Source organism: Urocampus carinirostris, chromosome 18, assembly GCF_059441175.1.
Source record: "Urocampus carinirostris isolate Australia breed hairy pipefish chromosome 18, RoL_Ucar_1.0, whole genome shotgun sequence".
In the NCBI taxonomy this organism is placed as follows: domain Eukaryota; kingdom Metazoa; phylum Chordata; class Actinopteri; order Syngnathiformes; family Syngnathidae; genus Urocampus; species Urocampus carinirostris.
The window spans coordinates 16,558,818-16,702,996 of NC_142366.1; the positions used below are offsets into that span (position 1 = coordinate 16,558,818).

The window sequence follows — 144,179 nt, forward strand, 5'->3', positions numbered from 1 at the left end:
TGCATGTTCTCCCTATGCTTGTGTGGGTTTCCTCCGGGCACTCCGGTTTCCTCCCACATTCAATGCGGGTCAGTTTAATTGTGAATGAACGAGTGAGTTGTCTGTGTTTGTGTCCCCTGCCCACTGCCTGAAGACGGCTGGGATGGGCTCCAGCACCCCCGCGACCCTACTGAGGATAAGCGGTGTAGATAATAGATGGATGGCTGTTAAGTTTACAGTTTAGTAGACACTCAAACAAGGAGAGAAGATGTCAATGGATGGATGGATGTTTTTAATTGTGTATTTTTGTGTGTGTCTGTCTGTCATGGCAGGACAGAGCTTAGTGAGGCTCTTTGACTCTCACAGTTAAAAATTTCGGCTCTCTGTGTCAAACTTGTTCGCCACCCCTGGTGTAGACTAAAGACAGGCAGACTGGACGATTTGTTTAGATGTGTGAATATGTCAGGAGGAAGACCGTATAGCCCCAATAGCTAGGATTGCTAATGCTATCCTCTCTAAATAGCACACTTTGACCTTTCCGACAAGGTGAGCCACCTCTTCGGACAGCTGCACAATATTTGTTTGCCTAGTCTTTGCTATTACTGTTGATTACTGTAGCTGTTTTTGTTGTTGTTGTCTACTGTTTTACTGGCCTTGTCCACTGTTTACTTCGGGTTACTACCGTCCGTCATGGTGTCATCACGTGTGTGCAAAAGGTCCATATTCATGCAGTGATGGGGAAAATTATGCAAATTATGTGAGTGGGAGTGTCTTCTTTCTTACAAGGATAAAACTGGACAATTTCTTGCTTCATCGAAGACAATGTTTCAAGGGACACTAGTATGCCCCCGGCACACAGGTTAAAAAACACTGCCTTAACACACTCTTAATATTTTCTCATAAAGCAGCTTGAACTCACTTCTCAACGTGTCAACATCCCGCAGAGTCTAAATTCTTCAACAAGGATCTGAATGGTATACCTTCTCACGTCAAGCCCAGCCCCGTCTCCGACTGTTATACCTGACCTTTCACGGGTTCTGTTTTTCTTTCTTTCCATCCAACCAAACCCCAAAAAATAAACAAGGCCAGATGAAAAGTCGACTCGCTGGCAGCCGCTGACTACGTTTCCGTCTTGTCACTCCTTATTAGCCAATGATGAGCAGTCTCCATGTTGGACAGGCGTGCCGTGTCGCTCACTCAAAAAGGCACGCACGCTAGTTAAACAGAAACATTGAATCAATGGGGGAAGCATGAGCGCAAATTTTACTATGTTTGCAATACACCATGCCTCAAGAAAAGAGAAAATATCATGGCAAGTACCCAGAAATGGAGAAGGAAATCGAGTGGTTTGAAGCGAAAAGACAAAATATCTCCCGTTTATTTTATATGTGGCTATTCTAAAGCAGTCTTCAGGGATCAGCTTCTAGACTATACTGTAGTATGTAACCAGCTAGTTACTTTTGGAGTAACGTGCTACTTTTTGGTATCAGTAATCTGGGGGTAACTAAATTACTTTTTAAATTAAGTAATCAGTAACTGTAACTAATAACCGTTTTTCAGTCACACGCCCTTGCTAACGTGCGGACCACCGGGCTTCTAACTTGGCACCGGCCATCACCACTCTTACTTTCGTCAACACATTCACCCGTGCGCATGCACAAGCGGCGGAAACCATGTGTGGCCTTGCGTGAGAATGTAAAGGGATGCCGTGGCTTGGAGCCAAATGGGGAAAAAAAGGGTCTGAGTTCTTGGAATCTTTATACTTCAGTGATAAAAAAATAAATAAAAACACATTTTGTCTTGTGTGCTGCAAAAACTTGCCTGACCGTATACAGACGCTCCCCTACTTACGACCATTTAACTTACGAAAATCGGTAGATACAAAGATTTTTTTCAGGATATGAAAAAATATCCGGACATTGCTGTAAGTAAGATTTCGTATTGTGTACACTTTTTTCCCGCTGCTACCAGCGTGTGGCGCTGTGAGAGGTCACCCAGCATCCACTCCGAAGAAGAAATCCGGCTTCCACTTCCTAGTTTGTTAGTAAACATTCTATACTGTATCTCCAGCGCGTAAGAACGTTGACATTTTTATTGTTTGTTATCTGGTGCATCCATTCAAGATGGTTGGTGTAAAGTGTAAAGAAGAGGCGAGCCATTTCTTTTGAAATGAAAGTGGAATAAGAAAGCTTGATGCGGTTGAGAAAATGGTTGGATCGCTTTTTTTCGGCCACTTTCTACCATAGAGGAGGAATTTGCCCAACTCTTGAGGCGCATCTTCCAAAAGTAAGTTAAACTCAACTTTATTTATCTTTATAGAGCATATTACATTTTTATGTTTTTTTAGTACAAAACAATACAGGTTACTTATACAAGCCTTAAACATACCTGTATAAACCTTAAACACACAAAATATTTCTTCCTCATGCCATGAGGCTCTTTAACTCCACCTTTATATTGTGTAAATTATAACCTTATCTTCTTTTTTCCTTTATCTTGTTTTCTTTTATCCTCACTGTTAAATGTGATACTGGAGTGCCACGCCCAATTTCGTTGTCACAATATGTTCAACTCATTTTGTAACAATGACAATAAAGGTATACTGTATTCTATTCTATTCTATTCTAAAAGCCCACATTAAATAGCGAGCCTTAGATTCAAAAAGGGGGCAGCACGGCAGGGCAATGGTTAGCGCATGTGAGGCACAGTTCATGTCTTGGGAACCTCCTGCGTGCGTTCAAATCCAGCTCCAGACTTCCTGTGCGGAGTTTGTATGTTCTCCCCGTGCTTGAGTGGGTTTCCTCCAGGCACTCCGGTTTCCTCCCACATTCCAAAAACATGCATTTCAAGTGAATTGGCCGGTCCAAATTGTCCCTAGGTGTGAATGAGCGAGTGAGTTGTCTGTCCCCGTGTGCCCTGCGATTGGCTGGCAACCAGTTCAGGGTGTCCCCTGCCCGATGATTACTGGGATGGGCTCCAGCACCCCCGCGACCCTACTGAGGATAAGCGGTGTAGCTAATGAGATGAGATTCAAAAAGGTTAGGAAACACTGTACCGCACTTGTGTACCAGGTTGTAAAAAAACACTTTGTCTTAGAATTTTTGTACTAAGTTTCGAACCCGATACCACACCACCGGGTGCATGATTGGCACCAAAAACACAGCACAACATTTTATTAGTAGTACTTTATTACATAACAGGAGGCTGACCCAAAGGGAGCTGACATGGTTGTCAGCCATCTTGCTGCTACGGATAAACCCCCAAAACCCTTGTGGAAGACTGGACCCAAAAAAAAAGGAGAAAAATGGTGCTGTTTGATCACTTTGACTCTGTCGTTTGTATTCTTCAATGTGCTTTGTAGCACTCGTTTGTGTTTGCACTACAAAATACGACATTAAGAGTTCGAAAAATACACTGTGTCTCTTTAAAGGGAGGTCCACCACACACCTATCAAAAATGTAAGGGTCTTTAATTTTCTACTAGTGTTTTCCTGTCATTTTTGTAGTAACACCCTGGAGAGTGAGTCAGGGTCTGCACGGAGATCCCAGAGTACTAGTTGAACAGTTTTGTTTGTTTTTTTACGGATAACAACATGATTGTTTATAGATCCAAAACATGAACTACAAACCATGCTTACAAAATATTTTTTACTAGATTCCGTTAATTAATTGAATTCATTAACAGACGGAAACACGTTTAATATTTTCTATGCACTAATCAGAAGACATTGGATTATCATTCCATTTGTGGAGTGTGAATCACGCTGCTAAATACAACCCGTTTTAATTTCAGGGAGGAAATATTTTATGGATTTGCTTTCGGGAATAAATCAGGTGAGCTGAGGCAACTGCTACCTTACTTTTCATGTTCTGAATTTGCTCCTTTAAAAGGGCTGTTCTGCCCCCTAACGGCAAGATAGGGGTATTACATAAACATCAAACAACATGGGCGATTCTTGTGTATTTTGTTGTATTGTATTTCGTTTTTTTTATTTCAATCATGTTGTGACAAACATCACAAAATAAACTATTCACCTGAAAGGAAAAAAAAGGATGACAAGCCAATGTTTTATGAGAGACCCGTTGAAAACTTCTTCTATCAATCATATAAACAAATTATCATATTTCATACAGTCACGGGTTAATTCAATGTGGCATTTTCTCATGATTTTTAAAATAAGATTGGATGTTCGCTTAAAATGTGATTTTAAGGTATCATACAAAATCATGCATGAACTTGCTCCCTCATATCTTTCAGATTTAATTTCCCCCTATGTTCCTGCTTGGAGCTTTTGCTCTGAAAATGCTGGCCTACTAGTGATCCCAAGAGCCAAGAAGAAATCCGCAGGTTTAAAAGCTTTCTCCATTCGGGCCCCGGTGCTGTGAAATGTTCTTCCTCCTGAGATTCGATCTGCAACCTCAGTGGAAATGTTTAAATCTAGGCTTAAAACACACTTATATTCTATAGCTTGTGAATGACCTATATTTCATTTTGACAATATCTGTCAATTGTTTGTTATCCATTGCAGCCTGGTCATCCTGGAAGGGGGATTACCACCTTATGTGCTGTCTCTTCAAGGTTTCGTCATTTTCTTCATGTTGAGGCTTTTGAGTTTTTCCTTGCCCTCATGTAGGTTATAGATCAGGGTAATGGTGTCATAATACTCTGTAGTTTGCAATAGTATGCGGTCTGTGCAGCCCTTAAAGACTCCTTGTGATTCAGGCCTATACAATTAAAGATTACTTGACATGGTTACTATCTAATTTCAACACAAAAACTGAAATAATTGGTTAAAATAAATAATACAAAAGCTCAGATGTCTGATAGAGTATAAGGCTTTTCAGTTCAATAAACGTTGATTAATTTAGCTCAGAAGCATCGCCAACTGACATTGATATTCCTGTTCCGGTTCAAGTGGCAACGAGGAAATCACAACCAGAATAAGGAGACTTGTCGCATCATGGTGTTATTAAAATAAATGAAGAAACAGTACAAACAGTACATTTCCGGCATTGGATTTGATGTGGTCCAAACAAACAAGAAGGCTGTTCCTTATTATTCAAGCGGTGCTCATCACGAGAGTTACTCTGCAGACAGTCGGTTTACTCCAAGACATCATGGGTCAAATGTTCCAAACACCAGCGAGCTGGTGATTAATTGTGGGAACAAAAGTTCTGTTTGTGTTCAACTCCATAACAGTGTGCTCTCAACACACCTGCTACACTTGCAGTTTAGTGAATTCAAATTTGAATTTCTTTTATGAGAGTACCGTATTTTCCGGACTATGAGGTGTACTTAAAAACCCCAGATTGGCCAGAAATTTGATCGTGCGCCTTGCAATCCGGTGCGTTACCGTATCTGTGCATGATTAATCAGTTGATAACTGACCACATTTGCATAACCATGGTGGCAACAGGGGAATCGAACCGAGCACCTAATCCTAACCACCAGAGACGTGGATTTTTGTTCACAATTGCGTACTGTCGGATGCAACAGAACCTGAACCGAATCTTCATGGGGAGAGCACTGGATCCTATCCACCAGGGATACAGATGACGCATAAAAAACCATTAGGTCTGATCTCATTATCACAATGTTTTTTAGTCACGGTACCAAATACGATAGAGAAATGAGAAAAAGAAACTAAGCATTGAAAACAAAATTTGAATACTTGCAGCCAAGTGTTTATATACTGTATATCGTTCAGATTGACCGTATTACTTCCCACAATGCCCTTCTCTTTACTCAGTTCAGAATTTTGTGCGCTTCGTACAATACTGTATTTCAGGGATCCCCAACTACGGATCGGTTTAATATTGACTATATTCTCAGGGCCAGGCCCAATGATAACGTCAACAATTTAGTACTGTGGCTAAAAAAATGTGTGATGATGAGATAAAATCTAGCACCTTTTCATGTGTTGGCCATTTCCCAAGTGGGCTAGTGGATAGGATGAGGCATGCTGTGATTCCCGTTGCATCCAATGTTATGTTTATGCAATTGTGATCAGTGAGCAGTCAATGCACAAACGCAATACTTTGTTTTTTGTACAACCCTAGTTTTAATTGCATGCGCCTTATAGTGTGGTGCGCCTTAAATATGGAGGAAAAAAAAAAACATTAAAAAAAAAAAGTATATGAGGGGTTCGCCTTATAGTGTAGAAAATACGGTAAACAATTCCCTGCCCTCCAGGCTTGCAATGAATAGAAACCGGAATTGTTAAAAATCTATTTTCAGAGTTAAAAGTGACAGTTTTCCTTGTGCTTTCTTTGCCCGCTACTAAAATATTTTGCACGGATTTGGAGAAGTCTTTTGCGCAACATGAGCTCTCTTCTCACGCTTTTTCCCAACTATACATTTGTACATGAGCACAGGGAAATGACTAAACCTCGGACAACAACTTATCCAGGTCCTTCTTCTTCTCACTGTACCGAGTGCTGACCTGTCCGACAGCTTTGGCGTGCTCTTCGCCCACCTCTTCCTTCCGTCGCTGCTGCTCTTTCAGAAAATCTGCCCACTCGTCTTTCAGACGCTCCATGTTTCCCTGCAGCTGGCCACTCTGGATGTAGGATTAAAAATGCTTGAAACTCATCAAAATGAACGACTAAAGTAGAGCAGGGGCGGGTCATGTACCTGCTGTGTTTCTAGCTCCCTCTGCTGGATTCTTTCTGCCATGTGATTTGCAGCTTTCACTGTCACAGATCAAGGCATATTTTGGGATTTGTACACCTCTTTCATGGCCAAATTAAAGCATTTTTAAGGACATTCAAAGCCAATTTTCCAATTCCTCCAGTACTGTTAAAATAGAAAGTCCTCTGTGAATTGTGGATTTTGCAGAGCAGAGCCACAAATTTACAGTATCTGCGATTTACAGATGTGATTTTTCATTTTGTGTCTGCATTTATCAAGACCTATGATTTTAAGATCTTGAGTAAATCGTGAATATTTATTTTTGAGACAAATCTTTCCCATAAAGGTGTTGAGTAAATGACAGTAATAAGTAGCTTACGTTTACAGTTGTAGGAAGTTCTTCCCATTACAGTTTACCACTGGGAAACCATACCCTATTTCTTTTGCATGGCCCATGAAAAAAGTCCATAATTGATACGTAATCCTTGCACTAATAAACATTTTATAGTGCTCTGTCCAGGTGTCCTCTTGAGCGCGACCCGTAGGGGGCGATGACGCTTTATAGGACAGTGCGGTACAAATTAATGCCAGCTTCAGTGAACACAGGGGAAGAAAAACAAGCAATGGCAAAGCAAGGCATTTTCTGCACACTTGTTAAGAAATATGGCAACTATTTTAAGCATTTACAGGCACTTCACCTAAAATTCAAAATTTTTCAATCACTGAAAACAAAACAGGAAATATCAAGTATTTTTAGAGTTTCAAGCGTCTGACTGTAAGAAAATGATGGTCTAAATGTCCCTTTTATACTATATACTATACTCTTATACCCATTATATACCTTTATACTCTTAGATCTTTATACGTTTATATTTCTATAGTGCGCATTAAGTGTGTGGTTTTACAATTTCACAAACACCTTCAAGGTCAGGAGAATAAGCCAAGGGACCACCAAGGGATGTGCCTCTTATTAAAAAGCTACAACTTGAGGGCCACTATGAGGCCTGCTAGCTGGTTAATCAAGATGGCCTTGCCTCCCACATTCGAAGCCGCTCAAAAGCGTGCTTATCTTCTCACGGAGACGCTTTGTGTTTATAAAGTTTCTCTATCCTTATTATTCATTTATTATACTTGCACGCCATCTAGCGACCAACATTATACACTGTATTTGAATATGTGATTCCTGTCAGATTCATTTCCTGTGTTCATATAAACCAATCAGATGTGTAGTTTCCTTCTCGTGTTTCCCAATAAATGAGCCTCCTGAAAAAGGAGGAGGGTGATTTCTCCCTGATCCAATCCTGGAAACACGCACCTCCGACGGAAGGGGTCATCAAAAACCTAAATCTCCGACTCAGTGTGTTCTTTTCTTCTTTCTACTACAATCGCAAGTTTTAACCTTGACACAGACATTTTTTGCAATTCCCATTGGATTTCTAAATTGAAGGACTTTCCAGATATTGTTTTCTTCTTCCATGAGTTACTGGATTTACGGGACCAAATACTTACATCGAGCGATGGCGTTGGAGAGCTGCTCCTTGACGCCCTCCAAATCTGACGGGAGCACTTCCTCATTTGCTTCTTGTACTACTTTACTCAAGCTCTCCAGTAATCGGCTTTCCCTGTGAGCCCTTTTCTCCTAGGAGAGAGATACGTTTTGAAAAATATTACCAAGGACGACAATTAGTGTGTTTTTTTAAAGATTAACACGCCCACATAACACTAAATAAGTGGTTCTAAGATGAGGGTGTATTCAAAGAGGGCACTTGATGGGGTACGTGTTATTTTAACTGTTTAAAAAGCTTTTATATAAAATCAAATCTTGTCATGATTTTAGCAAAGTGTAAGTAACATAGTGTTTTCATTTAGAAAACTATTCATTTTAAAATGTATATTTCAAGCAAATATTAAGCATGATCCCTAAAGAGGAGTTGGGATATGATTTGTATGTGCACACTGCAAAGCGATTTGATAAGTTCACAGTTAAGTCAAATCAAGTCATGCCCTTAATCTCAAGGAGTCTCAAAGGGCTGCACAGACCACAGGTTATTGCAAAGTACAGACTTTTATTACACCATCCCCTGATCTAAAACCTACATGAGGGCAAGGAAAAAAATCAAAACCTCACTATAAAGAAAATGAAGAAACTTTGAGAAGGGACTGCACTAAGGAGGCATTCAAAATAAAGAAAGAAGGCATAAATTGATTTTAACCTTGCAAAAATGGGCGAGAGCCCAAACATCCGATAAGAAATTCCAACCCTGTTTTATAAGCCCTCCCATGAGCCCTTTCTTCTTGTTAAATCATGGTTCCTACAGCTTAAGGCAGGTTCAATTCAAGACTTTTTAAGACTTTTTTAATGCCTTTTAAAATCAAATTTAAAACCAAACCAACCAAAAAAACACACACAATTTAAACAAACAGGACAAAAACAATTAACATTATGTATAAAGTACTTCATGGATCCTCAGTCAAAACTGGCAGATGTCTACTAATTGTAAAGAACTCTTCTGTTACATTCAATTCGCTTTTTTATCATGAAAAATGAAATATGACGTCTTAGTCCTGTGTAACTTTTTTGAAAAACAACACTCCTATATTCATGACAGATTTCAATTCCCCCCTCTACGGCTTACCTCAAAATTCCCTCCATAAATCACCCCTGTCCTTCAGCAACTCCACTGGCTCCCAATCTACCATAGTTTCAACTACAAAATCCTGCTTTACACCTACATGGCCATCCATACCCTGCCCCTCCCTACCTCTCTGACCTCCTTCATACTGCCACGCCATCCCCCTCCCTCAGATCAACTTCCTCCCTCCATCTCACTATACCCCCTGCCCGCCTCAGCTCCATGCGAGCAGAGCTTTCAGCCGCTCTGCCCCCATCTCTGGAACTCATTGCCGCCTGACCTCCTCCCTGTCCACCTTCAAATCCGGACTCAAAACTCACCTCTTCAGACTTGCCTTTTCTTGACCATCCGCCTCACATACTGCCCCTTTAAACTCTGATGTGTTTTATTGGCTATTTATTACTTGCTTGCTTTACTCTTGTTTTACTCTTTGTTTATTGTTGTGTCCTACTTATATGTACAGCGACCTTCGGTGTCCTGAAAGGGGCTTCGAAATACTATGTATTATTATTATTATTTTTATTTTTGACTGTAGCATTATAAAAACACATGCTTGGGAAAAACATATTTTGTACTCCCTGGATAAGGACAATTGACAAATATAACTCAATCCCCGAGTTCACATTTTTAAGACTTTTCGCAAATTAGATTTTAAGTAATTTTAATACAAATTAAGGCCTTATTTTTAGAATAATGAATTAAATGCCATTTAAGACTTTTCAAGGATCCTTGGGAGCCCTGTAAATCTTAATTACAAAATAAAATAAAAAAAAATTAACTAAAACAGACTAAAAGAAAAACGAAGACAAAAACAGATTTAAGGTTTAATAAATCGGAATAAATTTAATCATTTTTTATCAGTAAACCCATACATATGTAATTTGTGCTGTTTAAAAAAAAATAGAGAAATAATTCCAAAGGAGTTCTCAGTTTAAAAAATACGGGTTGAGAGTTAAGCTTTAGATGAATGCTTTACTTATTGGACTCAAGTTTATCGCCGCTTACCTCAAATTCTCTCACAAAGTAACGGATCTCTGCATTGATAACAGGCCTGTGGTCCAGCAGCCGGGACTGAATATCGCCAACATCTGTAATAGTAAGCACAAATTGAATAACTACACCGATAGATGTGTTAACATACTATACTGTATCTCCAGCGCGTTAAGAAGATTGACATTTGTATTGTTTGATATCTGGTGCATCCATTCAATATGGTTGGTGTAAAGTGTAAAGAAGAGGCGAGACGTTTCTTTTGAAATGAAAGTGGAATAAGAAAGATTGATGCGGTTGAGAAAATGGTTGGATCGCTTTTTTTTGTCCACTCTCTACCACAAAGGAGGACCTCCTGAAGCCCATCTTCCAAAAGTAAGTTGTTGCCAAGGCTTATCTGAGCAAGATGTCGGAAAATGATGTTATGTCTATGAGTAAGTCAACAGCCTAAGCCCAATTTATCAAGATAATAGACTGGCATCATATGCAAGCTCCTTTGAAAGTGTCCAATATTATATGCAGAATAAATTTATCACATAGACATTAGTATTTGTACATTATTGTCAATATTGGCCAATTATGTTGCTGTCCTTTGATGTACACCCTTTTGGGTAGATTTGCTTTCATAAACTAGGAGATTCAATCAAAATAAAGGGCACAGGGGAGGGCATATAGGACGGATTAGAATTTCTTGTCTCATGGTGTGGTCCTCTTGTGATCTCATTGCATGTTCAAAATCCATTGATGTCTTCTCTCCTTATTTTGTGTGTCTACTAATCGATACACTTCTTACTAGGCATTGATGCCTAGAGTCAAATCATCCAATTCGTATTACATTTTGCACAATTTAATTTCAACCCTGCCCATAAACTAAATACAAGTACATTTCCTAAAATATTAGATTTAACTTTTTGTAAAAGATGGTAGGGAAATGGGCAGAAACAGGCTCAAGTATTTGTTCAACAAAGTACTGTACTGCTATCAGCGTTTTTTTAATTTACAACTATTTTCTGTACCGTCAAATTCTAATTTTAAGTATGATCTTGCCCTGCGATTGGCTGGCAACAAGTTCAGGGTGTCCCCTGCCCACTGCCTGATGATTGCTGAGATGGGCTCCAGCACCCCCGCGACCCTACTGAGGTTAAGCAGTGCAGCTAATGAGATGAGATGATCTTGCCGTTTTATTGCACAACTGTACGGATTAAAGACACGATCCACTTGCATGACACTTTGCCGCCATCATATAGAAGTTATGAAAATCTACATTTACCCTACAGAAACCATTTATTTTTCCATTATCGAATATTTTTGAAAAAGTGCCAGGAACCTACTAAGTAGCACATAAGACATGAATGTGCATACTCCAGAGCAAGTTTAGCAGGGAGAGAAGTTCACATTTGTTGGCGATAGAAAGCATCTTCCTCTGTATGGCCAATCAGAATGGAGAACACAATGCACACTGCCAATCCGTGAAAGGAAACCGCGATACAGAAAGGGTTTCCTGTTTCGTTTTTTTAATCAATTACGTTTTGGTTTTTTACCGCTGGGAGGCGCTAAAAACACACATGTCCCTTAAAGTAATGGAGCACTTGTTTAATGGTTAGATGTGACGTATTTTCACATAATCAACGCACCCAGAAACCTATACACCTTCTGCAAAATTTTAATGTCAAACTTATAATACCCATAACTATCTCTTACCTTTGATAATTTTATCCATTTTCACTGTCGAATTAAGTTTCTTCCGTAGTCAAGTCTCATTTTAGTTCTTGTTGAAGGCGGTGAGTTCGGCTTGCTAGCTTCTATTTCAGACACGAGTAAAAATTGAATTAATGTTTAGCAACTAGCTAAGAGCAAACTGGTTAGTTGCAACATAAATATAAATTAATGTTTTCAACTTGATGTGTAATATAAAATAACGCATTCACTGTATCGAATAGCCTTGCCAGATAACATCGGTATGAATAGAGTCAGCTGACATCAATAACACTGAACTCCCACTTCCGGGGTAATAGCGTGGCTTAAACCAAGTTGTTAAAATAGGGGTGTCCTTTTAGAGACCTTTATATTGTTGTGTTCAAAAGTCATTTAAAAAAGTTTTAATGGTCATTATTGTGAGTCCAAAATAAAGAGAAACAATACAGTTACATTTCATACAATGACACTTTTATTTCTTTTACAAACGTTTCAGCGAGAGGAGCTTCCTGTTCCCCAGCAGATGTCAGTCTTGCTTCGTGAAGAAAGTTCTTCTATCGTGAAACATAAAAGCCAGTGGTAGGAAACGTTTGTTCAGAAATAAAACATAATAATATAATAGGTCCTGTTTTAAGCTCTTATTTTGAAATTTAGGTTTGTAGTATTTTGTAGCATTTTTTGAGTATTTTAGTAGGGTTTATTACTGTACTTGTATTTTTGTTATATTTATGTAGGAGAGAGAGAGAGAGAGGGAGAGAGAGAGAGAGAGCGGGGGAGAGAGAGAGAGAGAGAGAGAGAGAGAACCTGAAAAAGACAGAAGCAGAAGGAAACTGAAAAAGACCGAAAGAGAAAAAGAAGAGCTATAAAGTGGGAGAAAGAGAGGGAGAGAGAGGAAGTGTGGAAGAAAGATATACACAAAAAGAGATACAGAAAGATAAACTGACGGAAATAGGAAAATAGAGAGAAAGAGAAATAGAGAAAGAGAAAGAAAGGAAAAGTGATAGAGAGTAAGGAGAAAGAAAGAGAAAGTGATATAAAGAGGAAGCGAGAAAGAGTGAGAGAGGGACAAAAAGAGAGAATTCGAGAGAGAGTGACAGAAAGAGAGAGCAAGAGAGAGATATTAGTTGAAAGAGAGAGAGGGGAGAAAGAAATGAGGTGAAAGAGAGGTAAAGAGAGAATCTGAGATTGAGAGAGAAACTGATCGAAATTTAAAAAAGAGATAACAAAAGAAAGAAACAAAGAGAAAGAATGTGAGAAAGGGAGGGAGAGAAAGAAAGAGAAAGAGTGAGAGAGATACAAAGTGAGAGATAAAGGGTATAGAGGGGGAGAAGAAAAATACAGAAAGTGAGAGAGAGAGAGAGAAAGAGAGAGAAAGAGGGGTAGAACGGAGAAAGAGAGTGAGAGAGTGGAAAGAGAGTGGGAAAGGGAGTGTAGGGCTAAAACAAGAAAAAGGGAGAATGGAAAGACAATGTGAGAATCAGAGAGAAAGTGAGAGAGAGGGGGAAACAAAGAGAAAGAGAAAATAAAAAGCGAAACAGGTAGAAAATAGAGAAGGAGATAGCATGAGAGAGGATAAGAGAGGTAAAGTTAATAGAGAGGGAGGAGAAAAAAGATAAAGAGACAGAAAGTGAGAAATAGAGAGAAAGAGAGAAATTGTGAGAAAAGAGAGAGGGGAGAAATGAGAAACAGAGAAGAGAGGGGGAGAGTAGGGGTTGAAATGAGAAAGAGAGAAAGTGACAGAGAGGCAGAAAGAAAGAGAAAGAGAGCAGCAGAAAAAAGAGGGGGAGAAAGTCAAAAAGCAACAGTGGGAGAAAATAGAGAAAGAGAGCATGAAAGAGGAGTAGAGAGGTAAAGTTAGTAGAGGGGGAGGAAAAAAAGATAAAGAGACAAAAAGTGAGAAAGAGAGAGAAAGAGAAAGTGTGAGAAAAGAGAGAGGGGGAGAAAAGAGAAGGAGAAAGAGAGAGAGAAAAGAGAGTGGGAGAGGCAGAGTAGGGGGTAAACCGAGAAAGAGAGAGAGTGGAAAGACAGAGAGTTAGAGAGAAAGAGAGAAAGTGAGAGAGAGGCAAAAAGAGCGAGAAAGAGAGAAGCAGAAAAAGAGAAAGTCAAAAAGCAAAAGAGGGAAAAAATAGAGAGAGAGAGAATAAGAGACAAGAAGATATGTAAAGGAAATAGAGGAGGAGAAGAAAAAGATAAAGAGAGTCAGAAAGCGACAAAGAGAGATAAAGAGAGAAAGTGTGAGAAAAGAGAAAGAGAAAAGGGAGATAGAAAAAGAGAGAGAAAGAAAGAAAACTTGAAAAAGAACGACAGAGAGAGAGAGAGAGAGAGAGAGAGAGAGAGAGAGAGAGAGAGAGAGAGAGAGAGAGAGAGAGAGAGAGAGAGAGAGAGAGAGAGCGGGAGAGACTGAGGAGAGCCATTCCCTCATAGGTGGGGAACCGACTCTTGTCGTTCGCTCACTTCCAAGCGCCGGCTCGTAGATCCATTTCGTTCGCAAACACCACATCACTCCCCACAGTCAAGCCAGCGACAGCAAGACGAGAGCCGAGAAAACGCAGCAACGATGGAATAACACCTTTCCGACTATTTCTTGACTTGTTTTCGACCTCATTTCGCCTTTCAAAGAAACTCGGGAACTTTTGCTACCCCTGGCTTGGAGGCTGATGCTGGCTGACATGCGCTCAAAGTGACTGACAGACAGCAACACAGCGCGATGAAAGGTAATATTTGGATCGTCGTCGGGTAAAACAATGGACCCGTTACTTATGATTTCACATTTTGAAATAAACTCTCATTTATTTGAAAAAGTGTAAGAGAACTATGATGACTTTTTCTTCGGTCAAATTATAAAACTGTCTCATTCTCGGCGTGAAGCCCTTTTGATTTCTCGTTTGATTCTAAGAGTCCGTTTAACTCTCACATATAACATCATACTCTCACACATGCACAACTATACTTTCACACAGACACAGTCATACCCACAAACAAACTCTATATACTCTCTTTTCTATACTACTATACTCTCACATACACTATTATAAACTCTTACATATATTACTATACTTTCCTACTCACATTACTATACTCTCATACAGACACTACTAAACTTACTCACACGTATTACTACACATCATACTCTCACACATGCAAAACTATACTCTCATGTAGTCACCAACTTTACCTACAATACCCCCGCATTTATAATAATATCCTTTCATTTACACTACTATACTCTCTCACACAAACTAAGATACTCTCAAACAGACACTACTAAAGTCACTCACACATATTACTACACAGCATACTCTCACACATGCACAACTACACTCTCGTTGAGACACTATCTGTACCTACTATACTCTCACATTTGTAAGACTATCCTCTCATTTACACTAATACTCTATTTCACACATAGCACTATACTCGAATATACACACGACTATACTCTCTCATGCAAACTAAGGTACTCTCATACAGACACTACTAAACTCGCTCACACATATTACTGCAAATAATACTCTTACACATGCACTGTCAGTACCTACCATACTCTCTTATGTATAATACTATCCTCTTATTTACACTACTATACTATCTCACACATACTACTATATTCTCATATAGACACTAATACATTCTCTACCACACACTACAATACTCTTATACAGACACTACAAAACTCCCTCACACATATTACTAATCATACTCTCACACATGCACCGTCAGTACCTACTATGCTCTCTCATAAATAATACTATACTCACATTTACACAACTATACTATCTCACAAAAACTATTTTCTCATATGCACTCTACTCTCTCACACATATTGCTATACAGTACTATCATACACACACTATTATACTCCCTCACACATACTAATTTCCTGAGAGAAACTCCAGTTTGACCTCTGTGCAAGATCAGAGTGCATTGCCATGGTTACCAAAAGTACCCAAAGTAAAACAACACTGAAACTTGAGGTGATCATTACACTAGGCGCGAGAAAACCTATAGTATTGGCAATTTTATTGGTATGTGAGAAAAACCACTATAGACTCTCACACACATTATTCTACTCTCTCATCCCCACTACTATACTCCCACACATTCACGACAACAGACTCACACACACTTCTGTTTGAGCAGGGATATAGCATAGTAGTGTGTGGGCTACAGTGTAGTACTATGTGTGAGAGAGCATAGCAGTGTGTTTGAATGTATAAAAGTATGTGTGAGATATTATAGCAGGGTGCATGTGAGAGTATAGTAGTGTGTTTGAGGGAGTATAGTAGCATTTGTGTATGGGTATGACTGTCTATGAGAGTATATTTGTGCATGTGTGAGACTAGGATGTCATATGTGAGAGTAAGTATGATTTACTTCTCATATAATTTATCCATCCCGCCAAACAAAAATGCTCAACATATAGTGACAATATAAATATTAGAGTAAATAAAGTACTACTAATAAAAAAATTCAATTTTTCCCTTCTGTCTTTACAACAAAAATACTACTTCAGAAACACTACCAAAAAAACACTAAAAAAACTAAGTATCAAATTTAGTGCTTGAAAACGGGGATCTAATATATTTTTCCTTCTATTTTAAAAAATAAAAAAATAAAAAAATACTGTACTATACTGTTTTTTTGTTCATGATAAATGCAAAGGGCTACCAGTTTGATAAGGATTCCTAAAATAACATGTTATTTATTACTCTGTTGCTATTATATTATTACAATGTTATTACCAGGTTGTACTTATTGGAATCTAATTTTTTTAGAAAATCACAATGATTTCAGAACTACCGTAAATTCCGGACTATAGAGCGCACCTGATTATAAGCCGCACCCACCACATTTTAGGAAAACCGATTTTGTACTTACACTTACACAAGCCGCACCTGTATATAAGCCGCATGCGCCCACATTAATAATATGCAACACAAACACAAAATAAACCCAGACCCGAATTTAAGGCCCCTGATTGTAACAGAATATTTTTTTGGTTTGAACAATTTTATTGACACTTTTAACAGCAATTAAACACATTCACAATTCATTGAAGTCCACAGTCCAAAAATCACAGCCGGCAAAATGAACGGAAAATGATACCTGTACTTAATGTTTGACACAGACATGCAGAGTCCGGGTCCCGTTAAAAGTAATCCAAGGAAAAAAGTGTATATTTCCAAACGTAAGAATATATATCCACTATTGTCCGCCGTGTCCACAAACACTCACCTTTGCTGGTCCCCACTCCCCGTCAACCCGTGTTTGTTACGCCCCTTCTTCTTAATTCGCCCGTCCAAAACATATCAGAATAAGTGTCCAAAATAAATACAAATAAATACATTACAAAAATATACAGTTGCAAATACATATTATACATGGTTACACATATTTACAAAGAAAGACGGTACACCGAGAGAGTTTTCAAAGCTTTAATAATTAGATTAGTTATTCTATATAACACGCTACAGTGGGCATTTGCACGTCACACTGGGTATTTGTATATTGTATTATTTTTGCTTTATTATTGTATTGTTCTCAGCGAAGGGATGCTGCTGGAAATGTGAATTCCCCAAAGGGGATGAATAAAGTATCTATCTATCTATCTATCTATCTATCTATCTATCTATCTATCTATCTATCTATCTATCTATCTATCTATCTATCTATCTATCTATCTATCTATCTATCTATCTATCTATCTATCTATCTATCTATCTATCTATCTATCTATCTATCTATCTATCTATCTATCCATCCATCCATCCATCCATCCATCCATCCATCCATCCATCCATCCATCCATCCATCCATCCATCCATCCATCTATCTATCTATCTATCTATCTATCTATCTATCTATCTATCTATCTATCTATCTATCTATCTATCTATCTATCTATCTATCTATCTATCTATCTATCTATCTATCTATCTATCTATCTATCTATCTATCTATCTATCTATCTATCTATCTATCTATCTATCTATCTATCTATCTATCTATCTATCTAATGATATTATAACTTTAATTCGGGCAGTTAATGGTAGCAACACGCTAGCAACACAGTAAACGGGTCTGTTTAAAAAACATACCGTACTTGTAAAGATCACGGTAAACCGTCCTCATCTTCCTCCTTAGAACTGAAGACATCAAAGTCGTCTTACTCAGTGTCGGAAAAAAACTTTGTCATATAGACGTTGTCCCACGCTCCAATTCCTTCTGATTCTGTGCCCTCCTCTCCGTCACGGCTCTTCGGAACCCGTTGGTGATGGTGGATTTTTTGATGCTGCCCCACGCTGTCAGGATCCGCTGGCAGAAAAAGTTGCCTTTCGCATGCGCCCGGTTTTAGTGAAAGATTTCTCGCCGCTAGTCAAGCCAAGAAGTTGCAGTCTTCCTCGGCGCATATATTCCACCGGTCTAAATCTTCCCTTTTGAACTCGAGCGCCGCTGGCAGCCGTTGGAAAAATTCCATAAATTGGCCGAATCACTGAAAAAGCCGCAGGGTTGAAAGTTTGGGGAAAAAGTAGCGGCTTATAGTCCGGAATTTACGGTACTCTGTCACTACTATATTATAACAAGGTTATTACCAGGTTGTACTTATTGGAATCAAATTTCTTAGAAAATCACAATGATTTCAGGACTAGCCTGTCAGCTTTTCAGGCTGTGCTTTGTTTTTAGCTGAACTACACATACACATACAGTGATATCTAGCGGCCAAATATTACACAGAAATTCTAATAATATTAAACCAGTGGTTTTCAAACAGTGGGGCGGGGCCCCTGGTTAGCTTTGGCTTCAAGGTACACTAGGAAGCCATGCCTTTCTCATTGGCGAAGTATTTTGTTTACATTTAGCCTTCATGCAGTTCATATAGTGCAGAGTATAAGCTTTGAGTATAAAATGTGGACACAAAGTGTAGCAGAACCTCAAGAGAAAAAAATATTCAACACAAATGCGGAGACAGGCGAAGAGGACTAAAAGACAATCAAAAGTCTTCTTTCCAAAGCTAAGAAGAAGAATTTTGACAAAGTATACGTAGCACTTCACTGCGACCACGAAGTGAAACGATTGAAGGTGTGTTTGCTTATGTTAAAAATGTTGGCAGCAGACAGCATGAAGCCAAATAAATTAAGCTGTCACTTCAGGACATTACAACCCAATCACCCTGATTGGACCCTTGAGGTTTTTTTCAGTCAAATTGTGCCAAAAGTCGATGTGTTACCACCAATATTCAACCATTTTGTTGATACAGATGTTATGTCATCAATTAAAAGATAAAAAAGATAAATTTTGGTAGGGAGCGAGAGGATTTCTTCTTCCGAGGGGGCGCGTGACAGAATATATTTGAGAAGCACTGTTTTAAACAAATGCTTCAGCCTGTAAAAAGTGTTTGTAATTTTGTTCTCTGTAAAAGTCAAAAAGTGAATGGGGGAAAAGATAGAGAAATAGATAGAATGAGAAAGAAGAGAGGTAAAGGGAATAGAGGGGGAGAAGAAAAAAGATAAAGAGAGACAGAAAGTGAGAAAGAGAAAGAAAGTGTGAGAAAAGAGTGTCAGGGGACCGGACCGGAACAGAGGCATTAGGCAGGAAGGGAGAACTCATTTGCGTTAACGATTAGTACTTTTTTTTAGCAAAATAAAAGTCGTCTAACTCTCAGGGGACAAAACGAAACAAGGCTTACAGACAATCAGAAACTTAAGACTAGGAATTTTAACAAAATAGGCTTTTACTCAAAACGTGCAAACACAGGTTTTCTCTGACTCAAACAAAATAGGACAGAGCAAAACAGAACAGAAAATGCAATGAACCAGCACCCGCAATACCCACAACCCACCCTTAAGAAGCAAACGCGCAAATTAGGCGATCTGCTTCAGCTGGTGCCCAGGGGGCCGGGCCAGCCGGTCGCCACGGCGACCATGCTGGCCATGACAAAGAGAGAGGGGGAGAAAAGAGAAAGAGAGAGGGGGGAGTGAGAGAGGGAGAGTAGGGGGTAAAACGAGAAAGAAAGAGAGAGTGGAAAGACAGCGTGAGAGTCAGAGAAAAAGAGAGAAAGTGAGAGAGAGGCAGAAAAGGAGAGAAAGAGTGAACCAGAAAAAAGAGAGAGAGAGAACGTCAAAAAGCAAAAGAGGGAGAAAATAGAGATAGCATGAGAGAGGAGAAGAGAGGTAAAGTTAATAGAGGGAGAGAAGAAAAAAGATAGAGACAGAAAGTTAGAAAGAGAGATAAAGAGAGAAAGTGTGAGAGAGAGAAGAGAGGTAAAAGGAATAGAGGGGGAGATAAAGATAAAGAGAGACAAAAAGTGAGAAAGAGAGAGAAAGAGAGAGAAAGTGTGAGAAAAGAGAGAGGGGCAGAAAAGACTTATAACATTGGTAAAATGGCGGCGCCCTCTGTTGGCTGCGGCTGCATCGGCTCGCTACAACGGGTCAGGTGTATCGACATTTCGTTCTGTGTACATTGTTACACAGAATGACAATACAAAGGAAATTATTATTATTATTATTATAAAAGAGAAAGAGAGAGGGGGAGTGAGAGAGGGAGAGTAGGGGGTAAAACGAGAAAGAGAGAGAGTGGAAAGACAGCGTGGGAGTCAGAGAGAAAGTGAGAAAGTGAGAGAGAGGCAGAAAAGGAGAGGAAGAGTGAACCAGAAAAAAGAGAGAGAGAACGTCAAAAAGCAAAAGAGGGAGAAAATAGAGATAGAGATAGTATGAGAGAGGAGAAGAGAGGTAAAGTTAATAGAGGGGGAGAAGAAAAAAGATAGAGACAGAAAGTTAGAAAGAGAGATAAAGAGAGAAAGTGTGAGAAAAGATAAAGAGAGAGAGAAGAGAGGTAAAGGGAATAGAAGGGGAGATAAAGATAAAGAGAGACAAAAAGTGAGAAAGAGAGAGAAAGAGAGAGAAAGTGTGAGAAAAGAGAGAGGGGCAGAAAAGAGAAAGAGAGAGGGGGGGAGTGAGAGAGGGAGAGTAGGGGGTAAAATGAGAAAGAGAGAGAGACTGTAAAGACAGCGTGAGAGTCAGAGAGAAAGAGAGAAAGTGAGAGAGAGGCAGAAAATGAGAGGAAGAGTGAACTAGAAAAAAGAGAGAGAGAACGTCAAAAAGCAAAAGAGGGAGAAAATAGAGAAAGAGATAGCATGAGAGAGGAGAAGAGAGGTTAAGTTAATAGAGGGGGAGAAGAAAAAAGATAGAGACAGAAAGTTAGAAAGAGAGATAAAGAGAGAAAGTGTGAGAAAAGATAAAGAGAGAGAGAAGAGAGGTAAAGGGAATAGAAGGGGAGATAAAGATAAAGAGAGACAAAAAGTGAGAAAGAGAGAGAAAGAGAGAGAAAGTGTGAGAAAAGAGAGAGGGGCAGAAAAGAGAAAGAGAGAGGGGGGAGTGAGAGAGGGAGAGTAGGGGGTAAAACGAGAAAGAGAGAGAGTGGAAAGACAGCGTGAGAGTCAGAGAGAAAGAGAGAAAGTGAGAGAGAGGCAGAAAAGGAGAGGAAGAGTGAACTAGAAAAAAGAGAGAGAGAACGTCAAAAAGCAAAAGAGGGAGAAAATAGAGGAAGAGATAGCATGAGAGAGAAGAGAGGTAAAGTTGATAGAGGGAGAGAAGAAAAAAGATAGAGACAGAAAGTTAGAAAGAGAGATAAAAGGGAGATAGAGAAAGAGAGAGGAAGAAAGAAAACGTGAAAAAGAACAAGAGAGGGAGAGAAAGACAGAAAAAAAGAGAGAGCGAGAGAGAGAGAGACAGAGGAGAGCCCTTCCCTCTTGTCGTTCGCTCACTTCTTGCCTTTCAACTTTAAATAATTAAGGTTTCACTTTGCGGATTTTGCCTATTACACGTTTATTTTGGAAAGTGAATAATGAGGGATTACTGTACTTTTACATTTTATTTGTCATAAAGTTTCAATGGATCTTGATTGTTGTGTTTGTCATGATGTCACAGACGACTTTGCAGACGAGGAGGAAGTACAATCTTTTGGATACAAGCGCTTTGGTGAGTAATCTATCTCGCTTTTTGGTTCTTTTGCCCTGAGTAGAAACCAGAGTAAAAAGAGAACTGGTGTGCAGACCGATCCCAAAACAGATATTATCAATACTTAGCAAGTATCCAGATTGAATCGATACTATTATCCTAGGATCAATACTTCGCTCCTCCACCAATTTCCTCAAAGCACCGCTTCTTTATGTAGATAGCAGAGCCCTACCTTCTCTCACCCAGTGTCCCGAGTGTATAACCGACACGTACACTTTAAGCAACTCACCTTACCTGGCCAGCTGCTGCATCCTGCTTGCCAGGCAAAAAACGGGACCAATATTTGTGCCCTCCCCTACTAAAAGTTATAAAGGATAGAGGCAAACAGGAAGTGCAGCGCTGTGCGGACTACAGCCAGGCGTAATTTTTAATGGTGAAGTGGTCTGCCACTGCGGCAACACCACACATTTACATTAGTTCATGAAAAAAGTTCAACCTGCAGAGAACAATGAGCTGCAACCAAAGTGTAAACATGTTACTGTTCCTAAACAAAACCCTGTAAATCAATAGCAACATAGTGACAATGGAGCTATTGAGAGACACTTTATTCGCATTTCAAAATATTGTGCAATAGAAGGTTTTTAAGTTCTCTAGATGATATTGTTAGACAATATTTGTATTTTCCTTACTTTCCTGCTTTTTTTGGTTTGATTCTTTTGGCCTTTGATCGATACTGTCATGATTGCTGATTCAGGGCACATGTGACTGCCCAATTGGCGCCAACAGCCCTGAGAGCTGATTGGTTCAGAGACTCCTTTTAAACCCCCGGCCTTCAAGAGGAAGCCGTCAGACCGTTTGCGAACCTATGCTCCCAGCTAGTCAAGCTCATACCTTCCGACATTTTCCTGCCCTGTTTTTTCCTGCCCGATACCTGTTGCCGACCTGTTTCTGGACCCGTTTCTGCCCTGTTCTGCCACCTCGTGCATCGACCAGTTTTGCCCTGTTTCCTGCCTGATATCTGTTGCCGACCTTTTTTCTGGACTCGATACCGCCCTTGCTCTCCCGTCCCGGCTAGTGACTGGTATCCCTGCTGCCTTCAATTATCCTCGCTCGACACGGAAGTGCAACCTGCTACCCGCGTCCATCGATCATCGGATCGTGGAAGCAAGCACTGCTCTCTCTCTTTATCAATAAAACTGAGTGAACGAATGCTACTGGGTCCTGTCTCCGTTTCTGTCTTGTGACTGATACTATCATGTTATTACTTGGAAAGGATCGATACCAAAATTCCCAGTATCGCCCACCCCTACTGCACAACCAAGCAAGAAAACAAGTTCATTAGAGTCTTTCCTTAAGAGTCTGATCCTTAACTAACTGCTTTGTGAAATATACCCGGAAAACACTTATGTCAACATCTACAGTGAAGAGGTGACTCTAAAATGCTGACCTCCAAGACAGAGTGGCATAGAAAAAGCCATATCTAAGACCAGGGGTGTCAAACTTATTTGAACTCGGGGGCCACACGATAGAACAAACATTCTGTCGGGGGCCGGACTAGTAGATTAAAGAGAAAGAAAAAGAGATAAAGAAATAAAAGAAAGAGGGAGGGAAAAGGAGAGAGGACGGGACAAAGAAAGAAAAGGAGAGAGAGAGGAAGAGAGCATGAGAAACAAAAGACAAAAAGGCAAGAGAGAGGGGGAAAAGAAAGGGAGAGGAAGAAAGAAATCCAAAGAGAAATAGAAAGACAGAAGGAGAGAAAAGAGAAAAGAAAGCGCGAAGGGTATGAAGAGAGAAAGAGAAAAGAGAGAAAAGGAAAAAAGAAAGTTAGAGCAAAAGAGGTGAAAAGACACAGAGAGAGAAAGAGACAAAGAGCAACAAAGAAAGAGAAAAAGAGACACGGAGAGTGAAAGAGAGAGAGAGAGAGAGTGAAAGAGACAAAGAGCAACAAAGGTAGAGAAAAAGAGACACGGAGAGTGAAAGAGAGAGAGAGAGAGAGAGAGTGAAAGAGACAAAGAGCAACAAAGGAAGAGAAAAAGAGACACAGTGAGTGAAAGAGAGAGAGAGAGAGAGAGAGAGAGAGAGAGAGAGATAGAGTGAAAGAGACAAAGAGCAACAAAGGAAGACAAAAAGAGACACAGAGAGAAAGAGACAAAGAGCAACAAAGGAAGAGAAAAAGAGACAAAGAGAGTGACAGAGAGAGAGAGGGAGAGAGAGAGAGAGAGTGAAAGAGGGAAAGAGACAAAGAGCAACAAAAGAAGAGAAAAAGAGACACAGAGAGAAAGAGACAAAGAGCAACAAAGGAAGAGAAAAAGAGACACAGAGAGTGAAAGAGAGAGAGAGGGAGAGAGAGAGAGAGGGAGAAAGAGAAAGAGTAAAAGAGAGAGAGAGAGAGAGAAAGAGAGAGAGTTAGAGAGGGAAAGAGAGAGTGCAAGAGGGAAAGAGACAAAGAGCAACAAAGGAAGAGAAAAAGAGACACAGAGAGAAAGAGACAAAGAGCAACAAAGGAAGAGAAAAAGAGACAAAGAGAGTGACAGAAAGAGTGACAGAGAGAGAGAGAAAGAGAGAGAGAAATACAGTGTCTTCGTTCGAGGCACCTGGCTTTGGCAACATCATTTGACATATTTCCACCTGCAGCTTGTTTTTCTCTTGCGCTTCTCTGAGTGTTGTCTCGCGGGCCGGATTCAATCCCTTAGCGGGCCTGATCTGGCCCGCGGGCCGCCCGTTTGACACCTGTGTCTTAGACCGTCCGAGAAAAGAGAATAAATGGGCAAAAGAACACAGACATTGGACGACCCATTCTGTAAATAAACGTGTGACTTTTTCATGGAAAGGTAGTGTAACTTAGGTTGTGGGGGTTGGGGTCCCTGCCGCATGGGGGTAGACCTGGGGGGGCCCCCCCAAACTGTGTTCAAAGGCATTCCCCGTCATCCGAGTCCGCCGAGGAAGAGCATCCTGTTTGTTTTTTCCAACCGGGGTGAGACACTCGGCTCGAATACCCTCTTCCCCGGAGAACTTTGGACTTTAGTTTGAGTAGAAGAAAGCCATGAATCCTGGAATGTAGAACCTACCGTCACCTCCACCGAGCTCCGTGAGGTTAACGTGCCAAAGTGCGTACCAGTTGGCGTGAGTCCCGAGCAATGTTCCCTGTAATTTTCCTTACGGGTCTGAGCGTTCACACAAAGTCGGTGAGCAACGCTTGAAACAACAGTGAGCAACCATCATCCCAAGTGTGGCAAGATAATTCATGATCAAACATGTCCAAAACTTGACATCACGTTACATTTTGCTGAGTTTCCGGCAATGCAAAGTGATTTTTCTCTTTTGAATGAATTGACTCAGGTACTATTGCAAAGGTTGTACGGCCTACAAACCTCGTTTGTTCTTACAATTCTTTCACAAGATATCCATTTCTTTTTATTTCCTGATATATTTTGTCACATAATATTAACGTTTTTGGGGGCTTATTGAGTCGGTTGTCAGATAGAGAACTGTACTTAATCACATTTTTGAGTGGAAGTACAATGTTACCAACAAGATTCACTTGATATAATTGGAAATTATTTGAATGCAACACAAACTTTTTCTTCTTTTTTCCGTGTTTTTTTCTACTTTCTTTTTAAATTCCTTTAAAATAAATCTCATTGTGTTTATTTTTTCTGAGCTGTTACTTTTTTCTTTTTGTTCTCTGTTTACTTTTTTCCCTTTTTTTCTTTCTTTTCCTTTTCTGAATTTTTCCTTCTTTTTCTCTTCCTTTTGTTTCTTTTTTTTCTCAGCTTTTCACTACTTTTTCATTTTGGTATTTTTTTCTTTTTTGTTCTATTCCCCCCTTCTTTTAAGTCATTTTGTGTATAGTTTTACATAATATTTGGTCATGTTGGGATTAAAGAAGCAAAAATAACCCGAAGAACCATTTAGGACCCGAAAAAGCCGGTTCCTTTTAGTGAGCCGAGCCGAAGAAGCCGGTTCTCGACAAACTCTACAAACTTTACTCAACTTCGTTCTACTTCGACTCGACTTCCAAATACCGCATTTAGGACACAACGTCGGGGGAACCCGTGTATTTTTACCTTCATGCACTGTAACTTTGACTTAAGTCGCTTCTTAATAAGTAATTTTGAGCCCTCATTTTTGTGCGCCGGCTAGATTTTCTTGTGCGCTGAGAATGTGCGAGCAGTGCGCAATTGCGCACGCGCGCAGCTTAGAGGGAACACTGGTCCTAAATCGGATACCAAAGAACAGAGTTACGGGTCGGGGTTTCTGGAGTACACAAGCGATATAACATGAATTTCATCTTGAAGGCATCATATGATGACATTTGTACTGCATACCTGTCGCGCTCCAGGGCTCCATGCCCTTTCAAAATGTTGTATTTTCCCTTACAAAATACAAAATAATCTTACACCATATTTTTTTTCAAACGTGTTTATTAATGTAGTTTAACATGTTATATTTTACATGTGTTTCGTTATATCATATATATTGTTAATTAACATTTTGTTGTGAGATCCTGAGTTGCTCGACATGAATGAGGTTTATTATAAAAAAGGTTCAAAAATGAAGTCGCTTGGACGTTCACCGTAGAAGGAAAAAATACATGCAAATATAATTAAGTAGAATAATACATTTTCTTATTCAAATTTGTCACAGACCAGAAACGGACACAGGACCCAATAGCGCTCGTTTTCTCAGTTTTTATTGCTAAAGAGGGAGAGTAAGGCTTGCTTCCACGATCCGATGGCTGACGGACAAAAGGAGCGAGCGGTGCGGAAGTGGCACTTCTGTGTCTGCCGAGGAGGATCGGAGACAGGCGGGAATAGCAAGTCGAGTCGGTGTCGAGTTCATAAGCGAGGTCGTAGCAGGAGGCAGGCAGGTAACGGGGCAAAACAAGTCAGGTAACAGGCAGGCAGAACGGGGCGTAGAGTGGTCCGGAAACTGTTGGCAACAAAGATCAGGCAGAGAAAAGCAGGGCAGGAACGGAGTCGGACAAAAAGGCTTACTGAGCTGAAGGCAACAGTTCGCACAACGATCTGACGGCTTCCTCTTGGAAACTGGGGGTTTAAAAAGAGAGTGTCAGCCAATCAGCTGTCCGTGCTGTTGGCGCCAATTGAGCCGCCGCAGCTGCGCTCTATCGGCAATCATGACAAAATTATGAATTCATATTCTGCATTAAATTATTGTTGGTAATATACTGATTAAAGGGATAACCACAAACCTGTCTTTTTTTCATTTTATCATTTTATACTTCGTTTTTTTCTTAACTTATTTATACAAAATAATAATTCGTAATATAATGCATCAAAGCAAGTGAGCCGTATGAAAGCCGGCTCTTTTTAATGGGTTGAGCAGAAAAACCCGGTTCTCTAGAAAGAGACGGACTTCCTTTCCCGACATAATTACCACATGAAATCTGAGGCATGTGCACAGTAGCATCAAACTGCTCTTTTTATTTGCAACGGAAAAAAGCATACCGAGATAGAGGCTACCGCGGCGACCTGGTTTGACTTGATTGATTTGCCGTTTCGTGATAGTCGGTGTATATCGGATGGTACTCATCATTGACAAATTTGCGTTTTTCCGTACAGATTTCCTTGTACGTCGTACACGTCTTAAAATGCATAATAAACGTACTTTGTACGGCAAAAACGTACAGGTTGACAGGTACTGCATGTCTTGCACACCAGACATAAGACAGACATCTTGAGCGTGCAGCGACTGAATTTGTATAGAGTCAGAGGTCGGCCCCCACCATATGCTCGAAACACATTTGGTATTGTCTTTAGGGAGTCCCTGACAGAAAGAAAGCCTCCATTGGTAAAAACCAAACTATGGAGCCTCTTCTAGGAAGGTAATGGGAAATTCTGCCCTCGCTCGTCATTTTGAAACCGCAAATATTGAAACAATTAAACCAACTGCAGTAGAGGTTTGGATTTTCTTGCATTTCTTGCTGTAACTTTAACCCTAAGTAGGTCCTTGACGACTTATCTGAGTCCATGAAAGCTTGGATCTAGGTCCTTTGGGATAGGGTTAGGGCAGAGGTCCAGGGAACCTAAGGCTTGCCAGCCATATATGGTGATTTTCGTGAGAATGTATGGCTCGGAGTTAAAATAGGACTCAAACAATTGTGATTATACAACTTCATGTTTAGTTGGTTGTCATAAATGCAAATGGTTCACTCCAGTATATATAGGACACAGTTTTAACTACAGTTGAGTCACACCAGCAGACCCTGTTTTGGCTGTAAATCACAAAACTATCCTTTATATGGCAGCTCATTAAACAATTTAGGTTCACTGTTGGGACACTTTATGATGAAAACTCACAGAAAAAACTTTAACCCCAAACAAGCTCAGCCAAGCACCTTGAATTTGATTGAGTGAGCATTAGGAATGGGCGGAGCCATACGCAGGAAAGGTTGCACACACTCATCTTCCTTCGCCCAGGACCGTCAGCACTGAAGGGCACACAAAGATGCAAATGAATCAACGTAAATACCTTGGTATACTCATTTGCAGTATTTTGTGACATTTTTACATAAGAACTTTGCTTGCACCTTGTTTTGAAACCATTATTTAGGACAAACATGACATACAAAATGAGACTCAACTCTCTTAAGTAACTGCGGGAGGGAGTCGAATTGTATCTGGTATATTCATATTGATATTAGACACAGGCTCCGGCATTATTATCATTTCATAGATTTTATGAAACCATCAAACATCCCTCAGTGAGATAAAATGCACTGAAGAATTAGCTTTTGACTTTTGTCCCAGGTTAAAAGGTTAGGGTTAAGAAGTTAGGGTTGGTAGGTTATGGTTAGTGGGTTAAGAGGATAGGGTTAGAAGGCCAGGAGGTTAGAGTAAATGGTTTAGGCCCTAGGGTGTGGGTCGGCAACCAAAAATGTTGAAAGAGCCTTATTGTTCCAAAAAACAAATTTGAATAATTATACTCATGCAAGTCTCACCTACAGCGTTTCTATAATATGAATGGTTCGGTCTGGTAAATAAAAAACATAATTCCCACTAAAGTTTGCAGTCAAGATGTAACACCAACAGACTCTGTTTTGGCGGTACATGGCCAAAGAATCCATTGTATGAAGGAACATTAACCAAATAAGTTTCACTTTTGAGACACTTAAAGATGAAAACCCACAGAAAACCTGTAAACGACCAGCCTAGTATAGAGAGCAATTTGATTGGGTGGAAGCTATGCACACAGGGCACTTCTCTTTGCCTAGCGCCATCTGCACCGAAGGTAAATGTGTAATAATCCTCGTTTCAGTGTTTTGTGACATTTTAATAAAAAACTCTGCTTGCACCTTGTTTTAAAACCATTATTCAGGAAAAAAATGAAGGTCAAAATGAGGGTCAACGATTTTGTCACGAAACACTGCAACGAGGACAGTTACGCATTTACCTTTGGTGCAGATGGCGCTAGGCAAAGAGAAATGACACTCAATCAAATTGCTCTGTATACTTGGCTGGCTGTTTACAGGTTTTCTGTGGGTTTTTCTCTTTAAGTGTCTCAAAAGTGAAACTTATTTGGTTAATGAGCCTTCATACAAGTCGGGTGTGAAGTGTTAAATTTGTTTTGGGACACAGGGTCTGGCATTATTCTTATTTCATAGAATTGATCAAATCATCTTACATCACACTGTGAAATAAAATGCGCTTAAAAATTAGATCTTGTCTGGAGAGCGGGTTTGGTGGTTTTGCTGAAATATATCTTAAAATATATGGTATGGCTCTGCCAAGGAAACCCCAAAATATTTTGCTGTTATGGGTCTTTGGGCCAAAAAGGTTCCTTACCCCTGGCTTAGAGGGTTGGAGTTTGGGGGTTTAGGGGTAAGGGTAACCTAACCCTGGTGAGTTGAAGAAGTATTTTAGGTCGTTTACAGCCTGACAGAACTTCTCTTTAAAGGTTTCTGTTTCTCTCATGAAAACCTCGATTCGAGTAAGTATTTTTCAAGTCCATACATGAAAGAATTTGCTCCAGAAGTTTTAGGGGGGACCAGCCCCCCTCCTTCTACTCAAGCTTCTCCAAGGGCTTGCTTGGCCTGGAACCCTCTAAACCAGGAGTCCCCAAACTTTTTCCTGTGAGGGCCACATAACTTTTCCCTTCTCTGATGAGGGCTCGGGGTCAGTTTGTAACAGAAAAAGTGAGATGATTGCACGAGTGCCTAAATGTAAAAATGTATTGTACATCTCACCTGCAAAATAGATGATAAATGTCAGTCTCACACGACACCATTTACTTGTTGACATTAAGTGTGATTGATTGAACAAGTCTCATTAAATCACGTGAGGTCCCGTGAGACCTGCCCCAAACACCCTTCTCTGACCTGTGATACTATGTCATCTAGTGGTGATATACTGGTACTTCACTTTTTTCTGCTTTACAAAACAACACCAAAATATAACATTTTAAATAGTCAGCAACCCTTGTTGCGCCGTATAAAATTAATAATGAAAATAGTTCATAATTTAGGAACATTTTATTTTAGTCCAACTTTAGTATCAAATATAAATACACATATATGAAAAAAAAAATCAAAATGCTTTCTGGTATTGTTCAGGGGGCCGGACCAAATGTGGAGGCGGGTCGCATTCGGCCCGCGGGCCGTAGTTTGGGGACCACTGCTCTAAACCTTTGAGAGATTTCGGGTGCCCATCTTCTCTCTCTCTAAAGCCAAAATTGGGCGGGCATGTTCCCTGCTTGCGGCCGCTTTTGTAACAAACACCGCTTAGTTGTGGTTTTCTTTAGGTTTGCTTGCTGCCTGTTTCCACTTTCCAGAGTTTGATGTCGATATTCTCCCGCTGCGCTATTTGCTGTGTGGCATTCGAGGAATCGGTATGCTTTCTGCCAGTGAGTGTCTTGTATATAATATTTCAAACGAGATGTATTAACAAAAATGGAGATGATGTACTGCCAGGCAGTTGGGAGGCCCGCAAGGGAGTATTTATTCCTGGCAAGGGAGTGAAGAAGGTTGAAGAGACGCAGCCGGCTCTGCTGGGAAGAATAGGGAAAGGGTCCGGGGGCCGGACTGAGATAAGGAAGGTCAATGGGTGGATGTGGAGGGCAATCAGACATAAAAATCCAGATGGTGGGGGGCTATCCTTTTCAGTTAAGCCACACTGCATCCTGCACCCATTCTCAGACATACCTTAAGGCACCCAGGCTATTTTTTAGCATGTTGTGTCTGCTGACTCAGTTGGTTTTCCGGTGTTCATCCACTGTTAATTTTTGAGGTAGGACCTCATACCTGTCAACCTGTACGTTTTTGTCGTACAAAGTACGTTTATTATGCATTTTAAGACGTGTACGACGTACAAGAAAATCTGTACGGAAAAACGCAAATTTGTCAATGATGGGTACCATCCGATATACACGACTATGACGAAACGGCAAAACAATGAAGTCAAACGAGTTCGCCGCGGTAGCCTCTATCTCGGTATCGTTTTTTTTCCGTTGCAAACAAAGCGAGCGGTTCGATGCTACTGTGCGCATGCAACTGCCGCCTCGGATTTCATGTGGTAGTTATGTAGTGAAAAGAAGTCCGTCTCTTTTTAGAGAACCGTTTTTTTCCGGCTCATCTCATTAAAGAGAGCCGGCTCTCAAACGGCTCACTTGCTTTGATGCATTATATTACGAATCATTACTTTGTATAAATAAGTTAAAAAAAAACGAAGTATAAAATGATAAAATGAAAAAAATCCCTTTAATCAGTATATTACCAACAATAATTTAATGCAGAATATGAATTCATAATTTTGTCATGATTGCCGATAGAGCGCAGCTGCGGCGGCTCAATTGGCGCCAACAGCCCGGACAGCTGATTGGCTGACACTCTCTTTTTAAACCCCCAGTTTCCAAGAGGAAGCCGTCAGATCGTTGCTCACTGTTGTTTCAGTTAAGAAAAAAAAGAAAGTATAAAAGGAGAAAATGAAAAAAGACAGGTTTGTGGTTATCCCTTTAATCAGTTTATTACTAACAATAATTTAATGCAGAAAATGAATTAATAATTTGAATAAGAAAATTTTACTTAATGATATTTGCATGTATTTTTTCCTTCTACAGTGAACGTCCAAGCGACTTCATTTTTGAACTTTTTTTTAATAATGAACCTCAATCAAGTCAAGCAACTCAGTATCTCACAACAAAATGTTAATTAACAATATATATGATATAACAAAACACATGTACAATATAACATGTTAAACTACATAAATAAACACGTTTGAAAAAAATTATGGAGTAATATTATTTTGTGTTTTGTAAGGGAAAATACAACATTTTGTAAGGGCATGGAGCCTTGGAGGTTGACAGGTATGGGACCTATATGAAAGGAAGCAGAAACTGAGCCAGGGATGCTCTAAAAAGTGATGGCATCAAATGAGAAAATGAGGTACAAAGTGACAAACAAGGGTTCATAAAAGAACGAAACGTCCAAACAAACTAAAACAGAAACAAAGACCTAACATGTGGGTGCGAACAAGTGATAAAATGTCCAAACCAGAAACAGGAAACTATGTCTGGTGTAGCAATGACTGAAGAAATTAAAATGAAGCTTTCAGGCGAGGCCGAGGGGCTCTCACCTCGTCGCCGAGACAGAATTCAGGCGCGGCCGAGGGGCTTTCTCCTCGCCACCAAGACAGGATACCAAAAATCGCCGCCAGGCATTGCGTTGTTGTATTAACATTTGTTTCCTAAATATTAAAAAAATATTTAAAAAAATGTTTTTTTTAATCATATCTTCTTTATATATATCTTTAAGTATTTTGTTGTTTATTTTCGTAGATCTGTAAATATTTTAATCGATATTTCCGATGTTTTTTAGGGTTAGCGTGAGTCACGATTAGCTTTATTTTTAACGTAGCAAATTTAAAGTTTGTTCCAGGTATTTTGATGATAATTTTCATAATAGACATTTTGTTGTGTCGTGTGTTTTTCGGGGATTCTGTTTTGCTTGAATTTAAAGTTGTTTGAAAATATTTAAATGAGTTAAAAGTTCACTTTAGCAGTGTCTGAAATAACGTCCGCCCGGACGCTCGGGGCGTGCGTCTTTTACGTCGGGCGTACAACTTACAAAACGTCTCTGCCGAGTGGCCGACAACTTTTTCAAGAAAACAAAAAATCTTTTGTTTTTATTTATTTATTTTATTTTATTTTTTAAAATCAAACGTTTGCTTTATTCCAATTTTGAAATCTTTGTTCGGTTTGAACATTTCGGAATTTCAATACTCGGCAGCCAATCAGAAGCCTGCATTGAATAACTTCGTGCTTCCGGACTTTACCGAGTGTTATAAGGTCGTGCATTTACATATCATTTTCCAAAGTAGACGCACAGAGAACACAAGAAAAATTGATAAGTGGTTAGAAATCAAGCCAAAACCTCAGCTCCAGAAGAAAGGTTCAAAAGAAGCTAACAAAATTGATGACGCTACAAAACGTAAACAAACATTAAAAGTATCGTGGAAAGAGGAGTTCACGTGGCTTGTAGGAAACGACGCAACGCAAACATTCCATGAATGAAGATGAGTAAATACAGGTACATACTGACGGCAGATGGAAAACAGCAATGTCATATTCATGCAATGAATTTTATAAGTAGATTTATAATAAACTTTATTTTAAAGTTTTGTTGTGTTATATATTCTTATTATCAATCCTTAATACTTTGCAACAATGGGTTTTTTTGTGATTAGTCGTCTTATTGTGTTTCAAGTTGTGAAAAATGGGGCAGGCAACTTTTCAGAGTCATCTGCCCTATTATATATATATATATATATATATATATATATATATATATATATATATATATATATATATATATATATATATATATATATATATATACCGGAGCCATAGCGCTTTTCAAGTCAAGACTTCCCAAAGCGCTTTACAGTGTGCTTCACATTTCCTAATAGCGGCCGTACAGCCATGCAAGGCGCTAACCTGCTTATTGGGGGCATTAGGGGTTCAGTGTCTTACCCAAGGACACTTCGAGCCGGGATTCGAACTGCGATCTCTTCGTCCCAAGACGAGCGCTCTACCTCCTGATCCACTGGATTTGAACCTGCGCGGGGAGACCCCAATGGATTTCTAGTCCATTTGAATCAAGAACACATTCCCGACTCTTTCTGGGAGATTGATACAGAGGAGGGCTTTCCCAGCCCCCTTGCTCAACCCAACTGATGTGTTGGGAGTCATTAGGTGACCAAACCCCCCAATTCCAACCCCTAATGCCGAGTGCCAAGCAGGGAGGCAATGAGTACCAATGTTGTAAAGTCTTAGGTATGACTCAGCCGAGGTTTGAACCAGCGACCTCCCAGTCTCGGAGCGGACGCCCTACCCCCAAGTCCACCGAGCTGTATACAATTATACATGTTTTAATTTGTTATTAAGTCATTTTTTGCCCGTTAGTATGTCGGTTTGTGCTCGGGCAGAGTTCAGGCACACCACAAACGCCTCTTATGTCGCAGTTCGCAACGCCGGTTAGCGCAGTTCAGATTTGCGAGGCCACCCAGAAGGAATCCTGGCGATTCTCTTTTCCATTGTTGCCCACACAGGAAAGATGCGACCGCCGGTCTTTGGATGGCCACTCGTTTTTCAGTCCAAAGCGTGAAATTATAATGTTTTGGATGTGGCTTGATGTCACCTTTAATAAGCATCAGTTTCTTCCTCTTCTAAAAGTAGACAAGATTCTGTTTTAAATATTGGGCTGAAGATTGAAAGAGTAAATCGGGCTTAAACAAAAATCCAGCCCGACTTGACTAGGACCGCGGGTATTAAAGCCTGACTCAGCCCAAGCCCGACCATTTTAATTGATTTCCAGGAACGAGCCCGTAGAAAACCCCGGGATTTCATATTTTCACACCTGTCAACCTCCAGGGCTCCATGCCCTTACAAAATGTTGTACTTTCCCTTACAAAATACAAAATAATCTGAAACCATATATTTTTTTAAACGTATTTAGTTATGTAGTTTAACATTTTATATTGTACGTAAAATCATATATATTGTTAATTAACATTTTGTTGTGAGATACTGAGTTGCTCGACATGAATGAGGTTTATTATAAAAAAGGTTCAAAAATGAAGTAGCTTGGACGTTCACTGTAGAAGGAAAAAATACATGCAAATATCATTAAGTAGAATAATAAATTTTCTTATTCAAATTATGAATTCATTTTCTGCATTCAATTATTGTTGGTAATATACTGATTACAGCGATAACCACAAACCTGTCTTTTTTCATTTTCTCCTTTTATACTTCCTTTTTTTCTTAACTTCTTTATACAACAATTATGATTCGTAATATAATGCATCAAAGCAAGTGAGCCGTTTGAGAGCCGGCTCTCTTTAATGAGTTGAGCCGAAAAAGCCGGTTCTCTAATAAGAGACGGACTTCTTTTCACTACATAACTACCACGTGAAATCCGAGGCGGCAGATGCATGCGCCCAGTCGCATCAAACCGCTCGCTTTGTTTGCAACGAAAATAAACTATACAGAGATAGAGACTACCGCGGCAAACTCGTTTGACTTGATTGATTTGCCGTTTGGTGATAGTCGGCGTATACCGGATGGTACCCATCATTGACAAATTTGCGTTTTTCCGTACAGATTTTCTTGTACGTCGTACACGTCTTAAAATGCATAATAAACGTACTTTGTACGGCAAAAACTTACAGGTTTACAGGTATGTATTTTATTTGTGCGGACTCGGAAGGAGGAGAATGATAACAAATCAAAACCTGTCTTCTCTAAAGAAAAATAAGTTAAACAAGACTTCATAAACATTTAAAGCTTTTTCACATCTGTGTCTGCAGAGGTTACAGTAGCCAACAGTATTTTATTATTGCCTGTTTATTTTAATAGTTGACAGGAATTATTATTTTGACGGGTTGAAATTTGGGCCACAAACCACAGCAGCAGTTCGTCTTTAAGATATAGAATCTAAAAGAGAGATAGAGCGACAGAGAGACAAAGCAAAACAATGATGGGGGATAATAGAAACAGGGAGGCATTCTTTGAATCGACAATGCCAATGCTGTGATATTGGGGACTATGGTTTCTCAAAATGTTAGCCGAGGTTATCGCGGATCCTTGAAAAGTCTTAAAAGGCATTGAATTCATTACTCTAAAAATAAGGCCTTTATTGGCATTAAAATGTCTGGAATCCAATTTTTGGAATCTTAAAAATGTGAACACATTGCTGTAAGTTAGATTTTGTATTTTATTTAGTACAGGACATTACTGTAGTGCAGGGGTCGGGAACCTTTTTGACTCAAAGAGCCATAAAAGCAAAATATATTAATTTTTTGGGGGAAAGAGCCACACCATATATTATGAGACAAATTCACTAAATTGCTAAACCGGCACCCCAGACAAAAGCTTATTCTTCAGCACATTTATTTTGATGATTTGATAAAAATTATGAAAAGAGAATAATGCCTGAGCCTGTGTCCCAAAATCAACAAACAATCTTGAGTAATTTGAAGCAATTACTCAAGATCGGATTAACTCATTTTGACCCTTTTTTCATACATATTGGTTTCAAAACCAGATGCAAGCAGTTATTTTGTAAAAACGTCACAACATTCTGCAAACAGGGAGCCTGATGTGCTTACCTTTGGCGCAGACGGCGTAGGGCGAGAGATGGGAGGGAGTGCTTGCACTTTTTTCATAGCTCCACCCATCCCTTCCACTCACCCAATCAAATAACTTTAAGTTCTCTTCCGGTGTTTTGGCGTATTTACAGTTTGTTCTGTGGATTCATCATAAGGTATCTGAACACTGAACACAGATTATATAGTGAACTTTTATATAAAGGATTCTTTAGCGTTGTACAGCCAAAACGAGTTTTCCTTTTTCTTTCTTTATTTTGGTGTGACACCTTGACTGTAAATTGTAGTGAAAAACGTGCACTATATATTCTGCTTTGTTATTCAGGTTTGGTTTGGCTTTGCATGTATCTGAACAGTATTAATGGATTAAGTTTTGAACGAGATGGAGAAAATTTGCATGCAATCAAATTTGTCTCTGAGCCACAGGTACTCATAGAACGAGCCATATATGGCTCGCGAGCCATAGGTTCCTGACCCCTGCTGTAGTGCTTCTTTCCGCCGCGACCAGCGTGTGGTAGCGCTGTGAGAGGTCACCCAGCATCCACCCCCAAGAAGAAATCCGGCTTTACTTCCTAGTTCTTGTGTAAACATATTACTGTACGTGTAATGTATTTGCAGCGTGCTAAGAACTCTGACTTATATATTAATATCTCGTGCATCCATTCATTATGGTTGGTGTAAAGTGTAAAGAAGAGGCGAGCTGTTTCTTTTTGAAATGAAAGTGGAATAAGAAAGATTGATGCGGTTGAGAAAATGGTCGGCCAATTTTTACGACGGAGGAGGACCTCTTGAAGCTCATCTTCCCAAAAGTTAATCTCAACTTTATTTAGCTTCATGGAGCATATTATTTTATGAAATGTTTTTTTTTTTTAGTGCAGAACAATACAGGTTACTTATACACGCCTTAAACTTACCTATATAAACCTTAAACATACAAAATATAGACCTGAAGCAACTTACGAACAAATTCAACTTACGAACAATCGTCCGGAACCTATCTCGTCCGTAAGTATCTTTTTGTAAGCATTTTCCTTTTGTTGGTGAGAAAGAAGCCCGGCCCTACCCGAACGTGATTATTGATATTTTAGGCCTAGGCCGGGCATATTTAAAGCAGTTTTAGGGTTCGACTTATATGCAATGTGGGTTTCTATCCGAGTAGATAAGGTAGTTGTCTCATTTTCCTTCTGAGATCTCAATACAGCCACAAGAGGGTGCCATCAGTTCGATGGCCAAGTTTGACGTATGTTATTTATTTTATCCAAACCCAAAAAATAATTTGCATATCAGACAAAAAGAACAAGGCATGACTGTCTTGTTTTTTTGAGTGTTTATTAACCTATAAACCTAACGATTGGTCTTTGAGCTGTATATTGTACAACTTAAGGTTCTTTTAACAGTTCTTTCTTGTTCTTCTTGCAAGTTCAGAAATCATTAATGCCTTCTCTCCTCATTTTGAGTTTTTTCTAAACTATTAACTTAAAAATTGGTTCTTTGAGTTAAATATTGTACAATTTGAGAGGTTTTTTTTACAGTTCTCTGGTTCTTCTTGCAAATTCAACATTCATGAATGCCTTCTCTCCTTATCTTGAGTGTCTACTAAACGTAACAATTTGTACAACTTAAGGTATTTGTACACACCTCTCTTCTTGCAAGTTCAAAAATCATCAATCTCTTAACTCCTCATTTTAAGACTCTATTAAACTAGAAAATTAACAATTGGTTATTTGAGCAGGATGTTGTATAGCTTTGTACAGTACTGTTGTTCTTCTTGCAAGTTTAAAATTCATTAATGCCTTCCCTCCTAATTTTGAGTTTCTACTAAACTAGAAAGTAATCAATTGGCTCTTTGAGCTGGATGTTGTACAATTTGAGGGGTTATACAGTGCTGTTGTTCTTCTTGCAAGTTCAAAAGGTATTAATGTCTTCTCTCCTCATTTTGAGTCTCTACTAAACTAGAAACTTAACAATTGGTTCTTTTAGCTGGATATTGTACAACTTGAGTGTTTTGTAATGTGCTCCTGTTTTTCTGGCAAGTTCAAAATTCATTAATGCCTTCTCTCCTCATTTTGAGTCTCTACTACACTAGAAAATTAACAATTGGTGCTTTGAGCAGGATGTTGTATAGCTTTGTACAGTACTGATGTTCTTCTTGCAAGTTCAAAAAACATTAAGGCCTTCTCTCTTCTCATTTTGAGTTTCTACTAAACTAGAAAGTAACCAATTGGCTCTTTGAGCTGGATGTTGTACAATTTGAGGGTTTGTACAGTGCTGTTGTTCTTCTTGCAAGTTCAAAAGGTATTAATGTCTTCTCTCCTCATTTTGAGTCTCTACTAAACTAGAAACTTAACAATTGGTTCTTTTAGTCGGGTACTGTACAATTCGAGAGTTTCTTACAGTCTTCTCTGGTTCTCCTTGCAAGTTAAATATATGTCTTCTCTCCTCAATTTGAGTGATTACTGAATTATAAACGTATCGGCTTGGCAAACCCCTGCCTAATTCAAGATCAATGTAAGGAGTTTTTCCTCATTTGCGAGAAAATAAATGTATTGATAATATTCCGGGACCCATGTTGTCTGCCTGCTATGTAAACCGTTTATGACTTCATGGATTTCATAGCGGAGCAGGCCCGTTTGAACTCCTTGAAAACTAGCTTGCAGTTTTCCTGAAACCCAAAAATACAGATTTTCTGCAGTCCTTTTTTTTTATAGAAAGAGCTCAGTGTTACAGCACTATATCTCTGTCTAGCTCCAAGAAACCCTCGGAAGAATTATTTTCCTTGAGCGCAAAATATTTGCAAGGCAGCAAAAGACAAGTGGATTTCAGCTTTCTGTTGTGAAGCAGGTAAGTCTTTATTATCTCAGCTGCTCATTAGGGGGAGGGGATGTTTTTTGAAATGTGATTTCAGCTTGATTCCATCTACTAGCTGTTTGTTTTACTTTCAAGCACTTGCCTTGACTTTATCTGCGGTGAGAGATTTACTTTGAAACAGGACTCTTTTTTTTCCAGGCTCAGAGCTGAAAGTGGGAGTGTGGCCTGTCGCAAGAACATGCCTTTCAAGCAGTGCTAGATCAGGCCCGCTAAGGGTTTTAACTACCTGGGTTGTCGTGGTACCATTTCATGTGGTGTGTCTTGGGCAATTACAGCCTGGTGGCACTCATCACTCTCCAGGCCAGTTTTTGGGTAGGAGTTAAAGCACATTTCCATGAAAACCAGTAGCAAGAGAAGTCTACTGAGCGTCCTCCTGCTCTTTAGAGATGAGCCAGAGATCTCAAACCACTATTTTTGGTAAATTTTGAGTAGGCCCGTTTTGTTTTTGTTCACAATAAATATTATGTAAGATAAATATAAGACCTGGAAGGAAATAAGGAAGGAAGGAAGGAAGGAAGAACAAGAATAGAAAGAAAAGAACAATGTAAAAACAAGGGAGGGAGATAAGAGAGGGAGAGAAAGAAGGAAAACACAATGAGAAAAAGAGACAAACTGGGAAAAGGAGAAAAAAAGAGAGATAAAAGGAGAGACAAAGAGAGAGATATAAAAAGAGTGGAGAAAGAGAGAGAAATAGAGACAAAGAGAAAAGGAGAGGGAGAGATAAAAAGAATAAAGAAAGATATAGAAAATAAAAAGGGAGAATGGAAAAAGAGAGCAAGACAATACGTGCTTGACTTTTGGGAAATCAAGTGGACATATTTAAAACTGCAGCTTGTTTTTCTCTTGCGCTTCTCTCAGCGTTGTCTCACAGGCCAGATTAAGGGATTTTTGAAGACGCTCAAAATAAGTAGAGATCAATGGATTTCGGAGAGGGAATGACTGCAGAAAAAAACCCTTAAGATGCAAACATTCCGACCTGTTCTTAAGGTTGTTGATTGAAATCCGGCTTAAAGGACCAAATGATATGTTTATAGTTTAGCGGACACTTCAATCAAGGAAGGAAAACCTCACAGAATTTTAAGCTTGCAAGGAGGACAGAAGAGAACCGTAAAAATCCTTAAGATGTACAATATCTGGCTCAAAGAACAATATTCATCGTTTAGTAGACACTCAAAATAAAAAGAAAAGACATCAATAATTTTGAAATTTCAAGGAAAAACGGGCAAAGAGGCCACATGTCATATAATAAATTTGTACTTGTTGTTGTAAAAACCTTCCACCGAGCCCTTTCTTTTTATTTGATCTACTAGGTTAAAACAAGCATACCCGCTTCAAAAGGCTGTGGAATTAACAAACTGATTAGTTAAAAGTGACAATGATGTAAACAGTGCGCATTATTCAAAACAATGAACACCAGTACACAATAATAGTCAAAATAACTAACTGGAATCCTATGCGATCTCTTTTGCATGTGTCAATATTAAAAAACAGAATCAACTAATCAAAACTGGCCAAAAGAAATCAAATGCATCATTTTGGGCATGTAATGATCTATGTAATGTAATGATCTCCATTTATATAGCGCTTTTCAAGTCAATGAAGACTTCCCAAAGCGCTTTACAATGTGCTTCACATTTACCCATTCACACACACTCACACACCAATAGCGGCCGTGCAGCCATGGGGGGGTTCAGTGTCTTACCCAGGGACACTTCGACATGTAACTGGAGGAGCCGGGGTTCGAACCTGCGATCTTTTGATCCCGTGACTTGGTTCTACCTCCTGAGCTAAAGCCGCCCACAAACAGTCACGACATTCTTAAGGTCAAATGGGGACATCTAACTTTGGTGTCCTAACACTAAACCCCTTACTCTGAAGCCACACTGGGATTTTAGAAAATGACTTGTAGCGAAACAGCAAGACCCTAACAAAAGTTTGAGGGGTAAGCTATATTAGCTATGCTCTGCTCAGTGGCCAGTGTAGTGGTGCTACGCTGTGCTTTCAAATTCATTTGCTGGCCATCTTTGATTAATGCTGACCATACTACTGTGCCCTTCCTGTACTTCACGGTGATCCGTTTTAAATGTAAAAACTAGTGTGAGTATTTCATCTCCCATCAGTTTGATGGCTTGCAGATGTTGGGGCAAGAACTTGTCACTAATCACTTATTCGGCCTGAAAAGTGTGAGAGGAAAGGAACAATGAAAGGGGAGGGGGATGTTATAACTGGAATTGAAGTGGACTTGAAATTGTCACATTCCGGCACTCGTGTTCCTGTTCCTCTGTAGGTTCCTTCTGTATGTCTCCCTCCCTCTCCTCTCTTAACCTTACCTTACTTGGTTACTCACTTCAAGGTTCAATTTTCCTCCTCATATCTGTGGTCACTTGCCCTGATTTTTCCTCTATCGCAACTTGCCCTCTTCCCTTTATTAGTACTCTGCCCCCTTGGTTCCTTGTTAGTTGGTTGTCTAGTTCTTGCTTCAGCTCCTTATTCTTCCAGTGAACCGAATCCCTGCCTGGCCTTCCAGACCACGTTGGCCACCTGACTCTTGGACTGTCGCCTTTGCTGCTTGGGTTTTCTGATTGGTGCCTCTGGAGGCCTCGATACTTTTGCTTAGCTGCCTAAATTCCCCGAGTATCGAACCCTGTCCGAATAAAACAACCCTGTTACTACACTAACATGTGTTTCTGCACCGTGCTTCTGCACCACACAGAGTTCTTCATGACAAAGAGTCAAGGCTGGCAAAGGAATCGCCATACTCAGGGTAGCATACTTCTTGAAAACAGACACATATAACGTTCGGCACGCACCAACCTTCGTGTTTACCTTTAGATCAAGTCCACTCTGGAGCCCAACGTTCCATTTAATCCAATTCAGAGCAGAGAAGTCAATGTTACTAACCAGTCTTCAACGATACAGCCGTAGTGGTGACTTTTTAGGTCCACCCTTCTATATTTGCAAATGTAAAGATTGTTATATGCCCACAGCCATTCAGGAGGGCACCCAGTGCACAAAGTGCAAAAAGGAATGGGCTCTGAAGACCTCCATCGCCTCGCTCTATGTGCTTTGCTCGCTTCTCACTATCGCTGTTGCCGTCCTTGGGTATGAAGGTAAGACCAAGAAGGTAGGCTTACTTGCACATTTATTAGACTTATGCTTCCTTGAGTTAAAAGAGAGACTTGAACTTTCACATCCGACTCACTAGAGCTTGCGTTGGTCCCAAAACATTGATTGTTTCACCAACCCTCGCATGAGCTGTGTAGCCCAACTTTCCAGCTTTTGGGTTCTGGACTTTAAATGCTCCAATGAAAGATTTCATAAGCATTGCCATATGCACATTGTTTTTTGCTTCTTGCTCTAAAACAGTGATGTCAGGGGGAGGGTTATCTGTGCGTTCATGCTCTCATGCAGACCTACTTAATGGATCCCAGATGGGCTGTGAGCAAATACAGTCCAACTTCAGCCAAATTGGTTCTCCTCTGGCACCAACTTAAAACTCTATGCGGCAAGCTAGGCTGTGGATACGTTTGGAATGGTCCTAGCCGCAGTAACCCATGACCTGTTTTGTAATGTCTTCTTTAACCCTGCAAAAAAAATTAAAGTGATAAAAAAGCCACATTTTCCCCTTTCATGTCGGAAGGTCACTGTTGCATATTTGAGGAAACCTAGAGATGTATTGTTTTAGCAACAGTAGAGTAGGGACTGTGTTACCAACTGCAGTTCTTCAGGAAAGCTTTGCAGCATGTTTTGGATTTTACCCTTTCTACCAGAACCGAGATTCAAACCAGCACAAAGTGCAACAAAAACAAATAAAAGAAACAAAGCCAAAAAGACTATATTCTAGGCTAGTTCAGAAGTATGTCTACTTGAAAAAGCATCCAGAAAGCCGTGGTATTTTATAAGACATGGGCTTGAAACTGTAGTTTTCCCAGTCCCACATACTGTACTGTAGTCCCAGTTGCCTAACCTGGCCTGGTTGGCTAAGGGCAGTGGCTCCCAGAGTGACAGCTTGTGGTTACCATTTGAAATCCCAAACACATACCGCAGGAAATGAACGGCAGTGTGGCCAGCGGGGCAGCCCCCCACAGGTTGTCTTTGACTGCCCCCGATTTACCGTAGACCCCTCCTGCCAGGTCACTTCCTGTCCTAAGGGAAGATCCCCCACCCTGAGTCTATCAGTGTCTCCTTCTAAAGCTCAACCTAATCAAGGATGATGTTATTTACTTTGCTTGAATTGATCCAGGGAGTTACACGAATCACTCGCACTATTATTGCATGTCTGCGAAAATGAGTCGGGTAATCCTTTCTAACATTTTTGCGGATGCTTTTTTTTTTTCTTATGAAATGATGTCTGTGGTCTAAAGAACACGCTTACCTCAAGTTTGTTTTTTCTGGCAGTGGTCCAAAGAGTGGACGACGTATCTAAAGGCCTGGCCATTTACGGCGGCAAGATTATCACTATTGAGACAGACTTGAAAAAACTAGGTAAGTGTCCTGAGGATTGCCCTAGAAATACTCCAACACTTGTGATTATTTTTCACTTATTTCCAATGTCTTCATTGAATTGTTTTAGATTGAATACTTGGCATCAAATCAGGCGACTGTACTGTAGGCCTTTTGTGTACTGTTTTGTCTCACCAACAATTTGTCACATTTCAGAAACTTATTGTATTTTCACAACCATAGGGCGCACCGTGTTAAAAGACGCAGTTTCTATTTCTGTATTTAACATTAGACAAGTAATGTTTATTTGTGACACACTTAATCACACTAAGTCTCAAAGGGCTGCACAGACCACAGATTATTGCAAACCACAGACTCTTATGACACCATCCCCTGATCTAAAACCTACATGAGGGCAAGGAAAAACTCAAAATCTCAGTTTGGGGAAAATAAAAAAACCTTAAAAAGGGACCGCACAAAAGGTAACCCCCCTTCCAGTATAACCAGACCGCAATGGATGTTGCAAGGGCATCAATTAATAATACACAGATATGTGTATTAATGGTAGACTTCGGTAGACTAGAGAGTAGTACAATACAGTAATCGGGATGAGAGGTAACAAACGCATGAATTATAATCTCAGCATCAGACTGGGACAGCATAGGGTGAAATTTTGCAATGTTGCGGTTATGGAAAAAAAGCTGTTCTAGTAAAATTCTTTACATGCAACTGGAAGAACAGATTGGGGTCAAATGTGACACCTACATTTTTGATCGAGTCACTTTGGATGCATAGGGCGCACGATAGGGCCTTCTACTGCTGCACAGATAAGCATGCAAGTCTCAGTGTTTAAAAATACAACGGAAGCAAAACTGAGTTTTGTTGTGGTTTAAGTATTTTTTACATTTTTTTAGCCAGTAATTCATATCAAACAACAGTCAAAATCTTAGTCGTCTGTTTTTGAGCAGAACAGTTTAGCTAAATCTGTATGAAAAGGTTCACTTTCTTCTCTTTCTGAGTTACTTTCAAAACGCTCAAACAACAGTCCCGGCAGACACGTTAGCCCAAGCGTCGACAATCCAATCTTTTCACTATCATCCGCTGAAAATGGTGAAAAAAATGACAGTTTTATGAAACAAAAGCACCACGACGATGACAATATCTTTCAAATTAAATTGCTAGATATGCTGCCGCGTTTGCATCCATGAGTACTTCCACAAACAATATATTGCGTTTGATGTCACGTGAAGTGGTGGTGTTCAAACAGGAGACCCATAAAACTCACAGGAGATTACATACAAGTTGCAATTAGTTGAAAATGCGAACCATCTCACAAAAATATGGGATTCTACTCAAAAATGTTGTAAGTCTTGACTCGGCCAAGGCTCAAACCTGTGACCCTAAGGCCACCGAGTGGGTCTACGTCCGCTGCTTAACGTGACAGACAAGGTGCACCATATTATAGGGCGTGCCGCACAATTTGAAGAAAATCTGAGACTTTTATGAAAATACAGTAATATGTATATGTTCTTTAAAGGGACAGTGTGTATTATATAGCGTTTCCTTGTGGTAAAAACATTCATTCAAAAGAAAACAACATTGATTTGAGCAAAAATACATACACTATTACATAAACATGCATTTTTAAAAAATACTCATAGGTGAACAACATTTCTATTTATTTGACATAAGATGAGGATCACCTCCAGGGATCTTCTTCTTCTTACTTTCTGTCTTTTTTGCCTTTTTTCTTTTATTTTTCATCTTTTTATTTTTTTCTGACATTTTTCCATTTCTCATTTTTTTTTAATTCTTTTTGCGTTTTCCTTTTTCTTTGATTCCCGGCTCCTCCGTGTTATATGTCAAAGTGTCCTTGGGCAAGACACTGAATCCCTAATGACCCCCATACGCAGGCCGGCGCCTTGCATGGCTGCATGGCCGCTATTGGTGTGTGAGTGTGTGTGTGAATGGGTAAGTGTGAAGCACATTGTAAAGCGCTTTGGGAGGTCTTCATTGACTTGAAAAGCGCTATATACCATTCTTGTTTCTTCCTTTCATCTTTGATTTTCTCTTTTTTTCTTTTTCTTTTTTTCATCTGTCCTTTCTTGTATTTTTTACACTTTGTCCTTTCTTATTTTTTCTTTGTTTTCAGTTTTTCTCCCTTTTCCTTCTCTCTTCTCTTTTTCACCTTTCTCTTTTTCCTTTTTTTAATCTGTTTTTTCTAATTCTTTAATTTTCAATGTGTTTCCTTTTTTCATTCTCAAAAGGTTGGGCGAAAACATAAGCAGAAAAAACGTTGCACTTTGATGACTTTGAATCTCCAAGTTTGTATTTTTTCCCCTGTTATTAAGCACTCTTTTTTTTTTTTGCTTCACTACAAAATACAGAGACGTCTAGTGGTTAAATATTACATTATGTCCCTTAAAGATTTTTTAGACTCCAGGAAATTTTAGGATGTCAAGTCAAGTCAAGTCATTTTTATTTGTATAGCCCTAAATCACGAAGAATCTCAAAGCCCATTGAGGTAATCTGGTCTGAACTTTGAAATCTATATGTCCAACTGTTGATTGTTTCATATTTTAAAAGCAAGTTGTTTGTGTTCAATAAGGTTGATAGCAAAATATACAAGGGTTATTTGATTCAATTTCATTCAGTAATTCAAGAGTGAGAGAAAGGCAACACGGTCACAAATTTGAGCCCCTGCCCAAAAAGTAGTGATGTCATTTATTAGTATATTTTTTTTTAAAAAGTAATTATTAAGTCATTAATGCACAATGTTACATGATAATTGGTATTTCAAGGCAAGACAAATCTAAAGGGTGTATGTGTTCAACAGTTTCAGTGAGTTTTAGCCTTATCCTGAAATGCCACCCAAAAGCCTGGTATGTAAAGAGCAGGAGAAGTTGGTGACGTTCCAACTTATTTGGCATAACGAATGAAACATCTATTTTCAGATGATCAAATTGGGTCAGAGAACACTACCACAGCGACCCAGGCCTTCAAGAGTAAGGTGTCAGCCCTGCAGAGGCAACTGTCGGCCATGGAGGAGCAACTCCACGGTGACCAGGTCAAGCTTAGCCAGCTGCAAAACTTTGGCTGGCAAATCCAGAGTACTCAAGCCTCTGTCCGCCAAATTCTGGAAAAGAATGCGGCGTCCTTGCGATTGGTCAATGGCACACTGAACTCACACGGCAGCGCCCTCGGCAGTTTGCGGAACGACACTGTCCGATTGCAACAAGAACTCCAACGACATGCCAAGCTCCAGAATCAGATCTTAGTGAGCATTGGTGGACTGAACCTCACCCAGGGGCAGCAGAGAGGCCTCATCCAGGCTCTGCACCGCTCAGTGGACGACGCCAGTCAGAACATACAAAAAGTCCACGGTGATTTTCAGAGTTTGGAGCAGACCAGCAAGCAGACGTTTGCTGATACCGACTGGCTCCGGAGTCAAGTGTACAGCCTACAGGTCCTAGCCACAAACGCCTCACTGCAGTCCAAAGCTAACGACGAAGGTCTACAGGAAATCGGATCCAAACTGGCTTTTGTGTCTGGCAGACTGCAGAACGTCAGCAATTTAGCTGAGGTGCATGAGCAGTCCCTGACTGAGATCTTTGACTCCCAGAGGCACTTCAGCAATCTCACGGCCTTTAAATTTCAGCGTCTAGAAATGCGGCTAGACGATTCGGAGCAGGTCCTAGACCATGTGACGGGCAACATCAGTTTTACCACCCAGTTTTTGGGTGCTATCAACCTTAACCTCATCTCCTTGCGCACTTTCTCCCAAACTGTGGCTCAGCATTCTGATGTACTGAGGATCCTTAATGGCAGTATGGCCGATATGAGGCTTGACACGGCTGGACTAAGATTACAGCAGGAGGACCTGGCGGCACGCTTGGATAAAGAGGTCACCAGCCTCAGTATCGTCATGGAAGAGATGAAACTTGTGGACACCAAGCACTCCCAGCTGATCACCAATTTCACCATTCTTCAGGGTAAGGCCTGACATATCACTTTGTTAGCTAGTTTCATATGTAGTCATAATAGCAAGGACAACTACTTCAAAATCCATCTATATTTGATAAGCAATTGACCCAAACTGTTGGTCAGCTAGGGTAGAATACATTTTAGCTGTCATCAAAATGACAACGAGCACCTTGAAAAGTAAATGGTTCCTTAACCTGGTTTGCGTTTATTTTTCAGGACCTCCTGGTACCAGAGGTCCAAGGGGTGACAAAGGACCTCCGGGACCAACCGGTCAATCTGGTCCAAAGGGCGAGAAGGGGGACAAAGGTGCCTCGGGGATACGAGGGCCAAGAGGAGAGCAAGGAATACCGGGCCAGCCAGGTCTTCCAGGCTTAAGGGGTCTTCCGGGTGTCTCCGGGAACCCAGGATCCAAGGGCCCAAGGGGATCAGGGGGAAGGGCTGGACCGCCTGGGAGTAAAGGAGAGCCGGGCACCGCCGGTTTACCAGGTCGAGACGGCCAACCTGGTCCTATGGGTGCACAGGGCCCGCCGGGTATCCAAGGTCCCGTAGGGCCGGCCGGAGAGCAAGGGCCGACAGGAGTGCAGGGACCAGTCGGGCCTCCGGGGCCTGCGGGGCCACCTGGACAACCGGGAGTTCTCGTTTCTTCTGACCCTGTGTCGCTCCAAGACGAGGCGGATCCAAAGACACCCTGGATCACAGGTACATCACCCTCAAGACAACTGTCATGATTTTTCCTGAACCGTTTGCATTCGGGCAGGCCTATACCACAACCAATCCAAAGGGCATACCAAATAATCGTTTCAGCTCTTCTGAAATTTACGAATGCCTTTTCTTGTTCTGGTAATGTCGAGAACTCGGAAACTATCGTGTATTATCACGAGAAGATATTTATGGCCCTACCAAGACAAAACCTGTTTATTTCTAGCTATTCATTTCAGGTAACTGTACAAGGTCCACCGTTTTATCATGCTAATACATTCTGTCAGAAATGAGTGTCCATTTTACAGTTATTCCAGACGCTTTTTCAGTTTCCACTTAGGCAAGAGTTGTAAAGAGTTCTGGCAAACCGTTTTAGGGCAATTATTTTACTTTTGCATTATAGTGCATATATTTCAGCAGAGCTCAGTGCTGCATCTCACCATCTTCTGGTGCAGGGTAGTACTACACTGGGGGTGCACGACTCGGATTGCGGCTTTACTCACTCAAAAAAATGTTCATTTAGGACTTTGGTTTCCTCAAAATGATTTGTCTGCACTGAAAGCTATTACAGCCGATTCGAGCCGTAAGCCTTCATAATCCTGTTCTTCAGGTTGTCCGCCCCAGTGGTCCCCCCATGCAGACGAGTGCTATTTGTTCTCCCGAGACCTGCGCAGCTTCGACGAAGCACAAGCCTCCTGCCAACGGAGCTCTGCATCTTTGCTCATCATCCATACCAGAGACCAACAGGCGAGTCTTTCATCAGCTTCTTCTATTTTGAAAGACAATTCTGAGCATTTTGTCTGTGCGTCCAGGAATGGCTGCAGAAGCAGACGAGCGGCAAGGGCTACTTCTGGATGGGCCTGACCGACAGAGCCCAGGAAAATGTTTGGCGCTGGTTGGACGGCGTCCTACCAGGATTTACGTCAGTCCTCTCTCGCCGACAATTTACTCAGGTGATGGCGGAGGCGGCCCTGCATGTCTCAAGATTTTTTTACCGTGCCCTCACAGGAATTGGAAGGCCGGCCAGCCGGACAACTGGGGTCACGGCCACCAGGGCGGCGAGAACTGCGCTGGACTGGTCCATGACGGCCAGTGGAACGATTTCTTCTGTGAAGATCTCATTGGCTACATTTGCCAAAAGCCACGGACGCAGATGGGTAAGGGCTTTTTTTCTTCTTTTTCTCATTCAAGTTATTTAAGTGACTCTCTGTGTTTCAGCAGGCACCTGGTAGCAGCAAAGGCTAGACGGAGTGGCAGCTGGACTGGACGCCGAGCTGGTTCTGGTCCATTCATGGGATGCAGCCTGGGCAGCAGCAGCTAAAACCAAGACTATCTGGGTTTATATTCCCTCCCAATATTTTTTCTTCTCTAAAAAAATCCTGGCAGTGACAGATTTCCTTTTGAATGTACAACAGCCTATCTGAATGTATATTTCACAAGGCAGCTGCATAGGAATGGAAAGAGAACTGACTTTGATCAATATCCGAGTCTCGAAAACAGACGGGTAAAAACAACGCTTGGAGTGAACAGTTTGTGGGTGTTATCACAATAAAGTCAAATAAACTAAATATTCTGGGCTGGTGAGTATTCACAATCTGTTATGTAACAAAGGGGCGTAATACAGATGTTAGTGGAAAATTTCAGTTGTTTAACGACTATATAAACGGATATATAGTGTTGATGATTGAATAAAACGAAAAGTAAATAAGTACTTTCGAGTATATGGAGGTGTATTAATCACCACTAAATGATGAACTTGATTAAAATATTGATGCGATGGTTTAAAAGACCGAAAATTACAAAAAAGTCATTCAAAATTCCTTCAAGTGACACAACATTTACAATCAGTGCTTAAGGGGCCAAAACAGGGCCAGAAGAAGGACTCCTCTCCTTACCGCAAAGATAGGGACCTTTTTGCCATGGACACAGCGTCGGTCAAAGGTCCTTGTCCTTCCTTGCCGAAACAGTGACCATTCCAGACCAGACCAGATTTTTCAGAGGGACATTCTCCTTGCCGCAGGTGACAGGGATGAGGAATTGTCCTACGGGGTTCTTTGGTGGTTCGGTCAGTCTGTCACTTTTAGCAGGTGGACCCAAGTGTAGGGAAGCAGGAAGAGAGGACAGGGTGTTTAAACAAGGATTTAGGTAAGGTATTAAATTTCAAAACCAAGAACAAAGTAACCAAAAAACAAAGGGTCCAAAAACACCCACATCTGAAACAAAAACCGAACCAGAAAACTAAACGCAATGACCTGAAAGGAAGGAAAGTTTTTTCTTCAGGAAAAATTCGACATTTTATTTCATAGTTCCTTTTGTCTTGCCAAACGATTGTTGTCGTCATATGAATGCACGATTCGTCCAAGGTTGCGATTGTCGGAGCAGGTCCAGCGGAGTCTCCTGGCCTGCAGGATGCGGGTCAATTCTGCAATGGAGCGCCCCCTGCAGGATTCTCTGCAAAAAAAGCACCGGCAGAGCCATCAAGACATTTTCCTCGTGCGCCATTTTGTATTTAATTTGAATACAGTTAGGAAATCCTAGCGCATGTGAGATTGCCAAGTCATCGTACAGTATTTTTGTAATAATATTTCTGTAGAAGTATTTATGTAGTACTATATTTTTGTATTATAGTATTGCTGTATTTTTCATTTCAGAATTAAATCCTTTTTTTAAGTACTAAATATTTTTGTAGGATTTCTGTCGTATGATTTTTGTATTATTACTGTAGCAATAATTCTGTAGTAGATAAGTAGATTTTTGTAGTAACATTTCTGTATTATAGTATTGCTGTATTAGCATTTTTGCAGTATATATGCAATATTTCTTTTTCTTTTCAGAGTTAAGACAAAATAATATAGCAGGCCCTGTTTCTAAGGACTAAATTTAGTTTTGTTGCCATTTTGCTTTTATTATTGTAGTATATCTGTTGTAGGACAATTGGGACAAAGCTGGCACATAATTTTTGTTCAAATTAGTAGTTTATTTACTATTATATATATATCATCTCATCTCATTAGCTGCACCGCTTATCCTCAGTAGGGTCGCGGGGGTACTGGAGCCCATCCCAGCAATCATCGGGCAGTGGGCAGGGGACACCCTGAACTGGTTGCCAGCCAATCGCAGGGCACACGGGGACAGACAACTCACTCGCTCATTCACACATAGGGACAATTTGGACCGGCCAATTCACCTGAAATGCATGTTTTTGGAATGTGGGAGGATACCAGAGTGCCCGGAGGTGGGCCGTAGTCCGACCAGGTGCGTCAAACATATGGCTTGCGGGTTGAGATTATGCCCACCAACAGATTGAATTTGGCCGGCGAGACAATGCTGAGAAGCAGGAGAGAAAAATGAGCTTCATACCGTTAAGCAATGACTTGCCGTTTTATATATGTCCACTGGATGTCACCAAAGCCAAGAGCTACTAGCAGAGTGCCCACCCACTTTAGCACTATTTGCTCACTAGGTTTTATCAACCAGAGAACATTTGAGGAAATATTCTTCTATCCCTTAGCCACGAGGGTCATAGGGGCACCATTTCCTGTAGTGTGAGTTGGGCAAGGACAGCCTGGTGGCGCCTATCCTTCTCCAGGCCAACAAATCTTAGTCGACTTGAAATAGAGGTCATGGACGCCCTGTTTAAAGGGACACTGTACATTCATTAAAGGACAGTCTGTAATAACTGACCACTAGTTGCTGTACTGTGTAGTGCAACCAAAAACGAGTGCTACAGAGCACAAAAAAGAATACAGACTAGGGTGAGTCAAAAGAAACAAACCACACCATTTTTATTATTTGGCTTAATGTTTTTGGGGGTACCATTAGCACCAATGATGCCCTGTCAGGGGTGTCAAACTCATTTGAACTCGAGGGCCACACGATAGAAAAAACATTCTGTCGGGGGCCGGACTAGTAGACTAAAGAGAAAGAAAAAGAGAGATAAAGAAATAAGAGAAAGAGGGAGGGAAAAGGACAAAGAAAGAGAGAGGGAGAGAGCGTGAGAAACAAAAGAGATAAAAAGAGAAGTCGTGAGAGAGGGGTAAAGAAAGGGAGCGGAAGAAAGAAATCCAAAGAGAAATAGAAAGACAGAAGGAGAGAAAAGAGAAAAGAAAGCGCGAAGGGTAGGAAAAGAGAAAGGAGAGAATAGAAAAAAAAAGTTAGAGCAAAAGAAGTTAAAAAGACACAGAGAGAGAAACAGAAAAAGAGCAACAAAGGAAGAGAAAAAGAGAGACACAGAGAGTGAAATAGACAGAGACAGACAGTGGGTGAAAAGGGGTGGAAAAGAGGGAGAGAGAGAGAGAAATACAAGTATTGTCTTTGTTCGAGGCACCTTTCTTTGGCAACATGAGGTTGACATATTTCAACCTGCGGCTTGTTTTTCTCTTGCGCTTCTCTGAGTGTTGTCTCGCGGGCCGGATTCAATCCCTTACCCGGCCTGATCTGGCCGGCGGGCCGCCCGTTTGACACCTGTGCTCTAAGTAAAACTCAAAATTTCTCAACATATGAGTATTATTTATTATTATTTTATTATTTTAAGAATGCACGTTTGTATCATAGTTCATGTATGTTTGCTTAATACTCAAATCCATATTATGTTTTTTTACCACTAAGAGGCACTGAATAATACCCAATGTCCCCTCTGACTAAGGGGGTGTCAAACTCATTTTCACTGAGATCCACATCTGCATAACGGCTGTCCTCAAAGGGCCAAATGTAACTTATAAATGTAACTAAATGGAATGGAAATCAAGAATGGCTGTGCACCGTAAGAGCATCACCCTCTTTGAAATGAAATGATCTGCATGGTCTGCACTTTTCAAGTCAATGACTTCCCAAAGCGCTTTACAATATGCTCCACATTTCCCAATAGCGGCCTTGCAGCCATGTAAGGCGCTAACCTGCTTATTGGGGGTATTAGGGGTTCAGTGTCTTACCCAAGGACACTTCGACATGTAACACGGACGAGCCGGGATTCGAACTGGGATCCCTTGAGCCCAAGACGAGCGCTCTACCTCCTGAGCTACTGCTGCCCCCCGAGACGCAAAAGCATTTTTGGGCGGCATTTTCCTTTTTGGCAGGGTCATTCACTTCTAGAGTGACCTAATTGTTTGCTTGTAAAATATGGTTCTGGACTGAGAGAGTAGAATGTCTTTCTGGGAAAGCTGCTGAGTCAGCAAAACCAAAAATACAGTTAAGAGTGCTTTTTCTACCACGTGGCCCCTGAGCTTAAAAGAGTTTGCCCAGAGTTTGTCGATTTAAATGTGCTCACATGAAGGGTCCGTCCAAATCGCTCACCACCTCGATGTTGACGTAGTGGACCCTTTGCGGATCGAGAGCGCCCAGCTCCACGCTTCCCAACATGCTACACGGACAAACAAAAAACACAAGAAACCACAAGCATGGAGTCAAGTTTCGGCAAAAAACGGGACGAAAACCAGAACCTGTTCTTGTCGAAGGCTTTCCGGATGGAGCCGTTGAGCAAGAGCGTCACGTTGCCGCAGGCCGCCTCCGCAAACTGTAAAGACAGGGACTGGGAAAAGCCACTTGTCGTGGTCCCGAGGGGCTTGACGCACTCACCCTTTGGGACGCTTGGCGCCACAGGGAGCGCACGGGATGATGCCGGCACGTCGACCATTCCGGACAGCGTGCAAAATCAAAATCTAAATGGGGCAGACGAAAAGCGTATTTGGTGGATTTTCTCAGATTTTTTTAACGTATCCTGTCATGTATGTCGGGTGTATTTTCTCATGTCTTTTTTACATATTTTGTCATGTATTTTGAGTGTATTTTGACATGTAATTTGTTTTCTATTGTATCGTGTATTCAGTGAGCAAATCGCCATGTATTTCGTGTGTATTTTCTCATGTCTTTTTTACATATTTTGTCATGTCAATCAATCACATCCACTACACTACACAGCATTATCTCCAGACAGAAGAGCAGTTTCAGCGACATACTGCTGTCACTGTCTTGTACTACGGACAGACAGATCTTTTCTTCCTCATGCCATGAGGCTCTTTAACTCTACCCGGCAGAGTAAAAGCCCACATTAAACCATACCACCTACATTGCATATTACCGAATCTTATTGCAATATGTATTCTGTGTAGCACTATTTAGATATTCTATATAACATGCTACAGTGGGCATTTGCACGTCACACTGGGTATTTGTATATTGTATTCTTTTTGCTTTATTATTGTATTGTTCTCAGCTCAGGGATGCTGCTGGAAATGTGAATTTCCCTTCAGGGATGAATAAAGTATCTATCTATCTATCTATCTATGTATTTTGAGTGTATTTTGACATGGAATTTGTTTTCTATTGTAATCGTGTATTCAGTGAGCATTCCGCCATGTATTTCGTGTGTATTTTCTCATGTCTTTTTTACATATTTTGTCATGTATTTCAAGTGTATTTTGTAGTGTTTCTAGTTGTGTACTTTGTCGTGTATTTTATGTCTATCTTGTTGTGTATTTTGTTGTGTATGTTGTCATATAATTTGTTGTGTTTTTTGTCATGTATTTCGTCTTGTAGTTTGTCGTAGATGTCGTCTAATTTGTGTGTATTATGTTACGGTTTTTGTCAGGTATTTTGTTATATGTTTCATTTTGTATTTCGTCATGTATTTCGTAATTTATTTTGTGTGTATTTTGATATGGTTTTTTGAAATGTGTTTTGTTATATATTTCATCATGTATTTCGTCGTGTTCTTCGTTATGTATTTCGTTATGTATTTCGTTATGTATTTCGTCATGTAGTTTGTTGTTGATGTCGTCATGTAATTTGTCGTGTATTTTGTCAGGTATTTTTGTTATATATTACATTTTGTAATTCGTCATGTAGTCTGTCATGGACGTCGTCATGTTATTTGTCGTGTTTAGAGTGTATTTAGAGTGTATTTTGTTATGGGTTTCGTCGTGTATTTTGTTATGTATTTCCTCGTCTATTTTGTTATGTATTTCGCCATTTATTTCCTTGTGTATTTTGTAGTGTGTTTTTTCTTGTATTTCGTGTTTAATTTGTCGTGTAATGTGTCATATTGTTGTGTATTCTGATGAGTTTTTTGTCGTCAATTTTCTGTGTATTTGGTCTTGTATTTCATCATGAATTTCATCGCGTAGTTTGGCGTGGATGTCGTTATGTAATTTGTTGTGTATAATGTTGTGTATTAAGAGTGTATTTTCTTATGTGTTTCGTCGTGTATTTTGTGTGTACTTTGTTATGTTTTTTTTTTTACATGTATTTTGTCATGTATTTTGTTGTGGATTTCCACGTGTATTTTGTTATGTTTTTCTCCATGTATTTCATTGTGTATTTTTTCTTGTATTTCGTGTTCATTTTCTCGTGTATTTTGTGTCTATATTGTCGCGTATTCTCGAGGTTTTCGTAATCTATTTTTTGTGTATTTAGTCATGTATTTCATCATGTATTTCATTTGTAATTTGTTGTGTATCTGTGCGCATTTTGTCATGTATTTGTGTGTTTTTTGTGCGTATATCGAGTACATTTTGTTATGTACTGTATGTTGTTGTGTGATTCCTCATGTATTTCATGTGCCTTTTCTTCATGTATTTTGTGATTTATATTTTTATGTATTCCGTGCATTTTGTCTTGTATCTCGTAATGTCTTTTGTCGTATAATTCGTCGTGTATTTTGTCAGATATTTTGTCGTGTATTTTGACGCGTATTTTATTTGTATTTTGTAGTGTAATGTGTTCTGTATTTTGAGTGTGTTTTTCAGTGTATTTTGTAGTGTAGTTTGTCCAAGATAATCTTCTTCATTTACTTTTTCATTTTTTCCTCTTTTCTCTCATTTTTGCGCTATTTTTTTCATTTTCAAGTCATATCATGCAAAATATTCCATCATAATTGGTCATTTATGGATCAAAGCAACAAAAACAATCTTAACAACCGTTTAGGAGCCAAAAGAGCTGAATTATTTTAGTGAGCAGAGCCGAAAAAGCCAATTCTCCAAGAAGAGCCGGAATTTCCTTTACTACAGACAAGATCGCGGCGAGGTGAGGCACGGCGACTGTTTGACTACCTTCTCCTTCTGGACCGGCGCACCAAGTCAGGTCGTTGAACATGTAACCAGCGAGCGTGTCTTCCAGAGTCCACGCATGAGCCGCGTAGTTCTCAAGCAGCCTCCTAGTCTTACTCCAGAGCAAGAACTGATGTCCCTCAAGACAGGATACATTTCTATGTATTTTTGTTTATTGTAAGACAGATTCTTAAAAACTTGGATTTTTCATTGTTTTGTATTATAGAACAGACTGTATGTACATAATTATAATAATAATAATAATAATAATTTCCTTGTATTGTCATTCTGTGTAACAATGTACACAGAACGAAATGTCGATTGCACCTGACCCGTTGTAGCGAGCCGATGCAGCCGCAGCCAACAGAGGGCGCCGCCGACCACTTTTTAAGTCTTAGGAATGACTCGGCCGGGGCGCGAACCACCGACCTCCCAGTCTCAAAGCGGGCGCCTTACCATCTAGGCTACTGAGCTGGTTATGACTGTATGCACATAATTGTAAATGAGGTACTATCTATCTATTTATCTAAAATGGTCATATCCCTCAAGAGAGGTGACCGACAGCGAGACAAACACTTACACTAAAACAAAGAAGATAAAAAGGAAAATAAATAGCAAAAAACACACACAAAATTTGGCCGTGGCCAACCCAAATCCCCAAACACCCAAACAAGTTAAGCACCTCCGCAGCCAAGTTGGTCATGCTTTCGTCCCTCCAGATGAAACGGGACACAAGAAAGCGGCCATGTCACTCAGGGTGACACAACACACTCTTCTGTTCCAACAGCAGGGCCCGACAGCTTTCACTGGTTTACCCCTGCCGCATCATACAGGTTCCCTGCCCATCCCTTACAACACGTCTAAACATCCTACTACCCTTTCACAACACCTCTCCACTCATTCCTATCACCAACAAGGGATCTAGCTTCCACTATATTTAGACCTCTTTCATGCAATGCACTCATAACACCATCCATTCCAGCAATCGCGGCCTTCCACTTGGTCTCCTTCCATTTACCTCTGCTCTGTAGATCCTTTTCAACATTCGCACCTCATCCATCCTCTCCATGTGTCCAAACCAACCGAGTACTCTCTTATCCACACGTTTGGTCAGTTCCACTACTACTCCAGTTCTGTCTCTCACAATTTCATTTCTCAATCTATCCAGTCTGGTCACTCCTAACATACTCCTCAAACTCTTCATCTCAAACACATTTAATTTCCTTCTAAAATCTGCGTTCAGGCTCCAAGTCTCTGCACCATACAACACAGTCGGCACAATCACATTCTCATACAGTCCCCCTCTTAACATCCATACTCATAGTCTAATTGCTCATCACTGTCCTCAGAGCACCCAAAACCTTGCTTCCTTGATTCACTCTGTGTAATACCTCACACTCCATTCCACCAACTGCAGCCACATCACAACCCAAGTACCTAAAGCTTCCAACTTCTTCCTGCAGCTGTCCATGCAACCTTATTCCTAACGCCATGCCCACTCCATCACGTGAAGTCTTCACGTGATGGTTCACATGAAGTACTAAATGAAGTACTACCAACAAAAATATATAATTTTTTGGGTGCCAGCCTTGTCCTCATTGCCCTCTTGAGTGACAACTACAAAAGTACAGGGGAATACGACAAAATATAACAAAATGACTACAAAACCAAAAATCAAAATTAGCTCTTAAAAACAGGGACCTAATATATTATTTGCTGTTATTGTGAAAAGAAAACCATACTACAGAAATATTACTAAAATACTACTACAGTAATACTATGATACAAAAATCCTACTCCAGAAATACTTCACAAATCCAAGGACAGAAACATTACAAAAGTACAACTACAGTAATACCACGAAAACACTACAGAAATAGTCCAAAACATACTCCTATGCAAATCCTACTAAAGAGATACGAAAAAAGTACTACTAAATTACAACTACAGTAATACAATAAAGGAAATACTGTATAAAATTATATTCTTAAAACTGGGACAAAATCTATTATTTTGCTTTAATTGTGAACGTTTCAACACCAATTTATTAACTAATCTATTTAAAAACTGATATAAAAAAAAATATAACATGTCTGTATGTATGTCGTTTTACTTTTCTTTGTGGAGGATCCGAGCGCCCAATGGCTAATTTAAAAAAAAAAATCAGCGAGAAAGAAGCCCTTCACCTCTTCAGACAAAATAAAAATGCTCACAAACAGAATATAAAAACTTTTGCTTTGGGCTTGGTCCCTCAAATCAAGTTAATTTGTCGGGCTCGGGCTGGTCTCGGCTTCCTTACCCGCGGGCCGGGTCGGGTTGGGTTCTTTAGACCCGATCTTACTTCTAGTCTGAAACCAAGGGATTAAAACTGTTTTTTAGAAATCTGGTTAATCGATTGATTAAAAAGATAATCGATTGACTCATCGATTACTAACTAATAGTTAGTTGCAGCCCGAGTTGTGGTGCTGCAGTTGTCATATTTAAAGGAACACATTGTCACAGAAGGATGAGACTAGACAGGGCACTCACCCGGTGGCAGGCCCCCGCCGCCATTGCTTCGTGCGTTTGGGGCATGGCTCGGAACATGCGGCCGTAGCGCTCGGACGCCACCTGGCAGCGCGCCTGCCGCAGCACCGCCGCTTCGAACCCGCGCCAGATCTCCTCGCAGTCGAACCTGGTGAGTAAGGGGTCGGAGGATGTATTTTTGGAGTATTTTGTCGTTCATTTTGTCTGTATCGTTGGTTTATCGTGATGGATTTTTGTTTATTTTGCATGTAATTTGTTTGGCTATTTGTGTGTATTTTGCTTTGCATGCTGTCAAGATTTTTGTTGTGTATTTTTTGTGTATTTTGTTATGTATTTTTGTGTGTATTTCGTCGTGTATTACATTGTTCTTTTTGTGTGTATTTATTTGTTTAATGTTTGTGTATTTCATCGTGTATTTCGCAGGCATTGTGTCATGTATTAAATTGTGCATTATTCGTGTATTTTTTTATGTATTTCTGGTTATTTTGCATGCAATTTGACATGTACTTTGTGTGTATTTTGCTTTTCATTTTGTCGTGTATTTGGTTATGTATTTTTGAGTGTATTTTGTCGTGTATTACATTGAGCTTTTTGTGTGTATTTCGTCGTGTATTGAATTGAGCTTTTTGTGTATTTCGTTATGTATTTTTGTGTATTTTGCAAGTAATTTGTAGTGTAATTTGTGTGTATTTTGCTTTGTGTATTTTTTGTGCATTTTGTTAAGTATTTTTTCGTGTATTTCATCGTGTATTTCACCGTGTATTTCACCGTGTATTACATAGTGCTTTTTGTGTAAATTTCGTCGTGTTATATGTGTATTTCATCATGTTTTTCGTTGTGTATTTTGTCACGTATTTTGTGTGTATTTTGTTGTGTATTCTGTATTTATCTTGTTGTTTTTAGGGTGTCATTTTTGTGTAATTTGTTGTGTTGTTCTTGTGTATTTTTTATGTATTTTTACGTGTATTTCGTCGTGTAATACATTGTTCTTTTTGTGTGTATTTATTCATATGATTTTTGTATATGTCATCGTGTATTTCGTGGGCATTGTGTCATCTATAAAATTGTGCATTTCTTGTGTATTTTGTTATGTATTTCTGTGTATTTTGCATGCAATTTGACATGTATTTTGTGTGTATTTTGCTTTTCATTTTGTCGTGTATTTGGTTATGTATTTGGGCGTGTATTTCGTCGCGTGTTACATTGAGCTTTTTGTGTGTATTTCGTCGTGTATTACGTTGTTATTTTTGTGTGTATTTATTCGTGTCATTTTTGTGTATGTCATCGTGTATTTCGCAGGCATTGTGTCATGTATTAAATTGTGCATTATTTGTGTGTTTTGTTATGTATTTTTGTGTATTTTGCATGCAATTTGACATGTACTTTGTGTGTATTTTTCTTTTCATTTTGTCATGTATTTGGTTATGTATTTTTGCGTGTATTTCGTCGTGTATTACATTGAGCTTATTGTGTGTATTTTGTCGTGTATTACATTGAGCTTTTTGTGTGTTATTTTCGTGTATTTCATTGTGTATTTTGCGTGCATTGTGTCATGTATTACATTGTGCATTTTCTGTGCATTTGTATTTTTGTGTACTTTGCATGTAATTTGTGGTGTAATTTGTGTCATGTATTTTTTGTTGTCAAGTATTTTTTCATGTATTACATTGTGCTCTTTGTGTATATTTTGTTGTGTAATATTACGTGTATTTCATTGTGTATTTTGCGTGTTGTTTGTCATGTATTTCATCATGTTTTTCGTTGTGTATTTCTTCATGTATTTCGTGTGTATTTTGTTGTGTATTCTTTAGTTATCTTGTTGTTTTTACTGTGTCATTTTTGCGTATTTTGTCATGTATTCGTCATGTATTCGTCAAGTAATTTGGCATCTATTACTTCGCGCATTCTGAGTGTATTTTGTCATGTATTTAGTCGAGTACTGGATGTGTGTTTTGTTTTGTATATTGAGTGTTTTTTGTGTATATTTTTTCATGTATTACTTGATGTATTTTGTTGTGTATTATATTGTGTAATTTTACATATTTTGTCATATATCATTGAAAATATTTTGTCATGTATTTTGTGTGTATTTTGGAGCATTTTGAGTGTATTCTTTCATGTATTTTGTCATACATTTTTGTGTATTTTTTATTGCAGCTTGTCATTTATTTTATAGTGCATTTTGGGTGTATTTTTATTTTTATTTTTTATACATTTTTTATGTATTTAATCATGTATTTTGTCGTGTATTTTGACTTTTATCTTGTTGGGTATTTTCTTTTGTAATGAGCTGTGTATTTTGTCATTGTGTGAGGTAAGGTTAACGAAGATGGCGAAGGAGGGCGGGGCTTACCGGCCGTCTGGGTGGAGCATCGTGACATAGTGGTGGCAGCGGCTCATGGCGACGTGCTTGATGTTGGGCGTGGTGCCTGAGCAGGCATCTGCCAGTGGGTAGAGCATCAGAACGCCTGGTAAAAAAACAAAGAAGAGAAACAAAAAACACAGTATGCTTGGAATGACCTTGACTTTGACGCCAGGGTTAGGGTTGGACAAACACTTGATGATTTAATCCGGCCCGCTATAAATTTCTGAAAATGTCAACAAGAGAAGCGAGTTTCTAGGTTCTTCCATCCATTATCTGCACCGTTTATCCTCAGTAGGTTCACAGGGATGCTGGAGCCCATTCCAGCTATCTTCGGGCAGTGGACGGGGGACAGCCTGAACTGGTTGCCAGCCAATCACAGGGCACACAGAGACACACAACTCACTCTTCATACCTCCGGACCATTTGGACCGGCAAATATACCTGACATGCATGTTTTTGGAATGTGCGAGGAAACCAGAGTGCCCGGAGGAAACCCGCGCAAGCACGGGGAGAACATGCAAACTCCGCAGAGGACGATTGGATCCCATGACCTCAGAATTGTGACGCGGACGCGTTACCCACTCAGCTGCCGTGCCGCTGGAGTTTCTAGGTCATTTCTATCAAAATGTATGATCTATTTTTTAAAGAAATCCAACCCAAATGCTTTCTTAAGCCGCTAGAGGGCAGTCATGGATATACTCTCAACTTTCGGAGGTCCAGCCTAGTTGTTCATTTTAATTGCCCATGCATTGCTAACACTATTATTTTGTATTTGTTTTTTATTCATGTCAAAACACTACGACAAATAAGGCCATATTTCTATTTTCGTAGTTCCCACTTGAGTTTGTATAGCGTGGTGAATTGGTTCAGGTGAGAAACTGTATACACTGAACTGTTGAAGCCCCAGTGTGTAATATTTGACCGCTAGGTGGCACTGTTGTCCAATGTGATTGAAAACCAGTGCCACAGCAAGCAGCAAGGCGACAAACAAACATGGCGGCGGCCTTTGGTCTGGATTCCACTATGCAAAGAAATACAAATTTCTCAACCTATATTTTTTATCATAAAAAAATAACATTGGTATGATAGTTCATGTACTTTTGCCTAGTAATAAAATCAATTTTTTTTTTACTGAACGAAAAGTTTTTTGTACCACTTGGAGACACTTAATTTTACACTATCCCTTTAAAATAAACCAGTTTACACATTCAATGCCATGAAAATCGTTTTCCCCATTGTTTGTGAATAAATGTGTTATGCTAGGAAAAAAAATCCCTTGTCATCTATGATTATATAATATGTAGGATAAGCTACTAATATAGGCTGAATGTTAAAGCATAATTCTGAAAAAGTACAGTAAGCTAAAACTTTGAAGTTGCCACTCTTTGACTGATTTGGCCTAAGAGCAGAAAGTCGTGAACTAGCCACAGAGCCAAACTGAGTATGACATCCCTGGGTTAGAGATTTAGGTTTAGACCAGACCTGGGGATGCCGGTCCAGGAGGGACACGTGGCCTGCATGAAGTTTTCTCTGCTCCAATTAAGGTAATTCCAATCACCAGGATCACAAACGAGCGTCTGCAAGCCTGATAGAAGACGCTTATTTTTATCACCTGAGTTGGGGAAGAGAAATCTCCAATATCGTGCAGGATTTGAAGCCCTCCAGGACTGGAGTGCCCAGGTCTGGTTTAGAGGGTAAGGGTTACAGTTAGAGTGTTAGGGGTTAAAGTTGAAGGAGTAGGGTTGGAGAGAAAAACAAAGACCAAGTAGTAGTAGTAGTAGTAGTAGTAATAGTAGTAGTAGAGTAGAGTCAAAGAGTTAGGGGTTAAAGGGTTAAGGTTAACTTTTGAGGGTAGGGTTAAAAGGTTAGGGTTAGAGAGGTAAGGGTTGGAGGGTTAGGGTTACCTTAAGTCACAGCCGTCAATCAGGCGGCCCGCGGGCCAGATCAGGCCCGCTAAGGGATTGAATCCGGCCCGCGAGACAACACTCTGAGAAGCGCAAGAGAAAAAACAAGCTGCAGGTTGAAATATGTAAACTTGATGTTGCCAAAGCCAGGTGCCTCTCACAAAGACACTGTAATTGTATTTAATTCTCTCTCTCTCTCTCTCTTCCACCCCTTTTCTCCCACTCTCTGTGTCTCTTTTTGTCTCTTTCTCTATGTGTGTCTTTTAACCTCTTTTGCTGTAACTTCCTTTTTTCCTTTTCTCTCTTTTCTTTTTCTCTATTCATACCCTTCGCACTTTCTTTTCTCTTTTCTCTCCTTCTGTCTTTCTATTTCTCTTTGGATTTATTTCTTCCTCTCCCTTTCTTTCCCCCCTCTCTCACGACTTTTTGTCTTTTGTCTCTCCCTCTCTCTCTTTTTCTTTCTTTGTCCCGCCCTCTCTCCTTTTCCCTCCCTCTTTCTCTTATTTCTTTATCTCTTTTTCTTTCTCTTTAATCTACTAGTCCAGCAGAATGTTTGTTCTATCGTGTGGCCCCCGAGTTAAGATGAGTTTGACACCCCTGCCTTAAGTTGATAGTGTTGAATGGCTAGGGTTAGAGAGTTAGGGTTTACTTTAGCCATTAGGGTTACAATTAGAAGGTTATGGGTTAAAGTTAGAGGGTTTGGATTAAAGGGAGAAAAACAGACAAATTTCAAGAGAAGTCGAGTTAAAGGGTTATGGGTTAGAGGATTAACTTTAGAGGTTAGGGCTAAAAGGTTAGGGTTAGAGAGGTAAGGGTTAGGGTTAGGATAAGGTGCTAATGTTAGAGGGCTAGGGTCAGAGCCTTAGGGTTAACTTTATTGGTTGGGGTTAGAGAGGTAGGGATTAGAGGGTTAGTGTTGAGAGGGTTAGGGTGTGGGGGTTAGGGGTTTAAGTTAGAGGGTTAATGTTAACTTTGGGTGCTAAGGTTAGAGGGTTAGAGCATTAGGAGTTAGAGGGTTAGTGTTAGAGAGTTAGGGTCAATTTTAAGGGTTAGGGTTAAAGGTTTAGGGTTATACAGTAGAGTTAGGGGTTAGTGGGTTAGGGTTGAAGTTAGAGGATTAGAGCATTAGGATTTAGAGGGTTAGTGTTTACTTAAGGTTCTAAAGTAAGTAAGGTTAGAGAGTTAGATATAACTTTAAGGGTTAGGGTTAAAGGTTTAGGGTTATAGAGTTAGGGGTTCAAGGGTTAGGGTTGAAGTTAGAGGGTGAGAGCATTAGGAGGGTTAGTGTTTACTTTAGGTGCTAAAGTAAGAGGGTTAGGGTTAGAGAGTTAGATATAACTTTAGGGGTTAGGGTTGAAGGATTAAGGTTATAGAGATAGGGGTCACAGGGCTGGGATTAAAGAATTGGGGTTAGAATGATTAGGGGGTGGCAGCACGGCGGCGCAGTGGTTAGCGCTTGTGCGGCACAGTTCATGTCATGGGAACCTGTCGTGGGTTCAAATCCAGCTCCAGACTTCCTGTGCGGAGTTTGTATGTTCTCTCCGTGCTTGCGTGGGTTTCCTCCGGGCACTCCGGTTTCCTCCCACATTCCAAAAACATGCATTCCAGGTGAATTGGCCGGTCCAAATTGTCCATAGGTGTGAATGAGCGAGTGAGTTGTCCGTCCCTGTGTGCCCTGCGATTGGCTGGCAACCAATTCAGGGTGTCCCCTGCCCACTGCCCGGAGATGGCTGGGATGGGCTCCAGCCCCCCCGCGACCCTAATGAGGATAAGCGGTACGGCTGATGAGATGAGATGAGATGATTAGGGGGTTAAAGTTAAAAGGTTAGTGCAATAGGGGTTAGGGTTAAGTTTAGTGGTTAGTGTTAAAGGGTTAGAGGGATAGAGCTAAAGCAAAAGCAAAACAAGTACTGTAGTAGGCATCTACTTATTTTTTTACTTAAGTTAAATCATAGCAGCCTGTAGTGAGACTCTTCTTTGTGTGAGTGCATATGTATCATACTGCCCCCAAGTGGCCAAAGGATCTATTTAAATATTTCAAAGCCTGTTATGAAGTTTTCTTCTCTGAAATTGATTCCTTTCCTGCTGTAACTCCGCACAAAAAACGACTCGGCTAATTAATTAAGAGCAATCACAAGACACGCCTGCAAGATCCTTGCTAGCCGGATGAGCGATACAAACAAAAGAGAGAAAAACAAAAAAAACAATTCTAGTTCAAAACCTGATGATGCACAAAATACACAAGAACTCACATATGCCTAGGTAGGTGCAGATGTTGGCGGCCATGGAAAAAAGCTGCAAAGATGACGGGATCGGTGTCCGGCGGCCGTTTTATCGATTGCACGAGCTGTTTTGTGGCTAATCTGATGAGGGAAGGCGAAATCTCCACCAGGAATAAGCATGGCCCTCCGCGGGGTCCGCAGTGGGTGTGTTCTGACCCTCATGATTCCACTTAGGACAAACGAATTGTACAATTTGCAGACACAACGTAAGAGTTGTTTGCCATGCGGACTACAAAATAATGGATGGCTTATTGCACACAGAGGAGTAATTTTGCCGTAAATAAAAATACCAATGGAGAAATAAATACAAAGCTAGAAATATGTACCACATATAAATGAATCAGGCCTTACCAAAGTATATGACATCAATGCAATTCATTCAATTTGGTTATTCATTTTGTCCTTTATTTTGTTATTTATACTTCCTGGTATTTGTCATTTATTTTATATATTTTGTCATGTGTTTTGTCGTGTATTTTTGCTGTGTATTCGTCATGTATACACATTTATTTTTTAGTACAAAACAAGTTACGTGTACAAGCCTTAGACATACTGTCATGATTACCGATGTGATGCACCTGTGCCCGCTCATTTGGCGCCAACTGCCTCAGACTCTGATTGGCTCTCTGTCCCTATTTAAACCCACTCCTATCTGTCCCCTTTTGTCAGTCCATCTGCGGACCTCAGTTTACTTTGGGCAAGCCTTTTTTAACTCTGACTTCCACCTGTTTTTTGCTTCCCCGGCTTCGACCCGTTTTTTGATACTCTCCTCTCCTGGCTTTCGACTCGTTTCCGACCCCGACCACGTTTTTGCTCTCCTGTCCTGGCTACTGACCCATTTGTTCTGTTCCCGACACCGCCATACCGCTTTCAGAGTGACTTGCTTCCCGCGCCCAGTGTTCACCGGATCGTGGGTGCAACCATTTCCTTTTTCCAATAAAACTCAGAGAAACAAAACGCAAGTGGGTCCTGTCTCCGCTCTGGTCTTGACACATACATTCCACACAAATGTAGCACTGAAGAAACTGAAGAAACAAAATCAACCTCACGAACGATCGTCCGGAACCTCGTTCTTCAGTAGGGCAGCGCCTGTAGGTACAATAGTTCTTACAGTAGTTTTAATACCACATGCCTTATCGTCAGGTGCGCCTTATGTAGGATAAATATGACCAAAGACTATTTTTGGAGGGGTGCGCCTTATAACCCCTTTACCTTTTGAGGATTTTATATATTTAACTATAAGGGATTTCGTACCATCAAACACAAATTACATTTAAATGCAAAAGATATTCACTGGCTGAGCTGTGGGGCGAGGTTATTGCAACCTTGTGAAGAATGATGTTTACAAAAACAATGGGAACTGGGACAAGGGCTGATATAATAATCAGCGCTTCCCGGCGCAAGAGGGGCCTTCGTGACGCAGGGGTCCAGACATCGAGGCGACGAGGTGGAGCCCACATGGACGTTCTTGGCCCGCCAATGGGAGGAGCCGACACGCCAGCTTGGGAGAAAGGCGTGGGCAGAGGAAGAAATTCAGAAGATCGGTGTAGAGGTAGAACGAGAAAGGAGACTCGACGAAGAGCGACAATAATTGGGATAATTCGGCTAATTCAATGGAATTCACTTAGTTTATTATTTAAAAAAATAAATTTGCCCCCGTGTGGAAATGCATATTTTGTCGTGTATTTTGTCATGTAATTTTTTTATACATTTTGTTCTGTATTTATTTTCTCTTGTGTTTTTTTCTGGGTGTTTTGGGAGTTTTAAATTATTTTCTTGGTCTTGGAATGTGTGTGCATTTTGTTATGTAATTTGTCATGAATTTTGAGTTTATTTTGTCATATATTTCATGGGTATTTGTCATGTATTTCACCATGTATTTTGTGTGTGCTTTGTCCTATATTTTGTTATGTATTTGTAATGTATTTCACCATGTATTTTGTGTGTACTTTTTTGTGTATTTTGTTATGCATTCGTAATGTATTTCACTATGTACTGTATTTTGTGTATACTTTTGTCGTGGATTTTGTGAACATTTTTTATTTATTTCGTTGTGTATTTTTGTGTGTATTTGTAAATGTGTTTTTTTGTGTGTCGTCATATATTTGGTGTGCATTTTGTTCTGTATTTGTAATGTATTTCACCATGTACTGTATTTTGTGTATACTTTGTCGTGTTTCTGGTGTACATTTTGTTATTTATTTTGTCATGTATTTTGCCCTGTATTTTCGTGTATAATGTAATGGTTTTTTTTGTATATCGTCATGTATTTCATTTACATTTTGTTGTATATTTTGTGTACATTTTATTTATTTCGTCATATATTTTGTGTGTATTATATCGAGTATTTTAGTGTGTATTTTGTGTACATTTTGTTATTTATTTTGGTGTATTTTTTCATGCATTTTGGTGTGTATTTTGTTATGTGTTTTTTTATAATCGTCATATATTTTGTGTATTTTGTTGTGTAATTTGTGTGCATTTTGTCATGTATATTGTTTGTGTGTATTTATAATTTACATGTTTTTGATTTTCAAGGATGCTGCACAGCAGGCTAGTGGTTGGAGCAGAGCCCCACCGTGCAGATGTCAGGGGTTCAATGCAGCCTCCCCATGTGGAGTTTGCATGTTCTCCCCGTGCTTGCGTGGGTTTCCTCCGGGCACTCCGGTTTCCTCCCACATTCCCAAAAACATGCATGTCAGGTTAATTGGCTGGTCCAAATTGTCCCTAGGTGTGAATGAGCGAGTAAGTTGTCTTTTCTGTGTGCCCTGCGACTGGCTGGCAACCAGTTCAGGGTGTTCCCTGCCCACTGCCCAAAGATTGCTGGGGTGGACTCCAGCACCCCCGAGACCCTGCTGAGGATAAGCGGTGCAGAAAATAGATGGATGGCATGGATGATTTTCTGGGATTCTGTGTTGACTTTAAAATTGCTCAGTATAAAAAAGTTGAAATTAGTTAAAAGTTCCCAATAAAGGAGACACAAGAAGCACTCAATTACAATGGGTTTATTGTGGAAAAGACAGGGGAGGCAGATGGTTGTGGGAATGTGAGAGAGGGGCATGTAATTGGTTATTTATTTTGTCGTGTATTTCGTTGTATTCCATTGTGTATTGCGTAGTTTGTTTTGTCATGTGCCTTGTTGTGCATTTTGTGCGCATTTTGTGCCTTAATTTGTCGGGTATTTTGTAATTAATTTTTTTATTTATTTTGTTGAACATTTTGTCGTGTATTTCATTTTATTTGCTTAATTTTTGTGTGTATTTGTGTGTATTTTGTCGTATATTTTGGAAATGCATTTTGTATATTTTGCCCTGTATTTTATTGTGTATTTTGTCATTTATTTTGTCATGTACTTTGTCATGTATTCGTCGTGTATTTTATGTGTATTTTGTTGTGTGTTTCGGCATGTATTTTATGTGAATTCTTTTGCGTATTTTGTCTTATATATAGTGTGTATTTTAGCATTATTTTGTGGTGTATTGTGTGTGGATTTTTTTGTGTAATTTGTCTTTATTCCGTCGTGTATTCATTTATTTTGTTGTGGTTTTTGTGTGAATTTCATCATGTGTTTATTTTGAGTGTATTTTTGGTTAATGTTATGTGTATTTTGTCATATATTATGTCATTTAGACTCTAACCCGGAGCTTAAAGAAGCTTGAAGGGTTTATGTCACTGATCGGCCGACCAATTTAAAAACTTTCATCTAAATCTCCATTTTTTTCCTCCACGTAACATTTCCTTGTACATCAGAAAACTTCATCAAGCGCTTTTTTCTTTAAAGCCCAAATGTGTCATCTTTGACCACTAGTTGGCACTGTGTTGTCTGGTGAAGCGAGGGCCAGTGATATATCTGGCGGCATCCTGCCGGACAAACATGGCACCGACGCAACTATGGATTCCACAGAGTAAAAGAAACAAATATTTCTCGACCTATGATTTTATTTTATAAAAATTCACATTGTTATAATAGTAAAAGCATTTTTGCCGAGTATTCAAATCAATTTCCGTTTGTTTTTTACTAAATTATAGTTGTTTTGTACCACTAGGAGGCACCAAATATTACACACTGTCCCTTTAATATGATTGGTAATGTGACTGCTCTCGACAATTAAAAAAAGAAAAAAAAAAAAAATCAAAATCAGGATGCCTCACTTTTTAAAAAATGGAATAGTGGACAGCCCTAATAAGGATCGTGCAACATATTGAAAGTGTTGCGTTCCCTTACGTCACCAGCAGAGGGCGACATTGCACAATAAAGGCAAAACTCAAAATGAGACCCTTCCAACAAAAGTTTAAAGGGACAGGATTCATTTTTATCCCTTCTTTAAGTAAAAAAAGCATCCACCTAAAATGCTATGAACAATTTGATACTGATAGAAACACTTACTTTTGATGATATTATCCATTTTCACTATCAAATGAAGGTTTTAGACCTAGTTTAAGGTAGACACAAGTAAAAGTTGAATTCATGTTTAACCGTAAGCTATGAACAACTAGTTCTTCGGGAAAAACAGATCAAAATAAAAAAATTTACGTCAGATTGTAATGCAAAGGAACACATTAATTGTATTGGCTGTATCTGAAAATAAATATAAAAAACATATGAAAAGGAGTCAGCTGACATTAATAACACTACGTCACCATTTCCGGTGTCTGGAAGGGTGGATTCAACCAAATTGTCAAAATAGGGGTGCCTTAATACAGCCCTAATGTTGCTTCAAAAGCTTATTATAAATTATAAATTATTCTATGGTAAATATTGACATTGGAAAAAAAAAACAAGAATTGAGTAAAAGTATTTTTGACGATGACACATTTATTTATAAGGGTTGGCTGTAATGAGAAGAGGAGCTTCCCGTGTCCCAGTAGATGTCAGTCTTGCTACGTGTAGAACCTTCTAAATCGACCGTCTTTTTATTTCAAAATCCTCCACATACAATATTTATTATATTATATTATATATTACTATTTTGTGATATTAGTTAATATTTTTTTCCACGTACATGGATTTAAATAATTTTTCCTTCAAATTTCACTACATTTTATTCCTTACAATGTTAATTCGATAATACATAAAACGTTTCATTTTATTCCTCTCACAGTAACAAACTTGTTAATATACACGTTTAACACGTATTATATTCTTTTTTTTTTAATTCAAATAGTGTACACTTTATAACAATGGTTGTTATACATCTTATACAAATATCTTTGTTTTTTGTTTTGCATAGTCCGTCTTGCTGTGAGTAAATAGGTGCCCCGTTGGGTTTGTAAGGTTTATTATCTCTTAAAAATTGCAATCATTAAGGGACCTATCTGGGGTTAATAGGTATGAAAACGTTTCATTTTTCTCCCATTGAATACAAAATAAATTAGAGGAATCGGAAACACTAATCAAACAGAACACAATTCTCATCTTTACATAATATACAGTGACTACAATCTTCTTTCCAAAATCTCCCCTAGCTATTTCATCCAAAATATATGCATAAATTGTAAATATATGTGCATAAATGCATAAAGAACAATATGAGTGGCGAAACAAGAGCAGCAACGTGCAGAGTGACAACAAGTGTTGTTCGGGCCAAATAATTTCTACATAGCTAACCACAAAATTCATTATTACTGTCACACTCAGTCAAAGGAGGAATTAAGGCAAAACAGTGCCCTACTGTCCACATTGTTTAGACCGTTATTACATGCACCATTAGTACTGGTTAGGGCCTATTAAAGAAATTAAAAGATTGATCTTTGCCGAAGGATAAAACCAAATAAGGCTGAACTGCAGCTCACTATTTGGGCATTGAATAAGCTGTCACGACCAGAACGGAATTAGGACCCAGATGTGTAACGTTTACCACAAGTTTATTGAGATATAGAGGAAAGGCACAGAATCGGAACGTGTTCCGAAAAGCGAAAGTGGATCTTCCGGAGCGGGTGATCATAGTGTAGTAGACGGAAAAACATGTCGATAGCTGGGACAGGAGAGCAAAATATGGTCGGGGTCAAAAAATGAGTCGATAACCGGGACGGGAGATCAAAACATGGTCAGGGTCAAAAAACGGGTCGTAGCCGGAGACAAACGGGGAAATCAGGAACGGACGGATGGAAAACAGGTGAAAAAGCGGGACCAACGAGAGCCAGAGTCAAAATGTTTGCCTCGTAGAAACAGAGGTTCGCTGACAGACTGACAACAGGCGAGTGAAAGGACGGAGCTTAAGTAGGACGGGGAACCAATCAGGAAGCCAGCAGCGGCTGGCGCCAAACAAGCGGGCACAGATGAAATTAATCAGTCATCATTACATAAGCATGCAAATAATTCTACAATGTCCACTGCGAAGCCAGAGTGCGTCTTCTTGCTTTGTTCATTCATAGTGTATTTCGTCTTGCATATTTTAGTGTATTTATACATTTTAAAATAATTCAAAATGCTGGATTAGAAAGATAGTCATAGTTGTTTCCAAATCTCATTTGCATTTTGAATGATTAAAAACATTTGAGTTTGTCCTAGCCCTCATGTAGGTTTTAGATCAGGGGATAGTGTAATAATAGTCTGTCGTTTGCAATAGTCTGTGGTCTGTGCAGCCCCTTGAGACTCCTTGTGATTAAGGGTGTCACAAATAAACATGACTTGACTTGACATGCCTATACAGTGGCTTGCGAAACTATTTGGCCCCCTTGAACTTTCAGACTTTAAACATCAAGATATAAAACTGTGATTTCTTGTGAAGAACCAACAATAAGTGGGACACAATCATGGAGTAGAACACACTTTATTGGACATTTTAAACTTTTTTTTAACAAATATAAAATCTAAAAGTGAGTGTGCAAAAATGATTCAGCCCCTTTACTTTCAGTGCAGCAAACTGTCCGGAGGTTCAGTGAGGATCTCTGAATGATTCAATGTTGATCTAAATGACTAACGATGATAAATGGATTCCACCTGTGTGTAATCAAGTCTCTATAAATAAAACCTGCACTGTGATAGTCTCAGGGGTCTGTTTAAAGCGCAAAGAGCATCATGAAGAACGAGGAACACACCAGGCAGGTGAGATATACTTTTGTGGAGAAGTTTAAAGCTGGATTTGGATACAAAAACATTAATTAGAATAGGAATAGTTAGGCTAGCATCAGAGTAACAACGAAAATATATTTTGCATTATAAGTTGGAGGATATTTTCTGCAACTGTTCAACTTTAATCTATGGATGGTAGACTGAAATTTATTTTTTAATCTTAATTTTTCTGTTTAAGGGGGAAATAGGAATGCAAATGAACTGTAATGATGTATAAAATATGACCTAGGCCAGTCAGTGTGTGGAAGAAATGTAAATGTATTTGTCTTACCAATTACATTACATCCTCAGTCGAGTCGCGGGGGTGCTGGAGCCCATCCCAGCTATCTTCGGGCAGTGGACAGGGGACACCCGTAACCCTGAACTGAAATAAATGAACTTTAGAACTTTTTATCAATTAAGAGAAATGATACGATTAGAATTTACAAATTTAAAGAAAAATCACCCCAAAATTTTATTTTATAAACTATTGAGCAGTGATACGGATAATAAAGAGACAAAAACAAACATCATGGTCGTGAAATGAGACGGGTAAAAATTCGGACTGGAGGACTAGTTCCGTTGAGGTGTTTATAAAAATAACACAAATAAAACAGAATGTTCTGGATTGATGAGTACAGAAACACTCCATAATGGTTGCACGAGTTCACTTTCAAAATGCCTGACAATCACTTATATACAAGACAACATGGATATGGAGTGTCTCAACTGTCAGTTTGCAAGCTCTTAAAGTTGTACCAGCTGATAAACAGCGAGGTTTCATCGCTTCTACAGGTTGGTGTACACATGTTGTTCTATTTATTTTATTATGTTGATGTTTAAAAGCGGTTTTAGGGGGTCAGCTTCAATGTGAGTATATGCTTTAATTCGTGACTTGATAAATACTTTCAGAGAAAAGCGCTACTTTTGAGTGACAGTAATCTGGGGTTAACACAATTACTTTTTAAATGAAGTGACAGTAACAGATTAATGTCATTTTTCATTAATGCGCCGCATCTCTGCATAACCCGCAGGATTGACAAAAGTTGCGGTTTATAGTCTTAAAATGATGGTACTCATTTATTTAGTTGCAGGGTTATGGGTGGATTCGCTGCAATCCCCAATTTTGCCTCTGGCAATCATCCAAGTCCAGCTCTGCTTTCAGGTCATGACACCAAAGGCCCCGGAGATGGGGCGGAGGAGGCAGCGGGCTGCCACTCCCAATGCACAATACGTTTTCCGCCACTCAGTGTATCATGTTTGTAACCAGGTGAGAAGATGTGAAGGGAAGAGTGGCCATTGGGTCAGAAAAGACTCACACAATTACATAAGGTTGTCTATGTGAAAATTAAAACTTGAGATTTTACTAGGATGAAGAAAAGAACACACTCTGAGTGGGAAATTAGGTTCTTGATAGCCCTTCCATCGGAGGCGCGTGCTTCCAAGTTCGGCTTGGGAAGAAATCCAGCTCCCCCTATGGCTAGAGACTCATTTATTGGAAAACACAGGCATAGAACAACACATCTGATTGGCTTAAGCGAGGTCACATGAATACAAGAAAGTAATTTGATTGGTCTAGACAAAAAACACATGTTTAAATGAAGTGAAATATGCTGGTCGCTAGATGGCGTGTGAGAAGAAATGTAGGGAGCTCTTCCCCGCACTTAAGCGAAGGCCATCCTGATTAATAGTTAGCAGGCCCCAAGAGGATACAATTGTTGCGGGAATACAAATAGCACCTGCCATGATTGCCGATTGAGCGCAGCTGCGGCGGCTTCATTGGTGCCAATAGCCCGGACAGCTGATTGGTGGACACTCTCTTTTTAAACCCCCTTCCTCTTGGAAGCCGTCAGATCGCTATGCGAACTTTTGCCTTCAGCTCAGTAAGCCTCTTCGTCTGACTCCGTTCCTGCCCTGCTTTTTTCTGCCTGATCTTTGTTGCCAACCTGTTTCCGGACCTGACTACGCCCCGTTCTGCCTGCCTTTTACCTGATCTGTTTTGCCCCGTTACCTGCCTGCCTCCTGCTACTGACCTCGCTTGCGAACCCGACACCGCCTTTGATCCCCAGTCCCCGCCAACGACTTGCTATTCCCACCTGTCTCCGATCCTCCTCTCCAGACACGGAAGTGCCACTTGCGCACCGCTCGCTCCTTTTGTCCGTCAGCCATCAGATCGTGGAAGCAAGCCCTACTCTCCCTCTTTATCAATAAAAATTGAAAAAACAAGCGCTATTGGGTCCTGTGTCCGTTTCTGGTCTGTGTCAGCACCTGGATATGATCTTTGGCTTCGTTCAGGCAATTTTAAGGATAAAATCATACAAAGCCACTTTAGAGCTATAATCAAACCATAATTTCCCTTACAGTCTAATCCAGTGCGGTTTATGTTTTGCCTCTAGTCATCAATCCAAATATTCATATTATCAATATTTAACATAAGTCCTCAAATAGGATCGATACTATTGTCCTGGGATGAAGACTTCGCTCCTCCACCAATTCCCTCAAAACGCTGCTTCACTGCGCAGATAGCGAAACCCCTCTCTCTCTTCCACTCAGCACATACTGCTGTTCGCTTAGTACATGTATGAGTAAGAGACTTACAGGCACACCCATTCCCCTACCTGGCCATTGGCTGACCTGCTGCAACCCGCCTGGCAGGCAAAGAAGATTGAATGTGCAACCAAATCAATCCACTCTGCTCTAACAGAAGCTAAAAATCACAAGAGCAGACAGGAAGTGTAGTACAATGTGAACTTTTAAACTGGTCTACTACTTTGGCAACACTAAAAATTTACATTAACACCTAGAATAAAAGCTCACTCGACAGAAGGGGTCTCAGCACCAGCTATCCTCCTAGGATTAATGAGTAGCCCGCAGAATGGTTCTGAAAACATATCATGGATCATTGTAATTTTCTAGAAAATTGATTTTTAACTGTCATGATGTTTAGTGGATGACTGATCCTATTTTAACCTCTAATGATTACAACCTGGTAATAACATAGTAATAACATAGTGACCTGTTGTTTTAAGAATCCATATAAAACTCGTAGCCCTCCGTACGAATCAGTAACAAAAGAGTATCTCTCAAATTAAAAAAAGTTTGTGACTGCTGCTCTACAGAGATCAATGAACTGCAACCGAATAAGTAAACATGTTAACTGTTTATCAGTAGTCACTTTGGCAACAGAGCCAAAAGGCCTTTTTCCTTGGAGGCTGGGAACAAGAGCCAAGCGACACTTTATTCGCACTACAGACTTTATTCTAAAAATATTGTGCAATGGCTAATGTTTTAGCTGTCTTTTGAATTTATAAAGTACTTGTATTGTATGCAGGGTTGGGTAGGATTACTTTAACTGGATTACTTTCAATTACTTTTGGATTACTCCAATACCAAATATGCTAATAAAAGATCAAATAAACTTAATATGAATAAAATGATGACTCACAACACGTGGTAAGCTTTCTCTCCTGGCTTTGATCTCTTTGATCTCCGGCAAAACTAACATAAAATGCGACAGAAACAAAATGAAAATAATTCCAAACAGCTTGACAACATCGTTTTTGCCGTTCCATGTGTTCCGTCACTCCCCAAGCCTGCACAAAATTTGGTAATTTTATTCATATTTAGTTTCTTTTGTCTTTTATTAGCATATTTGGTATTGGAGTAATCCAAAAGTAATTGAAAGTAATCAAGTTAAAGTAACCCTACCCAATCGTATGTACATTGTTTTTCTTTTAAATTATGTTCTGAAACAACCATAGACATATTTATATTCATTTTGGTACTGTTAAATTTTGCTTTATAATTATTTAATAAAAAATAAAGCATTTTTAGTGCCAAAAATCTTTGTGCCGTGTTTATAATAATATTAAACTATTTTTTCAGGGTCTCACAAGAAGGGACTCTTCTCATATTTGCCGAGGAGGGGGCCTATCATATTGATTGACTTTAGGATTATTCCACAATCTTCTCAAAGAACATAGTGAATAAAACCTACAGTGAGAGACTTTTTGATTATTTACATTGAAATCTAATTGATATAAATATATATTTAACAAACGAGTGAGATAAATATGTTTAACATTTTAATATCCAAGTCACGTATTGTTGTTAGAGAATGTCAGAACCAGAACAGGAAGAGGACCCAGATGTGTAACGTTTCTCACAAGAGCTTTATTTTACGGGAATGGGACAGTCATGCACGTTAACACAAACGCCAGTGATTCGGCAATCGCTGGGCAGAAGAAGAAAGGCAGAAGTCTGGCGTGGAACAACAGAAATCCAGAGGCGGACGAGATCGATACCAGTTACACGAGCAGATACCGGACAGATGCAGTCGATACTGGAGTTCGATATCAAACAGGACGAGATAAACGGGGGACGATACCCGATCCTGGAGTTTGTAGCAAGGTATCAAACAGGACGAGATAGACGGGAACGATACCCGATACTGGAGATTGTATCAAGGTATCAGAAAGGACGAGACAGACGGGATCGATACCAAACACTGGAGACTGGAGTCAGATATCAAATAGGGCACGATAGACAGGATCGATGTCGGAGAGGATACACAAGCAGGATACCGGACAGAGTCAAAACACACAGCTCACGGGTGCAGAGGTTCGTTGACGGACTGACAAAGGGTGAGCGAGAGCACTGAGCTTAAATGGGAGGGAAGCCAATCAGTCAACGAGCCGCAGCTGGTGCCAAACGGGTGGGGCCAATTGGGGCAATGGGCAAACGTGACAGAGAATAAAGAGAAGGATGGGAAAAGACCCTCAGAGACTGTAAAATATATATACACATATATATATATATATATATATATATATATATATATATATCTCATCTCATCTCATTAGCCGTACCGCTTATCCTCATTAGGGTCGCGGGGGGGCTGGAGCCCATCCCAGCCATCTCTGGGCAGTGGGCAGGGGACACCCTGAACTGGTTGCCAGCCAATCGCAGGGCACATGGGGACAGACAACTCACTCGCGCATTCACACCTAGGGACAATTTGGACCGGCCAATTCACCTGAAATGCATGTTTTTGGAATGTGGGAGGAAACCGGAGTGCCCGGAGGAAACCCACGCAAGCACGTGGAGAACATACAAACTCCGCACAGGAAGTCTGGAGCTGGATTTGAACCCACGCAGGAGGTTCCCATGACATGAACTGTGCCGTACACGCGCTAACCACTGCGCCGCCGTGCTGCCCATATATATATATATGTATGTATGTATATATATATATATATATATATATATATATATATATATATATATATATATATATATATATATATATATATATATATATATATATATATATATATATATGTATGTATATATACATATATATATATATATATGTGATTATTTTTAAATGGAAAAACAAATTGTTATGATTGTTATAATCAGGAGGTAAAGCGTTCGTCTTGGGATAAAAAGGTCGCAGATTCGATTCCCGGCTCTTCTGTGTTATGTCGAAGTGTCCTTGGGCAAGACACTGAATCCCCAATGCCCTGGGTAAGCATTTGTTGCCTTGAATGGCTGACTCCCTATTGGTGTGTGAGTGTGTTTGTGTGTGTGTGAATCGGTAAGTGTGAAGCACATTGTAAAGCACTTTGAGAGGTCTTCATTGACTTGAAAAGCGCTATATAAAACACAAATCATTTACATTTAATGATGTAATAAATGATAATTATTGAAATGATTGATAATAGAAGCATTCAAAGTTATCCTGGGGATAAGTCTCTGATGGTTCTTACGTTTTCATGTTTGCTGAAACATGATTGAAAAGAAAAACAAAAGTAGAAAAAAATAACGAAAGAGGCTGGGGGCAGGGCTCGCAATCATTCAACTCTCATAACATCTCGGAGCAAAAAGTGTCGGTATCGGATCGGTACCGATCGATTCTACTCCGTATTCACTTGTATCAGAACGATAACAAAACTCCAAGTATCGCCCGTCCCTAGCTTCCAGGGGAGTGGGTATGAAATATGTAGTCACTGTGTTAAGAGTGGTTAAAGCACACAGAGCTACTTTGCAAAAAGGAAGCGCAAGTAGCGTGACTCCACTTTGACCCAAGGCATGATGGGAAGTTGAAGCGGTGGCTTGAAAATCAACATATGCGCTCGTCGCTATGTGCTTTTCAGGGAAGATTTTTATCTCTTTTGCTGCAAAAACGCAATGAAACCTTGTCAAAGGAATCTCAAGTGGAGCTCAGAAAGTCTAACGTGCTCAGTGCATCAACACGCGTTAACATCAATTTGGGGGCTCCTCCGGGAGATGAACAGGAATCAGGGATGTCATGGTTTTTTTCCTCATGAAGGGCTTGTCCTGTTGTCTGTCCTCTAATGCCCACAGGCTGCAGAGAAGGCTCTGGACCTGTTGACACTGAAATGTCCACAATCGGCAAATGTACCAATTTGGAGTGCCGTAGACAGGGTTGGGTAGGGTTACTTTAACTGGATTACTTTCAATTACTTTTGGATTACTCCAATACCAAATATGCTAGTAAAAGACAAAAGAAACTAAATATGAATAAAATGACTCAATTTTGTGCAGGCTTGGGAAGTAACGGAATACACGGAACGGCAAACATGATGTTGTCAAGCTGTTTGGATTTATTTTCATTTTGTTTCTGTCGCATTTTATGTTAGTGTTGCCGGAGATCCAAGAGATCAAAGCCAGGAGAGAAAGCTTACCACGTGTTGTGAGTCATCATTTTATTCATATTTAGTTTCTTTTGTCTTTTATTAGCATATTTAGTATTGGAGTAGCAGCACGGCGGCGCAGTGTTTAGCGTGTGTGCTGCACAGTTCTAAGGTCTTGGGAACCTCCTGTGTGGGTTCAAATCCCGCAACCGGACTTCCTGTGCGGAGTTTGTATGTTCTCCCCGTGCTTGCGTGGGTTTCCTCTGGGCACTCCGGTTTCCTCCCACATTCCAAATACATGCATTTCAGGTGGATTGGCCGGTCCAAATTGTCCCTAGGTGTGAATGAGCGAGCGAGTTGTCTGTCCCTGTGTGCCCTGCGATTGGCTGGCAACCAGTTCAGGGTGTCCCCTGCCCACTGCCCGATGATTGCTGGGATGGGCCCCAGCACCCCCGCGACCCTACTGAGGTTAAGCGGTGCAGCTATAGAGATGAGATGAGATGAGTATTGGAGTAATCAAAAAGTAATTGAAAGTAATCCAGTTAAAGTAACCCTACCCAACCCTGGCCGTAGAACAGCGGTCGGCAACATTTTCCGTACCAGGGATCGGTTCATTGACAATATTTTCAGTGCCTGGCCCAAGGGCGGCATTAAACGATAATAATAACAACATTAATACTAATAATGAGCGTAAATCCACAGTGTAGACATGTGTATCATTTAGATGTCCTTGTAACATCACACCAAAATCACATTCGTTCATTTTCAGAACTGCTTACTCTAACGACTGTCACTGTAGATTCTGGGCCCGTGCCAGACATGTTTTTGGAATGTGGGAGGAAACCAGAGTGCCTAAGGAATGTTGGAATTGAACTAGGGACCTCTGAACTACGAGAAGGACTTGCTAATAGCAACACACCCTGGTTACGTCACGTCAATTTGCGTGTCTTGTCATTGAAAATGCAAACTGACCAAATGAACCAAGACCACAAAAAAGCGTGTTGGCATTAGGTGGTTTTTGTGTCGTGTTCTAGACTTCTGTAAACACCAACTCTGTCGCTAAAAGTTTTCCATGGCGACATGTTTGTTCACAATTTTGCCCATTATCCATGCAGATATGCTATCAGTGTTGGGAGTAATGCGTTACAGAGGAACACAATTACTTTTCTCGGTAAGGAGTTCTGTTCCCGTTGACGGTTCATGGATCCCTTAACTGCCTGGGTTGTCGAGGCACCAATGAGGACGCAACTCTGGACAACTTCTCCAATACTGACGGTTTCTGGACTGTTTTCAGGTCCTGGCAACGTTGGCACCAGTCCATTCCCTAATATTGTCGGCCCAGTTCTTTTTCGGTCTTCCTCATCTTCTGCCCCCTTGGACTGTGCCCTGGAGAATTATCTTGGCCAGTCCTGATGATTTTGTGATGTGACCATACTACTGAAGTTTCTGTCTGCGCATAGTTTACAACAGTTCTTTGTAGGGTCCAATGTGGCCTCTGATAGTGTCGCGCACCGTTTCGTTTGTCACATAGGCTAAGTAGCTGATGCCTAGAAGTTTCCTGTATCATCGCGTCTCCATGGCCTGGATTTTGTTTTCCTGTTTTTCAGTAAGAGTCCATGTCTCGCAAGCCTAGAGGAAGACGGAACCAGTCTGATTTTTATCTCCCTGCTATGTTCTTGTCCCTCCAGATGGGTTTAAGTGTGCCAAGTGCAGCTGTTGTTTGTGCTATTCTAGCCATGATTTTGGTTCTGACCCCTTTTCTGATAGGACAGCTCAAAGATATTTCAATTTGGGGACAGGTTCTAGATCACTATGTTTGATGATTATGTTTGTGGTGGTACCTTGGGGATTGATTGTCATTACCTTTGTTTTTCTCTGTTATGATTTCCATCCCATACTGGTTTATGCTTTGTTCAGATGATTGACCAGATCTCGAAGTTCCTGTTCGTCAACTGCCAATCCGGCAATATCATCAGCAAAACGGAGGTTAGTTATGTTGTGCTCCCTAATACTAACCATACCTTAATGTTGCTCCAGGGCTTCGGACATGGTCCTCTCCAGGAAGAAGTTGAATAAAGTTGGAGAGCGAATGCAGCCTCATCTCACACCGACTGTAGTTTAAAACCACGCTACAATGGTACAATTGATCAGTACTGCACTGTTACCGTGTTATAAATAAATAAAAAGTTCAGCACCTGTTTGCCCCCTCATTCAGGATAACTAGGTGAACGCTTAGCTCACCGGCATCATGCTGCTAATCACATCATTCTAGAGGAATGGCGTATCTATATGGCCCTACAAAGTACAACTCAACACAGTTACGGTGGCACAGTCTCAAGCTCACAGTACAAGAATTTCTCCTTACTGATATTCTCCCTACCAATGCCCCTGCATGGAGTCAATGATGCACAGAGTCTCTGATGAGGTCTGATCACTGATTGATTAACAAAATAGCAAGCAGTCAAACACTTTTAATAGAAGCTAATGTCGGACACTCTCACTCCCGTTCGGCAACACACAAACTCAATCACAGAGCCGAACATCCGAGACAGTCATTGAAATACATATAATATTACATAAATATAAAATTAATCATATATTACATACAGACAAATGTAGAATAATATCTTTGTATCTTTGTTTCCGACGTGCCAAATGAATTGCCTGACAGGTGAAGGATTTTATACATTTTACTATAAAGGATTTTATACGATTAAAAACAAGTTACATTTATCGAGTGCAATGAAGATTTTCACTGAGTGGGCTTCAGGTCACGCTGTTCCAAATTCGGAATGTTTTGGCTGGGGAGTTTTGATAACAGGACTCTGACGAAGGACGTCAGGCATTGTTTTGATAAACGCTCGGTGTTTTTTTGAGTTTCTCCAGACATCAGGGCGAAGGGGTGGACCCCACGTGGGGGCTTTCATTGGCACACCCATGGGAGGAGCTGTCAAACAGGCTTGCGCAAAAAACGTGGGCAGAGGAAAAAAGGCAGAAGATCGAGAGATGAGGCTTGACATAGACTCAAGCGACACTAATTCGGCTAATTTGGCCATATATTCGATGGAGTTCACTTAGTTAAATTGTTTAAGGAATTGAATCTGCCCCCGTGTGGAAATGCCGGTCACTTGTCCATCTTTTCCTTCAAGAAACGAGCGCACATTGTTAGGATAATGCAGGTTGTGTTGGGTTAATGGAGTCAGATAAGTCATTCGAACAATTTGGTAAGCGGTACATTTTAATATTGAATTCCTAACACAGGTAAACACGCCCACCTGTGTAAACCACAATGATTTGAATAAGAAAGAACCATCTCAATGCCCTGGTTCCAATTCAATCCAAAACTTTTTGAAGTTTGGTTAAAATTAGAGAGGAGGGAAAAGCATAATAGCTCAGAAAACAGTTTTCTGGATGGGGCAAAGGCAAACATTGCATTTGCTACACATCAGGCTGGTGTACCCCTTATCACAATGCCTGCAGCGTCCTTTGCCCTGGTTCAAATTCAGTCCGAAACGAAGCAGTTTTTTTAGACAAAATGTTGGATTGTGAATGGATGAATCGTTAAGTGAATCCCGGACTATATGCAGTTACTTTTTTGCTAGATTTTAAACACTGCAGCTTTAAATACGGTGTGGCTTATTCCTTTTTCCCAGGGGTCCAATTACCGTATTTCTGCATTATAAGGCGGATTGTATTGTTAGGAAAACCCCCCAAAAATATTATTTTGTCATATTTTTAATACATAAAGTGCATCGGACTATAAATTGACCCTACAATAAAAGCTACCCATGTGTAATATAAAGCAGGGGTGTCCAACTCATTTTTACTCGGGGGGCCACACGATGGAACAAACATTCTGTCGGGGGCCTGACTAGTAGATTGAAGAGAGATAAAGAAATAAGAGAAAGAGGGAAGGAAAAGGAGAGAGGGAGAGAGCGCGAGAAACAAAAGAGAAAAAGAGAAGTCGTGAGAGAGGGGGGAAAAAGGGAGCGGAAGAAAGAAATCCAAAGAGAAATAGAAAGACAGAAGGAGAAAAAAGAGAAAAGAAAGCGCAAAGGGTAGGAAGAGAGAAACAGAAATGAGAAAAGGAAAAAAGGAAGTTAGAGCTAAAGAAGTTAAAAAGACACGGAGAGCGAAAGAGACAAAGAGCAACAAAGGAAGAGAAAAAGAGTGACACAGAGAGTGAGACAGAGACAGAGAATAGGAGAAAATGGGTGGAAAAGAGAGAGAGAGAGAGAGAGAGAAAGAAAAAGAAATACAATTACAGTGTCTTTGTTCGAGGCACCTTTCTTTGGCAACATCAAGTTGAGATATCTCAACCTGCAGTTTGTTTTTCTCTTGCGCTTCTCTGAGTGTTGTCTCGCGGGCCGGATTCAATCACTTAGCGGGCCTGATCTGGCCCGCGGGCCGCCAGTTTGACACCAGTGATATAAAGTGATGCAATGATTGATAGGTCGATAAATGTCACTGACCATATTCACAAAAAATTGTATTTACTAGGAATCCAGGGTTGGGTAGGGTTACTTTAACTGGATTACTTTAAATTACTTTTGGATTACTCCAATACCAAATATGCTAATAAAAGACAAAAGAAACTAAATATGAATAAAATGACTACATTTTGTGCAGGCTTGGGGAGTAACGGAATACATGGAACGGCAAAAATGATGTTGGCATGCTGTCTGGATTTATTTTCATTTTGTTTCTGTCGCATTTTATGTTAGTTTTGCCGGAGATCAAAGCCAGGAGAGAAAGCTTACCACGTGTTGTGAGTCATTATTTTATTCATATTTAGTTTTGTTTGTCTTTTATTAGCATATTTGGTATTGGAATAATCCAAAAGTAATTTAAAGTAATCAAGTTAAAGTAACCCTACCCAACCCTGTAGGAATCAAACTCGAATAGTGTTGGAGAGAGCGCAGAAACTTATCCACTAGACCACCAGTGGTATGGATGACACATGAAAAGGCTTTATCCTATCGTCAATTTATCGGTATCGGTCGGCGGCCCCGGTGGTTGCCGGCAACTGCCGTAGAACATATGAAAACTCGATACAGACTTTTCGGGAGAAGCTTTTTGAAGTTTGGTTGAAATTAAAGAGGGTGAAAATAATAGTTGTAATAATAATAATACAGATGATTTTTTTAAGATGGTGTGGCCCCGGGTCACACATGAAGCACAAACATGTGAAAATACATGCACACACACACTTCTTGCTGCTGTGGCATGTTTGGAGCGGTGCCTCGTCAGATTAGGGCCACGTTGGCTGTGTTTGATGGCCAACCTGGACAGACAAAGCCTGCCAGGCACAAACTGCTCAGGCACATGATGTCAGGGGTGGGCGCACACACCAAGTGTGCACGCACAAACTCATGCACAAAAAAATCCTTTGCCAGCCCAAAGAGACAGATGACACCCAGCATGAATCTAAAGCCAAATCTGTAAGCATCCGCTGCGATCCAGCTGGCTAGCCCTAGGGTACCTGTCTCGGCGAACTGGAATCAGCGTCACCCCCGTGAGCTGTCAAATTAGCTCACAGGGCTGGAAATGCTGAAGAGATTTGGCCCCTCGTACGGAAAGGGGGGGGTGGTTCTTATTAAACGAGTTTCCTTACGGAGTAAAACGTCTTAAAACCGTAATCGGGAAACGTTAGCTTATTGCACCCCGAAAACAGTCGGGTCAGAATAACCTAAACCGGGTTAACTCTATTATAATTTGAGATGGTTTGAGGAACCCTACTCCGAAGGTCTTCATTTTTGTAAAACATGGTTTACCGTATTTTCCGCACTATAAGGCGCACCTAAAAGCCTTTCATTTTTCAAAAGCTGACCATGCGCCTTATAATACAGTGCACCTGATCAATATTAAGTCGCAAAGTCTTGCAACTAAGGCAAGCAGCCGCCGACTAGATTTCCCCCGAAGGTGAAGTAGTCCGCGGTGTATGCTGGGATTTATATACCGGCGTTTCATTTCCTAACCAATGTGTCAATCATCATTTGAATCAGTCACTATTGGCTAAAGTTATTCGGAGGTAAAGGGGGCAGATCCTTTTTATCATTTACAGGCTCGCATAGGCCAAAGGGGCGAAACAAAGCCTGCAATTGGCCGAAAAAGATGAATGTGAATCACACGTTGGGTTGCACTACGGCATAGAGAAAACATTTTTTACTATTCTGTATTTGTAAATATTTAACTCTCCTGGATTTACTACACTCACGGTTGTAAGAAGACCATGGTTACGTATCATTAATTGAACGTGATGGCTGCAAGAGAACTTAGGTGAGCTATGCGGCTTTATATTTTCCCGGTGTCTTGTTTTAGAACGATCTTGATGTTTCTGTGATGAGTCTATTTTTAAACTAAATTCAATTCAAAGTGTTTATTGTCATATGCACAGTAAAGAACCCCGTTTCCCTGCACAATAAAATTCTTACTTTGCTGTCCACACAGTTGCCAGCAAAAAATAAAATGGAAACTAAGAAATGTTTGGCATTTCTTGAATCCCAAGACTTTAACCTTCCGAGTGATATTTTGAAACGATGCATTTGAGTGATTGGTGACATCGTACAGACACTGTTACCGTACATGTCTGAGACACGTATTTGCTTCTTTGCAAGCTTTGGGAATGTTAAGGGGGTAATAAGTTTGACTGAACTATCTGACTGTTTTGTCCACGTTCCCATTGTAGCGCCTTATAATCCGGTGCGCCTTATGTATGGAAAATATAGGACCAAAAACTATTTTTTGGGAGTGCGCCCTATAACCCGGTGCGCCTTATAGTGCGGAAAATACGGTAATTTGTTTAACAGAGCTGTACTAAATTTGGAACATTGCTATTCTTTGCCGCCATCTTCTAACTTGATTGCAGCCTTAGTCAGTTTGTTCATGATGCTTGTGCAAGTATGTGCATTTCTTAGATGCCATTGAAAAAACTCTTTTTGGGGGTATTGGGATGGAATTTGGACTCCATTTGAAGCAGGTCTTTTCTTACTTTCCCCATTTTCATGCTCCATCAAAGAAAAAAAAGCAACCTGCAGGGACAAGCAAAACGTCACTCTCCCGCACTGCCCCAGCCCCCTTTCTCGAACCTAATGTGTTCCGGCCCGAACAGCTTTGATAAAAGTAAGATAAAAGCAGATAACACATGGAAAATAAAGCATAAGGGCTTTGTGAACCCACCAGGTGGGGTGTGTCATTTGAAGTTTCCTTAAAAAGTTGAAAGTAGAATATTTGCTCTATTAAGTATCTAAGTATCAACAATTCCTAGCGGAGTTCAAAGAGCCTTTATCACTTTTTCCCACCACGCTTATCTGCTTTTATCTATTAGGGCCATGGAACACATTGGGTAGGAGAAAAGGGGGGGGAAGGGTAATTGGACAGTGTCTTTATGCTCGTCACTGCAGTTTTTTGTTAGTGTAGCATGAACAATGTTAAAGTAAGAAAAGTCTTAATTCAAGTACAGTCTAAACACCAACCCATCTAACTAAATTTCATAGACACACAAAATGAGGAGAGAAGACATCAATTAATTGTTAACTTATAGGAACAGGAGATGACTGTACAAAAATCCTCCAGATGCAAAAATTCCAGCCTTTTATAAAGATCCTCCCTTGAGACCAGGAAGAAATTGATTTTCCATATGAATCCATCCATTTTCTGTGCCGCTTATCCTCAGTAGGGTCACGGGAATCCTGGAGCCCTTCCGAGGACATCTTCAGGCAGGGGACACAGTGAACTGGTTGCCGGAGTGCCTGTAGGAATCACACGCAGGCTTGGGGAGAACATGTAAACTCTGCACTGGGAGGCTGCTGTAGCTGGAATCGAATACTAACCACCTTTTGTTCCTTTTTTCGATTTTTTATTTTTTTTTATTTTTGCTGTATTCTTCCTCATTCTAAGTCATTGTGTGCATAATATTACATAATCATTTTCAATATATGGACAAAGCAACAAAAACCATCTGAGGAGCCGGTTGGGAGCCGAAAGAGTTTTTAGTCACTCCCTGAAAAAGAAATGGGAGGGTCTGCTCCCTCCGTGGGGATCAACACACACTGTGTGCTATAGGTGGCCGGAAGGTCCACGCGTGTGTCCGCAGACATATATGAATGTGATTGTATATGTGCTGACCAGACTGCCGTCACTACTACATCCACAGAGTGTGCCCGTGGGTGGGAACTGAGGATGAACACAGCGGAAAATTATAGGCACTAAAAAATTTTCATTTTTCATTAACTACATTGAAAACTTTAACAGTAGAAAAAGTAAATAGGAATATTTCTATTACAACTGTTACATTGCGAAAGCCAAGAGAGTCGAACCCAAAAACCAAATATGTAATGAAAATACAAATACTGTACAACGTCATCTAGACAACTAAATACTTTCTTTTACACAATATTTTGAAAATAAAGTTACTTATGCATATAAAGTGTCACTTAGCTCTCATTGGCTCCGTTGCCATAGTAACACCTGAGATTTTTGTTCAGGAGCAGGAAAGAGTTTACACTTTGGTTGCAACACCATTTTTCATGCGTTCATGTAATTTTTTGGTATTGTCACAGTAGCACAACACAAATTACACCTGGCAGTGTCCTTTTCTGTCAATACCGCGCTACACTTCCTGTTTGCTTCTGTCATTTATAGCTTCTGGTAGTAGAGGGCGGATGAATTTGTCCCTCTTTTTTGCCTGGAAGGCAGTATGCAACAGCATTCCAGGTAGGGAAAGGTGGTAAAAGTGTGCCTGTCGATAATGAGTCTGGCAAAACTGACAGAGAAGGGCTGCGCTATTGACATAGAGAATCGGCGCTTTGAGGAAATTAAAGTATCGATCCCAGGACAATAGTATCGATGCGATCCAAATACTTGCTTAGTATTAATAATGTACATCTTTGGATCGATCCACTCATCCCTAGAGGGCGTTTGGGAGCCTCAAATAGTAAAAAAAACATGACAGTACAGACACCATACAGGTCATTTCAATCTGACATTTTAGAACCCTTATTGCAATGTAGTAGAAAACAGGATTTGTTTCATTTTCTCACAAAAACGGGAAAAAAAACCACTTTGTTCAGGCTAAATTTAACTGCACATGACACACAGCTGATCTGCGGTTGCTTTTGCAAACGGGGGCCGTGAAATCGACATTTCGACAGGAAAACACAAAGTCATTACTGTGTCTCCTGATTCGTACGCAGAAGTTTGCCACTTCTCAAAGTTGCTTTCACGTGTCGCGTCGATAAAACTGTTTCAAAATGGCGGCCTTTGAAGCGAAATGCTCGGGAGAAGCGTAACGCGGGCCCTCGGGGCCAAGGTGGGAGCAGACAACGACGTGCTCACAATAAGATGGCGGATGGATTGAGGGGGGAGTTGACAACTTTCAGAAGAGTCTAGAAAGTAGGCGTGGGCAAACTATGGCCCGCGGCCCTAATGCGGCTCAGCATGCTTTCTGTCCCGCCGAACGAAAAACAGTCAAAACATAATGAAAATATATATAGAAAATATCGAATTTTCCGGACTATAAGGCGCACCTAAAAGCCTTTATTTTTTTCAAAAGCTGACCATGCGCCTTGTAATACAGTGCGCCTTATATATGGATCAATATTAAGTCGCAAAGTCTTGCAACTAAGGCAAGCAGCCGTTGACTAGATTTTCCCCCGAACGCCAAGTAGTCCGCGGTGTATGCTGGGATTTATTTACCGGCGTTTCATTGGCTAACCAATGTGTCAAACGTCATTTGAATCGATCACTATTGGCTAAAGTTATTCGGAGGTAAAGGTGGCGAATCCTTTTTATCATTTACAGGCTCGCATAGGCTAAAGCGGCAAAACAAAGCCTGCAATTGGCCGAAAAAGATGAATGTGAATCACACGTTCAGTTGACGGCATAGAGAAAGCATTTTTTACTATTCTGTATTTGTAAATATTTTATTCTCCTGGATTTACTACACTCACGGATATAAGAAGACCATGGTTGCACATTATTATTGAACACAACGACTTTGGTGAGCTACTCCGGCTATATATTTTCCCTGTATCTTGTTTCAGACTGAACTCGATGTTTCTGTGATAAGCGGTGCAGATAATGGATGGAATAATAATAATACCCTTTATATATTAATTATGAGGTAGACAGGGAAATGTTATTAATAACTTATTTTGTCTGATGAAACTATTCAAGATTGTACTCCAATAGAAATAATACAATTAATTAGTGTAAAAATAATTCTTTTAATTGTACTCATTTGGATTGATAATTTCTTGTTTTAAAAAAAACAGAAAAAAGTTAATTTAATAAAAAAAAGTCATTGTAATGGCAGATGTTTTTGCTCATTTTAAGTATTATTTTTATATTATTTTTCTTTAGAAAAAGAAAATAAATATGTTTTGAAAAAAGTTATAAATATAGTAAAATCCAAAATTATTGTAGTATGATTAACCAAAATAAATAACCTGTATTACCTCCAGATCCACGGTGAACACAAACAATGATAAATAATGTTACGCTGTCAATTTAGGCGACAACATCATTTAAGCTTAAAAATAAAAAATAAAAAAATTAATATCTTAACATTTTGACGGAGTGTGTGCCTCAAGATTTTTTTCGACTAAAAAAATTTGCCTCGGCTAAAAAAAGGTCGAGAAACAATGATATAGGGAATCATTTTGCAAAAACGAACGGATTACAAGACGCAACATCCAACTAAGCAGTTGGATTTCTATTTTACTGTCTGCATTATTGTGTGTTTTGGAGTTAATATTTTACACGGTTAGATTCTATGGATTGTCCTTGATGTTACGAAACAATTTTTGTGGATATTCAAACAAGTTGAAGACAGCCAGGGGACGTTATGGTGAATTACACCGGCTTTATAGTTTTTGGGTTTCTCCTTTTAGACTGATCATGATGTTTATGTCAGGACCAGAACGGTAACAGGACCCAATTGCGTAGCGTTTACCACAAGTTTTATTGAAGGAAAAAGGAAGGGCTGCGCCCAGGATCTGGTGTTCGCTGGACGCGGGAAGCAAGTCGCTCTCGTACTCGGATTTGGATCCGAATACGGAAGTGGATCTTCCGTAGCGAGCTGTGGCGGTGTCAGGGGCGGAATAACTGGTCAGTAGCCGGGACTGGGAGAGCAAGGCGTGGTCGGGGTTGGAAACGAGTAGCAAGTCAGAACGGGAGAGTAGACGTAGTCAGGGACAAAAAGAGGTCATAAGCCGAGACGGGAGAGCAGACGTGGTCAGGATCAAAACAGGTCGTGGCCGGAGACTGCAGCAAAAACAAGACAGGTGGGAGTCAAGTCGAAAAAAGGCTTGCCTAGTATACACTGAGGTTTGCAGACGGACTGATAACCGGAGAGTGAAAAGACAGGGTTTAAATAGAGATAGGGAGCCAATCAGAATGAGCGGGCCTAAGTCATTCCAATTAGTAATCCTGACAGTTTTTCTGATGAGTATATTTTAAAATGGTCGTCATATCTTAAATCCCAAGAGATAAAGCTTTCCAATGATATCTGGCATGATATATCTAAGAAACCGGTGACATCGTACAGACACGTATTTGTTAAGGTACCGTGTTAAGGTACGGTATATGATTAAAACTCTTTCCGTGTACCGTCTTTCTTTGTATATATCTCATGTTTTAATGTGGGCACATGCGGCTTATAGTCAGGTGCGGCTTATGTGTGTACAAAACATGTTTTCCTTTGTAAATGTACTGGGTGCGCTCTATAATCAGGTGCGCACTATAGTCTTGAATCGACAGTAATGATAAATAAAGTAATAGTTTTAAAAAAATATTTTTTGGGTGCCAGCTTTGTTTCCATTGTCGCTACGCAATTGGGTCCTGTTTCCGTTCTGGTCCTGTGTGACGACTCTAAAGTCACTACTACAGAAATATTTCAAAAGTACTACAAAACAAAATATCAAATAAAGTGCCTCAAACAGGGACCTAATATATTATTTTGAGTGTGTGTTTCATAACCGCAGCACGGCAGATGAGTGGTTAGCGCGTTTGCGGCACAGTTCTGCGCTCATCGGATCAAATCCAGCGAACAACCTTCTTGTGCGGAGTTTGCATGTTCTCCCCGTGCTTGCGTGGATTTCCTCCGGGCACTCTGGTTTCCCTCTACATTCCAAAAACATGCATGTCAGGTTAAATGGCTTGTCCAAATTGTCCCTAGGTGTGAATGAGCGAGTGAGTTGTCTGTCCCTGTGTGCCCTGTGACCGGCTGGGTGGTCCCCTGCTCACTGCCCGAAGTCAGCTAGATGTGCTCCAGCACCCCCGCGACCCTGCTGTGCAATAGCGGTGCAGATAATGGATGGAATTTGTAATAAACTAAGTTTATGAGAAGCACGGCGGCGCAGTGGTTAGTGCATGTGCGGCACAGTTTATGTCTTGGGAACCTCCTGCGTGGGTTCAAATCCAGCTCCAGATTTCCTGTGCGGAGTTTGTATGTTCTCCCCGTGCTTGCCAAAGACATGCATTTCAGGTGAATTGGCCGGTCCAAATTGTCCCTAGGTGTGAATGAGTGAGCGAGTTGTCTGTCCCAGTGTGCCCTGCGATTGGCTGGCAACCAGTTCAGGGTGTCCCCTGCCCACTGCCCGATGATTGCTGGGATGGGCTCCAGAACCCCCGCGACCCTACTGAGGATAAGCTAATGAGATGAGATGAGATGAGAAGTTTATGAGACTCTGGCGGTACAATTTGGACCCTGTCGGCCTGACAAAATTTTCCCATGTTTGGGAAAGACTGTAAACATGAATGAGAAAAACGGGATATGTCTCCAGGACCGATCCCTTGGCCAAATTTTTTAATCCAAAAAGTTTTCCCACACCTGCTCTCGACACTGCCGCGTGACATCAGGAGGCATAAATAAACCACAAACACTTATCAAGTTGATGTCATTTGGGACAGCCCTTGGAGACTCCTTGTGATTAAGGGCTATACAAACAAACATGACTTGACTTGGACCGATTCTAACATGAGTTATTTTAAGTGATATTCATAACTCCACACACAGGTCACGCCCTGGGGCTTTGTTTGTGTGGGAGAGTGGGAATAAGAGCTTTTTGAAGACTCCAGCAGACTCCCCTTGTGACTTTCACAGTTGTCGTGCTCCTCTTTGCAGATCCCATTGATCGTTTAAACTCTTGGGGGCAAGATCATGAGATTTGGCGCCCTGCGAGTGCTCACTCATGGTCAATGCACTACAGATGCATGGATAATTAAAAGAGAGAGGCGGGAAGAAAGAGAGAAAGAAAGAGATGAGGGAAGGAGAGAAAGAAAGAGAGAAAAAGAGAGAACGAGAGAAAAAGAGAAAGAAAGAGAGAAAAAAACAAAAAAGAATAAAAGAAAAAAGAAGGACAAACAGGCAGAAAAAGAAGAAAAGAAGAGAAAGAACGTATGCCATTGCCTTGTTAAACTTTCAACATGGGGGGAATTGGATTAGACATTTCTAATGTTAAGTGGGCGGAACCGGAAGTGAAGGAACGGCATTATTTTGCAACAGCTCAGATAAAAAAGACATATTTATGTTAAACACTTTTCAATCAACTTAATATCTGTTTTCTTAACCTTGTATTCTATTTTAAACACAGTAACTTATATAATAGTCAAGTCAATTCATCTTTATTTGTGACGCCCTTAATCACAAGGGGTCTCAATGAGCTGCAGTCTACAGACTATCATCATCCTCATCATCCCCTGATCTAAAACCTACATGAGGGCAAGGAAAAACTCAAAAACCTCAACATGAGGACAATGAAGAAACCTTGAGAAGGAACCGCACATGAGGTAATCCCCCTTCCAGGATGACCAGGCTGCAATGACAAATAATACATAGATATTGTCAACATGAAATATAGGCCATTTGTAAGCTATAGTATATAAATATGTTTTAAGCCTAGATTTCAAGTTTGCAGAGCAATTCTCAGGGGGCAGAGCATTCCACAGCTCCGGGGCCGGAATGGAGAACGCTCTTGAACCTGCGGATTTCTTCTTGGCTCTTGCGATCTCTAGTAAACCAGCATTTTCGGAGCGAAGACCCCGGAACAGTGTTCCCTCTAAGGTGCGCGCGTGCGCAATTGCGCACTGCTCGCACATTCTCAGGGCACAATAAAATCTAGCCGGCGCACAAAAATGAGGGCTCAAAATTACTAATTAATAAGCGACTTGAGTCAAAGTTACAGTGCATGAAGGTAAAAATACACGGGTTCCCCCGACGTTGTGTCCTAAATGCGGTACAGTATTTTGAAGTCGAGTCGAAGAAGAACGAAGTTGAGTAAAGTTAGTGGAGTTTGTCGAGAACCGGCTTCTTCGGCTCGGCTCAGTAAAAGGAACCGGCTCTTTTGGTTCCTAAACGGCTCTTCGGGTTGTTTTTGCTTCATTAATCCCAACATGACCAAATATTATGTGAAATTATGCACAAAATGACTTAAAGGAATGGGGGAATAGAACAAAAAAGAAAAAAATACCAAAATGAAAAAGTAGTGAAAAGCTGAGAAAAAAAGAAACAAAAGGAAGAGAAAAAAAGAAGGAAAAATTTAGAAAAAAGCAAGAAAAAAAGAAAAGAAAGAAATGTAGGAAAAAAGTAAATAGAGAACAAAAAGAAAAAAGTAGCAGCTCGGAAAAATAAACACAATGAGATTTTTTTTTAAAGGAATTTTAAAAAAAGTAGAAAAAAACACGGAAAAAAAGAAGAAAAAGTTTGTGTTGCATTCAAATCATTTCCAATGATATCAAGTGAATCTTGTTGCCAACATTGTACTTCCACTAAAAAATGTGATCAAGTACAGTTCTGTATCTTACAGCCGACTAAATAAGCCCCCCAAAATGTTAATATCATGCGACAAAATATATCAGGAAAGAAAAAGAAATAGATATCTTGTGAAAGAATTGTAAGAACAAACGAGGTTTGTAGGCCGTACAACCTTTGCAATAGTACATGAGTCAATTCATTCAAAAGAGAAAAATCATTTTGCATTGCCGGAAACTCAGCAAAATGTAACTTGATGTCAAGCTTTGGACATGTTTGATAATTACTTATCTTGCCACACTTGGGATTATGGTTGCTCACTGTTGTTTCAAGCGTTGCTCACCAACTTTGTGTGAACGCTCAGACCCGTGGAAAATTACAGGGAACATTGTCCCGGAACCAATCACATTTCGGCCAACAAATCCGTTCAGCTCCTTTAAGCACAGTCTAAAATTCAACGCAGACTAACTTCCAAAGGTGTAACCATAGTCATTACAAATAACTGTAGGGTCATTCGGAGTTACTACCTTTATTCAAAGTTAATCAAATGAAAAGTGTTTATGTTCCATTAACCTGGCACCAGGCTCCAACCCCTTGTTTTTTAATTCATTAGGCAAATGAAGCACATTGAGAAAGAAGGCAGCAGCTCATTTAACTGCAGGTTGAAATAAATGAGTCGCCTGAAATTAAAAGCCAGTGTATTCCAATAACAAACGACAGCAGATAAACATTGGTGACGTATGCAGATGCGAATTATGTAAATAAGCCGACCGTCGGAGCTTTTGTCACCCCTTCTCATGGCAGTCACACTACAGGAAATAGCTGAGGGCAGTTCACTCTGCCTACCCATGATCCGCAATCCCAATAATAGTTCTTCTTCGCCTATTTGGAATGTACCCCCACCCTAGACCCTCACCGGGTCTCAGTGGCAATTACCTTTAGTATCACTTCTCAGCGAGAAGTCGACCTCCCTGCAGGCGAGCCATCACAACCTATTAGAATTTGGGGACGGGCTGAAGTTAAGGGACATGACCTGTGGGGTTGGATGGGGCGGACACAAACGAGGCTGTAGGTGGCGCTGATGAGGCACTGGACATGGAAATGTATAGCTCATTTGCACAAAATAAGACGGATGAGGAAGGTGAGTTATACTCAAAGAGAATACGGTGGTACGTCTTCGCAAGGGGTTCTTTCATACCAGGCTTGTAGCAAGAATTGCTGGTGTGGCGAGCGAATTATTACGGTTTGAAAGAAATAAGAAATAGTTGGTAACCCAACCTCGAAAAAGCATACAAGTAAACCATTAATAGCTATAACACATTCAAATAAATAGATACTTTATTCATCCCCGTAGGGAAATTCACACTTCCAGCAGTATCCTTGTGTTGAAAATAAAACAATAATAAAGTAAAAAGAATATAATACATAAATGCCCAATGCAACGTGTTGATATAGAGTATTTAAATATTGCTACATAAAATACACACTGTAATAAAAATAGGGTAATATGCAATGTGGGGATGTGGTTTAATGTGGGCTTTTACTCCCCCAGGTGGAGTTAAAGAGCCTCATGGCATGAGGAAGAAATGATCTCCTCAGTCTGTCCGTGGAACAAGACTGTGACAGCAGTCTGTCGCTGAAGCTGCTCTTCCGTTTGGAGATGATGCTGTGTAATGGATGTGATGAATTAGTCACAAACATAAAAAGAATAGAATAGAATAGAATATACCTTTATTGTCATTGTTACAACATGGGATATATTGTGACAACAAAATTGGACGACTCCAGTTCCACATTTTACAGTGAGGATAAGGAAAACAAGAGATAAAGGAACAAAGATGTTTTAACTGTCTTTGTTGTATAGGCTTTGTTTCCTCCGAGGGGGGGGGAATGAGGGGGTGAGGGACAGACAGAGATGGGCGGATCCAACTAGATGTTTGATCTTACTGTACGCACAGTCCAGTCTTTTTTCCCTAATTGCTCAGTCCATGTGTTGAATGGATTTAGGAAGTACAATTCTTAAATATGCCCGATTAAAGTCGCCGGCGACAATAACAACTCCGTCGGGGTTGGCAAGCTGCTATTTATTGATAGCAGCGGGCAGGAGATTTAGCGCTATGCTAACGTTAGCATCCGGTGGAACGTTACCATTTGGTGGAACGTAAACAGCAAGCACAATGACCACAGTTAGCTCTCTCGGTAGATAGAAGGGTCTACTCGATACTGCTCGAAACTCTATATCGAGTGAGGAGTGTGTGTCAACGATTCGGCTGTTATTTTAGCGCATAGTCCCCAACCCCTGTTTTTACCGGAGTCTCCGTCTCATTTGTGACGGTGAAGTGTGTCGCCGGGTGCCAAAACGAAAATTTTGCTTGTTATCAACAATTATAACTATAAGAATAATTATAATCAACCTACAAGAGAACTTTAATTGGAAAGCATCAACAGGAATGGGAACCGTGGCGACCAACAAGGCCGAAATCCAAAGCCTCGTCTCTCCTGCCAGGAAGCATGGCCAAACCAAGCACTGGTTCTCCTTTTTCCTATCCCTCGGCTGAGGGATGTAATGAAAGGGATAGAGAGACTTGTCATAGGTGGGGTTTTTTTTCCCTACCCGGCCACCCCACCACCTTTTTCCTCCTTTTAGGCATGAAAGGATTTCACAACAAACGGTTTGGTGCTGGGCAAATGATATTTCATTTCTGATAGACAATGAAAATAATGCCTGATCCTTTAAATGACTTGATTATAGTGATCGGATTTTTGGATAAGTGATTTTATCATGGCTACCGAATTTACGCCCCCGTTCCCGTTTTTAAAACTGTGAGGGCTTGTGTCAACATTGGGCTTTTTTCCTTCATTCATGAACATACACACAAAAACATTTGACAGCACTTTTGATTTTGATTTTTTTTTTGCCTGTAGTAGTTGCATGAGCAAACAGGGTGAGCTGATGCTGACGCTTGGCAGTCACGAGCATTCAGTGGTGAGTGGTCTTGAGCGCTCCCCAGTGGTAGGTTCTGGGACTGCTAAAAAACTGGATTTTTGTTCATGTAGTGAGGTAGATTTTTGTTTAAAAAAAGATGTATGCCGAAATTTCAGTGTTTAGAGGTGCTTGCATAAGAAAGTACCAATGTTTCATAAAACAACCACAGATTTGTTTTAAATAGCAAAAGCATTAAAGCAAGGGTCTCAGTCTCGATATTACTAAAATAAAGCCATTTATAGCTTTTGATCCAAGGAATAAGCCCTTTAGCCTCGAGAAACCACAGTTTTGCCTGTTTTTTATTTTTCAGGAACAGTAACCTGTTCAGATTTTCGGTTGCAGCTTGTTGGCCTCTGTGGGGTGAGCTTCTTTCATGTGCTTGTATAAATTTGCTGTGTTGCCACAGTAGCAGACCTCTTTACCACACAATTGTCCTTTTCTGTAGTTAAAAAATAGCCCACACTGAACTGTGCTTTGTGTTTGCCTCAGTCATTTTTAGCTTCTGGTACGGTGGGTGAATAGTCCTTTCGGACTGGAGAAACATTCAAAAAATGAAGGACATGTGGCCCTTGCGGACCAGGTTTGCCCAAGCCTGAATTTGAAAGTTGCAGAGGGTAAAGTAGAGACAGGAGCTGCCCTAGGTGGGGCTGTGAGGAAATTGGTGGCGGAGGAAAATATGGATCAATCTGATCCAGGTACTTGCTTAGTATCAGTATTTTGATCAAGCCGCCCACTACTAAAATATAGCACATTGAGAACAGCATCAACTAAAAATAACCTGAATACAGTTTGAACTACAGTGGAACCTCGGTTCTCGACCATAATCCGTTCCAGAACCCTGTTCGAAAACCGATTTGTTCAATCACCGAAATCGTTTTTCCCATTAAAAGTAATGTAAAATCGTTTTAATCCGTTCCAACACCCTGAATGTTTACCATGAACGTAAACATGAAGCTAACCCAGGCTAATCGTACGTTCGCGTAAGCGTAATCTTCCGTACGAAAGATTACGCTAACATGAACGTGTAAAAATAAAAAAAGGATTATGAATAGGATGTCTTACCTTTGTGGTGGACGGTGGGGAGAGAAAAATCATCAAAAGTTTTTCAACCTCTTCCAAAACTTGCGGCAGTTGCTTGCTTATAGCGCTAACTTCCTTAGCCGCATCACTCGATTTCACAGCCTCCTTATTCTTTACTATCGTACTGATAGTAGATTTAGCCATGCTGTATTCTCTAGCAAGATCGTAAATTCGTAACTCTCTTTCATATTTAGCTATTATGTCTTTCTTAAAGGCAATAGTTGGACGAACAACTTGTCTTTTTTCACCTGTCCTGCTTGCACCTTCTTCGGAGGCATAATTAGGGGCTAAAACACCCGTACGCCGCTCAGCATCGCACCCTAGCGTACCGGCGTTCGAACTCCGATTTTTTGACCGAACAGCGAAGCAAGAATTTCTCGAAATTTTTGGTCGAACGCCGATTTGTCCGAACTGAGAGGCGTTCGAAAACCGAGGTTCCACTGTAATTCTAAACTAAATTGGCACCAGAAGCCTGTACATGTTCCTTTCCTTTCTTCCCTACCTTTTTCACCGCATTCAAAAGAGCAGCTGTGGTAGTTCAACAGAAGGGTTGAGTAATCGAGGCGACTAATTCAAGAAAATTCTCACACTTGAAGTTGTGTCGTCTCTTCGCCTCGGGTCACACATATGTACCTCAGAACCTTCCGTGCTGAATCAACAAGCCATTTCACTGATTGATGAGCTGAAAGTGTGCATCATGCAATATTGCTTTGCTGCACACCTGGGCGACTTACGTAAGAAGTGCATGAGGGACATCAAGCGGAGAAGTTCTGTTGCTCCAAGATGTATTCAGGAGTCAGTTTGATTGTGATGTAAGTGGCGTTCCAGGACTGATGTCACAAAAGGTACTGATGTCATCAAGGAGTAGTTTTTATCTTGATGAAAGATGTTGATGTAACTGTGAAGATGATAAGTTGTTGAAAGAAATTCTTTCAGGAGTGCCAGAAAAGTGAGACAAGACAAAAACATGGTTCCTACAGCTTTAAGAACTTGATTAGGAAAGCATCAACAGGAAATCATCAGTGACTGAGACTCTTGACCGGGACTTCCCAACCCTGTAAAAGAAAGGCGCAAAGCTCCAAACATCCTCTTCTTCCGAGGCCGCCTGGGAACAATGGCAACCAACAAGGCCGAAAACCACAACCTGGTCTCCCTGGCCAAGAAACATGGCAAAACCAAGCCATGGTTCTCCTTTTCCCTATTCCTCGGCTAAGGGATGCGACAAAAGGGATAGAGAGTTGTCTGAGGTGGGGTTTGTTTTTGCTATGCGGTCAAACCCCCAACATGCTGCTTTGTCTGACCCAAGAGGCGTTCCAAGACTGATGTCACAAAAAGTTTTTCTATTTCTTCGTCTTTCGTAAACTGAAGGGCCTCATCAAGAAGTAGTTTTTATCTCGATGAAAGATGTTGATGTATCTGTGGAGATGATGACAGAGGCAAGACCAAACCAGGGCTCCTGCAGCTTAAGGCAAGGTAAATACAATACTTTTTAAGACTTTTGAAATCAAATTTAAGACCAGGTTGACAAAAAAAAACACACGACTGAAGCAATCAAAACAAAAATTCACAAATAGTTTTCGCACACATTACATCTTGCCTCGTATGACCCAGCAGAGCTTTTAGCGATGGCGAAAAAACGTTTGTTGGACAGCAATTTCTCATTGAATTAACACTTTCACATGGTACAAAGAAAACGTCTCTGTCTGAAGTTTCTATGTGTATTGTAGGCTGACCTAAAACATGCGTCTGCTGTACAAGGCCCGACTGAAACCACATCACCGTTTTGATAGTTCCGTTATTGCGATAATGTGTGTTGCCACGAAAGTAAATAGGTGAATTAAATAAAAAAACTATTACAATGTAACTTATTTTTAGAATAATAAAATCAATGGCTTTTAAAACTTTTCAAGGTTTCACAGCTCTCATGAGTCCTAGTGTAAAACATCACGTTCTGGTCTTAACCATGACCATCCTAAATTCAATTTATGAGAACAAAAACCAGAAGACAAAACACTCAATTGATCTGGAGGAAATTTTCCTTACCGTTTGTCTTCTCATTCCTCCCTCTCTTCATTTCTATCTTCCTGCTTTTCCTGTTCTCTATCCTTTTTTATTTTACTTTTCTTTCCTTCCCCCCTTTTCTTTACTATGTACTTGCTTTTTTCTTTTTGTCTTCTTATTCCTCTTCTTTTTAAAAGTAACAGAGTGTGATTCGGTCATTTTAAGTCGTCGTAATCTGTACTCTTCCTTGTGCTTTTTAGCAATCGTTTTCGGTTGCAAGACAGGATACATCGACATCTAGTAAAGCAGGGGTGGGCAAACTAGGGCTCGGGGGCCACAAGGCTATTTAATCCGGCCACTAATGGAAATGGTAAGAATTTCATGAGAACATAGAAAAAAGTAAATCAAGTTAGATTGATCCCTTAACCATTAGGGTCGTAGGGGCACCTCTTCCTGTGGTGTGTCTTGGGTAAGTACAGCCTGGTGGAACCCATCCCTCTCCACGCCAACATATGTTTCCACCCGGTCTCTAACAGGCCAAAATCCCAAAGGGAGAAGCACATTTTTTAATTTATATTTCGATTTTCTTCATATTTTGAATTTGTATAGTTTTGACAGGGGATATTTCTATGGAGAGCAAAGCTTTTTACGCTATTTAAAGTTTAAGTTTGTTTATAATGGAATAATATTCCTGTTATCAATTCATACAGCCATCCATTAACTGCACCACATATCCTCAGTAGGGTCGCTGGGGTGCTGGAGCCATCCCAGCTGTCTTCGGGCTGTGGGCAGGGGACACCCTGAACCGGTTGACAGCCAGTCCCAGGCACACAGGGACAGACAACTCGCATGTTCATTTACACCAAGGGACAAATTTGAACCGGCCAATTAATTTGAGATGCATGTTTTTGGAATGTGGGAGGAAACTGGAAAAACCTGAGAAAACCCACACAGGCACGGGGAGAGCAGGCAAACTCCACACAGGGAGGCTGTGGTAGCTGGACTTGAACCTTGCACCGTGGGGCTGCGCGCTAACCATACATCCGCCGTGCCGCCCGTTATCAATTCATATCTATGTTTTTAAATAGTCAAGTTTTAGTGTATTCAATAAATATTTATCCAGTTCAGCCCGCGACCAAAGGTGTGGTTTGCGTTTTGGCCCCCAGTGCAATTGACTTTAAGACCCCTACTCCTTGAAAAAAAGCAGCCATAATACTCAAACTCTGCTGTCACTGGTAGATCCCTGGCACTCAAAAAGTTAAGTGCAAGGACTCAAAGTTAACTGGAGTAAGATGCTAAGCTAAATGCTGTCCCCTCCGAACACCCCTCCCCCAAGTCATCCTTCACGGCCTTGCCCGTGGACTCGTGTAATTGCAATAGACAATCAGATGCCATCTTTACAGGCGCATGGTACGAGTGTCACACTGGGTAAGCGTGCTATTATAATCCCTGTCATAAGTACTCAGGGTTCGCTAAAGCTAGCGCTCGCCATCGAAGCTTTCCACTGAATCATCCAGCCAAGAACGTTGCCCTCATCTTAGCACGTGTCGCCTCCGATGCGTCGCCCGATGTTGAAGACGAGGCCAAGGAGAAGGTGGCGGCGCTTGTGCGATTCTTCAAATGTTGGGGGTGTTGGATCTCATGTGATAGGGGAACGCGAGGCGGCAAAGGTGTTGACGGAGCATGTGGAGGTGACGTGGGTTGATACGCGATCGCTGAAATGAAATGATCTGCATTTATATAGCGCTTTACAGTGTGCTTCACATTTCCCCAATAGCGGCCGTGCAGCCATGTAAGGCGCTAACCTGCTTATTAGGAGTATTGGGGGTTCAGTGTCTTACCCAAGGACACTTCGACATGTAACACGGAGGAGCTGGGATTCGAACTGCAATCTCTTGATCCCAAAACGAGCGCTAATACCTCCTGAGCCACTGCCGCAGTGGTTAGCGTGTGTGCTGGACAGTTCTGAGGTCATGGGATCAAACCTTCCTGTGTGGAGTTTGCATGTTCTCCCCGCTGAAGCCCGTTCGGGAAGGGTTTCACGTCAAATTTAGGGCTGCAACTAGCGATTGTTTTAATACCTGATGAATCGGTAGAGTATTCTTTCGATTCATCGGATTTTTAAAAAAACACACCTTTATTTATTTTTCAATTATCTGATAGTAGAATACTGTATAAAACTCAAAATATTCTGTAATATAAAACAATTGAAAACAAAAATCAGAACCCAAACACACAGTGGACCCAAACGCGTAAGGTTTTCACACCAAGCTTTATTTTACGGAAACAGGGCAGTCATGCGTGGAAACACAAACGCTGTCAGGCGCGGGAAAACCGGAAGCCAGGGGCAGACAGACGGGATCGATACCAGATACAGGATGCACGAGCAAGACACCGGACAGGACAGATGGTATCGATACAGGATACAAAATGCACGATGGGAAACCCACGCAAGCACAGGGAGAACATGCAAACTCCACACAGGAAGGTTTGATCTCACGACCTCAGAACTGTGCTGCACACGCGCTAACCGCCGTGCTGCCACAGACACTAACTTTAACAGTCTTAATGTGATTTCATTCACTTTGCCTTGCATTTCCTAAATCGTGTCAAAGCAATGAAAAATACTAGGGGCGGCAGTAGCTCAGGAGGTAGAGCGCTCGTCTTGGGATCAAGGGATCCCAGTTCGAATCCCGGCCCGTCCGTGTTACATGTCGAAGTGTCCTTGGGTAAGACACTGAACCCCTAATACCCCCAATAAGCAGGTTAGCGCCTTACATGGCTGCAAGGCTGCTATTGGGAAATGTGGAGCACATTGTAAAGCGCTTTGGGAAGTCATTGACTTGAAAAGCGCTATATACATGCAGATCATTTCATTTCATTTAATTTCATTTTCATTTCATTTCATACATAGGGCATATGTTTCATTATCAGGCTTTTCTAAGGCTTTCAAATTTTTGAGGCTCCAGACAAATTTTATTTCGTGGTGCAATATTGCTCTTTTAACATTATGGGTTGGCGACCCCTGGTCTAGTGGCACAATGGTCATACGCTATCCTGTAATTCTTTGAATATGTGAAAAATGAATCTTTAGTGTCGGTGAGCATTTTAGCATGTATGCTGATGAGCTTTTATGTGTACTAGGTCAAGGTTACAATGCTCCTTTTTCTTGAACAAAATTTAGCAGTTGTATTTATCCATCCATTATCTGCACCACTCATGCTCAGTAGGGTCACGGGCGTGCTGGAGCCCATCCCAGCAATCTTCAGGCATTGGGAAGGGGACACCCTGAACTGGTTGGCAGCCAATCGCAGGACACACAGAGACGGACAACTCACTCACTCATTCATTCACACCTAGGGACAATTTGGACCGGCCAATTCACCTGACATCCATGTTTTTGGAATGGGAGGAAACCGGAGTGTGTGGGGGAAACCCACAGAAACACGGGGAGAACATGCAAACTCCACACAGGAGGGTTTGATCCCATGACCTCAGAACTGTCCCACACACACGCTAAACACTGCGCTGCCGAGCTACCAGTTTGAATTAATTTGTCTATTCTTAGCATATTTGGTATTCAAGTCATCCAAAAGTAATTGAAAGTAATCAAGTAACATTACTGCTATAAAATGGTATTCGGATTATGATGCTGATTACATTTTTCAACAGATAATGAATAACTGTATCAGATTACATTAGCTCAGGAGGTAGAGCGCTCGTCTTGGGATCGAGATCGCAGGTTCGATTACCGGCTCCTCCGTGTTATGTCAAAGTGTCCTTGGGCAAGACACTGAATCCCTAATGCCCCCAATAAGCCAGTCAGCGCCTTGCATGGCTGCATGGCCGCTATTGGTGTGTGAGTGTGTGTGTGAATGGGTAAGTGTGAAGCACATTGTAAACCGCTTTGGGATGTCTTCATTGACTTGAAAAGCGCTATATACATGCAGGCCATTTAAAGTAACCCAACCCTGGCATTCCCATTAAATGTTAACACAAGATAGAAGACAAAGACATCTTTGATAGCTCTCAACACCACAACCATCACAAGGACAACCCAAATGACTGCAAGGCATTTCTGCTTTTTCTCCCGTCAACACCGCGCCCACCAATTTAATTTAAGGCAAAAGTAATAATAAAAATAAAAATTCTAACAGTTTTTTCACATTCAAACAACAAATATTGACTTATCTTAAAGTCCTTGTGTGTGGATAAACCACTCCAATGATCACATTCGATTTCCATTTTGGTTAAGTTGTGCCACTCAGGGTTTCAAACAAGCACATTATTCTGGAGCCTCATCGTGTCCCGCGTGTGAGAATATAGTGTACTATTACACTATATTGCATGTTCTCCCCGTGCCTGTGTGGGTTTTTTCCGGGTTTTCCAGTTTCCTACCATATTCCAAAAACATGCATGTCAGGTTAATTGGCAGGTTGATGAGCATGTGAGTTGTCTGTCCCTGTGTGCCCTGGGACTGGCTGGAAACCAGTTCAGGGTGTCCCCTGCCCACTGCCCGAAGACAGCTGGGATGGGCTCCAGCACCCCCGCGACCCTACTGAGGATATGTGGTGCAAATAATGGATAGATGTATGAATTGATAACAGGAATATTATGAAAAAAAACAAACAAACCTATACTTTAAATAACGTAAAAAACTTTGCTCCCCATAGAAATATCCCCCTGTATCTACTGCTTTTAATGTAAAAAAATTGGCATGTATGTACTTTCCCTACTGTAAATACTCATATTAAGGCTTTAAAAAAATTACTGATATAAGAGGGTCAGCTTATATGCGCATAATTGGTTGTGTCACCAGTAGCCAATGGTATGCAACGTGTAGGGCGGGTGATGTGGCTTAAACAGGAACAAGGAAATCAACGGGGCACACATAAGCACAAATTGTAGGGTAAGATAGTGCTGAATTTTGGTCTTTTGATATGTAAAATTATGTTTGCAATACACAACTCTTGGACAGAACCCATTAATGGAGAAAGAAATCTTTGAGTGGTTTGAACCCAAGACGCAAAATTGATATGGAGTGTCTCGGCTAGGTGTTGGTTTGCAAGCACTAAAGTTTGCAGAAGACAAAAAATATGCAGGCTTGCTGCTTCCACAGGTTGGTGTACACATTTTTGTTTCTTCAATTTTATTGTGTGGTTATTTTAAAGCGGTTTTAGGGGGTTGGCTTCAATGCAACTATATGCTGTAATTTATTACTATCGTACAATTCGGACTATAGAGTGCACCTGGTTATAAGCCGCACAAGTAAATTTTTGAAGGAAAAATTATTTTGTACATACATAAGCCGCACCTGGATATAAGCCGCACGTGCCCACATTGAATCATTAGATATTCACAAAGGAAGAGAGTGCATAGAGTTTTAATCATATACGGTAAATGTACCCCTTTAACGTTCCGATGGACTGAAATATGTCATGCCACATATCATTGGAAAGCGTTATCTTTTGGAATTCGAGATTTCAAAATATAATCATCAGAGAAATATCACAGTCCGAAAAAAGACAACCAAAAGCGAAAAAGTCACCATTACGTCCCATGGCCGTCTTCATCTCTTTTAAATGTGTGTGAAAATGGCTTCGTTACATCAACGACAATCCATAAAATTCAACCATCTAACGTATTTATTTCAAAACTGACGATAATGCCGACAGAGGAATGGGGATCTGCCTATAACATTTCTGCTTCCTTCTTGTCAGGGTTGGGTAGGGTTACTTTAACTGGATGACTTTCTATTACTTTTGGATTACTCCAATACCAAATATGCTAATAAAAGACAAAAGAAACTATACAATTATGACTCACAACACGTGGTAAGCTTTCTCTCCTGGCTTTGATCTCCGGCAAAACGAACATAAAATGCGACAGAAACAAAATGAAAAGAAATCCAAACAGCTTGCCGACATCATTTTTGCCGTTCCATGTATTCCGTTACTCCCCAAGCCTGCACAAAATTTAGTCATTTCATTCATATTTAGTTTCTTTTGTCTTTTATTAGCATATTTGGTAATTGAAAGTAATCAAGTTAAAGTAACTCTACCCAACCCTGGTTCTTGTAATCCGTTCGTTTTGCCACATTATAACCATTTACAAATAAACAGACTCGTAAAATGATTCCCAATATGGTAGTCAGCCCTTCTCTTTCGATTGACACCTTTTCCATGAGGGTCTGTTCATGCTAATTTTATCCATGAACAAAGCAAGAATTTACATAAACTTGCGTCTTCCTCGACACATTTAGTCCGCGTGTCTCACTCTTAGCTTTACTTGTCGAGCACCCCTGGTGGCTGTTAGAAAAAATGCATGAATTAGCCGCAACATTGCATAAGACGCAAGGTTAAAAAGGTCGCGGCTTATAGTCCGAATTTTACAGTATTTACTTTCATGGTAACACGCTACTTTTGATGTCAGTAATCCGGGGTCACGGAATTCCGATTTAGATAATGTAACTAATTACTGTTTTTCCGTAACGCGGCCAATACTGACGATGAACGATACAATAATAAATCAAGATTATCTCAGGGACTGAATAAATCTTCTCGTGGTCCGGATTCGGCCCGCGGGCCTTGTCTTTGACAAGTCCTTTGAAGCAATTGCATACCTGTCGACCTCCACGGCTCTATGCATCTGGAGACCAGAACGGACCAGGAAACCCCAGAGCATTCGTTTCAGTGCTTTATTTAAGGAAGCGTTCAGGGCGTGTGGGAGACGTGATGGCCATCAGACGTCAGCAGCGGAGCCGGAGAGATAGCTTCGAATCAAGTGGCCAATCGGAGTGCGGAAGTCAGGCAGGTCGAGTTTACCGGGGCTGGAGAGGATATCGAAGCGTGGGACGGAAAACAGGTCGGATCGGAGGCAGGCAGAAACAGGTAAGCTGAGTACTTTGACGAACGGGAAATCAGGAGAGATCACACAGAGTTACAACAGTACACTCTGACGAGGAGGTCTGGGCGTAGCGTGCTTAAGAGAGAAGTGCCAGCCAATCAGAAGGCGCCCACATGATTGCTCCAGGTGATCAGAGTTAGTAATCATGACTTTATGCCCTTACAAAATGTTGTATTTTCCCTTACAAAATACTCTTACACCATATTTTTTTTCCAAACGTGTTTATGTAGTTTAACATGTTATATTGTACATGTGTTTCGTTATATCATATATATTGTTAATTAACATTTTGTCGTGAGATCCTGAGCTGCTTGACATGAATGAGGTTTATTATAAAAAAGTTCAAAAATAAAGTAGCTTGGATGTTCATTGTAGAAGGAAAAAAATGCATGCAAATATAATTAAGTCAGATAATACATTTTCTTATTCAAATAATTAATTCATGTACTGCATTAAATTATTGTTGGTAATATACTGATTACAGCGATAACCACAAACCTGTCATTTTTCATTTTCTCCTTTTATACTTCCTTTTTTTCTTAACTTCTTTATACAACAATATTGATTTGTATAATGCATCAAATCAAGTGAGCTGTATGAGATCCGGCTCTCTTTAATGGGTTGAGCTGAAAAAGCCGGTTCTCTAAAAAGAGACGGACTTCCTTTCACTACATAACTACCACATGAAATCCGAGGCGGCAGATGCCTGCGCACAGTAGCATCGCACCGCTCGCTTCGTTTGGAACGAAAAAAAAAGATACTGAGATAGAGGCTACCGCGGCGAACTCGTTTGACTTGATTGATTTGCCGTTTCGTCATAGTCGGTGTATACCGGATGGTACCCATCATTGACAAATTTGCGTTTTTCCGTACAGATTTTCTTGTACGTCGTACACGTCTTAAAATGCCCAATAAACATACTTTATACAACAAAAACGTGCAGGTTGACAGGTATGCAATTGTGTCCCCTCTCCCCCAGCCAAACTGTAGTGCACAGATGATGGCTCTCACCTCCACGACTGTTAATTGTTGCGATAGTAAACCTCCAGAACACCTTCGAGGGACCTGGGCTAATGTTCACATCATAAGAATGATCCCTCGGCCTCTGGGTCGCTCTTTCCTCTCTCGACGACCGCCTGCCTTCCGCCTTCGTCCTTTTCTCTCTAGAAGCCCTCGCTCCCCCCCTGTAGTAGCGTGGGGGCTGAAGTGACACACAGTGGCTGAATGTGGCCCAAGGGGAACCAAGGCTTGGCCTTGGCTGGCTGTGTGTGGCAGCTGGTGAGCCCGCTGCCCTCTGCCTGGCCTGCAGCATCAACATGGTGCTTATTGGGACTCGAGCGCAGTCTCGGTCTGATCTCTTGACTGCAGGGCTAATGCTCGACTGCTTGCCGCCGCTGCAGCCAACACGGCTGGTGCGGGGTAGTGCAGCGTGATGCGCTCACAAGCGAACAAAAATTGTCCTTTAAAACATGATTCAAGCAGTGTTGGGACTAACGCGATACTTTCAAGGTACCAGGCTATTTTTTGGGTGTCAGTAGTCTGGGGGTTAAACTGAATTACGTTTTAACTTTATTCGTGCAGTCCAAATTATTCAAATGAGATGATTTAGTAACATTTTTCCCTGCACAACTGCTATTTAAGGTCAACAAAAACATGGTTCCAGAAAACATCCATAAATTATTCATTCGGAAAGAGGGAAATTATAATTTAAGGGGCTGTAGTGAATTTATAATCCCAAAGGTGAGAACCACCAGGAAAAGTATGTGTGTGTCTGTGTGTGGAGTCAAGCTTTGGAACGGATTGCAAGACGAGATGAAACGGTGTCCGACGATTCACTTGTTCAGGTTTAGATACAAAGGAACATTCCTGGTGGAATACAGAGATGAGGAGGGTGGGGTATGAGTGGTGCGAGAGATTGGGAATAGTGCGTCTAGTTAACTTTGTGTTGCTATTCTTATATCATAACTGTTATTATTAATATCATTACAATTGTTGTTATATCATTGGTATATTTGGTGGGGAAGATGAAGAGGTAGGTAATATAAGCATTTGCTTCTTACTACCCCTTTTCGAACATATTATGTAACTTTATTTTGTTGTTGAGTTTTTGTTTTTGTTCTGTTTTTATTTTGATGTTCGAATAAAGTTTCCATTCATTCAATTAACCATAACCAAAGTATGATGAACTGAAGAAACTAGTGACTGTAACAAATTAATAGATTCGGCGGCGCTGTTTTCAGCCAATCAGAACGCGACGTAGACGGCAGCTACGCCCCTTTTTGTATCAAACAATGCATGGCATGCTAGCGGCTGCACCAACTCAACGTGCTTCGAGTCGATGGGAACCCAAACAAAGTCATTTGTTTTACAGTAAGTGTTTAAATTCTATCACGCTGCTGTTGGGTCTGTTAGTTGTCAATAAGAGAGGTTTGCACTTGCACTTTTTTTGAGTATACCACTGTGCCCTCGTTAGCATATGATAAACATTAACACAAGCAAAAGTTTTTTTTGTAATTAAAGTAAAACTCGTAAATTATTGGAAAGAACGTGCAGTTTGTGATCCGGTATATCGAGTTTGTGAGGCTCGCGATGTAGTTCCCATATGTTACTCGCCGGAGACTCTAATAAACCATTATCTCTCACAAATCTGAATCTATTTCTATGTGTAGTCTGTCCGGGGCTTCCGACTTCCTCATAGAATGCCAACATTTTGCATCCACCCTTTTTACTCAACCACATCAAGCTTTCTTATTCCACTTTTGTTTCAAAAGAAACGTCCCGCCTCTTCTTTACACTTTACACCAACCATATTGAACGTCAAAGTTCTTAGCGTGCTGGAGATATAGTTTAGATATAATATAGACAGTATATAATGTTTACACAAGAATTAGAAAGAGGAAGCAGATTTTTTTTCTTCCGGGTGGATGCTGGGTGACCTCTCACAGCAAAAGGTTATTAGCGTCTTTGGACACCTTGTTGCCATGAGTATAACTCTGTATATAATAATCGAGACCCTTTTCTACGCTCTTTTGAAATATCTCTTCCTTATTGTGCAAACTTAATAGAGCTATGCTATCAGGAATAGCAACTAAAAAGATGCTTGCTGTTTCAGCCGATCTATTTGCTCTGCCTGTGATACATGGATACCAGAACTATGGTGGGTGTGGCATAGCTATCTGTCATATATATTACTGTAATAACTTATTTGTCAGTAACATGCCTAATACAGGATTTAACTGAGCTTTTTAAATTGTGTAAAAACATCAAAAAGCATTAACCAAATGAAATCTGAAAGTTCTTAGTGATACAATCAAATAGACACCTCAAAACAAAGACGTTTAAACACAGGGAATAGTCCGACTGAGAATCAATTCTTGGAACAATCTGAGAGAATTCTTCACATCTCTAGTGACAACCTCAGCCAATGACCTTCCTTACGATTGATTCCCCTTATTAAGCGGTAATAAACATTCCAATGACCAAGACCATCCGGATTTGAGCTGAAATGGGCTAGGCTAAAATCTATAGATGAGCAACATGGTGGCTGTCCAGGGAATTTTTCTCGATTTAGTGATCTGTCACTCAATAATCTTAAACAGATGGTGAATACGGCCAAACCGACGACTTGCCTGTTTGACCCGCTTCCTGGTTCGCTGATTAAAGGTCTTTTTGGGGTCCTTGGACCTTCGGTTCTAAATATTTTAAACATATCACTCTCCTCAGGTGTAGTTCCAGCGGCTTTTTACACTTACACTGAAACGACCCAACCTTGATGCAGAAAGCTTATGTAATTATAGACCTGTGTCAAACCTACAGTTTCTTTCTAAAGTACTTGAAAAAGTGGTGGCACAGCAGCTGAATGATCTTATATCGGAGAACAATCTTTTTGAATCAACGCAATCAGGATTCAGGGCTAACCACTCTGAGACAGCCCTGATTAAGGTAACCAATGAGCTTCTCCTGGCAATGGACTCTGGCGCTTCATCACTCTTGCTGCTGCTGGACCTTAGTGCTACCTTTGACACTGTGGACCATATTATCTTACTAGAACGGTTGGAAAAATGGATTGGTACCTCAGGAACCGTCCTCTTATGTTTCAGATCCTACCTTTCAGATAGGACGCAGTGTTAAATATGGTGAAATGACATCTGAGCCCTTTAGTGTAACCTGTGGTGTTCCGCAGGGTTCAGTACTCGGCCCCCTTCTTTTCAGCATTTACATGCTTCCATTAGGTGATATTATTCACAAGTATAATATCAGTTTCCATTGCTACGCAGATGACATTCAACTATATCTTCCGATGGAGGAATCTGCCACACTAAATTGTGGAAATTCGGGAGGCCTGCCTCACTGAGATAAAAGAGTGAATGTCACTCAACTTCTTGCGCCTTAACTCTACATAAGCCGAAATGTTAGATATTGGTCCATCTAAATGTCATGTTATTAAAAACTGCTCTGAACATTGACAAATGTAAGATCACCCAGAGAGACTGTTAAAATTTTGGTGTCATATTTGACCCTGATCCGTCCCTTCATACACACGTGAAGAATACTACCAGAACAGCTTTCTTCCATCTTCGCAAGATTGCTAAAATTCGTTCTATGCTGTCTCAGTCAGATGCGGAAATTCATCGCCTTCAGATGGTAAAAAATGCTGCAGCGAGGCTTTTAACCAAGACAAGAAAGTTTGATCACATTAGCCCGATTTTAGCTAACCTGCATTGGCTCCCTATTAGCTTAAGATGCGATTTTAAGGTTCTGTTGGTATTATACAAAATCATGCATGGACTTGCTCCCTCAAATCTTTCAGATTTAATTTCCCCTTCTGTTCTGGTCCGGAGCCTTCGCTCTGAAAACGCTGGTCTACTAGTGATCCCAAGAGCCAAGAAGAGATCCGCAGGTTCGAGAGCGTTCTCCATCCAGGCCCCGGTGCTGTGGAATGCTCTTCCCCATGAGATCCGATCTGCAATCTCAGTGGAAATGTTTAAATCTAAGCTTAAAACACACTTATACTCTATGGCACATGAATGACCTATATTTTATGTTGATAATATGTGTATTATTTGCCCTCATGTAGGTTTTAGATGAGGGGATGGTGTCACAATAGTCTGTAGTAGAAATATGCCAAAGGTATGTATGTGGATGAAGGTAGGTACCATGTTCCAATATGGTGAGACATTTGGAGTAAAATTTGACACAAACATTCATTGCCATGTATCAGTTTGACAACAAGAGCACATTTTATTAAATTAGACGCAATTCAAGTTTATCTTTATAAAACTCCAGACACATACAAACAAAAACTTTCACTTTTGAAAAAACTTCTTTCCGGCTTATACAGGTTTAATGTCACAGTCGAATAATGGGAGGTAGGGTTTGCCAACAGTCAATGACGGAACGAATATGAAAAACGGAAATTACCTTTTGAACAAGAGTAGTGCATTTTCCAGACTATAAAGCGCACCCAAAATCCCGAAATTAGTTATTTGAAAGTGCGCCGTATCACACAATGCCCCAATAAACCTACACAATATGGTGATGGAAAGGCATACAGTATTTATAGGTGTGTTAGGCCCAAATTGCAAAGCATTTTATGCAACGGGATTTGAACCTGGGTTGTGGCGGTGGGGGCGCCAACACCTTTCATCTAGACCACTAGTGGTACATGTGACGTACAAAAAAACCTTAGAACTTATCTCATTAACACACCATTTTTACACACAGTGTCAGAAACACTGATTTTTGTAGTGCATTTACATAAGTTAACGGTCCCTCCACTCCTTCACTTGTGCGTCAATGTTTCGAACTACAGAAAAAGAAAGTCATAAAATTACTACACAAGCTCTTGTACATGCTTATACGGACGCTGCCTTACTTACGAACGAGATGGGTTCAGGACAATCGTTGAATTTGTTCGCTAGTTGCTTCGGTGCTATATTTTGTATGGAATGTGTGTTTAAGGCTTGTATAAGTAACCTGTATTGTTCTGTACTAAAAAATAAACATTTCATAAAATAATATGCTTTCTAAAGATAAATAAAGTGAAGTTTAACTTACTTATGGAAGATGGGCTCAAGAGGTCTTCCTCTGTGGTAGAATGGACGGAAAAAAAAAGCGATCCAACCATTTTCTCAACCACATCAAGCTTTCTTATTCCACTTTTGTTTCAAAAGAAACGGTTCACCTCTTCTTTGCTCTTTACACCAACCATGTTGAATGTCAAAGTTCTTAGCGCGCTGGAGATAGTATAGACATAATACAGACAGTATAGAATGTTTACACACGAACTAAGGAAGAGGAAGCGGATTTTTCTTCTTCCGGGTGGATGCTGAGTGACCTCTCACAGCGCCTCACGCCGGTAGCGGTGGAAAGAGGCACTACAGTCCTGTCGTGTACTGAGAAAAAGGTGCACACAATACAAAATCTAACTTAAAGCAATGTCCGGATATTTATCGACATCCCCAAAAAATGTTCGTATGTGCCGTTTATCGCAAGTCGAATGGTGGTAAGTAGGGGAGCGTCTGTACATATTAAGCATGAGTGATGAAGTGGACTGGTTATACTTTCAAAATGCACTATGCAAATCAGTGTTTCTGGAACCTTGAGTAAAAATAGTGAGAATGTGATAAGCTATAATACCTTTCCACATGTCATCTGTATCACCTGGTGGTCTAGCGGTCAACTTGTCGGCGCTCTGACCGCCACAATCCCGTTGCAATTTTAATCAGCGTTACTCATTGACTGATCAATCATTGCTATGTTATCCGCCGTAAGTGTATATAGGGCCCAATGTTTACGGCAATAGTCTCAAACACTGTAGCGTTTTATAATCCGGTGCGCCTTAGAATGCGGAAAATACAGTAATCAGTTCTCAAATGGGTTAAAAACAAAAACTGGTCCACAGTGGCGAGATGAAACAAGAATCCTCATGGTAATGTGACCTGCGCTCATTTTTAAATAATTCCTTGGAGGAAATAAGACTTCCTGTAGGTCTGGCATCTTCTGACCGGACCTCAGTGGTGTCTCGTGGTGTAGATCCTGTTCCGGAGCACAACTACTGGGGGAAGGTTTAGTCGGATGCCGGCTCGATGCTGGATGTGGTCGAACCATCGTGTGACGTTCATGAACTGCTCTTTCTCCTGGAAGGTCAAGTCTATCTGCATGAAACAGGAAAATTACCACCTAACTACTTGCACTGCAACTCAGGACAATTTTAATAGTCACAGAATAATCGTATTTTTAGTATTTTGCTCTTAAATTTAGCATGGAGTTTTGATAATGACAAACAAAAGAACACAAAAGTTTGGGTTTGTATTTAACTTTTTTGCATGGAAAGTTGTTGAATACGCAATGAAAACTGGGTAAGAATTAGAAAAAAAAGAAAAAAAAAAAGATGCATGTTTTATAAAACATAGTAAGGATTCATACAGTTAAACAAAAATGTCCTATCAAAAAACAACTGGGTGCAGTGCTTGGTCAGTAGTGACATAAATCCATAATTAAACCTTTGTTCATTTTAGGGACAGGTAAATAATAAATTAAAATCACGTGAACAGTTGTATCCCTGTTAACCAATAACAGTCTCTTTAGCAGCGGTACAACAGCAAATGACAAAAATATTAAGCACATTTTGTAAAGTACATTCATAGGACAACTGCAAAGTACAAAAAGATTCTCATCAATTTTGAAATCCAACGCTTTTAACAAATGACCGCTGTGGTTTTTCACGTTTTAACAACTGAGGTTTGCTCTCGGGACTGCATGCATTTCCTTTCAAATCAGTTTGTCAGGCACAGTCTGCTCAAGCTCTCTTTTATAGCTAAATACTTTTGTTTTTGTTGTTGTTTGGATCCCTTAGCCACTAGGGTTGTAGAGGCACCATTTCCAAAGGTGTGTCTTGTGCCAGTACAGCCTAATTGCGCTCATCCCTCCACAGCCCAACATCCCCACGTAAAAAATGAACAATATATGTCTTAAAAACCGTATTGGCTTGAATGTTACTTGAATTGTACCGAGGCGAGTCAGACTCTCTTTCGTTCAACTGTCTGACTTGTTTTGTCTTTAAATGTCGGTGCATCACCGAGGTATTGCCATGACACTCAAGGCATGCTTTGCAAACTTTGCAAGTAGTTTTCTATTGGCCGAATCCAGGCTATAATTCTCCCAAACTTAGGAAATTTTGGTACGCTTATTTGATGTTTTTGTAGGTTATGTTACCGTTTAGGACAGAGACGTGACTGTGCATGATTGACTCTTAGATTATACCCATGTAGAAATGCCTCTCTCTGTTGGAAAAACCGTGTCTAAAGTGACTTAAGTCGACAATTAGTTCTATTTTTGTCAGCAACAGCAACTAATATTTGCATCCCTATTACCACCGTTGTGTATCCTTAACATAATGCATGATCAAATTGGTGAAGGTGACGCATGCGTGAAGGAGAGGTCAGTATGACACAAAAGCAGGTTACAAACTAAACAGCAAATGAATCATAGCCGGATAAATCAGCGTGTCCTTGGGATCTAATTAAACTGAATTTGGAAGCTGACAACATCGCCGCCTAGAACCATCAGTCGCTTTTAATGATGGTGAAGACTCCAGCGTGAAGTGAACATTTAAAAGATATAGTGGCAGGACTCAATGTCCTGGAGGTTAAAAGGAACACTGAGTCCAAACCAAAGTGACGCCGTGCCTGGTGGGGAGGGTGACCTTCCGTCTCCTTTTGAGAGTTCTGCCAATGATAATTCATTTAATAAAAACCCCAAAGTTGTTTAACTTTGATTTTCTTGAATAAGAAATGGGAAAGGGAGATAATATTCATAACTGAATTGAGTAAATGACCAGCTTATGTATTGTTTTTTCTTGGTCTATAGGAGGCGCACCAAACATTGGCCAGAAAATTTGAACGTGCGCCTTAAACTCTGGTGCGCCATGTATACTGGAAAATACATAGAATAAAATTGAAAATGCGTAGTTACGATTAAGTGAAACTGCATACTGTAACTGTTCTGCATTTACGAAACACAGAACAGTCTTTGGGTGCAACATGTAAAAATATTGTTGCTATTAGGAAACAAAAGCGAAGCACAAAATTAGGATGGCGGTTCAGACACCAACTTACAAACGCCTATTGCAAATGCTATTTTGTTGTAATAATTTTATATGTAAGTATGAAACATGAATGAAGATTTTGGCAACACAAATACGTACTTTGTTTGAGTAGTTAGCATGTCTTAGCTTAGCTTTTATTTTGGTGACCAACTGAACAACAAGGAGTGAAGGTAGAGACAAACTTAAATTACACACCCAAAAATGTAAATATACAGTGGAACAAATTCTATAACCTGTTCATGATATATTTTTCTACGGATAAGAGTTGGACTCCCGAAACAATGCATCAACCCCAATATACAGACGCTGCTCTACTTATGGACGAGATCGTAACTTAAGATCGTTTGTAAGTTGAATTTGTTCGAAAGTGGCTTCAGTGCTATATTTTGTATGTTTAAGGCTTGTACAAGTAACCTGTATTGTTTTGTACAAAAAATAAACATTTAATAAAATAATATGCTCTATTAAGATAAATAAAGTTTAGTTTAACTTACTTTGGGAAGATGAGCTTCAACAGTTAGGCGGCTCACTCCTCCGTGTTAGAGTGGCCGAAAAAAAGCAATCCAACCATTTTCTCAACCACATTGTGCTTTCTTATTCCACTTTCATTTCAAAAGAAACAGCTCGCCTTCTCTTTACACTAACCATATTGAATGGATTTAGAAGATATTAAACAATAAAAAATGCCAAAGTTCTTAGTGCGCTGGAGATATAGTATGGCAGAGATTTTCAACCGCTGTGCCGTGAGAAATTATCCAATGTCACTTTTTAAAATTTTATAAAACATTCTAAATCATTTTCTGAAAATATTATGTCATTATCAAATGTCTGTGCTGTAAAAACGGGGGGTTATATAAATTATATTATAATTAAACATAGGGTTCAGTATCATTTTATAACATTTTTGGTTAGTGGTGTGCCGCAAAATTTTTCCAAAGTAAAAAACATGCCCTGGCTCAAAAAAGGTTGAAAAACGCTACAGTATAGAATGTTTACACACGAACTAAGAAGAAGAAGCGGATTTCTTCTTCTGGTTGCATGCTGACATTCCACAGCGCCACACGCGTAAAGAATCACGACAGTAAAGTCCTGTACTCGGAAAAAGGTGCACACAATACAAAATCTAACTACAGCCATGACCGGATATTTTTCGACATCCCGAAAAAATATTCGTATCTACAGTTTTTCATAAGTCGAATGGTCGTAAGTAGGGGAGCGTCTGTACGGTAATCCCTTGCTATAATGCAGTACAAAATTCACAGTCTCACTGCTTCAGATTTTTATCATGCATTGAGTTTTACATTCCGATTAGCTAAACAGTCCTTAACAAAGCAGATATTGGGAAAAAATAAATACATGTTTAAAGGTACAGTACTTTAATGTGTTAAACGAATGCTTGGGCCTTTAAAAGTTTGTTCTTTATTTTTAATGTATAATAGCGTACTTTATTGTATAATATTTGTGGGGAAAAAAGTTTTTTACGTCATGGATTTTACTCCTTACAGGTTCTTTTTGGAATATAACCCTCGCAATTAACAAGGGTTCACTGAAAATGAAAAAAAGTCACTTACTATTAGTGGGTGAATTCCATTGCACATAAGAACGTCAGCTAAGGTGAATTGGTTGCCGGCCATGCAAACTTTGTCTTGCAAGTAAATGTTAAGATCCTGGAAGAGAAACAAAGAAAAAAATTACATCAGGAGACGAGTTAAGTACAATTTTGAATTAATGCCCCATTTTTTTCCAAGTACTTGTCATTCTTCACCCTAATTTGCTATGCTAAATTCCAATTACACGTTATTAATGTTGCGATTCACAAGGCAGACAACTTAAATCCGCATAAACAGACTTCGGATTAGTTAAGCAATTTTAAACACCCAGTTTAAAGTTTCTGATGTATCACATTTACATTGTTTAATAATAAAAACTTTCACTGAGTCCACAGAGGTCTAAGTTGTTTTGACATATGTAAAATAATAATAAAAAAAACAGGAGCATGACAGCAGCTTCATTAACCTATTTATCCGTACCCTCCCTTTCGCGTGTTCTATAAGGAAGGCAATAATGTATATCCTGAGGGGGTATGCATCCCCAGTCTATGACTGGCGACTTAGCACAGATGCCACACTAAACAGGCTGTTTGTTTACTCCAAAGCCAAATGACTTCAACTCCCTCTTTGCGTATCTAATGAAGCTGTCTAAACTTGGGTAGCGTGATTTGCGTTTCCCAGGCCAAAGTCGTGCGCGGAAGTGCTGGTCCCATGGGAGGGGGACCATCTTTAGCACTTGTACGCCATGCTCGCCATGCACAATGAGCATCTTGGGGGCAAATGGAGTTATTGTGCGGGAAAAGTGGCTGATGCCAAACAAGGCATGAAGACTGCAGACTTCCACCATCAGATTCTTGCGCTTCGTACCCTACAGCCATGAAGCTGAAGCCCAGTCGAGCATCGGAGGGGAGGCAGTGCTCTACGGCTGCCTTCCTCAACACATACATCTCACATAGGTTTCGAAACGCGCATCTGTTCGTTTTTACAGCCAGTTCAAATGGAGCCAAAACTAACGCTGAACAATCAATCAATTCAAATCAACATCCCAGTGTAAAAGGTTATACTTTTGAAACTAGTTAAAATCGACAAATATAATAGAATGTTGAACCTGTCAGTCGACATGCAATCTGATTGGAGGCCAAGTCATCATAAAGGAATAACTTTTTGCACACTTTTTTATCTCCAAACAATATGTACTCATGAAAAGAGCCATATAGGCTCTCGAGCCATAGATTTTCGACCCCTGGTTTAGAGGGACAGTCGGGAATTAGAAACATTTGAAGTGATCTGTTACTCCCTCCATATGACTATAATAGCTTTCACAGTGCTCCTTGACGTGTTGGAGCTTAGGAAATCTTTTCGCAAACAAATCGAAAAGAAATCTTGATTGAGTTTTCTGCACTGAAAGGGTAAAAAAAATATCGCAAAACCCCACTGTTAATGTTTTTGTTTAAACAGTACAAATTTAGTTTTAAAACTGAAATATGGTGACAGGTTTAAAGGTTCAAGAAGGATGAATACTTTGGCAAGACACTATGAATGGAATGACAGACAATACAAAGAAATATTTGCGTAAGGCTTGTTTAACGAGTTAGTGTAGATAAATCGTTTTCTGTACCTCTCACGTTTTTTGATGCACCAACAAAGAAGAAAAAAAACTTTAGAAGAAGAGCAGTGGATAAACTAAATGGGTTTAAATGATTGTTACACTTTATTTTGGAACCCTTAAGTAAGAAAGTAATGTTCAAATCTCCAGCCACATGAACAAAAAATTATGTTCTATCATCCACTTTGCCCGAAAATCTTGCCTTTGTAAATCCCAAATCTAAAAAAGTTGTTCTGTAAAGAAGGGACCCAAAACAATGATCTCAATTAAACGTGGAAATGTGGCAAACTTTGGTTTCAGGGGTCAAATGGCTTGACTTTCATGTTGTCATATCACATGAGTCACAGAGTGAAAGAAAAGATAGTTTTCTGTTTGCATCCTGGGGTGAAAAGGTTTATAAGCGCGGTCCACTTGACAGGTTGTCTCCGCGGTCCATTTCACGGAGTATGACTGGTGTTTGAAAGATGGTGTTAAGGCCACAGCAGGACAGGAGCGGTGGTGAGGGAGCACTGGGCACCAGAGCTGAGACGCTCAAGGCGACTTCCTTTTGTAAGTGGCACCATTAAAATATTTAAGAGGCCTGTCCAGATAACATGCCGCCGCCCAGCGTGACTCCTCCGACATGCAAGGAACGTCTACGAGAAGTGCGCACATTCACACAAGCTCCATGCTGACAGGACAGTGCCAAGAGGCGCAGAACATCCAGCGGACCCGTGGCTGGCGATCCATTTCACGCTGACTGGCGTCGGCCACATTAGGGCGTTTTTCTCTGTCATGAGGGGCCGTGTCACTGAAAGGCCATATATCAGTCTGTATTGCTGTTGTGTGTGCTTTCCCCAAGCACACACTCACTCTGTCTCGACTTTTGGACAAACCAAAGAAGAGGGGACTACAGCCGCACCCCAAAGATAAAAAGCTTTTTGAGCTACAAAAATACTGAAAAAGCTCCCAATGTTAATCCCAAATTCTTGAACATGCTAAATGTGAGACTATGATACATGTTTTTTGCATAAAATCCATATACATTTCATTGGTATATTCCAATTATTTTCCAAGAAAATGAATTTTGAAGACAGCATGTCTTGTCTTTGTCATCCTGAGCTGTGTCGTCACCGGAGGAACACCAGCAAGCCAGAACCAACAACAAAAATCGTCAACGGCTATAGACGTAAAGGCGGCCAGGAATAAACAAACCAAGAATATGAAAAAAGCAGCGCTAATGCCAGGCTAGCTGATCGAAAACCACACACTATGAGCAGCCAGTCTAACCGGGAACCAATAACAAAAAGCGGCAATGGCTAGGGGGGTAAACACGACGTCGGCCGGGAATAAACCATGGGACACGGCAAAACCGGCGTTTATACCATACCAGGCTAGCTGGCTAAACAACACATGGTGGGCAGTCAATGAGAACAAACGGGGAGAAAATTAAACGGATATCCTTTAAAAACCAACAGGGAGCTAGCCACACCAAATTATACCAACCACGGCACATGAGGAGAAAGACATACAGAAGCCACAATCGCCCACATCAGAGCAGAAATGAGCGGTATGTAACAATTGCTGTCTGTTTTGCACATATTGTGTTAATAGGATTTGCCATTTGGGGTTTTTCCCTTGCCCTCATGTAGGTTTTAGATCAGGGGATGGTGTAATAATAGTCTGTAATAATAGTCTGTGGTTTGCAATAACCTGTGCAGCCCTTTGAGACTCTTTGTGATTAAGGGCTATACAAATAAAAATGACTTGACTTGAAAGTGTTGCGATTCTTCAATGACGGCACAACTCTAGAGAAAACAAGCCAGAAGGGTCGACTTTGAGACTATATTTTGCTGATTAGCGGGGAGGAACGATGCAAGATCTGTGCCTAGTTGAAAATAAAGTTTTGCTTGGGAACACCTTTAAAAAATCCAAGTAGCAGTTTGAGGAGACCAATTTATTCCCATTTATGGCCAAATATACAGCGTGCTGTGTTGATTTGTTTTGTGATTCACTGCTTGTGCAAAAAATGCAAGCGCGTCTAAGAAGGAGTTCATCAAAGCTGCAATTATGACTTTAAGACAGCAGAGTGTGTTTCAAATTATGTACAGCTCCTTTAACATGATGGAATACGTGCAAAACCTCTTCAAAAGGAAAATTCATACATTTCTACACTTGTTAACGACCTACCTTTAGTATAGTTCTACTTTCTTCCTTGCTACATCCATCCAGCTTGCTCACTCTGTACTCCAGCCACTGATGTACAAGCGCTCTGTCCTCTGCAGCATGGCCCAGCAGCTCAGGATGCCTGGCTTCTTTCACTAGGTGGCGAGCAATGGTCACCAACCCCACAAGGGGAGGACCATTGTTAATCTGTAGCACAGGGACCTGGGAGAAGATAGGTCAATAAATACTTGTATACCGAGTATCACCTTTCGATGTTTGAAATTACAGTATTCATCTATATTGTATCCATACTTCTTTTCCACCGCAGCATCTCATGGGTTTTTCCACAATCAGTGCAGTCAATAAAGTCTTACTTAGTAACTAAGTTATTAAGGAATGAGCTACTAACAGTGTTCATTTTACCTCTGAAAAGTGATGGGTCCCGGGGACTCGCATGCTCAAAAAACTATGGGTCCCCCACATTTAGTGTGCTCCATGCCCTTACAAACTGTCGTATTTTCCCTTACAAAATACCAAAAAAAATCTTATTTACGTAGTTCAACATGTTATACATGTGTTTCCTTATATCATATATATTGTTAAAGAAAATTTTGTTGTGAGACACCGAGTTGCTCGACATGAATGAGGTTTATTATAAAAAAAGTTCAAAGATGAAGTCGCTTGGACGTTCACTGTAGAAGGAAAAAATACATGCAAATATAATTAAGTAGAAAAATACATTTTCTTATTCAAATTATGAATTCATTTTCTGCATTAAATTATTGTTGGGAATATACTGATTAAAAGGGAACACCACAAACCTGTCTTTTTTCATTTTCTCCTTTTATACTTCCTTTTTTTTCTTAACTTCTTTATACAACATAATCATTCGTATTATAATGCATCAAAGCAAGTGAGCCGTTTGAGAGCCGGCCCTTTAATGAGTTGAGCCGAAAAAGCCGGTTCTCTAAAAAGAGACGGACTTTCACTACACAACTCGAACTCGAGATCGGCATGCAGACGGAAACTCCAACCGCGAGACCAAAACAACAATGGCGGATCTGCATGACGAAAAGTTTGGAGTGCGGTAAACCTTTGTTAAATAATGATGATGACAATTTCGTGTCAAAAAAGTTGCGTCCCGGGGACGCACGTTGATTTGACACGACGCGTCCCCAGCAAAAAAATCATGCGTCTAGGACGCAGGGACAAGGGCAAACAAGAACACTGTACTAAATTTGTTATGGTATTTTAAGTAACTATTACAGTAATGCAATCGTCAACAATACTAAGAAGTCGTATTGAAATTATTATTTGTGAAAAGAAAGGCATTACTCACAAATAATACATCTTCATTCATCAGGTAATACCTTCACCAGAAACATTGGGGGCTGAAAGGTTCCTGCAAAGTTCATCTGTATACGCATTTTGACAAATTTTCAAAAGCCGGCAAAGGCGCACGTCATTGGATCAGTTTTTTAAAAACGCGACGCAACAAAGTAAATGAATATTTTTATTATTTCCTTTATTCATTGTTTTTTGTTACATTATGTCCATCCCATTTAATTTTTATAGTGCGGTAATTTAATTTTAACATGTGTTTGTTTCATTTTCTGATGCTCTTTTATAATTTGTAAAAAAATATATCAAATTTTCGGGGCTTGGAATGCATTAGCGCATTCACATACAAAATGCGTCATTACTTACTAAGATTTTGGGAATCAAAGCTACTCATAGAACGCATTATATTTGTAAGAAGAGGTAGAACTGTATGATAAACATTGGATAAATGTCGGTTAAAATGTAAGCCTTAAGTTAATAATACTCTGCTGCTCTGTACTGTCAATAAAGTACTTTCAGCTTGAAAAAAAAATAGGACTTGTCATATAAGATTAAAACTTATTAAAGGTAGTTGTGGGAAGCAGTTGGGAGCTGTTTAAAACAATTCAGTAAATTGTTTTATCATGTTTACACTAAAATGTTATATTTTTCTATTACGGTACATTATACTGCATTGTATCTTTTCATATTGAAAACACATGAACATTCTAAATCTAGGAAAAAATACTTCAGATAAGAACCCCACTAATGTCTTGTATTTTTAATTCAATTTCTTATACAAATAATATTAGTTACAAGAAAAAAAATGTATCTTTTAATTCTTAGACATTTAAATGAGAAAAATGTTTGTACAACAAAGTATTTGCAACGCCGTTTGTTTAATTTTATGGTTCCCCGAATTTCTTAGCCACTTGCAGGGCACACAGAGAGACAATTCACTCGCTCATTCACACCTACGGAAAATTTGAACTGCCAAATTAACCTGACATGCATGTTTTTGGAATGTGGGCGGAAACTGGAGTGCCCGGAGGAAACCCACGCAAGCACGGGGAGAACATTCAAAATCCACACAGGAAGGTTCGATCTCATGACCTCAGAACTGTGCTGCACCACTGCTGCACCCTGCTGCCCTGGAAACCCATTAGACGCTTTCCACTTTGCGTTTTAAAGAAACCGGGCATATGAATACAATACAATTTCAGGGTTGGGTAGGATTACTTTAACTTGATTACTTTTGGATTACTCCAATACCAAATATGCTAATAAAAGACAAAATAAACTAAATATGAATAAAATGGTGACTCACAACACGTGGTAAGCTTTCATCCTGGCTTTAATCTCTTTGATCTCCGGCAAAACTAACAAAATGCGACAGAAAAAAAAAATTAAAATAAATCCTAACAGCTTGCCAACATCATTTTTGCCGTTCCATGTATTCCGTTACTCCCCAAGCCTGCACAAAATTTAGTCATTTTATTCATATTTAGTTTCTTTTGTCTTTTATTAGCATATTTGGTATTGGAGTAATCCAAAAGTAATGGAAAGTAATCAAGTTAAAGTAACCCTACCCAACCCTGTATAATTTACACGTCAAACTAATTCATAATGCAATGGAATTTAATATGATGAGGCTCGTCGCTGCTTGTCATGACCAGACACGAGGCTAACATATTAGCATTGCCATCCACTCCACATATTATAACAGAATTTAAATTAAAAGACATTTTATAAATGCCATGCAAGCACAAAGTTTTGTCACCTTTTTGTCCCCTCGTGTGCTGTACTTGTTGGGCTTTTTTAGTCCTAAATACTTTTCAAGCAACGCTAGCTCCCGCAACGCCATGTTTGTTAGCAATGTCGGACATCACCTAGCTACTATCCTATTCGTGAATTGTGCTTTGATCCCGCCTTCTAACCTTTGATAGCTTGCTGATGTAACCAATAGAAAACGAGAACGATCTTTTGTGACGTGAGGAGAGCGAGAGAGAGAGAGAGAGAGAGAGAGAGATAGAGAGAAAGAGAGAGAGAGAGAGAGAGAGAGAGAGACCTTAAAACAAAATTCATTGCGCCTACCACCTCAGCTAAGGATGAACATAAGTGAGGACAACGCAATTATTTTATAAAAGCTGTAAAAATGAATAACGACAACCTGACAACGGCACAAACTATACGATTTTGGGAGTGGTTTTCTCAACGTAGTAATATCGATTTCAAGTGGCAAACTACAGACTGTTATTACATCATCCCCTGATCTAAAACCTACATGAGGGCAAGGAAAAACTCAAAAGCCTCAACATGAGTAAACTGAAGAAACCTCGAGGATGGACCTCCCATGAGGTAATCCCTCTTTCAGGATGACCAGGCTGCAATGGATGTTGTAATAACAATACACAGATATCATCAACATAAAATATAGGTTATTCATATGCTATTGAATAGAAGTGTGTTTTATGCCTAGATTTAAACAGTTCCACTGAGGTTGCAGATCGAATCTCAGGGGGAAGAGCATTCCACAGCACCGAGGCCCGAATGGAGAATGCTCTAGAACAGGTGTGTCAAACTCATTTTAACTCGGGGGGCCACACGATAGAACAAACATTCTGTCGGGGGCCTAGTAGATTAAAGAGAAAGAAAAAGAGAGAGAGGGCGTGAGAAACAAATGATAAAAGTTGTGAGAGAGGGGGAAAAGAAAGGGAGAGAAAGAAAGAAATCCAAAGAGATATAGAAAGACAGAAGTAGAGACAAGAGAAAAGAAAGCGGGAAGGGTATGAAGAGAGAAAAAGGAAAGAGAGAAAAGGAAAAAAATAAGTTAGAGCAAAAGAGGTTAAAAGACACAGAGAGAGAAAGAGACAATGAGCAACAAAGGAAGAGAACAAGAGACACAGAGAGCGAAAAAGAAAGAAACAGAGTGGAAGAAAAGGTGTGGAAAAGAAAGAGAGAGAGAGAGAGAGAGAGAGAAAGAAAGAAATAAATACAAGTACAGTGTCTTCGTTCGAGGCACCTGGCTTTGGCAACATCAAGTTGACATATTTCAACCTGCAGCTTGTTTTTCTCTTGCGCTTCTCTGAGTGTCTCTTGGGCCGGATTCAATCCCTTAGCGGGCCTGACCTGGCCCGCGGGCCGCCTGTTTGACACCTGTGCTCTCGAACCTGTGGATCTCTTCTTGGAACTTGGTATCAATAGTAGACTAGCATTTTTAGATCGAAGACTCCGGACCGGAACATAGGGGGAAATTAAATCTGAAAGATATGAGGGAGCAATTCCATGTATGATTTTGTATCCTCCCAACAGAACCTTAAAATCACATATTAAGCTAACAGGGAGCCAATGCAGGTTAGCTAAAATCGGGACAAGACCACTGCACAAACTATTAGGATTCTAGCAGTGGTTTTCTGATAGTACACTGACGTTGTATTTTGTTCTCAACGTAGTAATATCAAATTTCAAGTGGAGTCAGTCGTTGTTTTATTAATAAATCTTTATCACCCGCCAAGCAAACATTTTTCGTTTGGGAACTGAATATGTCTGTCTCTCTGTCTGTCTGACCGAGAAAAGGGCTGGTAGGTTATCCTAGATGTGAAAAATGAAAAAACAGCTGACTCAGTACTTTTCGTGTTGTCGACTTAGCATTTCACCTTAGTACTACACTAGATAAAGTAAAAATAAAATAAAATCACTTCACTTCATTATAAAATGCCCTTATTGAATATGTTACCTTGTATAGTTGGGCTCGGTTTTGAGCCTGCTATGAAAAAAGATTTTAAACACCAACTACAGCCAAAACCTAAATTACGAGTGGACTACAGTCAACACAGCCAGCTTTTTTTTAATATTTTTATTAATATTCTATTGCTGAAAAAAGCATATTTTGATTTTTAGCTTTTCTTCCTGAAGTCTCTCATCTCTCATCTCATTAGCCGTACCGCTTTTCCTCATTATCGGATCTGGAGCCCATCCCAGCCATCTCCGGGCAGTGGGCAGGGGACACCCTGAACTGGTTGCCAGTTAATCGAAGTAAATATTCTTCCTAAAGTAAATATCTTAAATGTCATTATCTCATCTTATCTCATTAGCTGCACCGCTTATCCTCAGTAGGGTCGCGGGGGTGCTATAGCCCATCCCAGCAATCATCGGGCAGTGGGCAGGGGACACCCTGAACTGGTTGCCAGCCAATCGCAGGGCACACGGGGACAGACAACTCACTCGCTCGTCTCACCTAGGGACAATTTGGGACCGGCCAATTCACCTGAAATGCATGTCTTTGGAACGTAGGAGGAATCGGAGTGCCCGGAGGAAACCCACGCAAGCACGGGGAGAACATACAAACTCCGCACAGTAAGGCCGGGAGCTGGATTTGAACCCACACAGGAGGTTCCCAAGACCTTAGAACTGTGCCGCACACGCGCTAACCACTGCACCGCCGTGCTGCTAAATGTCATTATAGTTAATATTAAAATAAAATAGAAACACACTAATAATTATTATCTTTCAGAGGTGCTGTAATACCTCGCAGTAATAAAAAGATAACAGAATTTTTTTTTATTTATATTTATAATTCTTTAGAGGGTCATTTTACCATTGATTAAAATTGAGGGGTATCTGTCATGTCCTGCACGGTTGTCATGGCGCCCAGCTGGCCCCGCCCCTTGACACCGGCTGAGACGCATTGGACTGATTCCTTTTGGAGTACTTAAACGCTCCTTTTGGGACTGCCTGTTGCCAGACCATTGCGTTACCTTGTTCCTAGACCTGTTCATGCCTGTTTGATCTGAGTAATCCTAGTTTCCAATTTTGATTGCCCTTAAACCTGTTTTGTTTTGTCTTTGGTCCGTTTGTGTGTTGGACAACTTTTATTTCCTAATTAAAGTGACAGATCGTCTACGCATATGAGTTTTGACTTCCTGCTTCCCGGTCCGTTTCTTGACATTATCTATGTTTTTATTTATTTATTTATATGTATGTATGTTTGTTAATGCTACATCCATTGCAACCTGGTCATCCTTTTTATCTTATTTTTTCATTTTATATTATATTGTTAATGCAACATCAGTTGCAGCCTGTCCATCCTGGAAGGGGGGTGACCTCATTTGCGGTCCCTTCTCAATGAGCTTCAAAACGATGTCCAGATGAAATAACAGACTTTTGAGTTGTAATCAAACTTGTTTATTAAAGAAAAGCAAGCACATTGAAACAAGGCAAAATTGCGTTCTTGGATTGCGATGAAATAATGCCACTGACTAAAGCGTGAGCCTCTTTCTTATACCGTTTCATAGATTTCTTATTGGAGGATAGAAAAAAACCCTGCACGTAAGCGCATCCTTATTGGTTTTATTTAAATGCAGTGTATAATGTTGATCGCTAGATGGCGTGTGAGTATAATAGATGATACATCACAGCAGTTTATTGTTTGCACAAAGATAGGAGTCTTGGGAAAATTATCAGTGGTCTCCAAGTTGTAGAGACAAAGTTCCTTTGGCTTGGGAAAGTTATACTCCTGTCCTTGGGTTGAACGGGTTTGCCAAAAGGAGTTCTGTGCACGTGTTTAATAACAGATAGGGAGCCGTCAGTGGCCTCCAGACTGTAGAAACAAAAGTTCCTTTGGCCTGGGAGGCCCACACTCCTGACCCTGGAGGCGCTTGCTCCGGAAAACAACTCGAAAACGCAACTGCACAATTATTGAGTACAGTGGAACCTCGGTTTTCGAACGCCTCTTAGTTCGAACAAATCGGTGTCCGACCCAAAATTTCGAAAAATTCTTGCTTCGCTGTTCGGTCAAAAAATCGGAGTTCGAACGCCGGTAATGCGTAATGAGCGGCGTACGGGTGTTTTAGCCCCTTATTATGTCTCCGAAGAAAGTCAGTGCAAGCAGCAAAGTTGCTACAGGTGAACAAAGAAAAGTAGTGCGTACAACTATTGCATTTAAGAAAGAAATAATAGCCAAATATGAAGGAGGTGTGCGAGCGCCTTCTGCTGAGCACCACTAAGGTAAGAAATCACATTCATAAGATTACGATAACGCGAACGTACGATTAGCCTGGGTTAGCTTTAAGTTTAGGGTGTTGGAACGGAGCCCAACATTGAGGGTGTTGGAACGGAGCCCCATTTCCAATGAACCGCTCACCACTTGTTGTGGAGACCCGGGTGCTAAATGTCTTGTAAACGACCTGATTATTTTATTTTTACACGTTCATGTTAGTGTAATCTTTCGTACGGAAGATTACGAAAACGCGAACGTACGATTAGCCTGGGTTAGCTTTATGTTTACGTTAAACATTCAAGGTAAACATTCAGGGTGTTGGAACGGATTAAAACGATTTACATTATTTTTAATGGGAAGAATGATTTCGGTGATGGAACAAATCGGTTTTCGAACAGGGTTCTGGAACGGATTATGGTCGAGAACCGAGGTTCCACTGTACATATAAATGTATAAAAATAAAAGTAATATCGTATAAAAGGCACACTTAGACCATTATTTTCCTGACACAATTTTTCTTCATTTTCCTTATGTTGGGTTTTTGAGTTTTTCCTTGCCTTCATGTAGGTTTTAGATCAGGGGATGGTGTCATAATAGTCTGTAGTTTGCAATAGTCTGCAGCCTTTTGAGACTTCTTATGATTAAGGGCTATATAAATAAACATAACTTGACTTTACCTAACAAGCTACCTAAGAAATGAAAATGTTCCAACACGCATTACTGATTTAAGTGTATTTTACAACTTATTTAAGACACGGGTCGCCACCGACCCCCTTAAACCTGAGAGCTAACACAAAAAGAGGGTTAAACACATGTGTTATGTCCCCACCAATGCCAAGACCTAACCTCCACCCTTCCACTCATCAGTGACCACAATTTAAACCTTGAGTTTGCTGCCACTATTGAACTAGAGACTCTTAAAAATATGTCGACTTCTCAACGGATAGTGAACTGATCAAAAAAAAGACTTCACACTGGACTAGCGTGTGTGTTTCCATTGAAGAGTAGTGGTCAAAAGGAATCAATGATGACAGGGAGGAGGGTCCTTGAGTCCTGCAGCATAGTTGACTTGCGCTGTACGTCTGCGTCTGTTGTGTGACCTAGTGTGTGTCATGTCATGGAGAATTTGCACTACGCTCCTATGATGTTCCCTTAATGAAATGTCAGCTGTCAATCAAGATTGGCCTTATTAACCATGAGTTGTCCAGGTTTGTATGTGTGTGTCTGCTCACCTGAGGGTGACAGTGAAACAGAGGTGACAAGTGTCGTTTTCATCTTGACTCGATCCACATTGCTAACATCTCTATCGAATGTAGTGCTTGACATCAGACTGCAAATGCTGTGCATTTATTGTTGTGCTGTAGCAGTGGTAGCCGAATAAAGTCCCATGGGCCATTTGTAGCCCTTCAGACATGTTTAACTCATTCAATGCCATCGCGTATTATGTCATTTGCAAGATAGAGATAGATAGATTCACACTTCCAGCAGTCTACCCCGTTGTTTATTAACAGATTAACATGATGCCCTAGGGGTGCTTGTAGCGGAGTGGATGACGTCACGCTAGTCCAAAAGTTCGACATCCCAGCGGCAGATGGAAATCTTTTCTTTATGAAAATCCAGGGATACACCACCTCGTGTTAGCAAGTCCGCCTCCTCTCCGACTCCCCCCGGCTTTCGTGTCTCTGTATAGCGGCGTTGAAGCTGGCTCCGGGTGGCTACACGTTAGCGTCCGGAATGCTAAACGTGAGCCACGTTTCCGCAAAACACAGCAACTGCGCTCCCTGTGCGCTTCGATGTTTTCCACCAGCACTCGATGATCTTATTTGGTCGTGAGTTCGCATTTACCAAATAGTAAAAATATATTTCTTTGGTTTTATCTTTAAAACAGATTTTGAAGGGTTTGGCGCAGCTCATCAGTAAGTATTAAGCCTCTGGCGATGATTTCAGTCAGATAAATTACCATTTAGTGGCAGATTTTTGTATACTTATAGAGAAAGCCCCCAATTCCTAATGTTGCTTCCTGCCTCCAGCGATTGAGAGCGAGTAGGAGTATGGTGAATAGGAGTAGTGAAGCAGTGTGGTGATAGTAGCATAGATATAGTACAGAGAGTTAACGCTTGAACAGAGGTTTCTGTTTCTAAAGTTTAGTGTATGCAAAGCCATAGCAGCATAGAATACTAATAATCAGTCCAAAATATATATGGCAAAGTTTACATTATAGTTTACACTCACGGTGTTGCACCAGCATACTCCGTCTTGCTGTACGTCTCCAAGGAATCCTTAATATGAAAGCTCATTAGACACTTTGTGATTAAGGGCCATACAAATAAACATGACTTGACTTCATGATAAAAAACTACAGAATAAACTATAAACACCTGAAAACACTGACCAAGCACCCAGAGCAATTTTGATTGGGTGAGAGGCACGAGTGGACAGACTAAAAAATGGGACGGCACTTGCAAGGTTTCACCCTAGTCCAGTAGATGGCGGTAATACTAATTGGCTGTAGACCTCAGTGACGTATTGGCCTACATCACATGCAAACAACTCGAGTCACACCCTACAGAGAACCAGTTAATGGCAGGATGCAATATTAGCATGGCTTCAAAATAAAATAGCAGTAGACTAAAATGCTGTTTTTTAGTTTTTCCTTGCCCTGTTTGCAATAGTCTGTGGTCTGTTTGAAACTCCTTGTGATTAAGAGCTATACAAATAAACATGACTTGACTTGACAAGTCTCGAGTCGAGATTTTTGTTGTAGTTGTTGAATTTGAAAAAAGCCGTGGGCATTTTTAGTGGGCGGAAAGCAGTAGTCTTACGTTTAAACCTTTCAGAAAGCGGGCCCTATCTGGTAACCTGAAAATGTGCGAGGGCCGACAATACAGCCTAGCATTCTTTGAACAGTCTTTAGTCAATTCCCCCTTCATGAAAGGTTTGCAGTTCTTGGCGATCAGTGTCGCGACTTCACAGCTCGCCTCTGTAGCATTTTCATTTAACTCAGAGTCAAAGCGGTGCCGTTAAAAACAGCTACCAGTTGTTTCACGTGTTCACAGCTTTCGGTTTCAGTTAGCTTTTTGTTGTCAGCATGTTTCGTCTGGCAGTGCCTCTTGATAATGAATTCTTTGAAAACAGCCAAAGTCTCTTGGGAAATGAGGCTGACGCAGTTGTTTCAGATGGAGGTAAAAAACATACTCCAATTTTCACTTGTCCTGGAAGCGGGGGCCCTCACAGTCAACTTTTCTTTTTTTATTTACAGTTGCCATTGTTGGGAATTCAATATTAAAATGTGTCGTTTACCAAATTGTGCGAATTAGTTATCTGACTCCATTAACCAAACAAAACCTGCATTCTCCTAACAATGCACGCTCGTTTCTTGATGAAAAAATGAACAAAAGACCAGCATTTCCACACGGGGGCAGATTTAGTTTGTTAAACAATTTAACTAAGTGAACTCCATCGAATATATGGCCGAATTAGCCCGAATTAGTGTCACTTGAGTCTCTGTTAAGCCTCCTCTCTCCATCTTCTGCCTTTCTTCCTTTGCCCACGTTTTTTCCACAAGCTGGTGTGCCGGTTCCTCCCATGGGCGTGCCAATGAAAGCCCCCACGCGGGGTCCACCCCCTCGCCTTGATGTCTGGAGAAACTCACAACAGGAGAGCGTTTCTGTGTCATCAGGGCCTCGTTCTCCAAACATCGCCTAGTAAAACGTCATGAGATAGTGAACATAGCATGCTAAGCGCGATATCATGCAGATATTATTTTTGTCTGCACTATATACACGACTAATATAAACGAACAGATGACGTTTTTAAACCCAATTTATTCAGAAACTCTCGTGGTAAACAGATTAATTATAGAAATGAGAGCATAGCCTATCATGAATGATTAGACGCAAGGCTAATTCGCCTCGTGTTTTTTCCCCGACGTTCCTTTTTTGTGCTTTTATTTATTAGCCAGTGTACTACGTCACACACTTTTACGCTGCCAGGCCTTCCATAAGTCCTCGCCTGCAGCGTCCAAGTATACATCTCCTTGAACTAAATGCCTTCGAGCTGCCACATCCTGTCTGTACTCAGGCGGAGTGAGGACAACGATCCCCAGTGCCTTCGACTAACTGTAGCCTGTGGGAGTTTTGACGAAGGCGATACACAATACCGAGGTCACATTAGTACGGAAATCTACTGCAAGGGTCACGCAGAGCGCCGTGGGGCTTCCCAAAGCGGGCATAGCCATAAACACAGCCTTCAGTCCTACCGAATACGTCCTCGTTTTTCCCAGTCGGGGAGACCACAATATGCTGTTAATGCGAATTTGTCATTGCCTGTCTTCTCTGTTACCTTTTATCAACTGGGAGAATTCTTTCAATCGTTGTCGTTCGTATCCGGTTCGAGGGATGAGTCAGACCATAATCCGTTGCAGAACCCTGTTCGAAAACCGATTTGTTCGATCACCGAAATCATTTTTCCCATTAAAAATAATGTAAATCGTTTTAATCCGTTCCAACACCCTGACTGTTTACCTTGAATGTTTAACGTAAACATAAAGCTAACCCAGGCTAATCGTACCTCCGCGTTATCGTAATCGTCCGTACGAAAGATTACGCTAACATGAACATGTAAAAATAAAAAAAAGGATAAAGACAAGATTTATGGATTTCTTACCTTTGTGGTGGTCAGCAGAAGGCGCAGGTGGACAGTGGGGTTTTCCCTAGCAAGATCAGACACTCGCACACCTCCTTCATATTTTGCTATTATTTCTTTCTTCAATGCAATAGTTGTACACACTGATTTTCTTTTTTCACCTGTAGCAACTTTGTACGCACTCACGCATTACTGGCGTTCAAACTCTTTTTTGACCGAACAGCGAAGCAAGAATTTCTCAAAATTTTTGGTCGGACTCCGATTTGTTCGAACTGAGAGGCGTTCGAAAACCGAGGTTCCACTGTATAGTACAGTAATCCCTCGTTTTTTTGCAGCGATTGAGTTCCAAAAAGTAGAAACTGTTATTTATTCAGTAACTCCGGAGAACCCAAGGGTTCTTCGGTTCGTCGGATTAAACAATCTACTGTACATTGAAACCAAAACACAAAACCCATTTACAGACTCAAACATTTGTTGTACCAAATAAGTAGTTCCATCCATCCATCCATCCATTATCTGCACCGCTTATCCTCAGTAGGGTCGCGGGGGTGCTGGAGCCCATCCCAGCCATCTTCGGGCAGTGGGCAGGGGACACCCTGAACAGGTTGCCAGCCAATCGCAGGGCACACAGGGACAGACAATTCGCTCACTCATTAACACCTAGGGACAATTTGGACCGGCTGATTAAACCTGACATGAATGTTTTTGGAATGTGGGAGGAAATCGGAGTGTCCGGAGGAAACCCACGCAAGCACAGGGAGGACATGCAAACTCCACACAGGAAGGTTGGTAGCTGCATTTGAACCCATGACCTCAAAACTGTGCAGCACATGCGCTAACCACCACGCCGCCGTGCTGCCATGAAAGTAGTTATTTTTTACAAATAATTTCAGCATGTCAAAATATAATATTAAAAATAATCTTGCTGCTGTATTGAAGTATTGATACAGGACACGATACATTTCAGATGATTTTGTCGCCATCATGTATGTATTTTGTTGTGAATTATAGATAAACAAAAAACATAAACTGTCATGAACCGGAACTGGATAAGGACCCAAATGCCTGACGTTTCTCACACAAGCATGCACGTTAAGCAGTGGTCTAGCGTGGAAAGACAGGAAGCCAGAGACCGTCAAGATCGATACCAATTGCACGAGCAGATATCGGACGGATGGGGTCGATACCGGACAGGACGGGACGGACAGGATTGATATTGAAACAGGATATTGAAATTAAACAGGACCAACTGGACGGGAATGAAAACTAGAGAGAATAATAAACAGGACAAAAATAAACAAGAACGAAACAGGAAACCGAAATTAAACAGGACAAAATAAACTGGGAACAATACCGGACAGGAAATACCCACATGAAACAGGACTGAGTCAGAACCCACGTCTTGCGGGGCAGAGGTTCGTTGACAGACTGACAACGGAAGAGTGAGAGCACTGAGCTTAAATAGACAAAAAGCCAATCTGTCAACGAGCCGCAGGAGGCGCCACACGGGCTGGGCCAATTGGGCGCCATGACAACCGTGACATAAGCAAAGCGTGTTGTTTGTTACTGTATGCAAACATAGAGAATAATATTTATTTCAAAAAATGAAAACACCAGGTTGTAATCAGGGTTGGGTAGGGTTATTTCTAATTTACACTTTAATTCTCGTTCTTTCTATTTTTCTCATTCCCTTCCACTTTCCCTCTTTCTTTCACTTTTTCGACCTCTCTCTCTCTCTCTCTCTCTCTCTCTCTCTCTCTCTCTCTCTCTCTCTCTCTCTCTCTCTTTCTCTCTCTAGCCTCACTTTGTCTCTTTTTCTCCTGCTGACTTTTTTTCTTTCTGTCGTTTCACTTCTCTTATTCTTTTTATCCTTCTCTTTTTTTACTTTCTTTTTCTCTTCTTCTCCATCCATATCTCTATTCTGCTCTCTCTTTTTCTCTAGCCTCACTTTGTCTCTTTTTCTCCTGCAGACTCTTTTTCTTTCTGTCGTTTCACTTCTCTTATTCTTTTTATCTTTCTCTTTTTTTACTTTCTTTTTCTCTTCTTCTCCATTCATATCTCTATTCTGCTCTCTCTTTTTCTCTCACTTGTCTCCCTTGTTCTCCCTATCTGTTTATGAAATGAAATGAAATGAAATGATCTGCATTTATATAGCGCTTTTCAAGTCAAGACTTCCCAAAGCGCTTTACAGTGTGCTTCACATTTCCCAATAGCGGCCGTGCAGCCATGTAAGGCGCTAACCTGCTTATTGGGGGTATAAGGGGTTCAGTGTCTTACCCAAGGACACTTCGACATGTAACACGGAGGAGCCGGGATTCGAACTGCGATCTCTTGATCCCAAGACAAGCACTCTACCTCCTGAGCCACTGCCGCCCAATCGCTCTCTCTTTCCCTCCCTCTCTTTCTCTCTCTTTTTCTCCCTCTCTCTTTCTCTTAAACTTACTAGTCTGGCCCCCGTGAGATTTTTTTTATAGCATTTGTGGCCCCCAGCTAAAACGAGTTTGACACCCCTGCTCTAAAACATGGATTTTCAGAACATGGTACTCAGGTGCTGTTGGGGAGCTACCTGGTGCCTACTAGCACCCGGTTGGAGACCCCTTATTTGGAGCATCCGTTTGCTTTTATGCAAAACGGGGCCCCTGAAGGCTAAAAACAAGAATCTGGTCCAACCTCCACAACCCCCTCATCAGACAAACTCACATGCAAATGAATGTTTATGTGGAGGAGGGGGAGAGTTGTTGAACCAGTGACAGGGGCGGAGTGATGACATTTTTGTGGCATTTCATGTCTTTCCCTTAACGTTTGTGACAAGAGATTAGCATTGGAAGTGTTTGTGTGTTCAGGAAGAGGCCCCAGAGACAAACACATGAGAGATAAAAGACAGTTTCTCTATTTCCTTCATATGCGCTTCCATGCCAAGCCAGGAGGCCGTGGGACACGCTGGGGGGACGCGGTACCAGCTAACAACAAATCCAGTGACTTCTCCTTAGCCAAGCAGAAACAGTCACTTAAGACTATTAATTACTGCTCGGAATATCCTTCCCCTTTATCCACAGTCATCCGTGTCCCCCACAGACAAATAACATCGGTGGGAGGATCTTGATTATGATGGCTTCTGAAAAGTCAAGATTGCCTTTTATTGCAGTTACCCACTGGCCATGCAGGTTTCCCTTCAGCTCTCATGCTCGCTCTTGTCCGTGATTCAGAAGGAAGCTCGGAGGGGAAAGTTACACCGGCCAGGGTGGGATGCTCTCGAATCCGAGGGTAGTGTTTGGACTCACTGGAAACGAGTGATGTGTCCTTCGTGAACGTAACGGTTCTGTGAGCCGGCTCTTGGGAATACGAAGGGACGATCTACTCGAGTTATTTCAAATATACACATTTTTCCCGACACACGAGAGTAAACCCAAATTACAAGAATTTCCAGATGTTACAACTAGTCGCAGGGGCTTTAAATTCATTTATCCATCCATCCATTATCCTCAGTAGGGTGGCGGGGGTGCTGGAGCCTATGCCAGTGTTAGGAATTAATATTAAAATGTACTGTTTACCAAATTGTTCGAAATAGTTATCTGACTGCATTAACCAAACACAACCTACATTCTCCTAACAATGCGCGCTCGTTTCTTGATGGAAAAATGAACAAGAGACCGGCATTTCCACACGAGGGCAGATTAAGTTTCATTATTAATTTAACTAAGTGAACTCCATCGAATTAGCCGAATTAGTGTTGCTCGAGTCTCCGCCAAGTCTCCTCTCTTAATCTTCTACTTCCTCCTCGGTTCGCGGTTTTTCCGCAAGCTGGTGTGCCGGCTCCTCCCATGGGCGTGCCAATGAAAACCCCCACGTGGGGTCCATCCCCTCGCCTCTATGTCTGGAGAAACTAAAAACAACACAGAGCGTTTATCAAAACAATGTCTGACGTTCTTCGTCAGAGTCCTGTTATCAAAATTCCCCAGCCAAAACATTCCGAATTTGGAACAGCGTGACCTGAAGCCCACTCAGTGAAAATCTTCATTGCACTCGATAAATGTAACTTGTATTTAATCGTATAAAATCCTTTATAGTAAAATGTATAAAATCCTTCACCAGCCATCTTCAGGCAGTGAGTAGTGGACACCCTGAACTGGTTGTCAGCCAGTTGCAGGGCACACAGAGACGGACAACTCACTCGCTCATCCACACCCATGGACAATTTGGACCGGTTAATTAACCTGACATGCATGTTTTGGGAATGTGGGAGGAAACCGGAGTGTCCGGAGGAAATCCAAGCAGACACTGAGAGAACATGCAAACTCCACACAAGAAGACCTCAGAACTGTGCCGCAAACGTGCTAACTACGCGCTAACCACTCACCGCCGCGCTGCCTACTGTCTTTTAATACAATCAATATATTTGTATGTTCAATTACAGACGCTCCCTTACTTATGAACATTCGAGTTACGAACAACGGTACATACGAAAATATTTTTGGGATGACGAAAAATATCCGGACATTGCTGTAAGTTAGATTTTGTATTGTTTAAACCATTATCCGAGTAGAGGACAGTACTGTAGTGCTTCTTTCGCCGAGGGGCACTGAGAGAGGTCACCCAGCATCCACCTGGAAGAAAAAAATCTGCTTCCTCTTACAAGTTCGTGCGTAAACATTCTATGCTGTATCTCCAGCGCGCTAAGAACTTTGACATTCTTACTGTTTATTATCCTGTGCATCCATCCAATATGGTTGGTGTACAGTGTAAAGAGGTGAGCCATTTCTTTTGAAGTGAAAGTGTAAAAAGAAAGCTTGATGCGGTTGAGAAAATGGTTGGATCGTTTCTTTTTCGTCCACTCTCTACTACGGAGGAGGAAGTCGCCTAAGTCCTGAAGACCATCTTCCAAAAGTAAGTTAAACTTAACTTTATTTATCTTTATAGAGCATGTTTGTCAAGAAACGGACCGGGAAGCAGGAAGTGTGAACTCAAAAGCGTAGACGATCTGTCACTTTAATTTAGGAAAGAAAAGTTGTCCAACACAAACGGACCAAAGACAAAACAAAACAGGCTTAAAGGCAATCAAAATTACAAACTAGGCATTTACTCAAGGTTAAGCAATGGTCTGGCAACGGGCAGTCCCAAAAGGAGCGTTTAAGTACTCCACAAGCAATCAATTCAATGCGTCTCAGCCGGTGTCAAGGGGCTGGGCCAGTTGGGTGCCATGACGACCGTGCAGGACATGACAATGTTATTTCATTAAATGTTTATTCTTTAGTATAAAACAATACAGGTTACTCATACCAGCCTTAAACATATTTACACAAACCTTAAATATACAAAATATAGCACTGAAGCAACTGACGAACAAATTCAAGTTATGAACGATCATCCCGAACGTATCTTGTTACTAAGTAGGGCAGCGTCCGTATACTCAAAGTCAATTGGATGCTGTCCTTTCACTATTTTTAGACAGTTTTGGTCTCTTTTGAAAGACTCTGAGGTTTTGTCACAAACTGTAATAATCACAGCAAAAGCTACTAATATTGAGTTGGAACACACAGAAATAGAATGTATTTATGGTCGCCTGAATATTTTTTTGCAATCAAATGCAGATGAGCAAAGTATGGAAAACTTAGCTGGAAAACATGTGAGACAATAGCTTGAAGCCTTACCTGATACCCTGTCAAATTTGATCACAATCTAACAACTTGAACATTGTATTTTACCCAGTTTTCCAAGGGTAGGTTTAGGCGTATCCAAAGTGGCCATTTGGAGACGACCAGTTTACAACACTAAAACTTTTGCAAATGCGTATACTACTTCGGCCTATTTATTAGAGATTTTGAAAGAGTTGTAAACGTTTGACTTCTCTTTCCAGAAGTTAATCAATGATTGTGCACACTTGCGTGTAATAATGGTGCATAAAAAAAGATCCCCAGTTGCATTTGCAAATGTTTATTTTCAGCTCTGATTTAAATATGCATCAAATTCTATACATTTATGTCGGGAATTTCATTGGCTAACCAATGTTCCAATCAGAATCTCTTTCGGTTACTACTGGGTGAAGATATGTAAAGCTTAATGTTAAATTATTTTTCGGTAATATACAGATTAAAAGGACTCCACAACCCCCAGTTTTTCCCCCTTCTCTTAAATCTGAGCTGTTTTTCGTCCCCCCTCCCTTCTTTTTCTCTTCTTTTTCTTTTTCTTTTGTTTTTAATTTTAGAAAAATCATTTTCATATTTTGCTTTGTCCCCCCTTTATAGAGTAATTTCATGTGCACAGTTACATAATAATTGGTAATATATGGAATCAATAAGACCAATCTGAGATCCCTTAGGAAGCTTTTAAGTGAGTCGAGACAAAAGAGGGTTTCTAAAAAAAGTCTGTGTTTTTTTCTAAAAAAGATTTTGTGTTTTTTTTAGTAATTTATTTTAAATTATTAATTTTGATTGAAATATGTGGCATGTGTATTTCAGTTATTCGGTATTCCTTGGCAGTTAAGTTACTTCCTTATACAAAATTTACAACGTTTAAATTAAATAAAAGTTCACTGTAGATTGAAAAAAGGCGGTTAGAAAATAGTGTGAAGCCCTACCTGGTACCTTGCCAAATTTGATCATAATCTGAAAAACTAAACATTGTATCTTTTCCATTTTTCCAAGGCTAGGTTTAGGCGTTTCCAAAAGTGAACCATTTAGGTACGACCAGTTTACAACACTTAAACCTTTGCATTATTTCGGCCGATTTATTAGACATTTTGAAAGAGTTGTAAATGTTTAACTTCACTTTCCAGAAGTAAATCAATGATTTAAAATTTATTTTAAATTATTACTTTTATGTGACATGTGTATTTCCGGCTATTCGGTATTCCTTGGCCTTTAGGTTACTTCCTTATAAAAAATGTAACGTTTTAATCGGTTCAAATTTCAGTGTGGAGTGAAAAAAGGCGGTTATAAAATTGCATTATAGTACATTTTGAAAAATGATAAAACAATTTTATGCATAATATCACATTATCGTTGTTAATATATTGCTTAAAGCACCATACAAAATTTGAAGAACCGTTTAGGAGTCAAAAGAGCCGTTTATTTCTATTGAGCCGAGTTGAAAAAGCCATTTCTCTAAAAAGAGCTGAACTTTCCTTTCACGACTGGAAAGGCACACGTACACCACACCAGGTTTCTATCTATGAGAGCAGGTTTTCCTTGATGTGTTCTCTAAAACCAGCAGGGGGCACTGTGGGTCTTTCAAAAAAACGGCTTCTGGATTCCAATCTCAGGGAAAAACAATAATAAAAAAAAAGAATTAACTAATAATACTCTGCCCGTTATAAAAGTAATAGAATGCTTTAAACTGTATCAGTACTAATGATTTAAAAATAAATAGAATATGAATCTTATTGTTCTCAGGGTCATTATGGTGGAGGAGGAGCTGAGCACCTGCGTAAAACTGAGCAGAACAAGAAAAATGAAGGTTCTTTTATAAAAGGCCTGTATTGGGGACTTTTCGAGTGTCTGTGGTAAAAACTGTTTTTGCAAAGTTGCAGTCACCAGTGATGTTTTTGAGAACTGTCTTTTTCAGCTCAACAAACTAAAAAGAGCTGGCCCTTTAGCTCCCAAACGACTCTTTATAAATACATTTTCCCAGCTTTAATCCATATAGAATATTACAAATTATCATAAAACATTATGCACAAAATGACTCATAAGGGGGAAAATAAAGAAAAGAGGAAAAAAAGAACAAAGCAAGAAAATTAAGAAAAAAGCCAGGAAAAATGAAGAATGTAATATATATATATATATAAAAAATCTCTAATCCTACCTCATGTAACATTATGCACAAAATGACTCATATAATGAAGAAAAAAAGGAGAGAAAAGAAAAGAGCAAAAATAAAGAAAAGAGGAAAAAAAAGAACAAAGCAAGATAGATCATAAAAAAACTAGGAAACAAGAAAATTAATAAATCATAGAGAAAGTCTCTAATCCTACCTAATATGACATTATGCACAAAATGACTCAAAAGGGGGAAAATAAAGAAAAAAGGGGAGAAAAGACAAGAGCAAAGAGAAACTGGTTCAAATTCAGTGTCAAGTTTAAACTGAAGAATATAAGTATTCGACCACCCTGCTATTTTGCTATTTCTCCCACTTACAAATCCTGGAGGGGTCTGAAATTCTCACCGTAGGTGCATGTCTACTGTGAGAGAGATAAACTAAAAAGAAAAATCTAGAAATCACAATGCATCATTTTTTAACGATTTATTTGTGCGATACAGCTGCAAATAAGTATTTGAACACTAGAGAAAAATGAATGTGAATATTTGCTACAGTAGCCTTTGTTTGCTATTACAGAGGTTATATAATCAAAACAACGACTCATTTTGAGTAATAAAATAGTTCAGCCAAAACAAAAAGCAACTGTGCTAAATACAAGTAGACGGAATCATGATCAGGCTTGGCAACCTCATAACTTGTCAGAAGTTCATAAGAAAAGAAACAAATAGCATTTAACATTCAGTCTGAAACGTAGCATGTCAGTAACAACAAATGATTAAAAAAAAAGAAAAAAGAAAAAAAAAGAGTGGCGGGCCGTGCATTTCACACCTAGGCCCTTAGTAGTGCTACGTCTGATTCAGTCCAACCCTCCATAACTATTTTATGGCTGTAAAACATTACTGCTGCTGAAGCTGCGACACATATAAAAGCATCTATAATAGTTAACCTCATAAAATTGCACTATTATTTTTGAATGTAGTCTCATTTTACTCACCAAAAATCGTTTTTTTGTGAACGAATCCATCCTCCTTTCATTTCTCAAGAAGATTTCAATTCCTCTTTTGTATAGATTATCCTTGTGTATCAGTTTCCTCAAAAGTCTTCTCTATCACCATTGAGGCTAATGCTGAAAGTAGAGCCTGTCTTTTCATATTTCTGGCATAGCTTTTGAATCCATCAAGGCTGAAAAGTCTGTTCAACAAAAGCAGTGGACACAGGGATTTTTTTCTTCACTTTTTTGCTGATCAACTATAGTTAGTGGAACCGCTGATGTTTCGTCAGGCCTTCGAGAAGGCCCTGCTCCGTCAACTTGAAATCTGATTGGCTAAACCAAAGAGCTCATGCTATGCCTCATGTCCCGCAGAACAGATTGTAAAGGCGTCCAGGTAAACTTCTGACCCTGCCAACAAGTGATGGCTGGAATATGATTGGTTTAATGCTGACGTATGAAAGGACACATCTGTAAGCAGCACAACCAGGAGGAGAGCAAATAAAGGAAGATGGCAGAAACTTTGGAATTTAATAAGTATTCATTGACAAAAAATAATTAGCATCACTTGATTCTGATATGGGGGCGGCACGGCAGATGAGTAGTTAGCGGGTACACGGCAGAGTTCTGAGGTCATGGCATCAAATCCAGTTACCAGAATTCCTGTGCTGAGTTTGCATGTTCTCCCTGTGCTTGGTTTGGTTGCCTCCAAACACTCCAGTTTCTTCCTCGATCCCAAAAACATGCATATATGGTTAATTCTATCCGTCTATTATCTGCACCGCTTATCCTCAGTAGGGTCGCGGGGGTGCTGGAGGACATCCCGGCTATATTTGGGCAGCGGGCAGGGGACACACTGAACCGGTTGCCAGCCAGTCGCAGGAAACACAGGGACAGACAATTCGCTCGCTCTAGGGACAGTTTGGATTTCAACCTGACATGCATGTTTTTGGAATGTGGGAGGAAACCGGAGTGCCCGGAGGAAACCCATGCAAGCACGGGAGAACATGCAAACTCCACACAGGAGGTTCGATCTCATGACCTCAGAACTGTGCTACACACAAGCTAACCACTGCGCTGTGCTGCCCTATAAGGTTAATTGTCCGGTCCAAATTGTCCCTAGGTGTGAATGAGCGAGTGAGTTGTCTGTCTCTGTGTGCCCTGCGACTGGCTGGCAACTAGTTCAGGGTGTCCCCCTGCCTACTGCCCGGATATAACTGGGATGGGCTCCAGCACCACCGCGACCCTACTGAGGATAAGCGGTGCAGATAATGGATGGAATGGATGATTCCAATATGCTTTAAGCCAGCAGGGAAGGCCTTGTAGGCCCTCATGGCCCACCACTGTTAACAAATATTGGAAATTATTTTGATTTCCGAGCAGCCCGGTACCAAACTATCTACGACCCGGTACCGTTCCACGGCCCCAGGGTTGCCGACCACTGTTATATCGTACAGCTCGGCACATTTTGACCTGAAAAATGTAAGCCAAAAGTGTCCGTGTGTGTGTTTGTGTGTGTGGACGCGAGGGTAGTATAAAAGGCGATGGATTCAGAAAAATTCACTGGGTTATTTGTCCCTCTTCCCCTCTCTGAGAGCAAGGAATCAGGGTCCGCATGACAGGTCGCCCGCGCCCGTCGGGGGTGATCTATATGAGAGCCTCTTTATTGGCAATTTCTGGCCGGCTGGCCGCGCTATGATAAAAGCGCTCGGTACTCACCTGTGACGCTCGCATTGAAGGCTTGAGAAATAATGCATCAAATGTTATATGTGAAGAATGCGCTGGGTGAGCTGTGTATGTGTGTTTGTGGTTGATACTGTATAATGGATGCCTGCTGTCATACCTAGAAGTCTCCTTTACAAATGAAGGGGATAACCCGGACGGTGGACTCCGTGACCATCCGGATACTCGACTGATTTCAAATAAGGGGATCGATCCAAATATTGATATTAATAACACCGAACGAGTACTTGATCGGGATCGATATTGTTATTCCGTTTTAGCTA

General features: G+C 40.5%; 4 protein-coding genes across 9 annotated transcripts; 1 reads left to right on the plus strand and 3 right to left on the minus strand.

The window, feature by feature from the left end:
- Window positions 1-218: 218 nt before the first annotated feature.
- On the minus strand, window positions 219-12,244 carry bloc1s5 (biogenesis of lysosomal organelles complex 1 subunit 5). 3 transcript variants are annotated; one of them, XM_088322651.1, is made up of 6 exons: window positions 11,934-12,244; window positions 10,248-10,330; window positions 8,119-8,248; window positions 6,613-6,671; window positions 6,422-6,538; window positions 219-1,193 (listed from the first exon to the last, which is right to left on the minus strand). In XM_088322651.1, the coding sequence occupies exons 1-6, from the start codon at window positions 11,950-11,952 to the stop codon at window positions 1,173-1,175; spliced, it is 429 nt and encodes a 142-aa protein (XP_088178777.1). In that variant the 5' UTR covers window positions 11,953-12,244; the 3' UTR covers window positions 219-1,172. The 3 variants fall into 3 exon arrangements, with proteins under 3 accessions (XP_088178777.1, XP_088178776.1, XP_088178775.1); XM_088322650.1 differs by lacking the exon at window positions 219-1,193 and adding an exon at window positions 4,921-5,125; XM_088322649.1 differs by lacking the exon at window positions 219-1,193 and having other exon boundaries at window positions 4,921-6,538.
- A 2,149-nt stretch (window positions 12,245-14,393) lies between these two features.
- LOC148348514 (collectin-12-like) lies at window positions 14,394-50,077 on the plus strand. 3 transcript variants are annotated; one of them, XM_088322139.1, is made up of 10 exons: window positions 14,394-14,641; window positions 21,854-21,904; window positions 42,363-42,485; window positions 43,774-43,860; window positions 46,773-47,810; window positions 48,019-48,501; window positions 49,112-49,248; window positions 49,314-49,423; window positions 49,510-49,658; window positions 49,720-50,077. In XM_088322139.1, exons 1-10 carry the CDS (start codon window positions 14,635-14,637, stop codon window positions 49,731-49,733), a joined length of 2,199 nt encoding a protein of 732 aa, XP_088178265.1. In that variant the 5' UTR covers window positions 14,394-14,634; the 3' UTR covers window positions 49,734-50,077. The 3 variants fall into 3 exon arrangements, with proteins under 3 accessions (XP_088178265.1, XP_088178266.1, XP_088178264.1); XM_088322140.1 differs by having other exon boundaries at window positions 49,723-50,077; XM_088322138.1 differs by having other exon boundaries at window positions 49,702-49,809.
- A 699-nt stretch (window positions 50,078-50,776) lies between these two features.
- LOC148348515 (ADP-ribosyl cyclase/cyclic ADP-ribose hydrolase 1) lies at window positions 50,777-65,719 on the minus strand. Of its 2 annotated transcripts, none has more exons than XM_088322569.1 (8): window positions 65,591-65,719; window positions 61,423-61,537; window positions 59,073-59,217; window positions 56,547-56,673; window positions 54,076-54,158; window positions 53,940-54,013; window positions 53,768-53,860; window positions 50,777-50,952 (listed from the first exon to the last, which is right to left on the minus strand). In XM_088322569.1, the coding sequence occupies exons 1-8, from the start codon at window positions 65,622-65,624 to the stop codon at window positions 50,802-50,804; spliced, it is 822 nt and encodes a 273-aa protein (XP_088178695.1). In that variant the 5' UTR covers window positions 65,625-65,719; the 3' UTR covers window positions 50,777-50,801. The 2 variants fall into 2 exon arrangements, with proteins under 2 accessions (XP_088178695.1, XP_088178696.1); XM_088322570.1 differs by lacking the exon at window positions 65,591-65,719 and adding an exon at window positions 63,339-63,461.
- A 46,556-nt stretch (window positions 65,720-112,275) lies between these two features.
- On the minus strand, window positions 112,276-124,706 carry eef1e1 (eukaryotic translation elongation factor 1 epsilon 1). Its single transcript, XM_088322768.1, has 4 exons — window positions 124,569-124,706; window positions 121,493-121,690; window positions 117,739-117,834; window positions 112,276-114,215 (listed from the first exon to the last, which is right to left on the minus strand). The coding sequence occupies exons 1-4, from the start codon at window positions 124,650-124,652 to the stop codon at window positions 114,072-114,074; spliced, it is 522 nt and encodes a 173-aa protein (XP_088178894.1). The 5' UTR covers window positions 124,653-124,706; the 3' UTR covers window positions 112,276-114,071.
- Between the last annotated feature and the right edge of the window lie 19,473 nt (window positions 124,707-144,179).

Coding starts and splice junctions, on each gene's coding strand:
- bloc1s5 (XM_088322649.1), bottom strand. Junction 8,249..10,247: donor ACTTTGTGAGAGAATTTGAG/GTAAGCGGCGAT, acceptor TCTCTCTCCTAG/GAGAAAAGGGCTCACAGGGA. Junction 6,539..6,612: donor GGGAGCTAGAAACACAGCAG/GTACATGACCCG, acceptor TCCTACATCCAG/AGTGGCCAGCTGCAGGGAAA.
- LOC148348514 (XM_088322138.1), top strand. Junction 48,502..49,111: donor AAAGACACCCTGGATCACAG/GTACATCACCCT, acceptor CCTGTTCTTCAG/GTTGTCCGCCCCAGTGGTCC. Junction 49,249..49,313: donor TCCATACCAGAGACCAACAG/GCGAGTCTTTCA, acceptor CTGTGCGTCCAG/GAATGGCTGCAGAAGCAGAC.
- LOC148348515 (XM_088322569.1), bottom strand. CDS start 65,624: ATGGCCGCCAACATCTGCACCTACCTAGGCATAT. Junction 59,218..61,422: donor ATGCTCCACCCAGACGGCCG/GTAAGCCCCGCC, acceptor CTTACTCACCAG/GTTCGACTGCGAGGAGATCT. Junction 54,159..56,546: donor CGCCGGTCCAGAAGGAGAAG/GTAGTCAAACAG, acceptor TGCCCCATTTAG/ATTTTGATTTTGCACGCTGT.
- eef1e1 (XM_088322768.1), bottom strand. CDS start 124,652: ATGGCGTTGCGGGAGCTAGCGTTGCTTGAAAAGTATTTAGGACTAAAA. Junction 121,691..124,568: donor GCACACGAGGGGACAAAAAG/GTGACAAAACTT, acceptor ATCTTCTCCCAG/GTCCCTGTGCTACAGATTAA. Junction 114,216..117,738: donor ATGGAATTCACCCACTAATA/GTAAGTGACTTT, acceptor TGTTTCATGCAG/ATAGACTTGACCTTCCAGGA.